This window comes from Protopterus annectens, chromosome 3.part1 (genome assembly GCF_019279795.1).
Source record: "Protopterus annectens isolate FY-2018-M chromosome 3.part1, PAN1.0, whole genome shotgun sequence".
NCBI lineage: Eukaryota > Metazoa > Chordata > Ceratodontiformes > Protopteridae > Protopterus > Protopterus annectens.
The window spans coordinates 658,454,061-658,598,239 of NC_056732.1; positions in this window are offsets into that span (position 1 = coordinate 658,454,061).

A 144,179-nucleotide genomic window follows, 5' to 3' on the forward strand; every position below is an offset into this window, starting at 1 on the left:
AGTATTTGGGTTAATTTTACTTAGGACTAATGGTGTATGATAATTATTGTTTATCATGAACTGAGTATATATCAACTTTTTGAAAGGGGTTAATTTTATTGTTATGCCAATCGCTTCCAGTTTTTGGCCAGGTGTTAATTCCTTGTTTTGGCTATCCCAGTATTTAGAGAATAGAATATTGTCTTGGTGTTTTATTTTTGTTATTAATTTATAGACATTAGAAAGTATTTTAGTTCTTAATAGAAGTTGTGTTATTAGTTGCTGATAGAGCTGAAATTCTGAAGGGGCAACTTCAATCTTGTCTGTAACCAGAGATATTAGGTATAGTATTTGTTTAATAATTATATAGTATTATATAGCATTTTTATTGACTGCCAATGAAGCTATAATGGCTTCAAATGGTAGGTCTTTAATTTTATAGAAGTCCCATACTGTACAGTTCTTGATAAGAGGGTAACTGTCCAGATTTAACATGTTGTTACTCAATCTGAAGTTGGGATTTAAGTGGATTGGTTGAGCCATCGTTAAGGAATTTTTCAAGCCAAGAGATGTTGTCAGCTTTTGAAACCCAATGATATTTTTTATTAATATAGGGTGAATTTTATATTCTTTGAGAGTTTTATAGTTAGGAAGATGGTTGATCTAGGACTGATATTGGATGCATTTAAGTGTGAATTGTATATTTTTATCCATAAGGGGTTCCACACTTTATTTGAAGGATGGTAGTTTGTTATATGAATAATACGGCTGGCATTTATTATATGGTAATATGTTAGAAAATCAGGAAGTGCCAGGCCTCCTTTTTCTTTGGGAAATGGTAGTTTAGTGTAGCTAATTCTGACATTTTTAGGCTACCAAATAAATTTCCCCAATGTAGTATTCATTTTCGAGAAGAACGTATTTGGAATGTTTTGATTAAGGGCAAAGAAATGGAAAATAATTTTGGGCAGGATATTCATTTTTATAATAGCTGTTTTTGAGAGGAAGGCAAGGTTTAGATTTTTCCATCTTGTAAGATCTTCCATGACTTTAGACCATGTTTTATACAGATTGTTATTAATTAGTTCCTGTTGGGGGTGGGTAAAGTTTATGCCCAAATATTTAAGTGAATAATTAACTTTGATCTTTCTTTCTGGTATGAAAAATTCTTTGTGACCAAGAGGGTTTAGAGGAAAAATTATTGATTTGTTAGAATTGATGGCATAGTTTGAAATTTGTGAAAACTTGTCAATAGAGCCTAAGATTTTTTCTGAATCAGTTGAGGGGAGTTCCAAGTAGATATTTAAGTTGTCTGCGAAGGCGGTATATTTCACTGGTATTTTATATATGTAGACTGAATGGTGGAATGTTTTTTGACTTAGTTTTAGCAAGAGTACTTCAGGATAGAGATTAAATAAGTAAGGTGATAGTGGACAACCCTGCCTTGTACCATTTATTATTTGAATTGGATTTGAATTTTTTTTTTGTTTATGTTTAGCGTAGTAGAGGCCTTATTATAAAGGGATGCTACCATTTTGATGAATTCAGCAGGGATGGAGAAGCATTTCATGATTTTAAAAAGAAACTTTAAATTTACCCTATCAAAAGCTTTTTGGGCATCAACAGAAAGTGCATATTTGGGAGACTTGTTGTATATTGTCATACTGGTTATGGCTTCAATGGACAGAGTGTTATCCCAAACATGCCTATTGCTCATGAAACCTAATTGGTCATGAGATATGATATGTGGTAATATATTTTTTAGACTACATGCCAGAATAGATGATAGAATATTTATGTCAATGTTAATTAAAGCAATTGGACGGTAGTCATTTGGATTGAAGTTAATGTCATTTGATTTTGTATAAAAATAGTCTTGGATTTATTAATATATAAGTCAGAAATGCCAAATTGGATTATATGGTTATAAACTTTGAGTAGGATGGGGGCTAGAAGTTGCTTGAAGGACTTATATAATTCTGACTCATAGCCGTCTGGGCCTGGAGCTTTACCTGGTTTCAGTTTGTTAATAGCCAAAAATATTTCGTTCATTGTTATAGGTGCCTTTAATAATGTCTTATGGGTATCACTTATTGTTGGAAATTGTAATTCATCTAGAAAAAGATCATTAGGGCTTTCTAAGTCAAGTGTTTGGGGTCCATAGACTTCCTCATACACTTCTTGAAATACGGGTATGATTTCTTTATCTGTGAAGAAGGATTTACCCTTATGGTTAATTTGTTTTATTTTGGTAGGTGTGTGGGGGTTGATATATATTATCCTTGCCAGAATCTTAGAGGGGGTTTGAGCCCATTCAGCATATTTATGACTAAGTCTAGACTCCATAAGAGAGTATTGATTTAGGTGTAATTCATGCAGTTGTTTTTGTAGGGTGATCATCTGTTTTTCAATATCTGCACAGAACTTAGTTTTCAGCTTTGACTCTAGTCTTCTTAGTTCTGTTTCTAGTGCTGAGGTATGGGATTTAAGTTGTTTTTTAATTAGAGAAGCTTTCTGGATAAGGGTACCTCTAAGAGTGGCTTTAGCTGCTGCCCATTGAATGTCTATGGAAATATCTGACTTTTCAAAAGAGCTTGTTGTCTGGACAGGAATTATTGGGTTTCTTGATGAAGGGTTTTGTTGTTCAAGAGGTTAGGGTTAAAGGACTAATTTGTAGGTATGCGGTTCTTGGGGTTAGGTTTGTAGATGTTTACGTTAAGGTTCATTTTGGCATGATCAGAAATAGTTCTAGGGTCACTGCTACATATTATTTCATAAGATGAAAAGAGTGCTGAGATTAAAAAAAAGTCTATCCTGAACCAGAATTTGTGATATGCTGAGAAGAATGTATAATTACTAATAGAGGGGTCTTTTCAGAAAATTTCAAAAGGATCAAATAAATTAAAATCGTCTGTTATATCACTTAGAGTGTTAGTAATACCCAAGGGTTGTTTGTTGGTTTTACAAGTTCTGTCCAGCTCTGGTCTGGTGGTCATGTTCCAGTCACCGCCGAGAATCATTAGATGGTTGTGGAATTTTTCAATAAGTGAGTATATATCATATAGAAATGAGGATTGATATAAGCCAGGCTCATAGACATTTAAAATAAGTATTTCTTTGTTATATGATGGCGTAGAACATGTTAGGTAGCACCATCTGCCTTTTGGATCCCAGCCAGTGGATATTATTGAACCTCTGAAAAAGATTTTAACAATTATTGCTACCCCGTTGGAGACCGTATAGTTCCCTGCAGCTATTATTTGTTTTATCCATTTCTTTTTAGTGTCATTCACCCATTGTTCCTTTGTCAAATGCATTTCTTAAATAAGAGTAATTTCAAAGGTAAATTTTTGGATTAGGTATAGTACTAAGTTCTTTTTTTTTTTATTTTGTAAACCTTTAATATTCCATGAATCTACTGATAACATTAGGAATTTGTTTATTGGGTTGGTAGTGTTTGGTCATTATTGCTAGAGTTAGATGAATTTAAGTATAGAGGGTTGATTGGATTATATAGAGCTAAGTAACTGAAGTGACAGCAGATTAGTTTATTTTTTTGGTTGAGATAAGTATAAAGCAATAGTAAGGTATAGTGACAGCCTCCCCTTTCAGACCCCCTCCCCCACATGCTTAACCACATTCTACCACTATGTGAAAGAGTTGAAAATATACTATTTACATAACTATTTTACAAAAAATTTCCAACATTCCAAAGTCCAACTTACTACACACACTAAAACTTCTTGCTCTAAATTAACATTAGTTAATTTACTAATTAGCCAACACATGTAATTGGCTCGGATAAAGGAGTTAACGCAAAACACATTGTACCTATGGTTGAAATTTTTTAAACAAAATTATAACAGTACAAATAGTCATATCCAGTAAACTAACGTAGTATTGTCCCTTTGGGACAAAACATTTTCTCCCTGGGGGCTAAGCTGTCTTAGTTATAATGATCGCCATGCCTCGTGGATGCCTTTCATGGGGTTTATATATTATTCCTTATTGGGAGTAGTATGAAGGTAAGAATTACTTTACCACTGTCAAATTAACTTAAGATTCCTACCCTTCTACAAAAGAACAGTCCCATCATTGATTTTTGGTATGCTTGTATAACTTTGCTCCACAGTAATGCAGCGCATGTTCCACATTTAAAGACTTGGGCAATGATTATGTGATCCCATTTAAACTTTTCATAACAAATATAAATAATGGGCTGGATTCACGAAGGCTTGCACGGAGTCTAAGAGTAGAGTAAGACTCCCTGCAGCCAACATGTCCAAGGAGTGATCCAGGAAGAGCCAGTACGGGCATGTAACAGAGCTCCTTAAACTAGTTCTACATGGACAGGGCTTGGATATGCAAATTACCTCAATTGCAGACGAAAGCTATGCAAATGAGGTAAATTTGTGATCCAGGAAACCCGAACCTGTCCGAGTAGGTGTAGTGTTATTTGTAGAAATGTACTCAGTTGCAAACTGAGTACGGTTCTGCAAATAGCAAAATGGAGCCATGACAGTTCCAAAAAAAGGATGCATTTACAGGAGGAAGCATGCCAATGGCCAAAAATACGGCCATTGGCAATGTTCACCGATGCAAAATAAAAATAAATAACTTTTTTTCATCCCGATCTCCAGGGTTTAAGCGTAGCTCAGCGTCGTGCAAACGCACTGCACCCTAAAAAACAGAAAATCAATAATTATGATCCACAAATATGAATTTTATAGCTGATATGAATTTACAATGCAAGTGAATGGAAGGCTGAAGACAACATGGCCACCGAGTAGAGGTTGCTAAGGGAGGAAGCTCAGTCTAAGAGATGTAACCAAGCATTAGTAGGCAATCCCATGCAAATGAGGGTTAGGATAGTGAATCGCAAGTTTACATAGCAAATAAGCACAGTCAGTGGAGTGTAGGAGTAGGATAAGGGGAGTAACAGAGTAGAAGATAGGTGACATCACGAGGGGGGCATGTATGAAAGAAGTGAAGCTCATTGGAGCTGAGTGGCATGTGTCAGGTGGCATTTACATATCATTGAAAGAGGTGTGTCAACAGGTAGGCTAGGTAAAGTAAAGAAATCGAAGGTGTATGCTGTGGATAACACCAAAGTTTCTTGTTGAGCATGCATGAGCGTGTGTGCATGCCAGAAAACCCGAGTAAGACAGTGTGCGCGCGTGTTAGCGTGTGTGTGTGCATGTAAGTCGGAGTAAGCATATGTAAGGCTGTGTAAACAGTTGTAAGCGCGTTTGCACTGGTGTGCACGCGTTTTAACAAGAATAAGCAAGTTTTAGTCTGTGTAAGTATGTGTGCGCCCGTGTGAGCTGGTGTGCACGTGTATGCGTTTGTGTGCACGGCACTCCCCCCTGAAGAAACAGAAAGAAAAAAGGAAGCACACCAAATAGTCGGAAGTTACCAGGGAGTACTAGCAGAGCTAGCAGGTGAAAACAATCAGAATCAGACAATTACACAGGCAGTACACTAGCCCAGCCCATCCCAGCACTTAAAACTCTGCAAACAACAGTCCATTATGTTTCTCTCAAGAGACACTGCAACACTGCAGTAAGCTAATAGAAGTGAAAACTGAGAAAGCTTCACTGAGACAAAGAAATGTTAGGGGCTGCCATTGCTGTTATAAGGCGACATATGCAACATGCTGAGGGTGGTGATAATGCAAATGCTGCTGGTCAACCCACAGTGTGGAGACGGAGAAGAGTGTACAGGCCCAGGGTAACCTACCAGGGCCTACATGAGCTGGAGATAGTAGAGCACTATACAGTGGACAGAGACCTCTTGCAGCAAATTGTTGTGCTGTGCAGGCCACACCTCATACACAGAACCAACAGAGGGGAACCCATCCCAGTGGAAACCAAGGTATGTGCTGGCCTAAGAATATTAGCAACAGGTACCTTCCAGAGACCAACTGGTGATATGATGGGGATATCACAGGCATCAGCATCCAGGGTACTGTACCAGTTCCTGGATGCCATGTCAGCACATGTTGGTGATCATGTATATTTCCCCAATTCCCGTGAAGAATTGGCCAGAAAAATGCATCTCTTCCAGCAAATAGCGGAATACCCTGAGGTAGTAGGTGCAATAGACTGCACGCACATACGCATCAAAGCACCAGCCATTGAGTGGGGTAGGGTCTACTTCAACTGCAAGGGCTTCCCCTCCATCAACTGCCAGGTTGTGTGTGATGCCCAGGGCATAATACTGAATGTTTGTGCTGGCTGCCCTGGAAGTTACCATGATTCCCATATGTGGCATCTGATGCAGCTGTACCAGACATTTGCCAATGGGGACATCCCACATGTTCACCTAGTGAGCAATGCTGGCTATGCACTGGAGCCTTGGCTGATGACACCCATCAGAAACACACACACACCTGAACAGGAATGCCATAATGAGGCACACACACAAACATGAAATGTAATCGAGCGTGTGTTTGGGCTGCTCAAGTCATGGTTCCGGTGCCTGGACACATCTGATGGAGCCTTGCAGTACTCACCAACTACATGTACCCAAATTGTCATGGTATGTGCTATGCTACATAATATGATCCTGTGAAAACAGCTGCAGCAGGACCAGCATAGGCCTGGCCCAAACAGCCCCTCACCATTGCCAAGGCCATCACAGGCAGAGCGTGACTCAGAGGAGGATCAACCTGAGCCTGCCTCAGTAGGCAGAAGGAGGCATGCCCAGTATGCTTTGGCCTTGACAAAGAGGCAATGTATAGCACATACACTGGCTCAGTAGGAACCCTGGAATTGATAACTCTCTCTGACTCGCACATATAGTAAAAGGGATGCCTAAGTTGACACCACCTGTTTCCAAACATGTATAGGGAGTATAGTATGTGCATCCAACATAGCCAGCCCTGCAGCACCACCTGAGGCATGATTGACATGTGTTAAGCAATATAAAGCAGTGCTAAACAGCATTTACCACCATGTAGTATATATAAAGAAAATCGCACACACCAACTAGCACAACTGTGGTCAATGTTGAGTAATATTGGGCAACGTCCAGCACTGTTGGCTAATACTGAGCAATGTTGGACAAGTTGGGTCTAAGTATATGAAGGTCTCTCCAAACACCATTATATTGGGTGACTTCAACTACCCAAACATTGACTGGGAGCAGTACTCAAGACCCAACACCCTAGGCCAAAATTTTCTAGAATTTATAAACTCAAATGCTATGGAACAACTAGTCACCACTCCCACAAGAGGGGATAACATACTGGACCTGGTCATCACCAACATGGGGACTCTATGCTCCATACCAGATGTATTCCCCTCAATGGTAAGATCAGACCATAAATCAATTCCACTGGATATCCACATCCTGATCCCACCCACAGGCCAGAAAACCACAGTGAAAAACTTCTCAAAAGCTAATGTCACACTTCTCAAAACCGAGGTGGAATCCTTCAAGGCCCCCAGGCCAGTGGAAAGTACGGCTCAAACTGCAGAATCCTTTATAAATGCATTCTATGGACACCTTCAGGAATGCATGGATCATGCTATCTCAAACAAAACCAAGACCAAATCATCCAAAGGCAGGTGTCCTGTCTGGTGGACCCCAGCCATAAATAAGCTGTACAACAGAAGGAGGATGCTACTACATGATAGAGCAAAATCCCTAAAAGGGAACTCATCTCTGATCAGTACTAGCAAAAAACTATGATCCCTCATAAAATCACCCAAGGCCAGCTTTGAGAGAAAAATTGCACAGAACACTAAAGATAATTACACAGCCCTCTTTAGTTATGTTAGTAACCTGGGTGGCAACTCCCAGATATGCTCAGAGTTGGTCCAAAATGACAATAAATACACTGAACCCACAGACATTGCCAACATCCTGGTAGACAGGTTCAGTGCAAAATTCTACCCCCCTTCCCCCCCTAAAGAGCAAATATCTATCCCAGCAGAGTGCTGCCTCCCTGACATCTCAGATACTCAGGTGAGAGCCGCCCTCTCCAAAGCAAAAAACACAGCATCAATGGGACCAGATGGTGTCCCGGGCTGCGTTCCACATGAACTCCAAGAAGAGCTAAACCTCCACATACAGCTGCTGTTCAGTCTCAGCCTTACTACAGGATATGTACCCAAAGAATGGCGTACAGCAACAGTGGTCCCACTCCACAAAGGTGGTGCCTCTATGGACCCTGGAAACTATCGCCCCATAAGCCTGACTAGCCTGGTCTGCAAAGCTATGGAGAGAATCATCATGGAACTCATAAACAAAGACATTGGGGACCTACAGACACTGGATCCTACCCAATTTGGCTTTGTTAAAGGCAGATCTTGCCTCTTAAACTTGGTCAGTTTCTTTGAAACAGTCATCAAGGCCATTGATGAGGGGAAGGTAGTCCACACAGCCTACCTGGACCTCGCAAAAGCCTTTGACACAATACCCCACTCAGGCATCATAGATAAGCTCTCCAGCTTAAATATAAATCCCTATGTCATAAGATGGGGTGCAAACTGGCTCAAGGACAGAACCCACATAGTCAGAATTGCTGGAGCCATTTCAGACTCTAAACCAGTTACAAGTGGCATCCCACAAGGCGCAGTTCTGGGGCCTCTTGTGTTCGGCATATATTTTTCGGAGGTACAGGCTAACACGGGAGGACTGTGGCTGACCAGGTTTGCAGATGACTGCAAACTGGGTGCAATAATTGACTCTCCAGCTGACACAAGCATCCTCCAAAAGGGTCTCATAGAGACGGATAACAGGTGCCAGAGCCATGGCCTAAAGCTAAACACTAAAAAGTGTATAGTCATACCCTTTGGCAAAAAGAAAATGCACACAAATTACCACATAGGCGGGAATCCATTAAGTATGGAAGAAGTAATTAGGGACCTGGGGACCCAAGTTGACAGTAATTTCCCCTTTGACAACCACATTGCCAAAGAGGTTAGAAAGACCTTCTATACAGCCCACCTTATCATGAAAGGATTCACATCTACATCGAGTGAGGTCATTGTGCCCCTTTATTCATCCCTCATCAAGCCCATAATTGAATACAATGCCCCATTTGGGATGTACCTTACCTGACACCTGCAGCAACTAGAAAGACCCCAAAAGTACCTCACAAATAGGATCATGGGACTCAAACAGTTGCCATATGCTGCTCGGTTAAAGAAACTACAGCTCTACTCAGTTGCATACTGCCTACTTAGAGGCGATCTATGCCTGACATATAAAGCCATGTCCAACCCAAAATTAATGAGCATGCTCCACCTCAGAAAATCCAAATACTGTATAGCTATGCACTCGAGGGACATGAACCTGAGCACAGAAATAAATTGGACATGCTGGAGGGACAGATTCCTAACCCAGAGGCTCCCTTCACTCTGGAATAGAATCACAGTCCAAGTTAGGCAGAGCCCCTCACTGACTCTCTTCAAGAGGAATCTTGACAAGTGGATGGGAGATCGTAGGTTTACCACGGGAATTACGTCGGTGTCACTACTAGACAGAGGCACAGTAAACTAACCTTAAAAAGGGCACAGTAAAATCAGTTCAGAGGGTGGCGAAAGCCAAACACACTCTGGCTAGGCTTGTAAATGCCTCAGAGCAGATAGCCTAGTATGAACCTATGAACGTATGAACCTAAGTAGGGCATAGCTGAACAAAAGACAACATGCTCATATTTGCTCTACTGGACCTTAAGCAGTCTGGTCTGCTCAGTATGAGAATATAAAACAGTGACGGACATCGAACCCAGGATACTGTGCACTATAGTCATAGTACTGAACCACTAAGCCACAACAGTATTGCAGTGGTCAGCCTCTATGAAGAAATGTTGATAAATCTATGCTAAGTATTCCATGGAAACCCTGCAGGCACAGCATAACCCCTGTCGAGTTAAGACACAAAGGTGAGTCCCGCAGTAAGAATAGAACTTGACTTTCAACACCCATAGTAGAAATGTTAATATTGGACATGTACACATAGATCAACAGATGTAGTGGACCTCAGACAGCAACATACTGAAAAGTCACACTGGGCATGCTCACACACTTGAATAAATGAGACACATGTCAGGCAACAGAACACTGACAGTCTGAACTGGGCATGCTCACACACTTAGACCATGTCGGAGTACAGCAGTGGGCCACACATATCAAGCAGTTGCATGTGTTAACCCAGGAACCTCTCACTATCCAGCAATCTGCCCTGTGCACACAGTTATAGGACAACAGACACATATATAATATAGTGGAACCCTGTCATTATCAAATATGTTCTGCAGATACCTAAGTTGTTCATAGAAAGTGGGAAAGCAAAGATGATAAAACCTGCAAACAGTATCAGCAATAAACATTGTGCATCCTGAGCATTAGCAGAGGTTCAGAGGTCGATACTAGCCTATCCATCCTACGGCATGTACAAGCCTAGCCAGAGTGTGTTCGGCCTTTGCATCCCTGTCAAAGTAGAACACTGTGCCTGTGAATAGTAGGTCACATAAGATAGCCCATTTACATTTAGTGTATTGTGCCTCTGTCTAGCAGGGACCCAGAAGATATCCCATGGGTAAACATACAATCACCCATCCACTTGTCAAGATGTCTCCTGTAGGTGGTCAGTGGGTGGCTCTACCCATGCATAACCAGGATTACAATCTGGAGTGAGTGGAGCCTCTGGGATAAGAATCTGTCCCTCCAGCATGTCCCATTAACATCTGTGGTGAGGTATATGTCCCTGGAGTGTGTAGCTCCAAGGGAGTCAGATATCCTGAGGTGGAGCATGTCCATTAAATCTGGTTTGGATATTTCCTTAAACTACAGGCACACAACACATCTGTGTAGGTGGTAAGTGACTGAGTAGAGCTGGAGTTACTGTATCTGAACTGTGCAGGGCATCCATGTGAGTCCCTACATCTGCTTATTGTGGAAGATTTGTGGCCATTACAGTTGCTGCAGGTGTCGGGTAAGGTACATCCCAAATGTGGCATTGTAACCAAGCATGGTCGTGATGAGTATAGGGGCACAATGACCTCACTTGATCAACATGTGAAACCATATGGGATAAGGTGGGCTATATAGAAGTTCTGTCTAACAACTTTGAGTGATTGTAGCTGTCTGGTAGTACAGATCACAGATGCCTTCCCTGTCTGGATTGTGCTCTATCATGTAGTAGCGTCCTCCTTTCATTATATAGCTTATTAATGGCCAGGGTCTAACAGATAGGTCCCCTGCCATTGGAGGAGTGAGTCCAGTTGTTATATGGGATAGCATGATCCATGCAGTTCACTAGGTGTCCATAGAATGTGTATGTAAAGGATTCAGCAGTCAGAGCCATACTTACCACTGTCCCAGGGTCTCTGAAGGATACCACCTTGGTTTGGAGACGCGTGACATTTGCTTTTGAGAAGTTCACCAACATTACCCAGGATGGGTGTGTGGATGGGATATGGATGTCCAGTGAGATAAATGTATGTTATGACCTTACCAATGAGGGGTATATCTCAGGTGTGGAACATAGAGTCCCCATGTTGGTGATGATCATGTCCAATATGTTGTCCCCTCTTGTGGGTGTCGTGACCAGTTGTGCCATATCATATGAGTGTACAAATAGTAGCAACTGTTGGGTGAGGGTGTTGGGGCCTGAGTACTATCCCCAGTCAATGTGTGGGTAATTGAAGTCACCCAATATAATGGTGTTTGGGGAGACCTTCATATTGTCCAGTGTTTCCAGGAAAGCTGAGTGTGGTTGCTGAGTTGGGGAGTGTGGTCTGCAGCAGGCAATAAACCAAAAGGAAGATTTGCACAATGTTAGGTGCATATGTATGGTCTGTGATGCTTTGTGCAGTGCTACCAACCCGGAGGTATGTGTATCTGTCATGTATATGGATACTCCCCCTATATGTGCTGGTCATTCTGAGTTTTGTGGTCAGAAAGCATGGTATGAAATATAACCTGGTGGTGCTGGTGTGCATTTGGGAGCCTGAACCAGGTGACTGTTAGTGCACAGATATCGCTGTTGTCCATACTGAGGTGATTCCTGAGTGGTCGCAATTTGAGGGTAACACATCTGGTGTTGAACAGCATTACCCTCAGTGTCATGTACTCTGTAATGTCTATGGAGGTGGGTTTGTCTTTTGAGCCCCACTTAAAAAAGGCAGTATGGTGGTGGCAACTGCCTTAGCCAGTATTCGAAAGTCCAAGGGTGACAGGTGCAGACTGTCCATAGGGAAGCTACGTGGCATGTCGAGCATGCCACCCAAGGCTGTCAGACACTGTATCCCCTGTGAATGACACCAATATGTTAGCCAACTGTTAAACATCATCAGTTTGTTGGTATACTGTGACATCAAACCTGGTGGGTGTAAGATGCTAGACAAGGTCAGGGTCATACTGGCCTGGGCTACATGATCAGAGAGTTCCTCTATGTATCATGTCATGTGGTCCAGGGAGGGACGTCTGAGTGTGTACACACCAGCATGGACAATGCTGGAGCCAGTCCTGCACTTGCTGTGGAGTGACCTGAGTGCATGTGTTATGTTGTGGATCCTGCCACCCGAGAGATCGCTCAAAGTGACTATTCCCTTGATTGGCCTGGTGAGTGAGACGTCAGTGTGTCTGACAATAAGTGTCATCTATTACAAGTGTATTAGGTGTGTTGTTTAGCCCGAAGGGCAGTGACTGTGTGGCACACTGACATTGTGAACTATGTGATATGTGGGTATTGTAGTGGGGTAGCAGTTGTTTGTGTGTCTGCTTTGGAGGTCTCTGCTGCTTAGGCAGAGTTTATGTAGATCCTCCGAGTATGTTTATGTGTGATAATGTTGTTTGATTGCTGTCGCTATAGGTTTATGTGAGACTGATATGTGGTGTGTGTGGTTACCTTCACCACCTGATAGACTACACTAGTCATGGGTCAAGAGAGCTCAGCCTCCTTTATGTCAATATTGTTGCATTTCTCACATATATCTGAGTTTGTTGGGAGGAGGAGTGGGTTGGTCTGTGTACATGAGGCAGATGTGACAATGTGTCAAAACCACAATATTCACTAGCTGGACTGGAGAGTACACACGAAATCGACCTCTGGACATGGCAGGATATTATGTTGACATACCCCGTAGCCTGATCACAAAGTATCAGTAGGGTGTTAACTTTGTAAAAGAGTATAACAGGGATTAGTCCTCAGGTTTGTTGGTGTTTTGTAAAGAGTAGCTGAATAAAGGATTCCAGACTGAATCATGACACCTCCTTCAGCTATGTCTTAAATAGCAATGTACACTCATATATGTCCTGAGTCAGGGCCAACTGTACCTGACTGACAATGCTGGCATCCTGTCAGACAGGCCCATATAGACATACACACCTCCCACTGATCATAGTCCCAGTCATCATACCAGGGGATATCACATGTAGAATGGCTGAACAGCTGCCCCCAAAGCCAAAAGCATAGCAGCAATTGGATTACATTGTTTCCCAATATGTGTCATGCATGAACTACAGAACAAACAGACCCTGCACCTGAACAGTCTGTTGAGCCTCACCCTCTCCACAGGATATGGAACCATTGAATGTGTTACAGCAACATATGGCACTCCCCACAAGTGTAGGTGCACAACACACCATGAGAAGTATAGTCCAGTAAGCCTATGAAGTCTGATCTGAAAGGCCATGGAGTCCATCATGGTTGAAGTCATACACAGAGCTATTGGAAGCTGACAAACACACAATCCTACCAACTGTGGTATGTTCATGTGCAGATCATGGTTCCCAAACATGCTAGACTGTTTGCAAGGTAGACACCCAGGGCATACATCACTGAACAGAGCTACACATGTCCCACATAGACTTTGAATAGCCCTTTATCAACACCCCTGACACATGTCGTATCCACAAAACCAAAAATCTGTGCATAAATATGTGTTGACATATGAAGGGATGTCAATGTGTCCACAGATAGATCACACAAGGTGAGGATTATGGGGTCCTGTTCAAGCTTTTGACACCTGCTGACCCACATGGCTCATTCCTGGGATTGCATAAAACAAAGTGTACACACATTGCCATGTCCAGTCTGATGATGTCAGCTTCCTACAAATATAGCAGGAGAGTAGAAACCACCCACTAAAGTATATAGTGCGCTGTGTTAATGCGTATGTCTCTAGTATCATAACATAGTTAGGTAGGGGTTTGTATCCTGCTGACTGTATGTGTGTGATTTCCTGTGAAAAGAGTGTGCTTTTTGGAGACTGAGAAAACAAATTAAAAGAGATACATTCTTCTTTGGAAAGTCTGATGATGTCAGCATCCTACAAATATAGCAGGAGAATAGAAACCACCCCGTAAAGCATATAGCACGCCGTGTTAATGTGTATGTCTCTAGTATTATAACATCGTTAGGTAGGGGTTGTATCCTGCTGACAGTGTGTGTGTGATTTCCTGTGAGAGGAGTGTGCTTTTTGGCGACTGGGAAAACAAATTAAAAGAGGTACAGTCTTCTTTGGAAAGTCTGATGATGTCAGCATCCTACAAATATAGCAGAAGAATAGAAACCACCCCATAAAGCATACAGTGTGCCTTGTTAATGTGTATGTCTTTAGTATCATAACATAGCTAGGTAGGGGTTTGAATCTTGCAAATGCTAACAGTGTATGTGTGAGAGGGGTGTGCATGTGTGTGATTTCCTGTGAGAGGAGTGCCCTTTTTGGAGACTGGGAAAACAAATTAAAAGAGGTACATTCTTCTTTGGAAAGTCTGATGATGTCAGCATCCTACAAATATAGCAGGAGAATAGAAACCACCCACTAAAGCATATAGCGCGCCATGTTAATGTGTATGTCTCTAGTATTATAACATAGTTAGGTAGGGGTTTGTATCCTGCTGACAGTGTGTGCGTGATTACCTGTGAGAGGAGTGTGCTTTTTGGAGACTGGGAAAACAAATTAAAAGAGGTATATTCTTCTTTGGAAAGTCTGATGATGTCAGCATCCTACAAATATAGCAGGAGAAGAGAAACCACCCAGTAAAGCATATAGCATGCCGTGTTAATGCGTATGTCTCTAGTATCATAACATAGTTATGTAGGGGTTTGGATCCTGCAAGCAGTGACAGTGTATGTGTGTGATTACCTTTGAGAGGAGTGCCCTTTTGGGAGACTGGGAAAATAAATTACAAGAGGTACATTCCTCTTAGGAAAGTCAGATGATGTCAGCATCCTACAAATATAGCAGGAGAAGAGAAACCACCCAGTAAAGCATATAGAGCGCAGTGTTAATGTGTATGTCTCTAGTATCATAACATAGGTAGGGGTATGAATCCTGCAATTGCTGAGTGTGTGTGACACAGCTGGTAAATGCAGCGTGGGTTTTGCTTTTACTATGGTATGACATATCATGATTAAAACAGTATGTGCATTACACACATCAGGTATCTGCGTGCCAAGTAAATATGTGTACATGTGACCTCAATCAGTACATAGGTGTGAAGCCTGCATACTGCATGAATACATTTGTTACCTTTGACAGATTGTGCCACTGCTTCTCAGATCGTAGGTCACATATGTATGTATGTGACAAGCCCGGCCACTGTAGTGATCTGTGTCCAAGGTCACCTGTGCCACACACACCCATGACAGTTACTATAGAGTACTGTGACTGAGGGTACATGCCTGGGGTATATGTGCAATTGCTGAGTGTGTGTGTGTGTGACACAGTTGGTCAATGCAGTGTGGGTGATGCTTTTACTATGGTATGACATATCATGATTACAACAGTATGTGCATTGCACACATCAGGTATCTGTGTGGCAAATAAATATGTGTACATGTGACCTCAATCAGTACATAGGTGTGAAGCCTGCATACTACATGAATACATTTGTTACCTTTGACAGACTGTGCCACTGCTTCTCAGATCGAGGTCACATATGTATGCAAGTGACAAGCTCGGCCACTGTAGTGATCTGTGTCCAAGGTCATCTGTGCCACACACACCCATGACAGTTACTATAGAGTACTGAAAGTGAGGGTACATGCCTGGGGTATATGTCAGACATGTTCATACACAACAAAGACTGGCAATAATGGACAGTCATCATAGGTGTACAACAGCCCTGTGGATATGCATTCAGGCCCCTAATGTCTTATGTGACACACTGAGGGACTCCACAATACCTATGGATATGTGGATACCAAGGAACAGATGACATAACACGTGGCTGTATGTACACATCGTTACCCAACATGTGGTACTGTCAGGATAGTATGTTTGCATGTACCTAAGAGGGCTATATGCCAAACAGGTGTGGTCCCAGGTATGGGTGGCGGTCAATACCAGTGGTCACTGTTATAGTATAGTACCGGAAAGACCCAACTGTTACTGAGTTTCCTACAACTGTGTGTCATTTGTCAGGACATCATCTAATAATTGGTTATATTCATGCTGTTGAGGTTGTGCATACTACCAGACTGCAAATCATTAACATGTATCAACAGTATCACCCAAAGCATACTGTCGACCCATGTCATACACAGATGTGTACCCATGTTAGTACATATCTGTGGTAGAATGCATACTGGCCATCGAAAGATACTATGAGATGTTAACAATGTGTACAACAGGGTATGTCACATGTTCCATATTTCCACTATGCACGTACATGCAGACAGTGCGCACCCACCATGTTCACACATGTACACCTGCTAATCTGTAATGCACACACCACACATGTACTGTTCACTCACTAACACATGCTGGCAACACTGTACACTTCAGCCAAGTGGCACATGGGTGGACAATACATACTTAGACCTAACACTGAAGTAAACAATGCTCATTGACAATCAGAGCTGTGATGCATAATGCCTGCTCAGATATACCTACAAAATAATCATTACACTTTCCTGTTGACAACTTGCTAATATTGCTACACTGCTATAATGTCACCCTGTGAATCAGAACCATGTTAGCCTATTCCTGCATCAATGTTACAGATGACAGGAAGTGACACAGGCATCATCATATGCACAGGGTGTGTTGTTGGTTTGCCAGAGCCCGACATTGACCCATCCAATCAATGTGTGTGTGTGTGTGTGTGTGTGTGTGTGTGTGTGTGTGTGTGTGTGTGTGTGTGAGAGAGAGAGAGGGACAACAGTACAGCATGGGCCAGTGTTGATGCAATGTGTGTGTGTGTATGTGTGAGCCCTACTTGTTTGGTTACTGTGTGTGTGTCTGCATGCACACAGTTCCACCATGTGGCTGCCATATACGGGAGGTTGTGGGATAGCCACAGACTGTACCTGCTAGGCTGTACAGATCACTGTCTCTGGTCACGGGCATGGTACCTGTGCCTAGCAGGGGTGCTGCGGGCAGTATCAGGTACCAACCCTGACTGGATACTATCATCAAAGGCAGAGGTATGATGACTGGACCCATGTCCCTGCTGGGACTGGCCAGATCCACATGCACATGGTCTACCAGGACGGTCAATAGACAGGCCATCCCCAGCATTGCTGGGGCTGGTATTGCCACTACAGGAGTGGTTGTGATCTGTGTGCCGTCCACGTTGACTGCCAGCTGTTGCTGTTCCTGAGATGCATCCACATCAACATCTCACCCATCCCGCATGGTCCTGGCTCATGGAAGGGACATTGTGGAGGGCATCTATTGTCTCCCCCCAACGTCTATCAATGACCTCGGTGAAATTCTGGATGACACCGGCAAGGTCACGGATGCTGTCATTGACAGCACTGTAATGGGCCCTCTGCACCCTTAGTCCCTGCCTGGTGTACCTTTCCATACATGCCTGTGCCTGCATTACAGCCTGGAACATACTGGAGGTTGCAATACCTCTGGGGCACGTCTGCCAGGGGCAAATCGACCAGTGGTGCTCCTCCGAGAACCACTGGACATCCGCCTATGTGGTATCATTCCAGGAATCTGGCTACGGCTGCTGTGAGGGGATGCAAGTACCATGGGTACCACACTCTCCTGGTCAACGCCAACTGTATGCTGTCCCTCGGCTAAGGCCATTGGTGATGAGGGAATTATCGGCAGTATGAGTGTGCACATAGATGGGGTTGAACGCTGTGTACTGTCGATTGGTGGACCAACAACAGACCCTGTCAAACCTTCCTGTGCCAAAATACATGTCTTATCATCTCCACTATTAGTGGCAGTGACTTCAGGTTCCCTGCTGCTGTCAGCCACCCCAAAGTCAGCACCTGTGAGAGAAAAACAGGAAACACACTTTACAATCTATATATGATGTTAGCACACATGCACACATGCACACATGCACACATGAACACATGCACACATGCACACATGAACACATGAACACATGCACAGATGCACACATGCACACAAATACACTCCTCACTACAGCACACACACACACACACACACACACACACACACACACACACACACACACCAGCAATCCAACACATACTCAATAATGGGTGAAGCTGGGTGACAGTATCACAAGGCAAACAGTCATCTCACATGTGTCAGCATGCAGAATATGTGTTACTCAAGACCATGCATGCAAGTGTAGAGGGCCCTATTTAATGACATTATACATGGCTTTGATGCATGTCTGTAGTTGTTCAGTGAATGGCAACACCCTGGAACACAATGTGTACCTGGACACAACATGGCTGTGCATGTATTATCAGCTCTGCAATGTCCTGTGCACCATCACTCACAAGTATACATACCATGGCTGCATGTGTTATCTGTGTGGCACATAGATTGCCATGTGTGATTACAGTGTCTGTGTCCATAGCAGATAATAGTGGGGACAGGTGTAGCATGTGCATGCTATGTACACACACTGGATGAGTGGTGCATGTAGACGTGAAGGAATCCCAATGCTCAACATGGCAGTTGTGCAGTGGTTATGGTTGCAACATTAAACACCACACATGCCCAATGTGTGTCATGTGACCTATACACCCAATAGCATCCTGGCACATATATGTGACACTTTGTACAGATGGCGACTGCTGTGCATATTGTGTATACTAACATATTTAAGCACACACACAACATGCTATGCATATTGTGTAAAAGTGCATATGTTTGCACACACACAACATTGAGGTGCAAAGCAATGACTGCTTTGTGTAGTACTGTGGTCACTGTAACTGGATGGGGTGTTGTACCATGTGCCATCATAATCATGCATCATGTGGTCACTAATGGCTACTAATGTGTGACAGACCTCCGCCTAGCATGCTGTACCTGAACTGCAGTGCCGTGGCTACGTTCACAATTACACAGCCACTTTGTACATGGGTGTGTGAGGTTCCCGGTAGGGAGCATTGCCTAACATGACTGTGTTATGTGTTGAAGAGTGTTGCACAGCCCCATGATAGGCCTCTACCCCTGAGGTACATCATGTGTGTGTGTGGATGACATGTGGGATACTGAAGTGTGACCTTACAGCGGGTGTGTGGTAATGCCATATGTAGCATGTTTTTGTGTACTGCATATGATAAACATGTTATGTTGTGTGCAGCTGTAGCAACTATGCCTATCCAATGTGCAGTATGGTGTTGCCACAACTGTGTCTGATGCTCTGTGTATTGCATGTCATTGAGGCAGCTACTGACATTACTGAGCTGTGCAATGTCTTACAGCAAACATGCACGGCATGCATTATGCGTAGATGTGTTACGTGTACATGGCCTACACTTCACCTATGACATGCACATTTCATTACCAACATTGCAGGTATACCACACTCACCAGCATGGATCGTCTGCCCTGCTCTCACACCAGAGGGACCTACGAGAATATGAGAGAATTTGTCAGTGGCCACCACTGTGGCATTGCTATAGTGGGTATGCTAAACTACAGTGGAACAACAGTCAACAGTCACAGGTGTGGAGATAATATTCCAAATATCAGTATTGCATAACACTAGGCAGCACAACTGCTAAACAAACAGTACACATCTCACGTAGACATAATCTAACAATACAGTTAACTGTAGTCTACAGATAGGGCATGTTACCTGCTCACTCCATGTGAACATGCTGGGTGGCTCCGGCCTCCATGACAACACATGTCACAGGTTGTTGCTGCTGTTGTCCAGGAGCCACCACGCTTAGAAGCAGCTCCTCCACTCTGGTGAGGGGGGGATGAATGGCCACCCCACCATCTGTGGCAAGCTGTTGTCTTTGGATATCAGACGCACGCCGCTGGACATGTCTAATTAAATCACTGCAGTGATGGCGTACCTGCTCATATGTCCAGTTATGCATGCCTATGTCATTTACCCGACAAACAAGATCCTGCCACAGTGCAGTTCACTCCTGCTGGTGCTGACTGCTTTAGGAAAACAGCATAGTGTACTGCTGCACCAGGCTTTGGATGATTTCCTCTTCCTCCACTGCAGTATATGATGGATTGCATTGGTGGGCCATCTGGCTGAAAAAGATATGAACAATATGTGTGAGCGAGTCCTGTGGCACACTTTAAACCTTTAACCAAAGATATCACTCTACTGATATATATACCATCCATTTCTCTGTCAGGGGTTACACACATTCACTACCACTTATTGGTTCTCAGGCCACAACTGACTAACAGTGCCTGGCATACTCCATATATCACAGCACTATACTACAGTACCCGGCACACTTTTTGTGACACAATACACAACCTCAACACAGGGGTATATATCATGCCAATGCACGAACAGAGATGTCATCCATTGCAATGAATGAAAAGTACAGTTACAGTAGTACCATTCAACCACACTAGCCATTGATGCCATAGCCCTGCCTAACATATGTGTACAGTTGTTACTATAGGTGGCATACTGCTGACACAGAGTATGTATGTTGCTGGATACACACGTATACCCTGTAACACACATATGATTGCAGTCATGGTACAGGCATAATTACACACACATTAGACAAACATACAATGCACCACTGTATGCCAACACAGATGAGCATTACCTGTGTACCATACAGTACTGTATGTCACTACTTACAGACCCTTATGCCTGAGATTTTTCCTCTGTGCAGACTACAGGAAACACACATGACAGTGTTTCCAAGCAATGTGAACACACACCATACTGTGCTGTTTAGGCCTACAGCTTCAGGTAGTACTACAGTTCCTATGGGAGTTGGATTCACCAGCAGTACCACTCACTAAGCATACATGTATTGCTTTAGCCTACAATACAGTGTAAGAAACTTCTCTGTGTGGAAGATTTTCAGTCCATATATTTCTAGTTAATCATTGTATATTAATCAGATCAGACAATAGTAGTAGAAGTAACAGTAGCGAACGTTAAACTTGTCAAGTCAAAAAGTAATAATAGAAAATATATAATTCTACAGCATTACTAAGTATTCGAAAGTAATCCAAGCAAGGCAGGCAGTCTGTTTCCAGTCAAAAATCCTTTATTAAGTACACAGACAAGCGATCCTAGTAAAACAAAAATAGAGTAATAATTTTCTCACAAGCTTTTTAAATATATATACTTTTTATCAGGCATGGGAGTGGTTTATTGTGCTGTAAAACAAAGTGCTATTTGTACACATGTTAAATTCACATCCCTTCCCCCATCAGTGTGACATTCGAGCTGGTTCTGCCCTACCTAGTAGCTGTCATAATAATATATAGCCCTAATGTACTTTAATGGTACTTCTTATTTAACCAAATTATTAAGTAGATTATTAAGTCTGTGATTTTATACAAGGCAATATACTACATGGCTGGAAATATATCAACCTTAGTTCATTTTGCGATCAAAAATTATATATAAATATATACAGATACATTTTGCATGTAAAAATCAGTTTCTATTTTCATAACCTATTGCTAACAAAGATCGCTTTTGTCCTTCTAGACTTCTTCAGGTCTGTGTACAAGAACCCTAAAAACCTATATAATTGTATAATTAGTTAGTATTGTTACTACCATCATTTTGACTGGAAACAGACTGCCTGCCTTGCTTGGGTTACTTTCGAATACTTAGTAATGCTGTAGAATTATATATTTTCTATTATTACTTTTTGACTTGACAAGTTTAACGTTCTCTACTGTTACTTCTACTACTATTGTCTGATCTGATTAATATACAGTGATTAACTAGAAATATATGGACTGAAAATCTTCCACACAGAGAAGTTTCTTACACTGTTTTTTTTTAGAAAAACTACACTTTAGTGGGTTGTTTTGAGACTTCGGGGATACCACGGAGATTACTTGCTTTAGCCTACAAAGAGACACCACGGTCGTCAGCAAGAAACTACGTCACATCGTATGCCATACTACTATGTCTGCCTAAAAGTACAATACACATCTTTCCCTGGTGTCACAGCTAGAATAGACAATACCATGTCAGATACTACTTCACACTAACCTATCACACCTTTACAGACCTTGCACACATTCAGCATTACACTTATTCAACCTCACATAGCAGGTATTGCATTGAGTGCATGTGTGAGTGCATAGTGTCATGAGTAGATTATATGCTATTGGCCCTAGGACCTACGGCAGCCTAGCCATATGCTACCCTGGCCTTTGACACACATGTACTTTGATTTCACTTGCCCCTGCCAACCAGAACCTCAGAGGGGGTTCCTGGGGTGTATTACCAATCTCCCAAACACTCCTCAGGGTTATTTATGACAACTACTGATGGGGAGCCTTGTTTGCTATTGCTAGGTGGTCTATTCCAATGTATGGCATATCTCTGAGATAGGAACCTCTCCCTCCAGCATGTGCTGTTTAGTGAGCTGATGAGGTTTAGGGCCCTAGGGCATGTATCCCGGAGGGATTGTGATATGTTGCCATGGTGGTTGTCACCCAGCTATGGGTGTGACATACCTCTGTATGTCCGGCAGAGGTCACCTCTGTGTGGCCGGTATGCAATACAGTCTGGATGTGGTTTTGTGAGTCAGTCTGCATAGGGCATCTGTTTGCGGCCAGTAGTACCCTCTGTGAGGTATGTCTGTGGCCTTTCCACCTGCTGTAGTTGTCATGTGAGGTACATACCACACAGGGCATTGTGATGAGTAGAGGGGAACACTGACCTATATTTCCCTAGATGACACACCTGTTGTCATGACACATACCACACAGACAGATTACAGGTCTAGTGTGGCACTGTCTTTATCAAAGAGGTGGCTACTGTCCACCTGTGTCCCATGTTCTCTTATCACACCTTTGGTGTTGGGTAGATCTCTACCTATGTGGTAGTTAATGGGTACAGTGTTTTGGAAAGGAGGAATGGCACTGCAGTATATACACTTGTCTACAGTCCATGCCTTGGTCACCACACACCTGTTGCAGTACATATGGCCCCATCTCTCTCTCTCTCTCTCTCTCCATATATATATATATATATATGTATATATATATATATATATATATATATATATATATATATATATATATATATACATATACATATCTATATACATATATGTACACATCCATTGCTGTACACATAGATGCACATATAGGCACATGTACAGTCCACTTTTCATGGTGGGGATATCAGTTATGCAACAGTTGTGGCATGTACAGTTATGTGATTATATTGCACAGTGTTGTGCAGAATACATGTGGGTGTCCTAGGCCCATGTAGCTTTATCAGGCCTCACTGGCTGTAACACAGCAGATCTGAGTAATCAGTCCCACAGTGTTTAACTAGCACATGACATATATCAGCACTGCATGCTGTTTTCTATGCCACACACTACGAACTACATAGATATATGCACATAACAGCCTTCAACAACAGATATCTGTCCACCCTTCACTAACAGTTGCAGTATGTCCCTTGCCCTATGCACATATGCAGATACAGACAGAAACGTACTGCTGCCACACATGGATGATTTGCAGTATGTAGAGTACTCTTCAAGAACATCTACTACATGCCAACACATACATATGAGTTACACATACCTTACCTTTGTATTTCCCTGCTCCGTCTGTTACATTTTTGTAGTTTTTTTTTTTTTTTGGGGGGGGATTGGCTGGTTGTTTTGGGTTTTCTCCCTCTGTTTCTGTTTCTGTCTCGGTTTCTCTCTCTGTTGTCTTTGTCTTTGTCTCTGTCTGTGTGTCTCTCTCTCTCTCACTCTCTATCTCCCTGTACCTGCAATGATATTATTGCATGTGTGGACAGCAGGTACAGCCTGCTTTTCTAGGTATCTGCACTTGTGCATGTGACAGCCTCTGCACCAATTGCTGCCCACCATTCAGTAATTGCATGCAGCCTGCTGTGTGCTGATTGCATTACTCACTATGATTGAAGCCCACTGCTATAAAATGCTAGGTTAGGTAGGCATAGCCCTTTCAGCTTTCTAAGGTGGGGCCCATGCTTGTTTTCTCTGGACATTGTTGTGTCAGTCAGAAGGTTGGTATATGTCTCTTATCTGAAGCTAGGGTTGTAGCCAGTGATATGCATGTTGTACTCAAACCTGAATGTTGCTGCTTCCAGTACACACTTCTCAGTGTAGACATGTACTCACCCCTCCAAATGCTAACACAGGATACATGGGAGTATGTACTTTCTTTCTGAATTAGACATTTAACTGCCATACAAATGTGGTTAGTGCACTGTATTCCTGTGGCACATGCAGTGTTTGTGAACTGCTATACTGTAATTGTTACGTTACTCACCTCTGAACAGTTTGTGGTTTGTTTGTGTTGCAATTAGCACAGGCTGCTCAACACAACTGGACATATTTCAGTACTGAGTATGCCTACCTACACCCTGGTTTTTGCCTGAATACACAGGTGTGTTGTACCTTTGGGTAGGGGTGCAGAACTGCAAAGAGCATTTTTTTATTATCATGTGAGGTTTATCTTGCTGAACATATAGGATTGCTGTGTACCTGTTAGTCTATCAAGGCAAGTAGTCTGTCTGCATAGCTCCCACCTGTGGACATATCCAGATGGTAGCTAGAGGTTAGCCTATTATACTTTGTCTGTGCCCCACACCAGTCTTTTCAGCATTGGCATATTGGCATTGTCACAGTTGGTTGTTAGCAGTACATGGCTACATCCTGTGATATTTCTGTGTTGTACTCCTACATAAGGGCATACTTGTGGAACTCCTTCCAAAGCTATTTGCAGAGTGTGTAACAGCAGTAATGCTGATATGCCTGTGTGTTTCAGCCTCTGCCAGGCCTCAGATACTCTCAGGTATGTATTTGAATGGCCTCAGTAAAAGATACATATACGTTAGATACACCTGCAATATATCACAGACATATTGCAGTTGAGACTTTCTTGGGAATCAGAGCATATGTATACCTACACCTTTTCTGACATGCAAGCAGTGTCTACTCTCACCTATTCAGATTATTCATTATGTGTGATTCCACACGTGTCTGCCTAAAGTTAGTACTTTCCAGAGTGATTCAGTAGGGCACAGCTAACATTTGTTTATAAATCAGGGACATCCCTGTAAAGCAGTCACAGTTGGGGTGTCTGCCCTCTGCCCTAGTCAACATTGCCAGTATTTATCCTGGTCTGATACTGTGTGGTGTTTGTAAGGTGCTACTGTAACATTATTCCCAGCTTGGATGGCTGATTCTCTTTTCACAGTCATGTCATGCAATTCCACAACAACTGCTGGTAAAGACCAACAGTACAGGATTTGTGTTATACCATTCCTAATTTCCATTTACATTCCCTTATTGTAATGCATAATATATTTATGTCAGCACCAACTTATTTGTATATCTGCTGTGGCTTAGTGGTAATTCATGCAGTCTATTGTGTCAATGGTCTGGGGTTTGAGACTGGCAGAGGTTTTTTCTTTTGCTGCTGAGCAGAACAAGGGCTCTTCCATAGAGTGAATAAGGCACTTTTAAGCAGTTGAAAGCGGGCTTGTGCGGGTTTGTGTGACACTTAGCGATGGTTAGCTAAGCGCACACTCGCTTAAACCCGCTTACTACCACTTAAAAGTGCTTACTCCTGCTAACCCCCGTGCTAATTCCTTTTAAAGAAAAGAAAATGGGGGAGATAGGAAAGTGGTGAAACAAAGGGCACAAAGAGGAACAGACAGTAGGTAAACAAGCTTGGGATGTGCAGGACGGGTGTAGGGAAGGTCCATAGCTGCCCATTTCTTTACCAGCAACAGCTGTGCATATGCCATAAATTTGGAGTGAAATTTGAAACCTTCCACCCCTGGGAGAGGGGTGAGGACAACAAAGTATGTTGTATTGCCAATTATAATTATCAGTTTACATGTCCAGTGGACATGTGTGCAAAATGGGCAGCTATGTATGGGGCGTAATTTTTTTTGTGGGTACAGATTGCCTTTTTTTTTTTTTTTCAGGTGAGAGTGGAAAGTAAAGTAGGTTCGAGGAGGTAGGTTAGGGAGATAAACAGACAAGACAGACAAGACACATACAGGGGTGGTGTATGACACATGGGGTGGGTGAACACAATTGACAGGGATGGATGTTTGGAAATCGCAAGCCAATGAGCCCACAGATGGTAACAGTGGAACTGAGATCCCCACCCATGGGCAGTCACCACTGCACCTTCACAGCCCTGAGGGTGGCTGTGCTGGGGGCTGCGTAGGACAGGCAGGCTCACCCGTGAGACGGGCCATTCTCGCCTCAAGCTGGCATAGGGGATCAGTGACTGAACGCTGGATCTCCCTAAAAAGCCCGGACCCTTTGAAGGCTGACAGGTGGTCCTTCTCCGCCCATGCTTGCACAGGGGGGACGAGCCCCATCCCCTGCAGCACTTCCACCCAAAGGCTGCACAGGACCAATGGAGGAGGGGAGCCCGGGCTGGGCACTGGACCTGCTGGTGCCAGGTGCACTCACCAGCTGAGGAGGGACAGGTGGGTCCGCTGGGACCGGCCTTCCCATATGTTCTGTGATTAGGTGTGTTTAATTACAACATAAACAACAGCATTCCAGATTGGTTGTAACAGCATGCAGTAATATTCCCATTAACCCAACACACCATGGTTCCCACAGATGAACAGCAAGCATAACACATGCATATAATGAATGACAGTGGATATTCCAACAGCATGCAGGGATGTTTGGTAGCAACAGGCCACCATGATTGTGGGGTTTGAACAGGGCATATGCGTCTAAGTGAATGCAAATATTTATAGAACAATAGGACATATGCCCCAACAAATATTTAAGATTGCACATACCCATTGAGGTGTGGAATTGCATGGTTTATGCACATACAGTAGGGTGTAGAAAAACCTTGATTAACATCTTATAATTACTTTTACTCTACACTACATTCCTAGTGACTGCAGGTATATATCCCCTACATGTATAATTACACTTGCCGCCATGCATTAGGTTGTGTAATTGGTTTGGCTAGTTCAATATATGCCTGACCTATTTCTGACATACTAACTGTCCAAGATGCAGATGTTACTGTGACATATTCTTTGATTACATTTATATTTCTTTATCTACATATCTGGATGTTTTCACATGACATTTTCACTTCTATTTGTACAGAACCCTGCATTTCTTGACAAACACATTTCTGGGGAACATATTAACATGCTACTCGTGTGCCAGATTTACTTATGCATGTCAGCCAGCCAGTAACTGACTGTTGAGGACTGTATATATGCTTCACAGCTACTAGCACTTCCATCACCCACTTTATATGGGACTGCACTAAGTGACACAGGCACACTCTGGGTTTTAGACCTTTATTAATGACATTACACACTTTTCCACAGGCTCACTCCTTTATTTGTTATAACGGTGCATACAGAAGACATATTCAAGACATATTATACCTTTATTAATAGGTTAGAACACTCTTTTTCAGGATCACTCACTTATTTTATATGACAGTACCTGCAGAGATATTATTTCAGACATATGCTACCTTTTTTAATGGGTTACTACACTCTTTTTCCTGGCTCTCTGACATTTTTATCTGACAGTATATGCAGAGGAGTTATTCAGGCCATTTATGGCTGTATTATTGGACTACAACACTTTATTTCATGCTCTCTCCCCTATTTTTTATAACAATACATGCAGAATAATCACTAACCTGCCTGATGGCGCAGCCTTAGCAGCCTATCTGCATAGGCTTGCTGATTCACAGCATGGTCACCTGCAGTTGTAAAGTAAATTAAGGGATATTGAGACATACCTATCCATTATACAGAATCAATTATCAATTCCTACATACTGCATTCCATGGCTACCTACTTAGTTGTCGGGCATCCTGCATCCCACAGGCCTCCTGTATCCATTGGTTAAGGCAGTCCTGCTTCTGTCTCGTCAGGTCTGCATGGTGGTGACTGACCTGCTCACCAGTCCGAGGAACACCTGTGACACTGGTGAGGTCATGAGCTAACCGGTTCCAAGCCTCTGCCTTGTACTCCATCCCTTGGAACTGGCCCTGCAGGAGTCTTGACTCATGACGGTGGACAAGGCGCCAAACCATGTATTTTGACTCCTCAATGCCCCAACGTTGCACTCGGAAGCATGTACCCTCTCCTGCACCAGCCATTCTAACTGCAGATGTGAGCTACAATCAGTTATGGCGAGTATTCCCACCTATGGTGCTTAAATATGCTGCATTTCCCGCACTTTTTTGTGATTGGCAATTTCTGAAAATTCTCGGCTGACTGCAGACCTGCTTAGTAATGGTTAATCTACCATTACTAAGTATATGCATGTTTCTCCTAAGTTGTCATGGCTTAGTGATTCTGTGCTTTGATTAGGATGCACAAAGTCCTGGGTTCGAACCTTGTCATTCATTTTATTTTCATACTGTCCATACAGGCTAGGGGGTGTGGCTGCGTTTAAGCAACTTTGCTCTACGTTGCTCCACACTGCCCTACGGTGCACTGGTTGGTACAGCACGCATGTCCGCGCAAACAGATTGCACTGGTTAAAGCGCTGTTTCGCTATGGGCACCTCTATTGCACTGGGTAAAGCACTATTAAACTATGGGCACCTCTATTGCATTTGGTAAAGTGCTATTACACTATGGGCAACTCTATTGCGCTGGGTAAAGCACTATTAAACTATGGGCAACTCTATTGCGCTAGGTAAAGCACTGCTTAACTGCAAGCAATTATGTATCAGGATCCTTTAAAAATTTAATATTTTGTTCACTGACACATTGGCCATTTCACTGCTTTTTACTGATATTTTAATCATATGTGTCAAGTATTATTCCATGTATTGATTTAAAACATAAATAAGAAAGGGAGTGGTGGGGCTCGAGCCATGAATGCCTCTTCTTTGTGCGAACGCTCTACCATTATGCTATTGCTACTTGGTGTGATTTGCATAAACATTCTTTCTTAGGCTCTTCCATGTCGGAATTGCTAACTACAGCTAAGCAATGGGCACACCCGCACACACATGCACAAATACAGGCAGCTATTTCGGGAATTTAAAAAAAATAAAATTATTTTTTTACTTTTCATAACTGTGATGGGGGTTTACAATGTCAGGGAGTGTGTTGTCTGGTGCTAGGACATTTGAGCAGACTCGCTCTTGTGTGCTTTCATTTTCCTTTTACGAACCATGAAGAGGCGTGGCCGTTTAGGCTGCTCAGCAGTCGGACACACCCCCTGCTTTCCTACCTGGTCTGTGTAAGACTTACGGTTGAGTCAGCGTGCCCTCATGAATATTCATGGCATGCTGACGTCATACCGTTCAACTGCAGCCTCCAAGTAAGACTTATTAAGTCTTACATGGAGGATTCGTGAAGCCAGGGCAATGTGTTTGACATCCAGGAGCTCCGTGTCTTTTTCTGACATCTGCACCCTACCAAATCTGATGTCAACTGTAGAACACATATCTATACCAATCTCAACAAAAAGTGTCACAGGTAAAATGTGCATAACAGCTAAGGAATAGCTAGGTTTGTATTACAGATTTACGACACAATATAAGATAAACAACAGTATACACCTAGCACATTCCCAAATAATTGCTTTGCCAAGATTGATTGCCTCAACACTGATCTCTCAGCAATCAAACCCCAGAGTGTTGTTTCACCTGTGTTACCTCCGTTTCCCTGAACAGAGATGAACACATAAATATACACATAGGCACACATATATGTATCTACGTATATATACACATACATGCATTGTTACAGTTCCACAACAATAAAATGCATGCTTTAGGTGTAGACCACCAACATTCAGACTTCAGATCAAGCTGATTTGTCCACTGTGGTGTAAATGTGCCATCTGATGTACCTGGAAGCATAAGCAGATAAGATTGCAACAAAAAAGAAACCCGGACACAAAACCAGTCAACCTTGCAGTCACAAAAATGAGCCAAAAACCTTGAACAGCATCCTTGGTTCTGAACTGCATGTGTGGTGCTACATACCTCACCACAGATGGTCTGAGACAGCTTCATAGATGCGATAGTCATTTTCCTACATTTTCAGACAGCTTGACTTTTATTTTCCTTCCTTTTAGCGACACAATCTCCACTATTCCTGCTCAGAGGATTTAGACAGGGGGGCAGAGACGCACTTTAGTGACGATGCGCACTCTGAGCATTTTGAACTGGTACCACAGTTAATCCAGAGAGTTCCTGTAGGTGAGATTAGAAAGTTGCACTAGCAGGTCAGTGGTCGCTAGATTGACATGATGAACAGTTTTTGGCCTACCATTCGAACGTTGAGACGGAGATGTGGCTGTAAGCATTAAAAGGGAAGAGCAAAAATCAAGGGAAGATTTCCCTCAGATCTATGAGTTGGGGAGGTGATTCTGTGTCCGCTTTTCATCCATTCGAGGGCAGGTCAGCATTTAGAGGCTTGAAGGCATGTAAGATCAATAATTTTTGTTAAAATCTATTTGTTTATTTAGTTTGATGTTTGGACAAAAGAGTAAATAAGCTTTCTTGTTTTGTACTTAGCTGGAGATTGCTGGAACCTCACCAAATGCTTTGTGAAACGTAGATTTTGCTTCTTGAGGGTTTTTGTCAGAGTATGTAACATTTTTGTGCTGAAAGGAGAGAGTAGCTGGATATTTCATCTGGAATTTTATGTTTTTATTTATCAGAAACTTGCAGAAAGGCGAGAGGGTTTGTCTTGTTTGTTTTATAGGAAGTGGCAAGTCCTGAGCGATTGTAATTTTTTATCCTCTCCAAGTAATGAACTTCTTTTTCTTTGCAGCTTGCAAAATTGATTGGGCATGTGAGGCATTTAATAATCTTATATAGATTTGTCTAGGTGTATCCGGGACTTGAGATTTTCTCAAAGCCCTATGTATTCTCTCAGTTGTGAATGTTTGTGAAAGATCTTTGTTGTCCATAAAGAGTTCAAATATTTCCTCTGCAATGCTGAGAAGTTGTGGTTGTTCAAACTTCTCAGGTATGCCTCTGATCAGTACATTGTTACGTCTTGCCCTAGCTTCCAGGTCTATTATTTTTTGCTGCATGTCTTTTATAGAAGTTTCATTGTTAGAAATGTTTTTTTTGAAGTTCCTGTATTTTAATTTTGTTGCTCATTGTTTTTGCTTCATTCTGGTCCAGCCTCGAAATAATTTGTTCCAGATTGTTACCAAATAAGAGTTCAGCTTGCACAAGAGTCTTGCTAGAGATATCTGTATATTGTTTAGATGAAGAATGAACATGCAACTCTTTAAATTGCCTGCAAAAGCTGACATTTGGTGCAATAATGTTGAAAAAAAGGAGACACACATTTTACCAACATAGCAGTGTTGTGTGCAACATCTATTTAGATAAACCCAGTGGTGCTGGATGGGGCATGTGGATCGTTTGCTTTTCACATTTCACATTATAGAAATGCAGAGTTAATTTATTAAAGCACAGTATAAGAGGAAGCAAAGTAGAAGCTGGTTTAATGGTTAAGGTCTTTACCTTACAGACATAAGGTGCAGGGTTTGATTCTCACATGGCATAATTGGCTAGACTTAAAATGTCCTACAAGGGCAGTTAGCTTTGTACTAACGTATAACAACATTTCCAAGAGAACATGTGATATAAATCAAGCTGAAATATTTGAAGGACATTATATTTAATAATGCAAAATGAATTTAATGAAAAAGTAAAACAAAATACATGTTTATAAAAAAACTTCATAGGAATGCTAATGTGGGTGTATACAATCTGTGGCAGCAATATTTAAATGTATATAGTTTAGAGCCAGTTATTGCATTGGCTGTAGTCAGCTTTATATCTAGAAGAGGTATCCTACTCCGTTCATAGTGCTATTAATGAGACAGTGCAATATAGGTGTCAGCTCATTTCATAGTGATTGTATTTCACAGTTAGCTATAGAGTTAAGCCCAGAAGCTTTTTCTGTCTCCAACATATTCTAATACTCTCAACACTGAATAAGGAACTGAATCGAACCTGAAATGTGAAATGCTTGTATGAACATTTCTAAGTCTCTCTGGTCAGTTTGACAATATTGTAATTGTAATAGTGAAACCTGAATGAGTTATGCATGCTACAAGGAAGTATATACATTACCAAGAAATTAAATGTAGTGTCTACATAAATTATAGCCTCACAAAATCCTATCAAAGCTTTGAAGTGAATGTTGTGTGGCATTTGGCATTTTCTTAAACTTTTGAGAGCAAACAATCCACAGGGGAAAGGAGGCTCCTGGCTTTTTGTGATGTCTAAATTGGAGGAAGGAACATATACAGAACATAAGTCTTATAAAATGAGAAAAAAAAAAAGAAGAAGACACAGAAAAGAAGGACTGATGATTAGGTATGCATGCCTTAATGCTGGTTATACTAATAGAGACTGCATGCACATTATGTAATAGTTAAATATGTTCCCAAAACTGAACCAACGAAGCTCCTGAATGAAGGAGGGACTGGAGGTTCTGTAAAGATATTGAGAAGAGTCTAAATCCTAATAATATGGATCCAGGTAAACTCCTGAAAGTCAGCTCAGTGATGATAAAATGACATATGGAATTCCTACCACTGAGGAAAGAATAAAATAAATAACTGAAGTGGCAGGAAACACTACAGGATGGCCTCTATGAAATCATTTGGAGAACATTTTATGATAACACCTTCACAACATAATTCAGAGGAATACTCGCCACAGTGACTTCATTCTCAATGATTCCTACAACCATTCCCATTATTGTCAGAGAAACCGCTGAATGCCAGCAGTAGTGTACCTGGGAATTGGGCTTCTATGTCAACAAGTAATCTAAAGCACTCCTCTTTGATGCAGCATCAGTCTTGAAATATAGAGCCAATAATTCCAAACTTTTCAGAAATATGCCGACACATACCTGGAAAAAAAATTCATTCAGATGAAAAAAAAATGCAGAGAAAACTGACTTGTCTGGAGAAATGAGCAAGAAGAATAAAGATCTGTGCAAATAACAGAAGTTAAATCTGTTAGACAACTTGTAGTTATGTCACCTTTTAACATTCAATAGTGAGTGCCCAAGTACTGATCATAGAAGGAAATAGGTTTCTTGACTGGGTAAAAGATTTTTACAGGCAAGAAAGCTAAATATAAATAGGGAGACCTATTACATGTACCACTTCCAAATTTATATGATCCTAAACACAGATACTAAAATCCTGGTCATGTACAGCAACCACTGGGAACTGATATGCAATCATCATGTCATCTTGTCTCCAGTAGTGCAGCTGCACATAATGGGCACACTTTACCTGTCACTCTAAAGTGCCCAGCTCAGCAATGCTGTTGGTGAAAAAGCCATAGCTAATGTGTCAGTCTCCTGATATATGCAAAGAAAACCTGTACCCACAATCCACAACCAAATGTTAAAACCTTATCTCTGCACAGATTTAAGGATATGACATTTGATTATTGGTGAAATATCACCTCATGCTTGCACTTATGTATATGTGAAAAGTAATTATGTGTTTACTTTAAGTGTGATTTTATTTTCAATAGAATTATTCTGAAGAACACATGCTCATGTAATGGGAGGAGCATGGCGAATGAAAAAGGGCCACTCATTCTGTATGATGAGCAGTGGATAAGTGCTGCTGTATATGCGCTACATGCAATGTGATATCCATTTACAAGCTCACTAAATCAGACTTATATCCAATTCCTTATAAATTAGCTGTGGTTTTATAACTGGGCTGATTGTGACAGGCCTTCTACCTTACAGTATAAAAGGGTATTAATATATTTTATTGCTGTGCAACTATGCCTAGCATTACTTCTATTAACTATCATCATTAAACATATAGTGATAAAATTATACAAGATATTTATCAGAGTTGTTATATTGCATTATATTATCAGAAATAACTCAACAAAATTGTACAGCAAAGATTGCAGGATATACATCAATTTTCCCTTTACAAAGCTCACTAAAAAGTAACAAATCATCAGAATAAAACAATAGCCTAGACACTTTAAATCCTATTGCATAAGTTCATGCTCAGTGAACCTTATATAACATTTAGGCATCTGTATTATTTATTTGTAGGGACAGACTTTAATCATTTTGTAGCAAAACCACAAGATCTTTTAAATATTATAACAAGCAAATGGTGCCAAAGTTTCCTTTTCTTTTTTTGGGCTGGTTTTATACCACACTTTCAAAGCCATTTGAAGCTGTCAGCCAAAGCTACTAAAATATTCAGTGACATCAATGAATATTTTGTTTGTGATAAAAGATTTGAACCTAGGCAGCTCAAAGCAGGATAACATTCAACATTTCTGTAAGTTTTGATATTTTACAAGGCAATGAGTATTATGTATTAGCATGCTTTGACAATGGTATCAGTTAATTCATACCTTAGAGGAATCACCTTGTCAGTGCATGCTTTCTAAAACCAGGAATGTGATAAGCAAGAGTAACAACACAAATGCTAGTTTGCCCTGCAGATAGATTTTTTTTCTCTTTACTGCAATTGGAGGGAAATTTTTACTCATGATTTCCCATGTCAATTACAAAGAATGAAAGTGGGCCTTATAACCTCTATGTATTATTTCTCCATATCTGTGCCTTCCTTCCAACACAGGTTTTCACTTTTGAGGAAGAATTGAAATAGCTGTCATAATTTGAAACAAGCTTTCCACTAGTAAAGTAAATTTAGTTGGGTTCCTAATTTTAATGCATCCTGCTATTAGAAATAAATGTGTTTTTCTTATACCTCCAGTATAGGTTTAGGTGCTGTTCCCTGTAAATAGGCATCCTATTTTATATATATATATATATATATATATATATATATATATATATATATATATATATATATATATATATATATATATATATATATCTTAGACTGCATGAACAAGAGAGGCAAATCTTATGTTTTTTTTTTTTTTCAAAAAAGAAATGCTGTGCGCAAAATAGGAGTAGAGTAATTTAAATATTACCCATGGTGGAGATGTGACCCCTTTTAGCTATAAATAGAGCACAGTTACTCAAGATTGATGAATTCTGGGAAATAAAAACTGGGGAAGCATTATATTTGCTCCTAGGTCTTTTGGTCTCTCATTTTACTCCTCCTTATTGTCTTAAACAGTAAAACGTAGGAGCTTATATGCTCTCTCATTCACTACCACCTCCTCTCTGTGGAACAAGTTGGGAGGAGTGTTAACAAGAGCCATGAATTATGCTTTACTGCAGTGTCATGGATAAATAAAAGTGCGCTAATGCTGAGACTTTTTCTTTTCTTTTCTAGATATGGTGGGTATTCATATTAGATAATCTGCAACCTAAGGTGGAAACTTACAGGGTATAAGTTTTGTGACCGCAATGAACTGAATACTTTTTGTATATGTGATTTCCTACTACTTGGAATTTAAGTTGGTAAAGTAGGGGAATTACTTTAACAAATAATATATTTATATCATTAGTATACAAATGCAATGCAATGTTTAAGCAACCACTCTCTTAGCCAGTGAGGAGATGCACCGAAGTATAAAGGAATGGAAATGTTAAAAATATAAAAATGTACTTTTTGTGACCTGAGAAAAAGGTCATGCAAGGTGGTGATAGTTCTAACTGTTAATCATGTCCATAACCATTAATAAAAATCCTCAGGTGCCATCACAGCCTATGAATGAAAAAAGGTGCCTAGTGGGTCGAGTGTAAAGTGATAACTGAAAAACATGTAGTAGACACTGAATTTTCTAAGAGGATAGTAAATATCTACATTGGTGTGTGTGTGTGTGTGTGTGTGTGTGTGTGTGTGTGTGTGTGTGTGTGTGTGTGTGTATGTGTGTGTGTGTGTGTGTATATATATATATATATATATATATATATATATATATATATATATATATATATATTAAAGTTGAAGAAAGGCTTAAAAATAGACATGTTGGGCCAATCAGGAAGAGATCACTCAAACAGTCTCCTCACAAAACTATGGTTTAGGATGTTAATTGATTTTAATGAACAAAAACTAAACTATATCAAGAAGACATAATTAGATGAAAGGGTACTTGAAAGGTATCAATTTGGTCAGTATATAAGTATTACAAGGAGGTGTGACGGAACTGTATCAAACCTGCAATGTATTCCACGTGAATGAACTTTTATTGCCTACACTTCAACAACTTGACAATGTACAGATATTCCTAATGCATTTAACAATATTGCAATGCCAATGTAGAACGAACTGTGTAGACCACAAGGCACCGTATTTATTACCAGGAAAATGAATTGCAGGAAATGGAATAAGCCATGCTGCTGGAAATGTCTATCAAGACTTATTTTAGATTTTTTTTCTTATGCGGATAATAAGTGGCCTCAGGGTGATGAAGTTGCTTGACAACATAAATTGATAAACACCAAAACACTAAGCAAGCGAAGTACAGTATAATAATCCAATAACTGTGTTCAAATAACAAAAAAAAGGAAACGCTGTATAAGCAGAAGAGTTTCTTAAATACAAGGGTAAGCGCTTCACAGTTATAAACTGCTTCATCAGACCATAACATGTTAAAAACACAGACATTATAAATGCAGAAATCAATGTAAAACATTCAATGACCATAGATACAAAAGTCATATGTCATCTGATTGATAGTGAGAGCACCTTTATACACCTGGGGACCAACAAAAAGTTTTTACCAACTGGCACAGTGCATGATATGCAAGAAATTCTATATTGGTGATAACAACTGTTGTTTGTTTGAAAGAAGAGCATGTCAGAGATATTAGGACACTGAATGAAAAGAACAACTTAGCAAAACATGTTTTAGAGAAGATGACACACATCCGTTTAAATTTAAAGTAATTGTAATGGTAGTTGATAATGGCAGGTTAAGAGATCTGATAAACAACATAGAAAGTAGAGAACTTTTTTTGGATATTAGTTCTACAAGCAGATAAGTATTTTGGTTTAAATGATAAAGTACTAATAACCAAAAGGGATCACCAAAGCACAACGACACCAGTAAATGCAAGAAAATGCGATGTAAGGCGAAACAATGAAGCCATGGAGGGAGATTCAAACCAACAAATTTATTCTGCTATAACATTAACATTGACACAATTCGTTGTCACAATACGTTTTTGTTTAAAGTTACTTTGTCAGATGTGGGCGTGCAATACCTTTTATTTCCTGAAAAGATGAAGATTTTCACCTCAGAGAGTCCCAAGTTGTTTGATGATCTGGATGCTGCACTGATCTTAGTTAAAAATCATAAGATCCTCACTGGTCCTGTAGCCTCTCTGGTCTATCTCTTCTTGATGATTCATCCGTTTCCAACTGCTGCTGCTGTGACCTCTGACCCCTTCTTTCACTGCCACAGGTTTCTGCAGACTGAACTGCTGCTGTAAAAAATCACTCATTTCATTTTCATTTTCACTACCCTTTTGAGTTGGCAAAATGGTAATTCTGTCACCGTCTGAGCGAGTAACAGAATCAATGTGCCATTCATCAAATGAGGTAGGAGGGTCTACACACACCATGCTTCAGCTGGGAAAGTGTGGGAATGCTGCATCTGAATTAGTTTCACTACTGATGGACAGCTTCCAGTGAGACGTAAAGTTGCAGCTAACAATAACATTAATTCTGTTAGTGTTCAGAGTGAAGACGCTTCCAAGTAAAAACTGACTCTTCTCTCTCTCCCATCCTGCCCACACATACTCTGAAGCCCCCAGTTCTCTATACTGGCCACTATAATCTTCTCCATTTTCAAAAATAATCTCCAACTTGATCTCCAGCAATGTCCACTCTTACTATACGCTGGTGACATGGTGAGTTGCCTCTCAAGTTCCAATTACAAAGACAAGACAAACAAAAGCAACTACAATTAGAGCTTTCACATCCAAACATCTGGGTTGCAACTAAGTAACTCTTACTGAATTGTAAAAAATAGAAACAAAAAGAAAAAGAAAAAAGAACAAAAACTAAGCTATGATCTTCAACACTAACAAAACACTAACAACATGTCCCAACATACTACAAATCACTGATCAGTTCAATAACACCATAGAAACTTTACATCCTTTAGATATGTAGGGATTTGGTTTGACTGTTTCTTCAGCTTTCAGTACCACATTGCAAAACTCATGCCCAAGATCAAATACCTCCTATTTCTGGGCACAACATTATCCCAATTTCTCTTTCCATCTAGCAAAGTTGCAATTAGTAAAGGAGTCCTACTCACCCAAGTGGGATATGGTTTATCACTTTTTGCCACAGCCCCTCACAATCATACAGATATACTTTAATCAATCTGTAACAAAATCTGCTGCTTTATCACCAGCTCTCTATGTCTGGAATGTTACTACATTAACCAATCCAAAGCCAAATGGCTACATGTAGAAGGCAGATCAAGACCCCACTTAGGGTAACTGAGGCTCAGATTGTTTAAACAAGATGCTCTGTAACGACTTTCCATCAAACTGATCACAACCATTGCAACCTCAGAAAGCTTGCTAATGCAAGCTCATACTCCAAACATGCATCTCTAAACTTCACTGCACTGACCACATTTGCTCAATCCTAGCCCCCAAGTAATGGCAGTGCCCACCTGAACATATAACTGAAATGAAGGAATATTCTAACCTCTGATGTAAACTCACTTTCTAGAAGAAAAATGAAATGTAACTGTAACAAGACTGGTCATGTGGCATAACTAATCAGCATTCCTATTGCATTAAGTCATTATGCTTTAAATTGTTACCACTATAACCCTCACTAACATACAATACAGCAAGCTCCATGCAAATACATATTTCATTCTTCAATCCCTATTAACTTCTTCCATATTTACTGCTCCCCTTAAATTATTATCTCCAATACTTTTCTGATATTGCTCTACTTGTTATCTTTCTATCGGTGAACTATCCCACTTGCTTCACATCTGACTTTCCACGGCTTTTGATAAAATAAATTGCTATCATAGTGAATTGATCTATAACATACTAGACATTGCTATACCCTGGTTATCATGCAATTGTATAATATTTTCCATTTGTGATGTAGTAAATGTATTGCATTATAACACTCATTACAACCTGGGTTGGGCCTGTTATTGGTCATGCTTGATCAGTGATCTACTCTAGTAAACAAAAGTAAATAAAATAACTTAAATTCTTTTAGGGTGCATGTCCAGCAACACCTGTCATGGATTTGACTATAAGATGTCCACCAAGGAATGTGTTGCTCTTATGAGAAGCTTTAGCTCAATTAAGTTAAAAGGGGAGCATTTCATATTAAAAATGCAGTAAAATCTTCACTTGACTAAGAAAAAGTTTATTACAGTTATCCCTTGATTGTAGCTTATTTCTATTTTTTTTCCTAGTGGATAACTTTTCTATGTAAAATTCTAAGCCAAAGAGTGTGCACACATCGCAATCAATGTCTCACCTGGTTCATAGTGACTAAAATCTTTTATTTGTTGGTTTATGTGTTTGTTTCTTAATTCGTTTTTGTCATGTTGTTTATTTTTGCTTTGTTAGCTAGGGTGCAACACTAATTCAAATGTAACACTTATAGTTTTTGCAGATGATACAAATCTAAAAATCTAAAACATAGTACTTTTACAAAAGCTGAAAAGTTGGCAATAAGCAGAAATAAATAATTAAGTACTTTGCGAAATATTGTACAGTTGGAACTAAGTGGATATTTTTGGTTCACTTTTGGGTTATAAATTTTACTTAAGAAACAGTGTATATTACATTATTGAGGAAATGAAACAACACACAAAACTAGTTATGCAGAACTATTGACAAACTTGTCCATCTTAAAACAGCAGGTATGCAAAAGATTTAAAGCAGTATTCTAAAACTGAAAGCAATACTACACAGTAATCAGTCAAAGAGACGTTATACTATTTGCACTACATACAATGGTGGGGGGGCATTGGCTGAAATGGGAAGTTGGATAATGAATAATTGTGGGGAGGGGGAGCACCACTGGTAGTGATATGTAAGAAAATGAGTTAATTACAGTAGAAGTGAAGAAGGTTGTGTTTTAGAGAAGTGAAATTCCATTGTTAGGTAAACTCTCACCTGCTTAAAATTTCTGTGTGAAGGGTAAGAGTTCATGCTCTGTAACTTAAGTAATACTACTATACAGGAAACATTTGAACTGAGCTAGTTTTAATCAGTATTTCAGTTTGATTAACAATTCTGTTTATTGTTGTAGGAAAAGATTAGCATATTTAAGGAATCAGGACTGAGAAAGAGTGGTCAGCTGAATGCAGTTTATTTTGTGGAGGTTGGAAGATTTGGGAAAAAGGGAATTTAGGGATCTACAATTTTAAAGTTTAGAAGCAAATAAATGGATAGTTAAAACTGATTAGTTGCTATGCAATGGAGGATATTATTAGCATTGATTTATATTGCAGTAGGACTATATGACTTTGGCAAGAGTGGTGCACTAGGATTCCCTTAGTCGAGAGAGGGCAATAATTCTTTAGGTAGCATTGAAGTGATATGTAGGGAGTTAAGGCTAATTATAAATGCTAAGGTACTCCTTCCAATTTACAGTATAGACAAGTATAGACTCCCTGTAGGTTCATATGAACTTATGAACAGACAGGGAGTCTATACTTATCTACACTGTAAATTGGAAGGAGTGCCACTTTACCTATTGCTATTGTTTCTAAGGGGGAAAAGAACTGCTGATTTTTTTTCTTGGCCCATAAAAGTTGTTTGCTTCTCTTTGCTTTAGCAAGTTGGATATGGCATCAGGAGCTGAGAGTATCTGAATTTGTCTTCTATTTTTATAAGATAAGACTTGTTATGCTGAATAATGTTGAATAGATCAATTGCCTGGCATTTTAGCTATTTTTTTATTAGTTACAAAGAGGACAATTTTTTTTCATTTATTTTTTTATTACCCCTGTTATCACACCTGACAGATGTCTAAGTATTCCTATGTTTGTGAACTCCACATGACTGAAACAACAGACATTCCAGAGTAACTGAAATAGAAACCGGATGCTGTGATTGAACAAATCCAACATTGCCTTGGTCAAACTGAATCCTTATCTTTATCCTTAAGTCCCAGAGGTGTAGGATAATGTATCTCACCATTTCAGCCTCATTGGACTGCTATCTCTTTGGTAGTGAAAGCTTAGCTGCTAACAGTAAAGCCCATATAAAAAACTCACCATAACTTGTTTGTTATAGATAGGGTTTGACATATACATTTCACCTTAATGAAGTTATCTTTTTCCTGATTTTATAATCAGTGTATTTTTCATATTACAGTAATCTTATATTTAAATGTGTCTTTTGCTGAATGAATTTCAAGTCTGCATAAACTAAAGTGGGTGACACAGTGGTGCAGCAGTTAACGTTGCCTCACAGCAAGAGGTTCTCTGGTTCGATTCTCGGCTGGGGTGCCTTCTGTGTGGCATTTGCATGTTCTCCCTGTGTTCATGTGGGTATCCTTCCACATTCGAAAAACATGCGTTTAAAGCATTTCTCCCCAGGCATCCACAGAAAGTAGGCTTGAAGCATTTCTCCCCGGGCATCTACTGAAAATAGGCTCTGTCCTAGTCAGACTTTCCCAGTCAACAAATGTTAAATAAAAATAAATAAAGCACTGCTGGTGACTCCCTGCTGGGTGAGGAAAGTAAACCTGTATTTTTTTGTTTGTGAGAGCTGCTTCTGTTTTACATTGTCCATTTTGTTTTCTGTTTTAAGAACTCTGCTTGTCTTGGTGTTTTTGTTCTATGTGAGAGATAGACTCTTAAATTATCAAGGCTGCACATTTCACATTTTTTTATTGGTTAATTGTCTCTTAAATGATACTTAAATTCACAGTGAATTTCTGGGCCTTTGTTTTTTGCTGAAAAGATATCAAGCCTGCATAAACTAAAACATTGATGGTGATTGTCTGCTTGGTTTCCCCCACACCCTCTCTTTTGTTGATCTGCTTTTTAAACCAAGTGATTTTAAGATGGCCGGCAATACTGTAAATTGAGCTTGATAAGCTCCTCCTTTTCTACACTGCTGTTGATACATTTAATTATTTATTTGCCTTTCCTTTTGTACTTCTCTTACATACTGTGACTGTACTTCAGCAGTTTAAAAAAATGTATTGTCTACTGCTGCTTTAAGTAGTTAATTGCACTGCATTATATTGTATCTGTTAGTTGTAGGACTGTTGTAGGTAGTTTGTGTAGTCTTGAAACACTTGGGCTCCAAACCAGCTATTCTACATTAAGAAGGTGTTTTTCTGTACTTTTGTGACAGAAGTGTTCTGATCTAATCTGTCTGAGTTGAAGATTAATGTTGAAAGGCTAACTGTGTAGTTTCCTGATTGGTAGTTAGCTTAAAACTTGTTTTTCTTTGCTCATATTTAATCCTCATGCTTGTGCAGTACTGCTCTTAGCACAACAGAGGTTAGCACTGTCCTCTATAGGTTCATAGGTTCATAGGTTGGTACTAGGCTATCAGCCCTAGAGCCTATACAAGCCTAGCCATAACAATTCCCTGGCTATTTCTTCCCACACTATAGAAGCAAAAGGCTAGAAGCTAAGTATTTCCCTAAACAGCCATCAGTGAAACCCTTCGAAGCTTTTCGGCTGCTTTAGGAGCAACTCAGTTGCGCACTGAGCAGCGTTACCTTATTGATCGACCTTAGCCTGCACAAAGTATATGTCCCTCTTATTGTCTTGGCGATACCAGCACAGTCCACCCTAATTAACCCATGCCCTTTCCCTAATAAAACATACAGCACACACCTACTATCATGGAGAAGTAGTTTCCATTCATCTCTCTTGCCAGCCTGATAGACATGGGCATCCTGAGGCAATGAAGCAATTGCCTCATGTATACTGACAACTACTTACTCCTGAAACAAACAAATACTTTATGTGGAGAGATGTACCATAACAGGTACAAGCATGCAAAATCTGAAGGTAATGCTACTCAATGCTAGAAGTCTAAACCTCAAAATGCACTCTCTCGAGGCACTCCTAAAAATGGAGAACATCGATATCTGTGGAGTAACTGAGACCTGGTTCAAGGCTCCAGAGAGCACCCCTGCAATACCAGGCTACAACTCTTACCACACTTTTCAGCCACCAAACCAGGATCGAAAAACTAAAGGTGGAAGAGTGTTCATATTCACCAAGGATATTCACACTACCAGGTTAGTTGCCCAACACAATGTGTTTGAAATTCCCTAGGTGCAACTAACACTAGGTAAGACTGCAATCCAAATTGTAGCTTGCTACAGATCTCCCACCATGCCCCAAGATTCTCACTACACCTTTCTAAACATACTGGAAAATATTAATATACAAACAAACACCCTAATACTGGGTGATTTCAACTACCCTGCCATTAACTGGGAAAACTACTCATGTACCAACACCTTTGCCCAACGGTTCTTGGAATTCATAAATTCCAGTGCCCTGGATCAACTAATCCATAGTCTCACTAGGGGCTCTAATATCCTAGACCTGGTCATTACCAACATGGGAAATCGATGCTCCACACCTATGGTCACCTCCTCGCTGGTCAGGTCAGACCATAAGTTAATCACCCTTAACATCCATATCCCACCCCCACCCCCCAGTAAGGAAACCTCCATAAAAAACTTCTCTAAAGCCAACTTCATGCTACGCAAGTCAGAAGTGACAAACTTCATGACACCCATGCAGACGGGAACTGAAAGTTTGACTGCTGAGTCCCACACTAAGGCACTGTACGAGCACATCCACACATGCATGAATCGAGCCATCCCAAATAGAACCAAGATGCTCTCCTCCAAAAAAAGGAAGCCAATCTGGTGGTCTCCTGCCATAAACAAACTTTACAACAAAAGGAAGAAACTGTTGCAGAAAAGAGGAAAATCCCAGGATGCAAAAAACTCCCTTACCAGCCTCAGTAAGAAGCTCAGATCCCACATAAAATCCTCCAAAGCTAGTTACGAAAATAAAATTGCCAAAGATTCCAAAGACAACCACAAGGCATTCTATAACTATGTCAAGAATCTAAGTGGCAATGCTCAGATCTGCTCTGAGCTATGACAGAATGGCATTAAATATACTGAGCCCAAGGATATAACCAATATCCTGGCAGATCGATTCAGTGCCAAATTCACCCCCCTCTCACCCCCTAAATGGCCCATCTCAATACCGGAAGATTGCCAAATTCTGGTAATAACGGCCACACAGGTAACAAATGCACTCTCCAAAGCTAAGACTAAAGCATCCATGGGGGCCAGATGACATCCTGTGCTGTGTACTACATGAACTACAAAATGAACTGGCACCTCACCTAAGTGTCATGTTTAATCATACCCTTACCTCAGGCTTCATGCCCACTGAGTGATGCACAGCTACAGTTATCCCACTCCACAAGGGGGATCCACCTTGGTCACGGGAACTACCGCCCCATCAGTCTGATGAGCCTGATCTGCAAGGCCATGGGACGTATTATCATGGAACTTATAAACAAAGACATTGGCAACCTTAAAACACTGGACCCCACCCAGTTTGGGTTCGTGAAGGGCCGATCTTGTCTCCTGAACCTGATTGACTTCTTCGAATCAGTCTCCAGAACCGTGGACAAGGGTAAGGCAGTCCACATAGCCTATCTGGACCTCACCAAGGCCTTTGGCACCATCCCTCACTCTGGAATCATAGATAAACTTACTAAGCTTGGCATTAATCCCTACGTCACTCGATGGGTTACCAACTGGCTTACTGACAAAACCCACACTGTAAAAGTAGCTGACTCCAAATCCAGCTCCAGACCAGTGACAAGTGGAATACCTCAGGGTTCAGTCCTGGGACCTCTCTTCTTTGGCATCTACTTCTCTGAAGTACAGGCCACCACTAAGGCACTCTGGCTAACAAAGTTCGCAGATGACTGCAAACTGGGAGCCATTACTGAATCCCCAAATGATGTTGATACTCTACAAAAGGGCCTTACAGAAACAGATGCTTGGTGCCAGAGCCATGGGCTCAAGCTCAATGCCAAGAAATGTATTGCCATCCCCTTTGGGAAAAATCATGTACCCATGAATTACCACACAGGTGGCAGTACACTAAACACCGAAAGTATGATAAGAGACTTAGGAACACAGGTAGACAGTGGTCTCACCTTCAATAACCAGATCGCCACAACAGTCAGGAAATCCTTCTATGTGGCACACCTCATCACTAAGGGCTTTTCATCCAGAAAAAAGGAGGTCATTGTCCCACTGTACTCATCCCTCATTAGACCCATTATAGAATACAATGCCCCATTTGGTCTGTACCACTCAAAACATCTGCAACAACTGGAAAGGTCACAGGAATACCTCACTAAAAGAATCACAGGTCTAAAGCAGATGCACAATGCTGACCGCCTAAAAAAACTCGAGCTATACTCCGTCACATATCGCATATCCATGGCGATCTCTGCTTGACATACAAGGCCATGTCAAACCCAGAGCTGTTGGACATACTGCACTTAAAGAAATCCCAATCCCTCAGAGCCACATGCTCCAGGGATCTAAACCTTGTCATCACAATAAACAAAAACATGCTGGAGGGATAGGTTTCTGACCCAGAGACTCCCCAGACTCTGGAATAGACTGCCCATACATGTCAAGCAGAGCACCCATTTGGCCCTCTTCAAAACAAACCTTGATGACTGGATGGGAGAAAGGAAATTCACCCCAGGGATCATGTCAGTCGCCCTGCTAGACAGGGGTCCAAGGAAGTAAATATTGTGGGAAGAAATAGCCAGGGAATTGTTATGGCTAGGCTTATATAGACCCTAGGGCCAATAGCCTAGTACCAACCTATGAACCTATGACCCTATGTAGTTACACTATGAAAATGGAGACAAGACTCTCACATAAGGACAAACTAAATGTCAAACAGGTTGTCAGCACAGACACACTTCCCACACTAAATAAGAATGCCACACATAAACTCACATATGTGGAGGTATACACTAGTAAATTACAAAAATTCAGAGGCCTCCCAAAAGGAAGCCACTTACACACATAACAATGTAAAAAAACAACCACAACACATAACACACACACACACACACACACACACACACACACACACACACACACACACACACACACACACACACACACACACACACACACACCAGTGTCTCAAAACATAAGCCCATAAGGTGTAACATCACAAAACCTAAATGCCACACACACCAGTGTCTCAAAATATAAGCCCATAAGGTGTAACATCACAAAACCTAATCTATTTGTCATAGGCGATGCCATTGTGAGAAACATGGATGTTCCCCTCACCAGGCTGGATAATGATCAGGTTACAGTTACCTGCCTGTCAGGTGCTGGGATCTGTCAAGTCACTTAAGCACTCAAGTCACTCAGCTACAAGTAATGGTATGACTCCATCATAGTCCATGTTGGGGGTGAATGACTTGAGATGTACCTCACTGGACTATATGAAGAGAGACATGACTAATCTTTCAGATTATGTGTCACAGGTCAGTATAAGCCAAGCCTTAAGCAGCATTCTCCCTTCTGTAAGGATTATGCCACAACACAAACAAAAAATGATTGACTAACAATTGGCTTAGCTTCTGGTGTCAATCCAAGGGGATCCAATATCTGTCAGACTGGGAAGACGTGCTCATCAGGTCTTGCTACTTTGCTAGAGATGGTCTACACTGCATCTTTAGGCTTTCAGATACTGGCAAAGGCATTAGCCACCCCTATTATGCCTTTTTAGGCAGTGTCAAAAAATAACCAACCTCCCAGCATAACAAAATCCTCCCTAGATAAACTCATGGTACTACTTCTTAATGCTAGGAATATAAACAAGAAACTGCACTCCCTGGAAACACTTCTCACTTTGGAAAAATGCTGACATCTGGGCACTCACTGAGACATGGTTCAAAGGCATGGAAAACACCCTGGCCATGCAGGGCTACAATGCCTTCCATACATTCAGACCACAAACTGAGTGTCAAAGAACCAAAGAAAGAGGTGTATCCATCTCCATTAAGGATAAGTACACCTCAAGACTGGTCAAACAGTATGACTCTCTTGAGCTACTCCATGTCCAATTGACTATAGGCAAAGCCCCCTACTACATCATAGCTAGCTATAGGTACCCCAACATGAAACAGGAAAAGCATACCACATAACTGTACTTACTGGAGTCACTTGCCATACAGCCCAATACCTTACTCATGGGTGATTTTAATTATCATACTATAAACAGGGAAACAGACATTACCACAAACATGCTAGCTCAGAGATCCTTGAAATTTATCAGTGCCAAAGGTCTGGAACAGCTAGTTACCACACCCACAGGAGGCTCAAATATCCTGGACATAGTACTAACTAACATGAGAGAGCATTGCACCTCCCCCACTGTCTGATTTCCACCTAGTAAGATCGGACCATGAATCAATCTCATTTGATGCAACTATAAGACCAGATGCCCCATCCATCTCAAAAATGCTTAAGAATTTTTCAAAGACAAACTATTTCCTACTATGTGATGGTATAAGTTTCAAAGCCCCCTCAAATGCAGATAACATGGACTCCTATGTAGAGGTGTACAGCAATGCCCTGTATAACCACTTAAGTAGTTGTATAGATTTGGCCATACCTGACCAGATTATAACAAGATCTTGCTGAACAAACAAGCCATCCTGGTGGACCTCTAGTATACACAGACTATACAATAAGAAAAGAAACTAATTCCCAAAATCAAATGGGAATTGGCTCAGTAGAGGAAGAAGTCCTCTCTATCTTAAACAAACAAATTAGAGATCGTCAACTCCTTAAAAGCTAATTTCAACAATAGCCTACCTAGCTAAGGATAATCACAAGGCATTCTTTAACTACATCTGAAATCTAAAAGGGAATATCCAACTATGCACTGAACTGGTTGTGGATGGTACCATCCATACTCAACCAGAGGTAATAGCCAGCCTGCTAGCTGACAGTTTTGGTGCAAACCTTATCCCCCAAAGTATACCTGCCTCCATTTCTCAGTCTATTATCTCAAGACAGCAGGTCATCTCACCACTCTCCAAGGCCAAAAACACAGCATTAATGGGACCACACAACATCCCAGGTTGCCTTTTAAACAACTTAAAACATGACCTAGCAGACCCACGTGGATCCTTGTTTAATCACAGCTTGTGAAATGGCTATGTTTCTGTGGAATGGAGGATAGCAACAGTAATCCCTCTGCACAAAGGTGGACCATTATCTGACCCTGGCAATTATAGGCCCATAAGCTTGACTAGCCTCATCTGCAAGGCAATGGAAAAAATCATTATGGACCTTATTATCAAGGACATAGGTAATCTACAAACTCTGGACCCAACACAGTTCTGGTTCATTGAAGGTAGATCATTCCTGTTGAACATGGTTGACTTCTTCAAGAAAGTCATGAAGGCCCTGGACAAGAGAAAGACAGTGCATACCACCTATGCTTGACTGAGCCATGGCATTTAACACCATCTCTCACTCAGCTATTAAAGAGAACCATCCCTTTTGGGAGTTAACCCCTACATTACCAGATGGGTAGTCAACTGGCTCACCAACAGGACACATACTGTCAAAGTGGGTGACTTCACCTCTAGCAAAAGACTAGTCACCAGTGATGTACCACAAGGTTCTGTGCTGGACCCCTTACTGTTTGGAATTTATTTCTCAGAAGTCCAGGCAAAGTAGGACAGCCTGTGGCTGACCAAGTCCACTGATGACTGCAAATTGGGATGATCATTGAATATGATATATTGCAGACAGGGTTAATGTTGACAAATGATTGGTGCCAAAACCACAGGTTAAAGCTAAATGCAAAAAAAAATGCATTATTATTATTCCCTTTGGGAAAGCTGACATCCCTGCTAATTACATTACAGATAGCACCTCACTAAGTGTAGACCCAGTGGTACATGATCTGGGTACTCAGTTTGATAACAACCTGAACTTTGACCACTACATATCTACATTAGTAAGGAAATCCTTCTATGTGCCACATCTTAAAAGTAAAGACATCACATCTAGACCTAAGGATGTTGCAATTCCATTATATTCGACCCTCATAAGACTAATAATTTGAGTACAATGTTCCATTTTGCATGTAGTTCACCAGACATCTGCAACAATTGGAGAGACCACACAGGTTTTTCACCAAGAAATTGCAGGGTACACAAAATAAGTCTTACACAGAAAGACTGAATGCCCTGTCACTGTATTCTGTCTCCTACATGTTGTTAAGAGGTTACCTGTGCCTAGCTTAAAGGGCAGTCTCTGATCCGGATCAGATGGAAATGCTACACATTTGTAAATTAAACTGTGTGAGGGTCACTCACAGCAGTAATCTTAGCCTAACCTCTAACGTGAATAAGTCATGCTGGAGATATAGATACATGTCCCAGAGACTGCCACTTCTCTGTATCAAGTTTCCAATTCATGTGAAACAGAGCCCCTCCCTAACCCTCTTCAAATGCAACCTAGATCAATGGATGGCTGACTGCAAATTCACTCCTGAGGTGGTGCCCATGTCCCTCCTGGACAGAGGAAGTTGTTACTAACTACCATAGACTGTTACTTCTGTGAACTTCACTTACCTAACCACCAACTGTGGCAACTCGGGATAAATATGGTAAGGCTTGTAATTGCTCTAGGGCCATTAACTTAGTAACCTTCTATGAATCTATGAACCTATAAATGTAATCAACAAGGTACTATGAGTGTAACTCTCCTGACTAAGCAGTGGTCATAATGAGATAGTTATAATAGGTTATTTTGTATAAAGTTGGAGACACAGGAAAGAAGACCAAAAATAAAATGTTTCCTGTAGTGTTTAATTATTTCAGTAGTGGGCACTATTTTTTTAAAAGGGTGTCATTAACAAATTCAGATCAATGCTGACAAAGACCATATGTAGTTTTGTAACAGACACAGTACATTTCAGCACTGAAAGATGTAAACTGGGCATTGAGTTTACTGAAGTCTTTTGGATGATATCAAACACAATGCACTATATAATTAACTCTAGAAGTACTGCTCTGCACAGGTCACGGGCATGGCTGATTACAGGCAGCAGAAAACAAAACTAATACAGTTGTAGTTAGGAAAAATGATGGCAGGGACAGTCTGGACTATGGCATAACTCTCAACTTCATAGTGCAAGAAATCTGGACAAAGTGTAATATAAATGGGGGATGAAAGCCCCAGAATGGGGACAGACTTTAAATATTGCTCTAATAAACTTTGAAAGTTGATAGAATAATAGGTTTTGTATTAGCATGCATTTTATGAAGGATATAAAGTCAGAAACTCAAATGTGTGTCATTATTTAGTGATTTCAATCCTCAGTGATTTGACAGAAAACCACTAATGTTATGAAAAGACCAAAAATATGAGGCAAAAATAAGGACATTCTGTGAAAATCTGGACAGTTGACAGGTATGGACTATGGTCTAATGATGGCATCACATGCTGCCAAAAGAAGCTGTGGACAATCCACCATGTGTCTTTAGACTTGCATATCTACTGCAGCACTAGAAAACCAAAACTTTCTGGGAACACTACAGTGAGCTTTAGCTGAAAAAATGCTGACTTTTGACTTCCTCATTTTCTGCTACTACCCTGCTTTCCTCTATGCTGCCAGATGCAAATATGACATTTAACTGGATTTACTGCACAGCATGTACAGTACTGGTGTAGTGGCTATCAATGTCCTGACTATGATCAACCAAAAAAAGAGTGAAACCTGATTCAACTGTGATAAACATGGAGAATAGCACTCCAGCCAGAGGCATATTCAAAGTTGGTCACAAGGTTTTTTGACTCGAATTTCACTAGACTGTATCAATGGTATGTAAGCTGATTACAATCTTTTCAACAAAAATTAATAAAATCATATATATATATATATATATATATATATATATATATATATATATATATATATATGTATATCAATAACTGTGCATGTTTGCATATATATGTGCCATAGATTGCATCCACATTGAGATCAAAGCTCCATCAGAGGAACAGGCAAGGGTATACATCAACAGAAAGGGGTTCCACTCCATTAATTGCCAGGTCATGTGTATTGCTAAAGGAATCATCTTGAATGTGTGTGCTGGCAACACTGGCAGTTACCACGTCTCCCATATCTGGCACAACTCACAGCTCTTCCACAGGTTTTCCAGGGTTGACATATCACAAAGCTATTTACTTGGAGATACAGGGGATGCATTTGAACCATGCCTGATGACACCTATCAGATATGCACACACACCCATGGAGGAACATTATAATGAGGCACATGTTCAAACAAGAAATATCACAGAGCATGTGTTTGGGTTGCTGTAGCCATGGTTTCAGTGTCTAAATATATCAGGGGATGCTCTGTAGTACAATCCCAGTACTTGTGCCAAAATTATCACAGTCTGCGCTATCCTACACAATATCATCCTGCAAAAACAGCTGCAATAGGAACACCAAGGGTTAGGAGCAAAACTACCATCACCACTGGGAAGGTCAATACATTAACACATTGGTGAGCAGTCAGAGGAGGAACCATCAGCTGCTGTGGGTATAGGTAGCCATAGATGTGCACAATATCTTCTTGCCCTGGCCAAGTGGCAATGGATAGCACACATGCTGACAACCTAAGGGGTACTAATTTCATCCTGTGAATGTGCATACAGCAAAACTGATGCCAGGCAATTTTCACAACCCTTACTTACCCATATAATGGCTGTGTACTGCTAGCATCTGACAGAGGCAGCCCTGAATTACAACGTTTGTAACTGCAGGAATATCAAGGTAAGGTTTGAACCTGTAAAAAAATAGCAGACACCTGCATACTGTTACCTGAAATTGCACCTAAGTAGAATGAGTGTGAGTTGTTTAGCAATGACATCAATATGTGACATGACTGACTTATGTAATATATATTTATGCAGTTTATCAGCTAATATGACTCATGCATCTCAAATACCCAGTATAGAAAAATCTGTCCAAACAATATGCATCCCAACATTCTCATAAGTAGAGCAATAAGCATTACTGCCATATCAATTATTTCAAGGTAGGAATTGCAGCACTTAAATGCTGCAATAAATCAGAAAAAAATTTCAAATAACATCACCAGTACGTATCCTAAGCATTCAGTTAGCTATCCACCCTGTGCATCAGACAATATACATATGTAACCCTGAATCAGAATGATAGAAACAAGGTGATGGCACAGTTATCACCATTTGCACAGGGTGAGATTTGGGCACGGGGGCAGGAGGCCAAGGCTGAGACCAAGGTAGTGAGTGTGTGTGAATGAGAAACACAGACAGGCAGAAATGTATATAATATCAAATGGTCAATGAGACAGAATGACCTGCAACCCTCATTAATGCCTCATGCATATGTGGGTGTCTGTATGGGCACTCTATGTGAAAAGTGTGTGTGTGTGTGTGTGTGTGTGTGTGTGTGTGTGTGTGTGTGTGTGTGTGTGTGTGTGTGTGTGTGTGTGTGTGTGTGTGTGTGAGTGTGTGCGTGTGTGCATGTGTGTGTGTGTGTGTGTGTGTGTGTGTGTGTGTGTGTGTGTGTGTGTGTGTGTGTGTGTGTGTGTGTCTGTATGAGCAGAGCCAAGCTCTGAGCTAGCACTACGTCCTGGTATGTTGGGCAGGTGTGAGCCATGCATGGTAGTGGTATCAGTTTATCGTCATCACCTGCTGGTTCAAGAAATTGTGCTGTCAGCAGTTGCACTGGCATGTCCATGATCAGATGTGGTGGTGCTACCTGAATGTGAGCAATATCTGCTGGATGAGCTTTCCTCATGACTATGCCCATGTCCATGACCTTGTGGCCTAGCATGCCTGGATGTGGACATCTCAACCACTGATGGAGCAATGGAAGTAGTGCCACTATGGGAGCAGGATTAAGCATGGCCACTTCGGCTAACACCCAATGATGTTGCAGCCCTATGGCTATGTAGATATTGTTCCCCTTCTAGAAGACATTCCATCACAAACACTCCATGTTCCATTGTGTCATTCATCTGATCCAAAGAATTAGCCACACAGTAGAGTCAGTCACTCATATCAGCTTGTTCCACATCTAGAACACTAAGAATGTCCTTGGAGGACCTAGTGGAATGTGCCTGTGCCTCCTTGATGGCCCTAAATATAAGACAAGTGTCACATAATGACATATCAGCATCAAGTGGAAGGCAGACAACAGGCCTGCTCTGATCAGCCCTACCAACCCTCCTGCATAACACCTTGCCAATACTTTGGCTATGGCCAGATTCGACTGGCACTGAAACTGCAGTAACCACACTACCCTGATAAACTGTGTCACACTCAACCTGTCCACTATCTGAAGGCTCAATGGAATGGCTATGCATAGCCATACTGACTGTGTCTGAAGGAATTCCAGAGGATGTGTGAGTCACTACCTCAGTGTCAGATTCAACCTCTGCACCCCCTGTCTGTGCCTCTGACTGGCCACAATCATTATCAGAGCCTACCAATACTCCAACATCAGGTGGTAGGAGTCCTGCACTTCCACTGTCAGGATCCCCTGTTATAATAAGCAACAAACACAGGAATAAAATTACTACTGCACTAAATATTGACCCAAAATAGATGAACAAAAAGTAACACTGCTCACACAGACACTCATTGCACCCTTCTCACACACACACATATATATATATATATATATATATATATATATATATATATATATATATAAATATATATAATGCAGGAAGAATGGGCTTGGAAGAAATTAAGCAATGAAAGGACAGCAATTAATCATTACCATGGGAATAATGCAGGGATAGTGAATACACAATCACCTACATGCCCTGTAAGAAATAGCTCTAATTGAAACTTGTCAGAGCCATCTGCCCACATCTATGTCTACTGAACAACTCTGCTGTATAACTATGACGTTTTGGTAGGTACAGATACAAAAAACATGTATCACAAGCAGTAACGCCAAATTATATATTTTAGTCTACAAGCCAATATAAATGTTGCCATATGTAAACTTAACTGGAATCTGCTCCTGGGACACACTTGGCCTCCTAGCCACATCAGCACTGACATAAAATGCACGGTCTGCAGGATCCCCTGAGCTGTTGGGATCTCTGATAGTGGACTGGAACTCCTCATTTGGTGTCATTGGAGGCCTGGTAGCAGGACCATCCCCCATAGCCAGCTGTTCTCGGGCAACTGCAGCCATCATCCTCCATGCTGATGGAAGTCATATAGGTTCATAGGTTAGTACTAGGCTAACTGACCTTATGGGCCATTTTAAGCCTAGCCACTTACCCCATGTGAGAATCAAACCCTACACCTTGGGTTTCGAAGGTAAGCACCTTAACCACTACGCCAACCTCCCACCCCATATCACTGAGCTGATGCCATACTTGAACATATTCTGGCCACCACCAACTGCATTTACATCTGTGACTACCTGGGTCCAGATCTTCTTTCTGGCACCCATATCCACCCAGCCTCTCTCAAGCTGGAAGGCTCCATGCTGCCTGAGAGCTTGTATTATGACCTCACTCTTAGTATCACTAAAAGGGTTTTTTTGTGGATTTGTAGACTTGGGTGCCACAATCCTATGTGACATAACCAGCAAAGAATAAAGCATATTATCATCAATAAGTAATGTATTTGTTCACAAAAATAATTAGTCTGTGTACCCTTTCTTAACATAAAACACTTGAAACTCACTTTTCATTTAATACTACACAATGTTAGGTGGCTCCCCCCTCCCTCCCACACAAATGAAGGCTTGTACAAACAATGGAATACTACATATGTAATGTATATGTTTTCAACAAAACTAGCAGGCTTTCTGCATGTTTTCAACAGAAAAGCACTTGAAACATGCTTCTGATTTAGGATAACAGAATGTTAAGTACCCCCTCCCCCACCCACACACATATGCACACACAAATGAAGGGGTGTACAAACCAATGAATACAACATAAGTAATGTATATACTTTACAAAAAAATATCAGGCTATCTACACATTTCAGTAGAAAAGCACTTGAAACACACTTTTCATTTAGGACAACAGAATGGCAGATTGCACCCCCACACACTCAAGAAAATGTAAGCATGTATAGAAACACTCATTCTGTCAACATTCATATGGTGAAGACTTAAAAGTTTTGTCATTGATTAGTGGATGACAGTTATCGTTGCTAAATGGTAAGGACGTCAATGTATGAATCCCAATCAATTTTCGCTTTGCCTACTACTCCTGTGGAGATCACTCTGAGCCATCTGAGAAGCAAAACACCAGTGTCAGTGACATGCACATTACTTTTCTCTTTAATACCATATAAACTGCAAAAGCAAATGTTAAGAACATAGTTGTGCTGAAAGTATAACCTGTCTGTCTCACAAATGTAAATACCTGCCAAAACTGCCTATGCCAACAGTGAAGTATAAGAAGTATATACAGATAAAACTTACATTTTGCAGTTTACAAAATCTAAGTAACAGTTTACAAAATCTATATCCCTGAATAATAGTATTCCTTAGCAAAATAAGGACTTCTTTGCAGAGAGAGCACCTTCAAAGAAATACCAATCTTCTGTTTTGTCTGAATACACAAGTCTCCTAACCTTCAAGTTCCCTAGCTATATGGCTACCTTTTTATAGTGTAGATACAGTCCTCTGAGCACTGTGAAGATGCAAATATGGTGTGACCTCATTAGAACTGCTGAATATTAAACTTCTGACTTTGTGTAACAGATGTAAAAATAGTGTAGCCTGTACATCATTGTTATGTGCTAATGGCTTGCAAATGTTAATGATTAGTCTGAGTGAAGGAAAACGCAACAGCAATTCAGACACCCTTCCCTGCAGTGGGTATGTCCATGAGGATACACTTATAAAGTGTGAAACTAACTTTAGTGAGCTTTTAAATAAAGCAAAACACCACACATATAATTTTTGGTCATAATAGCAAAAATGTCCTGCCTTTGATGAAAACTGTCGTTCATTGTTATGTATTTTTATCACACCTTGAAAGCAAAATGATAAAAAATGCACTACAGTATGCATATCTGACAATAAAGCAGAGATAAGGGAAGAATAGCCAGAATACAAAGAGAAGACAAAGCTGTATTTCTGCAAACATATTGATGAATGCTTGCGTGATCTGTGATTACTCATTGTGCTAAATATGTTTGCCACACATGTACAAGCAACTGAGAATGTTCAACTGTATGAACTATTAATACTGGATATGAAATGTAAAGTGCTTGTATGCACATGATTTGACTGGTGTTGAAAAGTTGTGTCTGTGGAAAAAAGGGATAACCCACTGCAACTGTGTTTTGCAAGTGCAGTAGTATGATGGTTCAAATCCAGAGCTGTCTAATTATTTAACCTTATTTCACTTTTGTACCTTTTCCCTTTTTTTGGCACGCTCATCTTAACACAAACATAGTTTACCTATAAATTCAAAAATTTTACTTCAGTTGCTTGACAAAGCACAGACACGCTTAGTGGTGTTGCATAGCCGTCAGCAACATAGATGGTAGTGATTGTAGATTCCACCTGTTACCTGACTCTTCCTGGGATACTAACTACATTGAGCTAAAAAACAGGGAAAATAGTAAAAGTGGGGTTGGAGTCCCACAGTAGTTATCTTTACTGAGGAATGGTCACGATGAGTATTTACACAAGTAATATATGTTCGCTACTGCCTTTTACATTTGTGTGTAGCAAACCTGTGCGCAAACAGGGTTCACTACTTAAGGAAAAAAATTAAAAATTGCATTGAGTCATCTGTCTTCACTTAAACAGGCTCAGTGGTGAGGCATGGTTATTGGCACTCTGGACAGTACTAAGTGTGGAAAATATATCTGCTGTTGAGCTTTCCCCTATGGCACCCAAGGTTCTAATCCAGCACAACTGTTTTTTTAGTAAGGATGTCCCACTGTAATCTTTCACAAAACTGTAATTATAAAGGTAATACTACATACCAAATTCTATGTATAGTAGGCTGATTGAGCATACACATATTTCTGTAGTTATCATATATATTATGTGCGCAACTCGTTTATCATGACAATAATGATTATGTATAAAAATGCAGTTGCATATCTGTGATGGACACAGTAGTTTACTGACAATCATTTAAACTCCTCCCATAACCTAGGTATTAATGCAAAATAGAATGTTATGTGAAGTATTTACCACAAATCACAAATCTATTACTGAAGTAATTCATGAATATCCACTTCCATTATATTCCATTATATTGCTAGACATTAATCCTGCATCACAGATGAGAATGCATAAGCCAAGACCTTGTAATGTCACACATGTGCAGTCTCACTTGAAGTATAGCACCAGTCACTGTTTAACTATATATCTGTGATGACCGTAACTGGCAAGTACTTCGTCTGTGGCAATGAGGGATAATCCCCTATGTAGAAATATATCCATTATCTTTCTACATAAGTTTGAATCCTACATTGTACAAGTCACTTTTAACAGTGTGTAAGTACCCACAAAATATGTGTGAAATGATCACAATTATCCCTCCAAAATCATGTCTTAAATGCCAGTTCATTTGCCATTTCACTGTTAAGCACTGGACAAAGTGTGATCAGGTATAGCAGCACATATGCCATACATTAATAGTAAATATCAAATTATCATTGTTGTTTTATAAACTCCCTTACTCTGTGTTTGGCAATGTTTCTTTCTGCTTACCATTGCACAAATGCGGTTGGCATGGTTATACATGTTTGCACACTGGTCATCAAATGTGATATCATAGATTGGTGGGAAAAACACTTGTACTATTGCTGAAGGACCTTTGCAGACATGGCAGGAGATGGGAAAAATAGTGACAATTTCAGATCATAAAAGTGGGGTGTGTAGGAGTCAAAAATCTTTGTTGCACTACTCATGAAGAGCTACAGCTGTATGCTGCTGAAGGGTGACTGTGCTGGGTCTCAGTATAAGTCTGAGGCTTGGAACAACCTAGCCAAGGCTGTCTTCAGAGCAACTGCCATGCCACACACTGTGGAGCAGTGCAGGCACCATTACTTTGACCGGGAATGGCACAAGCAGGCACAACTCAATGAGTAGTTGGATGAGTTTAGAACTGCTGACATTCCGCAGTTGTGTAAGTATACAGATAAAGCAATTAAAAATGATTCAGAATGGTATAGATAGGCAAGACTGATATGCATAATGCTCTCAACTCTCTTTCTCTCTCCTTCTTTACTTTATAGCTCAAGAAAATGAAAGTACTTCTGACATAGCAAATCAAAACCAAGAAAATCTAAAGGTATTACTGCTCAATGCTAAACAAAAAACTCCATTCCCTAGAAGCTCTCTTTACCATAGATAATGCTGATGTCTGTGCAATCACTGAGACATGGATTAAAGCTGCAGAGAGAACATCAACAGTGCATTTAGGCCAGTTACAGCACAGGCAGGGACTAAAGATGGAGGTGTCTCTTTTTACATCAAAACTAAATATACTTCAAGGCTGGGCAAACAGAACACTGCACTGGATCTGATCCATGTTCAAATCACCATAGATAAAATCCAGTACCACTTCCTTGCAAGCTATAGGTCCCCCTCTATGACCCAGGAAACCCATACCATGTATTTAAACTTATTAGGAACACTAACAATAACATATTTATGGGTGTCTTTAATTACCCCACTTTTAACTGGGAATCTTATAGGACACAAAACATACATGCACAGAGGTTCCTGGATTTTGTGAACACAAACTCCCTGGACCAGATAGTCAATACACCAACCAGTGGGTCAACCATACTGGATCTGGTCCTCACTAATATGGGTGTCTGCTGCACATCCCCTACTGCAATGCCTTCCCTGGTAAGGACAGACCACAAAATGGTCTCCTTTGAAGTAAAAATAAAACCTGGACCCCCAGCTAAACCTGGAATATTGAGGAACTATTCTAAGGCTAACCTTCTGCTGGTAAGTGAGAACCTGGCAAAATTTCAAGCCCCCATAAATCCTGAGAACACTTCTGCCTCTGCAGAACTGTTCACAGAAATGCTGCGCAAGCATGTTACTCACTGCACAGAGGCAGCTGCATCCACCAGGAAGAAGTGCAGAACTCATTCAAAAAACAAGCCACCCTGGTGGAATCACAAAATCAATTGACTGTATAACAGTAGGAAGAAAATCATGGCAAAATTAGGAGGTGCAGCACCAAGCAGGACAAAAGTAATCTCATCAAACTAAATAAACAATTCAGAGGATAAATAAAGTCTACCAAAGCCACATTTGAGATAGGTTTGACCTCCCAGGCCAAGGGCAACCACAAAAAATTATTTAGCTATGTCCACAACCTCAAAGACAATACACAATTGTGTGGAGAGCTCATTGTAAATGGAGCCACCTATATTGAGCCAGAAGATATAGCAAACCTTCTGGCTGATAAATTCAGCTCCAACTTTACCCCTCTCTCCCTCTCAACCTTCCCTTAGGGAATGTCATCAAATATAACTCCCTCTACTATCACTAGGGAACAGGTCCTTAATGCTCTCTCTCTAAGACCAAGAACACTGCATCACTGAGCCAAGACAATATCTCAGGATGACTTCTTAATAGCATGAAACATGACTTATCAGTGCCTCTAGAATTACTATTTAAATGTAGCCACCAAACAGGCTTTGTGCCTCATGAATGGAGAAAGGCAACAATCATCCCTCTGCACAAATGTGGGCCATCTACAGACCCTGGAAACTAAAGACTCATAAGTGTCACTAGTCGTATATGTAAAGCCATGGAAAGAGTTATCATGAAGATGATCAATAGAGATATAGTAAACCTCCAGACACTGGACCCAAACTAGTTTGATTTGGTCAAGGGCAGATCATGCCTACTCAATCTGGTGGACTTCTTTGAGAAGGTCACCAAAGCAATGGATGAGGGCAAACACATTCACACTGCCTAACTTAACCAGGCCAAGGTATTTGACACAATATCCCACTCTGGTATTGTTGACAAACTCAAGAGGTTAGGTATAAATCCATATGTTACCCAGTGGATAGCCATCTGGCTCACAGATAGGACCCAGGAATTTAGAATTGGGGAGTCCACCTCTGCAAAGATACCAGTCACAAGGGGAGTCCCTCAGGGATCATTCCTTGGACTGCTCCTTTTTGACATTTACTACTCAGAAGTCAAGGCTAATGTCAGTGGTCTCTGGCTGACTAAATTTGCAAGTGATTGTAAATTAGGAGCTGTCATTGATTCCCACACTTACACAAATGTTCTCCTGGAGGGGCTGACCCAGAAAAACAATTGGTGACAGAGCCATGGACTAAATCTAAATGCCAAGAAATACATAATAGTATCATTCAGGAAGACATCTGCCCCTGATGACTATCATATTGACAACACACCCCTTAGAGTTGACCCAGTAGTCAGGGACTTATATTAATCTAGCTTGTCTACAGTGATGAGGAAATCATTCTATGTTGCGCAACTTATAAACAAAGTTATGGCATCTAAGTCAAAGGAAGCCATTGTTCCACTGTATTTGGCATTTGTCAGACCTATCATTGAGTACAATGACCCCTTTGGTATGTACCAAACCAGGCATATCCAACAATTAGAATGTCCACAGAGGTTCCTCACTAAAAGAATACAGGGCATAAGTAATATGTCCTATGCAGACCACCTCAAGGCCCTATCTCTGTATTCTATCTCCTATAGGCTTTTGAGGGAAGATCTATTCCTGGCATACAGGGCATTGTCAGACCCCATTCTGATGGACCTCCTGCATATCCACAAAATAAACAGCAGCAGAATTACCCATTCTAAAGACTTAAACCTTGCCTGTCATATAGGACCTGCTGGAGAGATAAGTATGTATCCCAGAGAATACCCTGTCTATGGAACAGGCTCCCTATCCATGTGAAGTAGAGTTTCTCCCTAACCCAATTCAAGTGCAACTTGGACAATTGGATGGGAAACCAGAAATTCATCCCTGGTTTGGCACCTATGTCTCTAATGGACAGGGGTAACCTGTAAATGGTTCATCTCCCAGGCCCATGCTTAAACTTATCAATGGTATCAGAACTTGTCAGAGATTTGGGATGCATGGCTAGGCTTAAAAAGGCCCTTGTGGTCACTAGCCTAGTAAACACCTACAAACCTATGAAGAAATCTCAGAAAACAGGTACGCACATGCTGAGAGATTGGAGAGAATCAGAGAGGCAAGGGGTATGTGTGCAGTACAAATTAGCTTAGCTGTATTAAATATATTGAGATTCTATAGATCAGTAGCAAATTAAGCATTGAATCTTAATCATAACAGCAAGCATGGGTGTTTTTTTCTATAGCTGTTAGTAATTGTATTAGGCAAGTGCAATACTGTATGCATGCTAGGTGGGTTCATTACCCACAAATAATCTATACATTCACATTCAACAAGCATCATTTTATATTTTTAATTACAATATTGACTTGTAAGCCATGTTGTTAAGTTAATCTTTAGTATCTTTAAAAGCATACATGGAGTATCTGCATATTCCAAGGATTACTTGTAATCATTTTCAATCATCTCTGGGACTGGAAAAGCTCTATAGATCATATAATAATAAAAGTATATTTATTGTGATAAATCATGAATGTACCATATAATGGTTCTAATAATTTATTTTCTTTTTAGTTTCATCCACTCCTTATCTTTTTATTTTTTTTTATCTAGAAACACACCACTCTGATGTCATACTTTTCTGCCAACAAACCAAATGCCTTTCAGCACAAGGAGGTAGGCCAACCACAGAGCCTCACTCTCCACTAGCTGCTGCACCAACACCCAGCACATCTGGGACACAACCTGGCAGCACTACCTCTGCAGGCCCTGCACTACCTGGCCCATCCACATCAGATTGCATTGCTCAGGCTGCTAGTGCATTGGTGCCTTCTGGGAGTATTCGCTGGGAGGGTGATTACATCACCTGCCAGGAGCTGCCAGAGATGGTGCATGATGTCATAGAAACTAGCCTTGATGCCCATATCAGTCGCATGGAGAGAGAAGAGAGACTCTCACATCAAGCAGTGTCACAGGGATCTGAAGAAGAGGACAGTGATGACAGTTCTGAAGGTGAGGACTAGATTCTCACTGTTCCCAAGCTTGATAGGCATTTGTCTCCATTGTCCCCTACCTATCTCCAGTTATGCTGCCCAACAATCATTTGTGTTCATCACCAACCCTGTGTCAGTCTTGTTTGTCCTGTTTGCACCTGCTTCCTCACCTATCATACCTACCTGACCCTCCCATTCCTATGTCCCTTCTCCAACATTCCTTTCTTCTTGAAATCCAAAAAAAAAAAAAAATGGGCACCTGTTCCACAAAAACAAAATTTGTCCCATACACAGCTCTCCACTTTGCAAATGTGTCTTCTCAACACACTTCTTTGGTTCAATTGATTATAAAGCATTATTGAACTTTTGTCATCCTGCTGTGTTCATTCATCAAATTTTCTATACATGTTCGTATTATGGTACTGAAGAAGTGAATATCTATGGTTCTTTCCTAATCTCCTCCTGCAAATTCCATTACTGCTTCCCCTTTGTTCTTCCCTCTGCTTGCCACCCTCCATTTCACCACTTTCCTGTCTACCCCATTTTCACACCTTGAATCTGGACAGAAACTAGAATTACACACCACGCTTGTTTTTTTTCCTTTCAAAGCTCATTCACTCAGAGCATCCCTGTGCCTGGCTTGGACACCTGTGACTACAAGGCTTGGATTGCTTCTAAAACCATCTGGACCTACAAAGCTGATATAAGTATTTTTGCAGTTGCTCTTACTGTCTCCATACTATTTAATGCTACTGTGCTGCATTTATTAATTTTGTTGAATTTATTACTGCTTTTCAGCCTGCACTTGTTAAAGAAACACCATTTGTTTATTACTATACTGCTCTTAGGCTGTTTTAACAGCATATTTCATAACCTCCTCTGGTACTGAAAAAGCAGTTCTGAGTTTCCCGAAGTTCTCCTGAGTCTGCCAAAATGTTCTGTTATGTTGAGCCAGTTGGCAACCCATCTCATGACGTAGGGGTTTATGTTCAGGCTGGTGAGTTTGTCTATAATACCTGAGTGGGGAATATTGTCAAAAGCCTTTGTGAGGTCTAGGTAAGCTGTGTGGACCACCTTTCCCTCGTCTATAGCCTTGGTAACTGTCTCAAAGAAGTCCACCAGGTTTAGGAGGCATGAACTGCCCTTAACAAAGCTGAACTGAGTAGGGTCCAGTGTTTGGAGGTTTCCAGTGTCTCTGTTAATGAGATTCATGATGTTGCACTCCATAGCTTTGCAGACCAAGCTAGTCAGGCTTATAAGGCGATAGTTCCCGGGGTCCATTGTGGCTCCACCTTTGTGGAGCAGAATAACCGTTGCTGTGCACCACTCTCTGGGCACGCAGCCTGTGGAGAGGCTGAGTTTAAACAGTGTGTTTAGGTGAGGGGTTAGTTCATCTTTGTGCTTGTGTAGGATGCATCCTGGGACACCGTCCGGTCCCATTGATGCTGTGTTTTTGGTTTGGAGAGGGTTGTTTTAACCTGAGTGTCTGTGATTTCAGGGGCGCTACATTCTTCTGGTATAGTTATTGGCCCTTTTGGGGGTGAGAGGGGGGTGAAGTTTGCACTCAACCTGTCTGCAAGGATGTTGGCTACATTGGTCAGTTCAGTGTATTTTGTGCCATTCTGTACTAACTCTGAGCAGATCTGAGAATTACCACTTAGATTCTTGACATAGCTAAAAAATGCCTTGTGGTTATCTTTGGAGTCCATGGCAATTTTTCTTTCAAAGCTAGCCTTGGATGATTTTATAAAGGAATGTAGTTTCTTGCTGATACTGATCAGGGATGTCTTCCCTTCTTGGGATTTTACTCTTTTCTGTGCTAGTTTTCTCCTTCTATTGTATAGCTTGTTTATGGCAGGGGTCCACCCGACTGGTTTCCTTTTCTTGGAGGAGTGAGTCTTGGTTTTGTTTGTGATAGCACGATCCATGCATTCTTGTAGGTGCCCGTAGGGTGCATTAGTAAAGGATTTTGCAGCTTGGACAGCATTATCCTTTAGCATGGGGGCTTTGAAACTTCCCACCTCAGTCTTAAGTAACATGAAGTTTGCTTCTGAAAAGTTTTTCACAGTGGTTTCTTTGATTGGGGGTGGTGGTAGAATGTGGATATCCAGAGTGATTAGTTTATGGTCAGATCTAACCAGCGAGGGGTGGACCTCCAGTGTGGAACACTGGTCACCCATATTGGTGAAGACCAGGTCCAATATCTTGTCACCTCTGGTGGGGGTGTTGACCAGTTGATCCAGGGCATTTGAGTTTATAAATTCTAGGAAATGTTGAGCAAGGGAGTCTGTACTTGAGTAGTTCTCCCAGTTAATGTTTGGGTAGTTGAAATCACCCAATAACAGGGTGTTTGGTAGGACATTTAGGTTTCCTAGTGCTTCCAGGAATGCGGAGTGGGGGTCCTGGAACATGGTGGGTGATCTGTAGCAAGCTATAATTTGAATAGCAGTTTTGCCTGTTGTTAGCTACACATGAATGATCTCTGAAGCATCGTGCTGTGCCACTAACTTGGAGGTGTGGGTATCCTTGATGAATATGGATACTCCCCCACCTTTTGTATTTTGGTCCAGGTTTTGTGGCCGAAATGTATGGTATGAGTTGTAGCCTGTTAGTGCCGGGGTGCACTCTAGAGCCTTAAACCAGGTTTCTGTTACTGCACATATATCGATTTTCTCCATACTGAGGAGTGCCTTGAGTGCATGCATTTTGAGGCTTAGACTTCTGGAAATGAGTACCATTACCCGCAGTTTTTTGTTACTCATGCTATTTACAGCAGTGGGTTTGTTTTTGAGCCTTGCCTAAAAAAGGCACTATGGGGGTGGCAAGAGCCTTGGCCAGTACTCAAAAGTCAAAAGGTGACAGGTGCAAGTTGTCTCTAGCGAAGCAGCGTGGCTTGTCGAGCATGCCATCCCAGGCTGACAGACACTGGATCCCCTTTGAATGACACCAGAAGCTTATCCAATTGTTGAAATTGATGTTTTTTCTCTATACCGTGGTATCATTCTTGGTGAGGGTAGGATGCCACTCAGGGTCAGGGTCATACCGGCCTGGGCTATGTGATCAGAGAGCTCCTCCATGTCTCTTTTCATGTAGTCCAGGGAGGTACAGCTCAGGTCATTCACACCAACATGGACAATGACAGAGTCATATTTGTACTTGTTCTGGAGTGACCTAAGTGTTATGTGGCAGATCCTGGCATCTGACAGGCAGCTAACAGTAACCTTCTTCTTGTTCAGCCTAGTGAGTGGGATGTCAGTGTGACTGACTATAGAGTCACCTATTACTAGTGTGTTGGGTATGTTATTTTGCCTTAAGGGCTGTGATTGTGAGGCACACTGGTTTTGTGAAGTATGTGTTTCATGGTTTGTGTTGGGGGATGGAGGTTGCTTGGATGTCTGCTTTGGAGGTCTCTGTTGCTTTTGCAGATTTTTATTTAGAGCCTCCGAGTATGTTTTTGTGTATTTATGTGTGTTTTTTGCCAATGCTGGTTTCATAGGTCTATGTGAGACTGGTGGTGTGATGCAAGTAATTCCCTTCTCCTCTTGACTGCCTGGTCCAGTCTTGGGTTGAGACCTTAGCCTCCAGTTTGGCTGTATGATTGCATCTCTCGCATGTATTAGTGTTTGGTGGAAGGAGGAGAGGGTTGTCTGTGTACATGAGGCAATTGCAGTATTGCCTCAAAATGCCCAGCTTCACAATTTGGACTGGAGAGTACACCTAAAACTGCCCTTTGGACATACCTGGATAGGTACAGTGAACTGTTTTCTTATCAAGATCAGTGGATTTTCCTTCTAGATCACTAGGACGTAGCCTGGTCTGTCTATGTTGAGGAAATACTTGAGACTTCTGCATGTACTTTTATTGGCTGGAGAGCTTATTACTCAGCTTATCTTGTTTTAGTGCCATTATAAATTCTGCACACTTGAGTGACTCTTGGCACATTTATATAAAGCAAAGTACTTGTATTGAATAGTCACACTTTTGTGAGCTGTTTTAGGTACACTGCTGTGTCCATATCTTTAAGTTTGTATGTGGTAACAATTCACTTCAGACACTCTCTTACTGTGCTTTTATACTAGCAGGTCTTGAATTATTCACCTAGTGCCTGTAGGTGTTTACCTGGTCTTTCTGAAGCTTAAGTCAATGCACAACTATACCAAAACAGTCAGTATTATCCCTTACAACCAGCAAAAAATAAGTAATAAAAAGTGATAGGGAAAACACCAAGCGCAGTATTCCCAAGCACTTCAAAAGCTGCAGCAGTTCACTCAATATATATTAAAAAATAAACAGTCTTTTATTCACATCAAGAACTCCATAAGATTTAACGCTTTCATCTACTGCACCATAGACTTTTGTTTTTTAATATACATTGAGTGAACTGCTGCAGCTTTGGAAGTGCTTGGGAAGCTTGTCCCTGGTGTTTTCCCTATCACTTTTCAATGCATAATTATTCCAAAGGGCTCTAAGTATTATTTCTTTGTACTTCTCATATACTGTGACTGTACAGTTTAAAAATAAACTGTACTGCTTGCTGCTGCTCTGCACTGTATTTTACTACAGCATTTGTTGCACTTTGAGTGTATTTCACACCAACTGCTGCTTTCACATAATTTCAGAAAAGATTTGTTTCTGGTGTTTTATTCTGTTGATGCTATTAATTCAAGAAAAACTGTGCTGCTTGTTATACTGTTGCTTATTTAATTAAAAAACAATCCTGCTTTTTTTCTGTTGTTCCCCTGCACTTCAGTTGGTCATAGCATAAACTAGATTCAAAATGGCTGAATTCAGTTCTGTTTGTAGATTGAGCACTGTAAATCAGGACATCTGTTTTGAAGAAGCCCCCCTGTACCCACATGGCAGGAGCGTCAGTGGGTCTAGCTAATCAAAGGTTACTGGTTCAGGGCTCAGTTTCAGCTATTTCATTGGTGCAGGGCTGAGTTTGAGCTTTTTCATTGGATTATTTGTATTAGCTGCTTTACTCTTGCTTGCATCTTTTCTCCTTATCCGCTGAGATACCAGGTTAAAACCTCACATTATGGACTATCAGTTTCCTTCTGTTTCTCTTGCCAGCTTGGTGGACATGTTTTTTTTTTTGAAGCAGTGTATCAACTGCCTCATGTACACTGACGACCTCTTACTCCTAACTAATTCAAGTACAATTTGTGAGAGATGCTCCTACATCAAGAATTTGGAATCACTGCTCTCTCACACCCAGAACAGGAACACCAAAAAGGTTGTCAGCTCACACACCACAACTCCTATTCATAATATGCACCCAACACATAAACCTTCATATGCAGATGTACTCTCCAGTAGCCTACCTAAACACCAGACACCTCCAAAACACAAACATGCTACAGCTAGCACAATACCCAAAGCACCCATGCAGATAAAAACATTAGCATCTGTGTCTCACCAAATAAGCCCTTAAGGAAATGCTCTATTCCAAATGTTTTAGTCATATGTGACTGTAATACATACAGACAACCCACTCTCCAGGTTGAACAAAGAGAAGGTTAAGGGTTACAGTCAGCTGTCTGTCTGGTGCAAAGATTCATCAGATCACACATGCACTTAGGTCTGTCTACAATAAGTACCACTATGACTCCATCATAGTTCATGTTGATGTGAACAACTTCAGATGTACTTCTCTGGACTATATGAAGAGAAACATGATTGAGCTCTCTGAATATGTACCTTAGGGCAGGTATTTCCCTAGCTTTGAGCATCATTTTACCCTTTCCTAAAATGCTACGACAATATAAACAGAAAATGATTGACTTCAATAATTTGTTTAGTTTCTGATGTCATTCTAAGGGGATCCAGTTCCTGTCAGCCTAAGATGACATGGTAAATAGACCACTCTGCTTTGCTAGAGATGGTCCTCACCTGGCACTTCTAGGCTTCTGGTTGCTGACTAAGGCATTTGCATCCTGATAATGGCTTTTTTAGGCAAGGTCACTGTGATGCCCGTGCCCTGGCCTAGCAATCAAGGAGCCTCAATCCTCACAACTAACACCAGTGAGGGCATCTCATATATGAAGAAAAGATAACAAATACACACAGTAAAGTGCTATTTCCCTTAAGAACACACAGAGATCACAGTCAGTACAGGGCTGGTCACTCCCTTGCTCTCCAGGTCCCCAGTAAGACTCCCCACTGGCACAGCTACAGGGTCCAGATCTCAGCCTAGCTGGGCAAGCTAAAATCTCCGGCACCCCGTCTGTCCAACCAGTGCTTCATGTCCCTGGCCAAGTAGCTGACACAATCACACTTTGAGATAAGAGTTTATACAACCACACAGATACTCCTGGGAAAGGCTGGCGCAGGTTCTCCACCTGTGCTCCTGTCACCCAGACTATACGGTAGTACTGCCTGCCACCACCCAGCTAATATTTATCAGCTACTCAAAGACCCTTAAAAGGGCATAGAATTATTACTGTGCAATATTATTATCCAACTGGTAAATCTGTCCTTGTTAAATGTCCTCTCCAGTGAACATGTCAGCTATATTTATATCACAACCATACACCTCTATTGACATGTGACCTTGTGTGACCATCACATATATACTATCATGTGCGTTTATATCATAATATACTTGCACAGGAGGTATAAACAGCAGCACTTACTGTTCTAGCTACATATGTGCTTAATGTTATGCTACTGACTTGTGCTGAAAGTGTATTTACATTGACATATCTTATTTTGGGGACATAATTACCATAATGTATTTTCTTCATTCATTCATATCCTTCATGTCTGTGTCCTTTTCATCTGCACACTTTCCCTGCAGAGAGCACGTTTCCTTGTATTTACCCTGCAAGTTTAACCACACCCCCTTCATTAGTTCATTCTTCTAATAATTTTTAGTGCACATTGTACTGAGTACACTTTTCTTTACTGTGTTGTTACTGATGGTATTGCAGTATTTTCACCCCTGCTAGTCATTGTGGCTGTGCATACAATCTCAAAAGCAAGTGTGCTCGTAAGCAAGCTTGAATGTATCTTCTTTCTGTGCTTGTGCTACTCTGCATGGCTTCCTGGATGGCAACACTGTTGATGGCCACAAAACCAACCATGGGATTCATTAAACTCCATGTCAGAATAGCATTATTCTGACATGGAGTGGACCATGTCCATGTAAGCGCAGCCTAGAGCGCCTTGCATATTCATGAGGGTGCACTATTGTTATGGCTATGTGGACACGAACACCACTGAGTGCAAGGGGTGTGTCTAAGCAGGGCACGCATATCTAACACACTCCCTGCACTCAGAAAGTGCTGTACGGCACTTTTGAAAAGCATTTCAGTGTCTTCCGACACTGAAATAGATAGGCGGGCAACAAGCAATGCAAGGGGTGTGTGACAGGTTCTGTCATACACCCATTGCAGTCTAAAAGTGCCGTACAGCCATAGCTTTCAACTGTACAGGTTTCTGCAAAATGCCCAAATGTCTGCCTCACATACTTCTCAACCTCGTAGAGCAAGAATGCTCTACAAAGCCATAAAAAATGGGGGGACAAAGGCACAAAAATAGGGACACTTTTTAAATATTGCACTAGCAAACCTGGAAAGCTGATAGAATAAAAGGTTTGCAGTGGCACGGACATCCTGAAGGGTATGAAGACTGAAAGACAAATGTCTGCCATTTGAAAGTGCCATATGGCCATAGCCGTCAACTGTACACATTTCTGCAGAATCCCCAGATGCCTACCTCACATACTTCTCAATCTCCTAGGGCAAAAAAGCTGCACAAATCCATTAATAATGAGGGACAAAGGCACAAAAATAGGGACACTTTTTAAATATTGCACTGACAAACCTGGAAAATTGATAGAACAAAAGATTTACAGTAGCAGGGACTTCCTGAAGGATATAGACTGGAACACAAATGTCTGCCGTTTGAAAGTGCTATACGGCCATAGCCGTCAACTGCACATGTTTAAGCAGAATGCCCAGATACCTGCCCCACATACTTCCCAACCTCATAGAGCAAGAAATCTGTACAAAGCCATAAATAATTGGAGGTCAAAGGCTCAAAAATAGGGATACTTTTTAAATATTGCTCTGACAAACCCAGAAAGCTGATAGAATAAAAGGTTTGTAGTAGCACAGACTTCCTGAAGGGTATGAAGACTGAAACACAAATGTCTGCCATTTGAAAGTGCCGTATGGCCATAGCCATCAACTGTACAGGTTTCTGTAGAATGCCCAGATGCCTGCCTCACATACTTCTCCACCTCCTAGAGCAAGAAAGCTGTACAAAGCCATAAATAATGGGGGGGTGGGGTGGTGGGGTCCAAAGGCACAAAAATAGGGGCACTTTTTAAATATTGCACTGACAACCCAGAAAGTTGATAGAATAAAAGGTTTGCAGTAGTATGGATTTCCTGAAGGGTATGAAGTCTGAAACCCCAATGTCTGTCAACATGTTCTGACTTAAACCCCGAGTGACTTGCAAATGATTTGCTAGAAAACCACAGTCACACTTCCTAACTTGTAAGACCAATAATTAAAATATGTCCCTATTTGTCCCTATACAATTTCCCTTACTGTGACTGACAAGGAGTACAGATACATGTAAATAAAGTGGGTTTATGAATTTATATATTTTTCCATTCTAAGGTATGTTTAAGCATAGCTGAGTGGGGGTGTGTGTTATGGCCCTCTGCTCAGCATTGCTGAAACATCCTAGAGAAGATAAATAAAATATAGAGCTGAAATCCTTGTGCTGAGATAGTGTAGTGGTTAGAGTCCTGGCATTGCATACAGGTGTTCACGATTCGATTACCAAGATAGGCACTTTAGTTTTACATGGGAAAGTGTTAAAATTATTATATTAATTTTAAATTACGTAGTAATTAATATTTGTTAACCAGGGTAGTGTAGCTGGTCTAAAATGTAATTGTGAGTGCATATAACATGTGAAATCACCGATGTATACAAGTGTCCCATACAGTATAGTCAAACGCCATGGTAATGTAATGAAAGCACATAGAGGGATGTCATGTAAAGTAAATCATATACACTTACTAATATGTTGGTAATAATTAATAAAGTCATTATTCTGATATTTTTGAAAATGTAAATTGAGCAATGGTGAGCAGTGCTCAACTATGCTCAGTCAGTGTAAGCATTGCATAAATGTTAATGCTAAGCAGCAGTCAGCTCAGCTAAATGGATTTGCTCAGTGTTAAGCAATCAAAGGATTAAGCAGTGCTAAGTTAAGCTAAGAGGGCTTAACCATCTGTTAGCATTGCTTAGCTCCATGCAAAACATCACAAACCCACTTACAACTGCTTAAAATTGCCTTAATCACTCTGTCTCTATCAGCCCTTGTTCTGCCAAGCAACAAAATAATCAGCCCTGCCAAATCTAGAACACAGTATGCTGTGCACTACAATCACAACAATGTACCACTATACCCTCTGAGCTGGGGGAATTTGCCATGCTTTTACAAACATATCATGCATTCTGGTCATTCATCATTTCCAAGTCTAGAACCCAGGACGCTGTGCAGTACAATCACAGCAACATACTTCTACACCATCTAAGCTGTAGGTATTTGCAATGTTTTTACAAACATATCATGCACTACAGTCATTTCACATAAGTGAAAAATATACAGTACTCATATACATACATGTACATACATATATATAAATATATATATATATATATATATATATATATATATATATATACATACATATATACAAATATATATATATATATATATATATATATATATATATATATATATATATATATATATATATATATAGGTCCCCTATGAAATGCTGAATGCACAGAATCCCGACACCCAAATACCAAGACAAAAAGCCAGAAACCCCACATTACCGAAACACTGAAAGTGTGAAATTCAAAATCAGAGGTTCATAGATTCATAGGTTCATACTAGGCTATCTGCCCTAGGGCATTTATAAGCCTAGCCAGAGTGTGTTTGGCTTTCGCCACCCATTTTAAATTAATTTTGCTATGCCCTTTTTCAAGGTTAGTATACTGTGCCTCTGTCTAACAATGACACAGAAGTGATACCCGGGGTAAACATACGATCTCCCATCCACTCATCAAGATTCCTCTTGAAGAGAGTCAATGAGGGACTCTGCCTAACCTGGACTGGGATTTTATTCCAGAGTAAAGGGAGCCTCTGGGTTATGAATCTGTCCCTCCAGCATGTCCTATTTATTTCAGTGCTGAGGTTCAAGTCTCTCGAGCGTGTAGCTCGATGGGATTTGGATTTTCTGAGGTGCAGCATGTCCATTAATTCCAGGTTGGACATGGATTTATACATCAGGCATAGATCACCTCTGAGCAGGCAGTATGCCACTGAGTAGAGCTGGAGTTTCTTTAACCGGGCAGCATATGGCATCTGTTTGAGCCCTTTGATCCTCTTGGTGAGGTACTTTTGGGGTCTTTCCAGTTGCTGCAGGTGTCTGGTAAGGTACATCCCAAAAGGGGCATTGTACTCAATTATGGGCCTGATGAGGGATGAGTAAAGAGGCACAATGACCTCCCCTGATCTAGATGTGAATCCCTTCATGATTAGGTGGGCTATATAAAATGTTTTTCTAACCACTTTGGCCACGTGGTTTTCAAATGAGAGATTGCTTTCAACTTGGGTCCCCAGGTCCCTAATTACTTCTTCTGTACTTAATGGATTACCACCTATGTGGTAATTTGTGGGCACTTTGTTTTTGCCAAAGGGGATGACTATACACTTTTGGCGTTTAGCTTGAGGCCATGGCTCTGGCACCAGTTGTCTGTTTCTATGAGGCCCTTTTGTAGGATGCTTGTGTCAGCTGGAGAGTCGATTATGGCACCCAGTTTGCAGTCATCTGCAAACTTGGTCAGCCACAGTCCTTCCGTGTTGGCCTGTACCTCAGAGAAATATATACCGAACAAGAGAGGTCCCAGGACTGAGCCTTGTGGGATGTCACTTGTAACTGGTTTGGAGTCTGACATGGCTCCAGCAATTCTAACCATGTGGGTTCTGTCCTTGAGCCAGTTTACAACCCATCTAGTGACATAGGGGTTTATATTTAAGCTGGTGAGCTTATCTATAATGCCCGAGTGGGGTATTGTATCGAAGGCTTTTGCAAGGTCCAGGTAGGCTGTGTGGACCACCTTCCCCTTGTCAATGGCCTTGGTGACTGTTTCAAAGAAATTGACCAGGTTTAAGAGGCAGGATCTGCCCTTAACAAAGCTGAACTGGGTAGGATCCAGTGTCTGTAGGTCCCCAATATCTTTATTTATGAGGTACATGATGATCCTTTCCATAGCTTTGCAGACCAAGCTAGTCAGGCTTATGGGGCGATAGTTTCCAGGATCCATTGAGGCACCACCTTTGTGGAGAGGGACCACTGTTGCTGTACGCCACTCTTTGGGTACATATCCTGTAGTAAGGCTGAGATTGAACAGTAGCTTTATGTTTGGGTTTAGCTCTTCTTGGAGTTCATGTAGGACGCAGCCCGGGACACCGTCTGGTCCCATTGATGCTGTTTTTTTTGTTTTGGAGAGGGCGGCTCTTACCTGAGCATCTGAGATGTCAGGGGGGCAGCACTCTGCTGGGATAGATATTTGCCCTTTTGGTGGGGAGGGGGGAAGAAGTTTGCGATGAACCTGTCAGCTAGGATGTTGGCAATGTCTGTGGGTTCGGTGTATTTTTTGTCATTTTGGACTAATTCTGAGTATATCTGGGAATTCCCACCCAAGTTCCTAACATAACTAAAGAAAGCCTTGTGATTATCCTTAGTGTCCTGTGCAATTTTTCTCTTGAAGCTGGCCTTAGACGATTTTATGAGTGCCCGTAGTTTTTTGCTAATACTGATCAGAGATGCCTTCCCTTTTTTGGATTTTGCTCTATCATGTAGTAGCTTCCTCCTTCTATTGTATAGTTTGTTTATGGCTGGGGTCCACCAGACAGGACGTCTGCCTTTGGAGGACTGGGTCTTGGTTTTATTTGGGATTGCATGATCCATGCATTCCTGAAGGTGTTCATAGAATGCGTTTATAAAGGATTCTGAGGTCTGGGCCGTATTTTCCACAGGCCCAGGGGCTTTGAAGGATTCCACCTCGGTTTTGAGGAGTGTGAAATTTGCTTTAGAGAAGTTTTTCACTGTGGTTTTCTGGGCAGGGGCTGGGGTCGGGATGTGAATATCCAGTGAGATTAGTTTATGGTCTGATCTTACCATTGAGGGATACACTTCTGGTCTGGAGCATAGAGTCCCCATGTTGGTGATCGCGAAACTAATACATAGATACAGCACACACACAAACATATACACACTCTCCCCATAACCAAACAAACCATCCTGCACTAAAGATAAGTGGGGGGGCTTCGCCCCCTTGCACCCCCTCATGTGGGGGGATGTGCTCCCGACACCCCCCTACTTTATTATTCTAACTCCGAGATTGCACAAACATATACAACAGGCAAACTCACACCCACACATTATGGTCCCTCACACACACACACACACACGCACACACACACACACACACACACACACACACACACACACACACACACACACACACACACACACACACACACACACACACACACACACACACTGAAGCCCCTCACAAACCCACTTACACACACATACTTACTTGAAAAAACAGAAATCGTGAAAAAAGAAATCCACAGACCACCAGGCAGTAAAAATGATAAAAATAATTTAATATAGCACAAAAAATGTTAGCGCTTTCAGGTATTCAAACCCTTCCTCTGACATACAATAACTGACAACATACAATTAGTTTTAAACTCAAATATTCCTATCAAAAGAGGCCATCAATAAAACAGTTAATACTTTATAATGTAACGTCTACGCCTATTCAAAATAGGTTTTAACGGCACCACACCATTAAGTCCTGGATGTCTGTGTGCCCCTAGTTCTATGATCCATCTGGTTTCACAATACTCAGTGTAACCAGAAACCTCGTTGTTCCTGCTATCCTTAGCTATTTTCTGTAATGCTTGAAATAAAATTGATGCCCTGAAAATTTCTCTACATGTACTGAAATAGCATTTAGTTTATCCTGAAGTCTGATAGCTGACAGATGTCTCAAAATTCTGTCCTTTAACCTGCAATTAGTTTTCCCTACATAAAATGAGGGACAGCAGGTACAGGTGGCTATATGCACATGTATGTTGTCAGTTATTGTATGTCTGGGGAAGGGTTTGAGTACCTGAAAGCGCTAACATTTCTTGTGTTATATTCAATTATTTTCATCATTTTTACTGCCTGGTGGTCTGTGGCTTTCTTTTTTTATGATTTCTGTGTTTTCTGGTTGGACTACAGACCTTTATCACCTGTCACCTTTTGGACTCATTTTCTACACATACTTACCTGAACCGCAACACCAGAAGCACTAACTCAAAATCCCTGGTCTTTCAGTAATGTGGGGTTTCAGGCTTTTCGTCTCAGTATTTTGGGCGTCGGGATTCTGTGCATTCGGGATTTCATAGGGGACATATATATATATATATATATATATATATATATATATATATATATATATATATATATATATATATATATATATATATATATAGATAGATAAATGGATAACCAACCTCTTACTGCAAGACATCTGTAAAAAGCCAGACAAAGTGGGTGGATAAAGGGAAAACAATAGTGACGTCTTTGAAATATGGCTGTTATATGCTTAGAGGTCTGCTAGAGTAGCATGGCTTGATTTAACATATAATTCCTGATAGATTCCGTGTCTGAAACACAAATGAATGTCATTATTTACTGATGTCAATGCTCACATCATCCCAGTGATTTCTCAGAAACCCACAACTGTTATGGGGAGCAGACCAAACATGAGTCATGCATCTGGACAGTGTCTAGACATCTGGAGAGTGGAGAGGTATGACTGCAGTCATGTAACAGAAGAGAAAAAACAGTGAGAGCTGCCAACCATTCCACCCAGCACCCTCTAAACCACAGTAAGACCAAGACGACATAAGTCCTAAATCAGCTCTGGGAATTACCCATGTATTTCCAAATACAGCATGCACTACAGGGATGGAACTGTAGGGAAAAGCAGATATTGGTGCAAAAATGTCCACCCACAACCATTTGCACCACAGTCACAGCAACATACCAGTACCCCAAATGAACTCTATAGTAGAATGACTGTCTGACCAAACATAACCTTTTTGCCAGTCACACACTACACTGACATACTTGCCCAACTCACAGTCTACTGGGAATCCTGAAGTATTAAAGGACATTTCCCAGTCTGGCCCTACAAACATATACACCTGATAGACCACCAGCAGCTGTAGCAGCATGCACAGTCAGATAGAAAAGGAGCTATGACATTCATATCTGCTACTCTCCCTACTCAGCCCAACAAACATCTAAACACAACACTGCTAGACAATCTTGGCAGTCTGTTAACAATGGCCAGATATACATAACTCTCAACTGTACAGATTTTCAAAGAATGTCCAGGATGTGGGACCATATTTATACCCACTACCGTATACCACTTCCGGGAGTCTGCTATGTCACTGGGGTGATACCAGGAGTGCAGTCACTAAATAATAATATACCATCCCTCTGAACCTCTTACTGCAAGACATCTGGATAAAGCATGAAGTACTTGTGGGGACAGGGGGCCAGAAAGAGGGACATATCTCACATAATGGTGTGACAAACTGAAACGGTTGCTGGTGTTACATGGTTTGTTCTAACATAGCATTCCTGAAGGATATGATATCTGAAATACTAATGGATATCAACATTTACTGACTACAATCCTCACATTATCCTACTGATTTCACAAAAACAGAAGTTGTCTGAGTAACAGACCAAACATAACAGGCAAAAGTCTGGGCAATCTGTGGACATCTGGACAATTGAGAGGTATGTCAGAGACATATCACTATCAGACATCAAGTGATGCAGAAAATGCATATCCAGGCAAACCCTGTTAATCTAGAAATTCTCTGTGTGTATAACAGCAATACTTACTTTCAATCTGTACCCAATTCTGGAGCTTTGTCCCCCATGCTGTTGGGCCATCTCCACATGTCTTGTCCTGAGAGGTATTTCTTCTTACTGTCTCTGAAGCTGTAGCCCCCACACCTACATATTGTTCTCTACACAGGCAAGGAAAAAGGGGAAGGCAAATATGAAGGAATTAATTATAGCACTGTGTTGCTATGGCATTGGCTAATGGAAAGACAATACAGCTGCTCTGGATGCATGTAGCAAGTGGGAGACACCAGTTGGTGCACAGGCCATCACCTGCTCATGAGCCTTACCTACAAAAGGCAAGCTGCTGCATATGTAACACAGACCTGAACCCATCTACACAAATACATACTGCGACTATACAAACCTAACCATTTGCAGTATTCTGAGGAAACTCTTCTGCACTATAACAGGTATGTCAATCACATAAGCTTGTAATGGTATGCAGAAGGGGGAATGCAATAATGTCAAATAGGATATTAAACACTAGGTTGCAACAAGACCTGCTGGAGTCAACCCTGCTGTCCGGCACCTATGGCCATTCCTGCTTGCCCTGTCTGCATTGACATGGATTACATCTTTGGCCCCTGAGTCACCTCAGCAAAGGTCAGCTCATGTATGACTACTACTGGAGTGTCTGTTGTGCAATACTGAGTCTGACACTGCTAGGCCAGCTACCTGGGATGTTGTACATATTCATATGTCACCTGTGAATGCTACTATGATACATATGCTTGTCCTACAAATGTAAGAGACTTATATAGGGTATGTGCACAGTACACAGCAGGCGCAGAAGTGTGTGTTGAACTGTATGTTATATACTGAGCCCATACATGACAACTGTCCAGAGTTTTGCAGACTGACCAAATGTCTGCCTCATATTTGTAGCCAATGCCTCATACAGTTGTGTATTGTCTGACACATCACTGGCAACCCATTAAAGACTGAAGTAATAACATAATAGCATACATTTGATTGTCAGAAGTCATATCCTGTGGAGTAGACCTGTGAATACAACTACGTCTTTGCTGACAACAAAACGTGTTTCAGCTAGATTCATAAAGTGACACTATTTTATGTCCTTTGCCCAAACAGTGATGTGTGCCCTTGTGCTCTGACAGGAGATAGCTGTCTTAGCATGAAACCCATGTCAATGCAGGCATACCTTGTCCTGTATGATGCTGACATTTGTGCAGTCACTGACACCTGCTTTGTAGCTGTGGAGAGTACACTAACATTGCCAGGTCGCTCATCCCATCATACATTTAGATCCAAAATGTAGGGCTGCAAAGTGATAGGAGGTAGATTGTTGAACATAACATACACATACACACCTCCAGGCTGGCCAAACAGCTTGATGAGTGGAAGACATCCCAAGTGCAGTTAACAGTTGACAAAACACCTACTCAAATCATAGCTAGCTACAGGCCTACAACCATAACTATGGACACCCACCACATCTATTGGGACTTGCTGGAGTCTGTCAGGATTCATTCATCTACCCTGCTCCTGGGTGACTTCCACTACCCAACCATAGTGTGCATGGCCTATGCCACCTGAACATGAATGCACAGAGATTCCTTGGTTTTGTCAATGCCAATACAGTGGATCAGCCGGTCAATAATCCTACGACAGGTGGAAATAACCTGTACCTTGTCCTAACCAACATGAATAGCCACTGTAGCACTCCTACAGTGTCATCCTCCTTGGTAAGATATGAACACATAGCCATCACTTTTCAGGTCACCATCTCCCCTGCCCCCCATTGTCAGACTCAAACAAAATTAACTTTACACAAATGGATATAAATCTTCTCAGAGCAGGTGAAAGATGCTTTTACAGCCAATGTCCCATCAGTTGGAAATAGCAGTAGTGTCCAGGTCCACACCACAATAATATGTGGGCACCTACATAGCTGTATGGACTCAGCAATACCTGACAGGACAACATCATCTCCCTCAAGGTAGGGCAAACGTCAGTGGTTGACAGTAGCAATACACAAATACCATAATAGGTGTAAATAATTGCTGGACAAGGCCAAGAATGAACAAATGCTTTATTGGAAGCAATGTCACCTTGGTCTGCGCAAGAAAATACGGTCACATGTGAGTTACCCTAAGGCTATCTTTGAGTGCAAACTGGACACATCTGCCAAGGCCAATCACTAGGCCTTGCAGACATCTATCTGCAATCCCAGAGGCAACAAACAAATCTGCTCTGTAATGGTGGTCAATAACACCACATACACATACAGTATAAATATAGGCAACCAGCTGCAGACAGGTAAAGTGTAAACATCACCCCCCTGTCCTCCCATTGGTACACATGTGCATGTATAGCACTTGGCCCCTCCTCTCATCATCAAGAAGCAGGTCTGTAATCCCCACTCAAAGGCAACACACACAAGTCTCCATAGGCCTGATACCATCCCTAGCTGCATCCTACATTAACACAGCCATGAGCTCTCAGATCCAGTCTGCACTGTAGTCAACCACAGCCTGAGAACCAGTGTCAACCCATCTGCACAGAGGACAGCCACTGTCATCCCTATGCACAAAGGTGGATCAATCCACCAACCCAGCCAATGATATATGCATCAGCCTAACTAGCCTGCTCTGCAAGGGCATGGAAGGCAATATCAAGGACATTACAACAGGGACATCGGCAACATCAAAATGTCTGAGCCCACACAGCATGGGATTGTCAAAGCGAAATCAGGCCTGTTAAACCTGGTTGACCTCTCTGAAGAGGTCAACAAACACAAGGATTAGGGGAAGATGGTGAACAATGCCTACCTTCACTAGCCCAGTTCTCTCACAATAATCCCCAGGTGGCCAGGCTACATATGCCTACACAGCTAGGCACCAACCTGTATCTTACCAGATGAGTAGCTAACTGGCCCAATGATAGTACCCACTCGGTCAAAGTAGTGGAATCCACCTCTAGTAGTAGAATCTTCCAAAGTGGTGTACCACAAGGATTGGTCTGAGGGCCTCTACTGTTTGAGATATATGTATCTGAGGTACAGGACAAAAGCAGTGGTCTGTGGTGACCAGGTGTACAAATGCTTGCAAGATGGCCACTGTATTACATTCCCCTACTGATGTGAGCATCCCCAAGAGGCCTTCACTCAATTAATGACTGGTGCAAGAAGCATTTGCACAAACTGAATGCCAGGAGAGGCATCATTCTCCATGGTGTGGCAGATGTCATCCACACTAATTATGACAGTAATAATGTACTGAGCATGCAATCAGGTGTGAGATGACTTGTGCACCAAGGCTGTTAGAAACCTGACAGTTTCCCTGCATGTGGGCACAATTGTATGGAAGGCTGTCTACATGGCCCAGCTCACAAATACGGGTATGTCATCCAGGAATAAGGAGGCCACAACATCCCTGTACTCCACCCTTATCAGATGCAGTACCAAGTACAATGGCTCCTTTGGCATGCACCTTACCAAGCAAATGCAGCAGTTGCAGAGAACACAGAGGTTCCTGACCAGACAATTTCAGGGTCTGCAACACCTATCCTATACAGGTAGGCTGAAAGCCCTGTCCCTGTACTCAGTCTCATACAGACTGATCATAGATGACCTGTGTCTGGCATACAAGGCCATGTCCAAACCAGCCTTCATGGCATTTCTGCATATCTGTAAGACAAATTGCACTCATGCATCATGCATGCAAGGCCCTCACCTGGTCTATGACATGCATAGTACTTGTTGGCAGGATAGTGTAGTGCCCCACATAATACACTCTCTGTAAAATACACTCCCTCCCCATGTCTAGAAGAGTAGGTTTATATCCCTCTTGAAGAAGATGCTAGATAACTGCATGGGAAAGGGATGAGACACCCCTGGGATCCTGCATGTGCCCTAGCTGGACAGGGGAAACAGGTGCTGGCATGGAAGGGGCATGGGAAAAATTTTGGGCCAGGCTTATGAGAGCATCAGGGCCAATAGCCTGGTATCATCTTATGAGGCCATGCACCTAGTACTTTACATGTTTCCTGTATTTATTCCAGACTGTTCTGCAATGTTGTCTGAAATGAATCCCTGTGAGTCTGAACTGTGTATGTACTGCACTGATAGTGTATTGTCTTGTCCCCTCATCAGTTATCATCATATATTGTTACACCTTGTCATTGTGTGTGGTCTGTATAGCAGTAAGTCAGCTCTTACAGTACATGTATATGCACTTGGTGACACTGTATAGCTCACTCCAATAGCCTTGACCTTGGCCACAATTACCATTCTGCTACTAGGCCCATCACACAGTAGGATTTGTCACCCTTTGTTGTGGGCCTGACAGTAGCAGTGCAAGAGATGAATTGCAGCAGGCAGAACTACTGTAAGGTCTGCCCTGAAGGCCCAAAGATGTCACAGCTGTGCCAGACTGTACCAGGAGTGTGTGTGCACATAGCACGTAGGTGTGTGTGTGTATATATCAGCAAACATAATACTGCAGGGTATTTATTTACATATGTTGTGTTCTCCTCGCAGGTGAGCACAGGGGTTGGTGTCCTTCCTCCTCACAACCTTATGTCAGTGTCTTAGCGAACTCCCATTACAATGGTGGTCATAGTGAGGCACAGGTGGGGTTGTCAATGCCTGGATCCATGCCATTGTTTGGTATCCCACTTTTACCCACCATGTCCCCACACACAGTCAGTATGCCCACACATACGCAGTCCCCAGCAGCCATAGACAATGGACAGGTTAAGGGTGGTGGCATGGAACAGGGTAGTGTGTTGAGTATGGTGAGTGTGAGTGTAGACACCAGCCATAGGCAGAGAGCAGGAAAGGTCACATACAGGCAGAAGGACAAGGGTACTCAACAGAGGACTGCTGCCCATCAAGCCCCTGTCACAAGTGCCGAAGCAGGTGTCATCACAAGCATGTTATGGTCTATCATGGAGGCACAGGTGTGTACTAACTACAACACCAGACAGATGCTCAGGGTCATGAATGCAGCACTCCCTGCCATGCGTGACAACCTCCACAGCTGTTGTGATGCCATACGTCATCTTGCCAATGTTGTGGATAAACAGTGGAGTGAGACATTGTCACTGCTCAACCATGCAATGTTTGTGCTTGAGCATAGGTTCATAGGTTCATAGTTAGAGCCATTTTAAGCCTAGCCAATTATCCTTTGTGAGACTCATACCCTGCACCTTGTGTTTGTAAGGCAAACACCTTAACCATTAGGCCACTCTCCCAACCCCCAGCATGTGGTGGGAGTAGGGCACAGACCAGGTGGACGTAGGTCAGTGACATGATTAGCTGTGAGCCCACATGGCCATGCACATTCACAGTCCCATAGTGGCAGTACCAACAGCACTACTGAAGGGAGGTTGCTGTCCACACCACATTGGAGCAGGCCATAGGCATGTTGTCCTGGCCAGTCCCATCAGGGACGGGGATCCAGAAGACAGCTGTCACCATTAGGGAGTAGTACTGTATCTGTCCTTGGGCCTGGCAGTGCCAATGATACTCTTGGCAGATCCAGCTACTGCATCCCTGCCAGGAGACGGTGAACCATACATCCTACAATGTACATTCCACAGCTGTCCAACATATCCCTGTGTCAGACATCCATATTGCTTGCTGGTGTGCAGACAGACACTCACACATCCCTATCCCAGGCCAGTCACCACCAAACATGCACAGCTCCTCTGCATGGCCCAGTTGACGATCACCTCTCCAGACACACACACACACACACACACACACACACACACACACACACACACACACACACACACACACACACACACACACACACACACACACACACACACACACACACACACCATGTTAGCCATTTGGCCCAGCTTATGCCTCTGGCAATCACACACCACACCCTGTGCATGTGATAATATGTGTGCCACAACCTTGTTATCCATACCATCAATGTGCGAACATGCTCATATGGGTCTGATGCACAGGGTGACTACGGTATAGTGTAGCAATGTCATGCTGTGTAGGTGTTGTCTGCTGGCAGTAGTTATGGGTAGATATTGTGGTGTGTGGACCTTGTTAACCATGATGCACTCTTGCTGTTAGTACTGCTGACTGACTGTAGTGTCACATACAGCATGCTGGTTGTGTTCCAGGTGTCTGTGTGTCTGCAGGCTCTGGGCATGCTGACAGTAGCAATGTTGAGTAAAGCAGAGTGGAAATACAGTGACCTTGTCATAGCCAAGGTACAGCTGTACATGTACATGTTTACCAGGTGTGTTTACATGCAACAGTGTGTGGGGGGACAATTGTGGCAGACAGTGTGACCTTGCATACATACCCTTGACACAACCACCTAGCCTGCATTCATGTCATCTGAGTGTTCTGTAGGATTGCAGGCTCACATATATAGAGGAGGTTACTTGAGTACTGGCACTAGGTCCCTCACCAGCTTAGCCATTACATTCACTGCAACAGAATCAGCTATCAGCACCTGTTGGCCCTGCCATTTCTGTCACATACACTCAACCGTCACGCAGTTGATGAGGGTTTGCTGGTACTGTGTATGACAGGATTGGGGTATGCATTCCTGACACAGGTCAGCCTGTGTTAGTCTAACCTGACAATCATCAGCATGTGTGTCTGTTATATCATATGCATGTTTGGCCTCTAGTGCTGGTAGTGCATGCAGACTCATAGTCCTGTACATGGGGTAGCTGATGAAGGGCTGAGCACAGCCCCTACCTACACAGTCCTATGAAGGATAGCACTAGATACATAACACAGATAGCACAGCGGTATTGTAGTGTGACAGTGCCTGCCACTACTATTGAAGTGGGTGACAATTGCAGGGACTGTTAGGATTGGCAATGGTGGGTTCAGAGGCCCTTAACATGTAAGAGCCATCTCACATAAACACACACACATGCACACTGCTGCATGGGGGCAGGCATTGAGACACACATGCACATGGAGGTGACACTTATCAAAGTAGATGACCTACCCATCTATTAATATACATTACACAGTGATACGACCATTGCACCACAGCGGCTTGGTGTTAGAAACTGTGTAATTGTGCTTGCACGGTGGATGACATTTATATGTACTGACACTAGGCTGGCAATGGGGGAGTTCTCAGGGTGGAAGAGGCACACAAAATGTTATAGTCATCACATGCACACAATGAAGACAGCCACAGGGACAGTGCATACAGAAAACATACACAGTTGCCAATAGATATATTAGTATCGTTACATATCCACTTGTATGGACTATAGTGCTGTGTATACATGCCATGCACCACATACATTATATGCCTGGGATATAACACACAACCTCATACAACAGGTAATCTTGCAAATACCTTCATGGATGGAGGGAAAACCCATAAGACATAGCAATTGGCCTTGTCTATTGCTCTCACATACCTGCACAAGTGATAGTGTGACAGACTTTGTCTCAGCATGATGTGTCAGTCAGGTACGATGTCTGATGCTGGCATGTGTGTCAGTATGTCACTGTGTATGACAGTATATGTCAACTGTGACATATCTGGCAATGATATCACAGGAACGCTTATTGTCAGGGGACACAAACCACTTATAGGTTGAACACATGTGTATATCCCATGTACATTTGTACAGATGACTGGTATGGGCTGTATATTGTTACATGGTGCATTTGAGGCAGATGCCATTTACAGGGTCTTTAAAGTAATCTCATGGGTAGGGGTCAACAGGCCTTAAAATGGTATAGCCTACACACACAACAGCCACAGGGGATAAGCTTCACACACTACTACAGTTGTCAGTACTGATATTAGAACCCCTACCTATTTAACTATTTCCACTATAGTATTAGGCAATTATTGCATATGCGACAGAGCTTAGAGGGCTGACAAGTATATACAGGTACATCTGGGGTGAATGGCATCAGCAGGCCTTGTAAAGTAGGGCAATGGGACATGTACTGGGTGGTACATGCCTCACACTGGTATAACCCATACCCCCAAAGGATATGAGTCTCACCCAAACACAATGATGTGAGTCTCACATGCACACACACACACACACACACACACACACACACACACACACACACACACACACACACACACACACAGTATCACAGTAGCCAATACTGAGATTAGAACTCCTACCTATCCAGTTATGTATACTACAGTGTTACACAGTTATCACATGCACCATGGAGCTTATAAAATTTTACACAGTCACAAGCTATATCTTAGGTGATTACATCAAGAGCCCTTGTAAAGTATGGCAATGGGAAATGTACTGGGTGAGAAGGGCATCAAAATTCATTACCCTGCAAACATACTTGCAAACACTTTAACACACAGAGATTTGCCACAACTGAGTGTAGAACACCTGCCTATCTAGTTATCTGTATTATACTGTTACTTAGTTATTACACATGCCATGGAGCTTATAGAGGTGAGTGCTGTCCAAAGGTACTTCTATGGGCAATGACATCAGCAGGACTACTAAAGTAGGGCACTGGGAAGTATTGTGGGTGGGAAAGTCCACAATTTTTTTTCTACTACAAACATAGACACTTACAAACTCTTGTGTATACACTTATATACACATACATGCACACACACACACACACACACACACACACACACACACACACACACACACACACACACACACACACACACATACACACACACACACACACACGCACACACATACAAATTTGCTGGACCTGAGCATAGAACCCCTGCCTATCTAGTTATTTGTACTATAGTGTTACAGACTTATCACACGTGCTACAGAAATTATAAGGCTGACAAGTGTCCAAAGGTATTTCTAAGGTGAATGACATCAGCAGGACTGCTAAACTAGGGCACTGAGTGGGAAAGTCTTCAAAATACATCATTGTACAAACTTACAAACTTTTGCACATACACCTACACACACACACACACACACACACACACACACACACACACACACACACACACACACACAAACACACACACACTTACTTGCTAGACTTGAGAGTAGAACCCCTGCCTACCTAGTTATTTGTACTATAGTGTTATGCAGTTATCGCATGTGCTACAGAGCTAAGTGACCAAAGGTGCTTCTAAGGTGAATGACATCAGCAAGACTGCTAAAGTTGGACACTTGGATGTGCACTGGGTGAGAAAGTCTTCAAAATACTTCAGCCTACAAACACACACTCTCACACACACACACACACACACACACACACACACACACACACACACACACACACACACACACACACACACACACACACACACACACACACACACACACACAGTAGCCAGTATTGAGATTAGAACTCCTACCTATCCAGTTATGTATACCACAGTGTTACACAGTTATTACACGCACCATGGAGCTTATAAAATTTTACACAGTCACAAGGTATGTCTTAGGTGATTACATCAAGAGCCCTTGTAAAGTATGGCAATGGGAAATGTACTGGGTGAGAAGGGCATCAAAATACATTACCCTGCAAACATACTTGCAAACACTTTAACAGACAGAGATTTGCCACAACTGAGTGTAGAACACCTGCCTATCTAGTTATCTGTATTATACTGTTACTTAGTTATTACACATGCCATGGAGCTTATAGGGCTGAGTGCTGTCCAAAGGTACTTCTATGGGCAATGACTTCAGCAGGACTACTAAAGTAGGGCACTGGGAAGTGTTGTGGGTGGGAAAGTCCACAAAATTCTTTCTACTACAAACATAGACACTTACAAACTCTTTTGTATACACATATACACACATACATGCATGCACACACACACACACACACACACACACACACACACACACACACACACACACACACACACACACACACACACACACACACACACACACACACACACACACACACACACACACACACACATTTGCTGGACCTGAGCGTAGAACCCCTGCCTATCTAGTTATTTGTATTATAGTGTTACAGACTTATCACACGTGCTACAGAACTTATAGGGCTGACAAGTGTCCAAAGGTATTTCTAAGGTGAATGACATCAGCAGGACTGCTAAACTAGGGCACTGGGTGGGAAAGTCTTCAAAATACCACATTCTACAAACTTACAAACTTTTGCACATACACCTACACACAAACACACACACACACACACACACACACACACACACACACACACACACACACACACACACACACACACACACACACAAAACCACACACTTACTTGCTAGACTTGAGAGTAGAACCCCTGCCTACCTAGTTATTTGTACTATAGTGTTATGCAGTTATCGCATGTGCTACAGAGCTAAGTGACCAAAGGTGCTTCTAAGGTGAATGACATCAGCAAGACTGCTAAAATTGGACACTTGGATATGCACTGGGTGAGAAAGTCTTCAAAATACTTCAGCCTACAAACATACACTCACACACACACACACACACACACACACACACACACACACACACACACACACACACACACACACACACACACACACACACACACACACACACACACACACACACACACACACACACACACACACACACACACTTGCCAGAACTGGGAATAGAACCCTTGCCTATCAAGTTATCTGTATTATACTGTTACATAGTTATCGCACGCGTCAAGGAGCTTATAGGGCTGGGGCTATGCAAAGGTACTTCTAAGGGGAATTACATCAGTAGGACTACTAAATTAGGGCACTGGGAAGTGCTGTGAGTGGGAATGGCCTAATACTGTTTCACCTACAAACAAACACTCACTCACTCACTCACTCACTCACTCACTCACTCACTCACTCTCATTTACATTTGTCAGGACTGAGATTAGAGCCCCTACTTCTCTAGTTATTTGTACTGCAGTGTTATGCAGTTATCGCATGCGCTACAGAGCTAGAGAAGCTAGAGATTAGGAGAGAGTCCAACTGGGCATTTCTAGACTTGGAGAAAGCATATGACAACATCCTAAGAAAGCTGATCTCGGCAGTACTGTGGTGGTTTGAAGTCCCAGAAACATTAGTAGAATTAGTGCAGGCTATATACAAGGACCCAATATCTCAAGTACAAACAGTGTTCAGCCTCACAGAGGGGTTCTCAGTGGGAGTGGGGGGTGTATATCAGGGTTCAGCTCTGAGCCCACTGCTGTTCATACAGGTGATGGACTACTTTAGCAAACAGGTTGGAGGGGAGAGATCAACAAATCCGCTGTATGCAGATGATGTGGTAGTGCAGGCAGACTCGTAGCTAGAACTTCAGCAAAGGATAGGAGAATGGAATGCAAATCTGAAGGCACATAAGATGAAAATAAGCGCAGATAAGACAGTGGTAATGGCAGCAAATGGGAGAAATCAGAAGAAACTGAGAATAGAGATAAAAGGGAAGATAGTGGAACAGGTAAACAGCTTCAAGTATCTGAGAGGGATAGTTGAGGAGAAGGGTACTCTGAATGAAGAGGTCAAAGCTAGAATCAGAGGGGCTGCAGCCAACTGGCATAGAGTGTCAGGTGTAGTCTATGACAGAAGAATGTCAAAGAAGCTAAAAAGTAAGATGTACAAGACAGTGGTGCGACCAGTACTACTGTATGGTATAGAAACCTGGGCAGTAAAGACAGAACAGTTGAAGAATCTAGAGGTAATGGAAATGAAGTGCCTGAGAAAGGTCATAGGATGCACACTGTGGGAAAGGCAAAGCAATGAGGACATTAGAGCAGAAGCCAAAGTAGCTCCAATTGCAGAAAAGATCAAAGAGAACAGATTACGATGGTTTGGGCACATGTAGAAAAGCAGAAGACAATTTGGTAAGGAAGATTTGGAACAGACAGGAAGAAGGTAAGAGGAAGTGAGGACATGCAGCAAAGAGGTTGATGGATTGTGTGAAAGAAGATCTGTGACAGTTAGGCATAAGTCTTGAAGAAGGCAGGAGTGTGGCACCAAATCAAGTTGGCAACAGTTAACACAATACCCAGACCACATGTAGAAAAATAGAAAAAATGGGGGATGATGATGATGATAATGACAGAGTTTATAGAGCTGATAGGTGTCCAATGTTACTTCTAAAGTGCAGGACAGCAGCAGATCTTGTGAAGTAAGACAATGGGAGGTGTACTGAGTGGGAACAGCCTCTTAATACTTAGACTACCACACACACACACACACACAAACACACACACACACACACACACACACACACACACACACACACACACAGGCAGGTGATGTGATATTATAACTCCCACCTCAGTACTATTACACAATGGAGCTCACCTTCATGCTGGCACATGTGACTGGTTATGACTGGTATGCCACTGTCCACAGCAGGGCATCACTCTATGCCATTCAGGGTAGCCGTGTGTGTGACTCACTCTGTGTGTGTCTCCCTGTGTCTCTCTCACTCTCTCTCTCTCTCTAAATCACTGTCTGTCTCTCACTTTCCCACATCTATGTGTGTGTATGCTTGACATATTATCTGTTGCCCATATATATGTCTGTGTATCACACGCAACATATGCAGATATATCACATATGGGCCACCTACAGCTAGTTGAGGGTAATCCTGTCTGATGGGTGTGTGTAGTGACAGTTAAGGTGTAAATAGCTGTGTGTATGCAAAGACATATATACCCAGTACAGTCGTATAGTCTGATGTGGCCTCCAACATGGCCTGTGATTCTCTAAGTGTAGGAGCATACCCAGTATGACCTTCTATAGTGAGAGTGGAACTCCATTCCAGAGCTTTGTGTGCTACAGCCATACCTCTAAGAAGTAAACAGGACTTTCTTAAGGGTACTGGGTTTGTTTAGCAGACATTTTCAGACATATCTGTAGTCTGACACTGCAATGTATTGTTTCATTACCTACTGACATACATACTCAGATCATCGCAGTGCTTTACCCGAGGAATACAAGATGTATGATGCACAGACAAATATTATGAGCCTGGTTATATACATTCTTGCCCTAGAAGGCCAGTTGGGAGGTGTGGCTACAGCTGGTTGACTGATGACACTGTGTAAACAGTCCAGCAACTTGGTGATATACTGGCTTGGGATCTCCTGCTTGTGTGGTATTTTTCTTACCTGAAAGGTCATATCCTGGTGTGGCCATACCTCTCAACTGTACATTTTGTGGCAGATTGTCAAGGTGTTTGCCTAAAAGTTTCATCCAGTCTACATACACTTGTGTTTTTATGGCAAGTTAGTTGCATCTAATTCAAGACTGATGTTACAAAATAATGACAGAGATTACTGTTTCAGACTACATAACTTTCAGATAATTCCCACCAATGCAAAACGCCTCATTCTTCCAACTGTCTCAGTATGTAAAGGCAATATTTACAACATGTGCCTATCATTGCCCCTTTGTCATACTGCTATTTATGACCTTGTCCAGATGTCTTGCTGTCAGAGTTTGGGAGGTATGGGTATGGGTACAGAGTGTATTCTACTGTGCAGACATGTCCATTATATGTGTAGTATATTCCACATAGTACTGTAACTTCCAGGTACGTCAGTGGTAGAGCAGTACAGAGTAATGTGGTGAACCACTGACAATCAGTTGTGTATAGGTTGGTGGTTTGCTATGATGTTAGTAGGGCATTGGCCCTGAAGCCCTTATAACCCATGCAGATGAGAATGTAGCCCATGTTAAGACATGTCAGCACACAGAGCATCTGTCCAGCAGGGACACAGGTGGGATCACAGGACTGTCTTCTGTGTTTCCCATGCACTTATACAGGGAGCATATCACTAGGGGTATTGAGGCACTTGGCCTGCTGTTGACAGGGAGTGAATTCCTCAGATTGGGGAGTGTGTGGTACACATATCTATCACACCAACAGGCCATACTGATATCACAGCCCAGGTTGATGCTGCACCTACAGGTTGATGGAGTGGGCCTTGAGGTTCAGATGTGCTACAGTCCCATCAAGGCAGGGTCTGGATTGATTTGTATGCTAGACAAGGGTCACCTCAGCAGAGTCTGCATGGAGTAGGGTAGAGGAACAGTGCTGTTAGCCTATCTGTGTAAGGTAGGTGTTTGGGGATTGGGGTAAGGCCTCATTGTTTGCAAGACCCTTGTGTGTGAAGTCTACATGGTCTGTGGTGTGTAGGGTTGTGGGGCTCTCATGTGATTTTTGTCTCTGAGGTGTCCATTGTTTGGGTTTTGTTTTGTTGCAAACCTCCACTTACATGGGTGTGTGTTGAGTATTTGCAGGTGATGATTACTGACCCCTTACACTGCATGGCACCTATGTTACTGCAAAATCTGTTCTGGTTTGCACATTCTCCATTTGTCTGGCCAATGGTTCCCTTTCCCCTTATATGTGTCTCTTTGTCCTGTAGTCCACTCACAGGCTTTGGCCACAGTGTCTGTTGTTATGTATTTGTAATTCTGATGTGGGCAGAGTACATGCCGTTACATCGAACATAGGGTTGTGGACTTCACACCTCTGTGTGTACCTAGTAAGGAGGTTGTCCATCATTGCACCACTCCATTTACTGTTGTCCTTACACGATTTGTGTTGCTATATGTTAGTATGAGGCTACATGTGGGCCTAACTGTCATACCATCACAGACTGACATCTGCACAGGCCAAAATATGACAGTCAGACAAATGCCCGCACATGGGGATAGGGTGTTAATCGTGTTCTGCCAAACATAGACAGCTGGGAGACTGGATTGGTAATTGCTTGTTTGCTCTTATGGGTTTGATGTCTGCTTCCCCACTGTCTGCCATTGCTGTTTTGACATGACCCTTTCTTGTTTGACAAATAGTTGGCAGGCAAATACAATGTTAGGACAAGCAGAAAAGATATACAAGGCATACTTGTGCTCCTTCTGTGACAACCTGTGTCATTCCAGAGGTATGGCTGTTGGCCACAGACATGTCAGTGCTTACACAGAAAGGTGACAGCCTCTTATACACTGGCACTACACTGACCTTCAGGTACCTCAACATTTGAGAACCAGACATCTGGACAAAGCCATAATAGATTGCGGGATGTAGGCCTAAATGTAGGGACCATTTTTAAGTATTGGCCTTACAAACCTAGAAAGGTTTTGCATTAGCATGCATGTTTCTATGGGTATGCAGTGTGACACTACAAACTGTCATTATTTTCTGACCTTAGCCTTGCGTTATTTGCCAATGAATTGCCAGGCAACCACTATTTCATACATACATACAAACATACATACAAATGTTTCAAGCACAGGCATTAAAGCCCTTCTAGCTTGCCAATATGCCAAAACACTTGTTCCCATAATAAATGTCCAGCTGTCCTTAAAAATATCTAAACTAGTACTTGCTTTAATGTAATTTGGTAGTCTGTTCTGAGCATCAGCTACTCTGTCAGAGAACCAGTTAGTACACTTCTCATTCCTATAGAATCTTCTACATAGGTTATCTGATGATTCTCTAGTACTTTTTGATAACCCAAAACATTCCCAGAGGTAGTTGTCCCTAAATGTCTTATGTACCTGAATAAGATCTCCTCTTAAATATCTGTAAGAGACATTGTACAAGCTCAGATATTTTAGTCTTTCATAATAACTTAGATTTTATAGGTTCATAGGTTCATAGGTTGGTACTAGGCTATCGGCCCTAGGGTCTATGGAAGCATATCCATAACAATTCCCTGGATATTTCTTCCCACAATATTTACTTCTCTGGACCCCTGTCTAGCAGGGTGACTGACATGATCCCCCGGGTGAATTTCCTATCTCCCATCCAATCATCAAAGTTCCTTTTGAAGAGGGCCAATGAGGTGCTCTGCATGACATGTATGGGCAGTCTATTCCAGAGTATGGGGAGTCTCTGGGTCAGGAACCTATCCCTCCAGCATGTTTTGTTCATTGTGATGACAAGGTTTAGATCCCTGGAGCATGTGGCTCTGAGGGATTGGGATTTCTTTAAGTGGAGCATGTCCAACAGCTCAGGGTTTGACATAGCCTTGTATGTTAAGCAGAGATCACCTCTGAGTAGACGATATGCGACAGAGTATAACTGGAGTTTTTTTAGACGGTCAGCACGGACACCACTGAATAATGCTAATTACCTCATTTGCTGGTGAAAACCATGCAAATTAGGTAAATTAGTGATTCAGTAAGCAGGTAGGCACCCGTGCCAGAATAGTGTCCGCTGCAGAAATGTAATATGAACCTATGAATAGTGCAGCCAGGTTCATGCATGCCCTCAGCCTGGTTTTATTAAATCGCACAGGCTCTGAACTCCGTGTTCAGGCCATGCCACTAATTGAACATGGCATTTTAGTTTACTGAATCCTGGGGCAAGTTTGTATTTGTGTAACATGTGATGAGCAGCATGAATATACTATTAGTGCTGTTGTTCATCGTGCTAACATATTAACTTCATGTCGGCTTTGCACAAAGCCTACACTGAGTTTATTGAATCCCCGGGAATGTATTGAATAGTGGAGAAGTGAAAATCACAATACTGAATGCAAAATCCAGAAATGTCAAAATGTTGAAACTTTACAGTGTTGAACTTAAGATACCTACTAATAGCATACATGTACGACATCCGCAGACTGTGTCATTGCACAGACAGTCAGCAAACAATATCATTTCCTGTAAGTGAAACTAGAAAATGAGTGTTAACATGAATCTTGTGTGGGTGGGGGGAGACAAGTCCAGCTCTCTACTCAAATAAGAGAGTAAGCAATTTGAATTTGTTTTTTAAATATTTCAGTATTTTGGCATTTCAACATTGTACCTTTATTATTATGGCATTCAGTATATTGCATTTCAGGAAGCTGACCTATGTTTGTGTGTGTGTGTGTGTGTGTGTGTGTGTGTGTGTGTGTGTGTGTGTGTGTGTGTGTGTGTGTGTGTTTCTGTGTGCTTGTATACATGTGAGAGTACATATATGAGCGAATCGTAACCACGAAACTTAAAACAGCGACAGTTGTAAATGTTCGAAAATCAGCAAATTGAAAAGCCGATTCGCTGATTTTCGAACATTAAAGTTGAAAAAAAAATTAGACAAAGTGTTATGCAGGGGAGCAAGCCCCCCTTCACCCCCCACATCCCCTACTTTATTATTCTAACTCTGAGATCACACTACAGTGGGGAAATAAACCATTTCCCGATCCCCACTATAGTGCAATCTGCCCCAGAATGTAAAATGTGCAATGAACAAATCTCACTGTGCATTCGCTCATTGTACATTCGAACCTTTTTCCATTCGGCGTTTGCAAACTTTGCAAACTGCCTTTCAGAAAATTGCTGTCCGCCCTTGTGCAATACGCACTTGTAAAGGTAAACTGAGTAGATGCCACCCACTCACTTTATTTTCCTTTACTAGGTTCTCCTTCCAGAGCAAATGTTATCAGAAGGTAATTATCTTTAGTTTTACTAATTTTCTTACCTACAAGTGCTTGTTTCTTACAGTCTGTCTTTGAGTTTTCTGTTTGATACTGAAAAAATTGATTCAGAAATCTGCATTTTCCTGTCTATCTCAGCTTTTGCACTTCATTTGTTCTAAGGATCATCACTTCAGTGTCCCCCCTCTTCTATCTTTTCATCTCTGTTTCTTTGCTAACAATTCTTTTAAGTCTCTGTGCAGCCTTCTGTCTTGTAGTGATGCTTGCTTCAAGGTTTTCTATCACTTCACCTTCAGTTTCTATACTGACATCTTTTACACTTTTGGGTTTCTGTTGCTCAATGAATGGGACATGGTTCTGGTAACATGATCCTTTTCACTGCATAACTACAAGCAAATTCTAGACCCTTTTGTAAGTTCTATGCAAATTTCTTTTCAAATGTTTTTTTCAAATGGTTTTGATTGCTATACATTTATATGACTGTCACTGTCTTGCTGTACCACCAGTTCTTATACTTATTTGGGTACATCAAGCTGTTGTTGTACCCCTGATTTAGTACATGCAACAGACCACCAGGTCATGTCTATGGATTGCTTCTCCTTCTCCCATATACTCATAATGTTTTAATAACAGGAAAATATTTTTCCTAATATGACACCATGAGTCAAATCGTGGGTTACAGCCACAGAAGGTTTTTCTAGAATTGTTGGAATTCTTGAATGTATGAGAGGATATTCCTTTCTGTCACTATGAATGCATACTGCATTCAATTATTACCTGTTACTAACCTTATGCTTACATAACAGGGAAACCCTGAAAGGAGTAATCACACTCCCAGTATATACCAAGGCTTAAATTTTCTGCATTCTACAAATGCAGTAAACGTTACCAGCTTAGTTGTCATAGAATCTCATAATACTTAGTTATTATGACTGTAGCCTTGCCAAACTCCACAGGAACAACTTCAATTGTGGCATAAATTTGAGGTTTTGCATTCCTATTGAAAGCATTCATTTTAGTATTACTGGACCAGAATATAACAATGTGCCACCCCCCCTCATCTAACAGTTGAAACAAGTTAATCCTTTACTTGGTGCTTATCATTTCACAAAATATGTCACATTTCTTTCTGCAGCTTTAGACTTAGACACAGACAGTTCAAGCATTGTGAGATTATCTAATAAGAATTCTACTAAAGTTATTAGTTTGTTGATGTTATTGAGAAGACTTTGCAATATATAATTGTTAGGCAGAGCTCTTTTCAATCAGTTTACTGCTAGAATATCTAACATCTTCACATTGCTGTTGAAGGTTCTACTTTTAACTTTAATTTTAAGGCATGCATCAAAAGTATTAAAGGTAGACTGTGGTGGTGGTGCTGCGGTAGTGTTGTTGCCTCACAGTTAGACGTTGCCCGTTCGATTCTCAGTTAGAGCGTCTTCTGTGTGGCGACATGCGTGAACGGGCATTCCTTCATTGAAGGTTGTGTGTTAGGCCTGGCAAGCCAGCACATAAAACTCTACTGCCAATCATTAGCAGACCGGAGTTCCGCTGTGGCGACCCCTAACTGGGAAAAAGCCGAAAGACACAAAAATCAAAAGTATTAAAAGTCTAACAGAATTAAAAGTCCAGTTATAAAGTTTTATAAATTGTACACTGGATGATATTCAAGTCATATCCAAAAGTTCTGTCTTAAGTTTGTTATACTTTCTGTAATCAGTTCTCTCCATTTCCCTATATGTTTTAATGACTCTTCTTGTCAGCTGATATGGAGTCTCTCACTTTCCTTCAGACTATCATTTAAAAGCCTAAGGTCTATTATGGAACTCCCTGCCACCCACAATTACCTCCATACCATCATGCACCCACTTCAATACTTTACTAAAAACGCACCTAAAAACATGCTGGCTATGCCCTTGCAACTCCCACTCTAATATCACCCACCCCATCCAACCACTACCTTTCTTTCCACCCCACTAACTACCTTGATTATAGCAAGCTCAGATGCTCATAAACTTAGTACTTATTATACAGCAGGAGCTTCTTATTGTAACATTTGTTAATGTCTGTTATGTACTTCGCAGATAAAGATTCTAGTTGTCTACTGATGTACTATGTTCTTCATCTGTAAATATGTTTGTAATTAATTGCTATGTTAAATTGTTAATCGCTATGTAATCCAATGTAGCTACTGTCTGTTTATTTTAACTGTGGAGCTTTTCTCCCCGGGCCTCCGCTGAAAATGTACCTACATCCAGTCGGACACTCCCGCTCAACAAATGTAAATAAATAAACAAACAAACAAATAAATAAATAAATAAATAGATAAATAAAAGCCACCTGTTAGGATTCCAAATTGTCTTCTTTGTTCACTTTCTTAATGGCAGTCATATTTCTTGGAGTAGCATTTACATTGTCTAGTCCAACCATTTGCTGTCTCAGTTGTATTAACTTCTGGTTGGTTTCTACTTTGGTATGGTGTAGTTGGAATAAAGTAAACCAGAAAAAAGTAGGGAACAACCACATACACAGCAGGTAAAATGTCTTTGGTTAACTCATCAGGGAAGTAGTAGCACAAATAATTTATGTACTTGGCCGCAGAAGCATTTGGATTAACAATATATGGGAAGTTGCTGGCCAAATGCCCACATTCTCATCAACTGTAAGTCCAAGGAAACACTAGATGTAATAATTTAAAAAAAAACAGATATTTAGTCAGTACATATACAGAGGAAATAAAAAAAAGCAGTAGTTTCATTGAGTTTCAGTTCAAATAAATGAAACAGTATCTTAAGGTATTCAGCATCATATAAACATAGACTTGTACAGCACTTCAGGATATAGGCTGCCTCTAGCAAATCCTTGCCTGTAGGTCTAACTGCAATCCTGATTACAGATTCTGTACTGCAGGTATTTCCACCTTGTACACAGAATAAAAAGAACCCAATTAAGCCAACAAAATCAATGCCTCTAAGATCATCAGGTAAGCTCCTGCATACCTCTTTTTGTGCCACTGAATAAGTAACTTTTATATGGGAGTAATTGGCAATCGGTGTCTTATTATCTTACTAATACATGCGACTTTCTCACTGAAATCCCCTGGGAATATCCAATGCACAAGTCACTTTTAAAGGCACACTACACAATTTACATGGCCAATATGCTGCAATCCCTCCCTCTCTCTCTCTCTATATATATATATATATATATATATATATATATATATATATATATAAATAAACTCTCTCTCTATATATATATATATATATATATATATACATATATATATATATATATATATATATATATATATATATATATACACACACACACACACACACACACACATATATATATATATATACACACACACACACACACACACACACACACACACACACACACACACACACATGTCTATCTATCTATCTATCTATCTATCTATCTATCTATCTATCTATCTATCTATATATCTGTCTATCTATCTGTCTATCTATCTATCTATCTGTCTATCTATCTATCTATCTATCTATCTATCTATCTATCTATCTATCTATATCTATATCAATACAGAGATATAGATATATAAACCATTCATGCTCTTTAGAATTATATGTCCATGTGTGGGAAATTAAATAAGGAAAATAAGATATCTATTTTAGGCTTAGCAAATAAAAGTTAAAAGATTTCTTAAGGAGTATATAGTACATTTTACTAGCTATTATAAATTATGTATTCATATAACCATGCATGCGTTCTTAATACTTCGGAAAAGAGGAGAAAATAAAGATGTAACTGATAGAAAAGAAACATTGCAGATAACCCGATATCAGACTGCAGGTCTAAAGCAGATACATGACTTTTTTTTTACTTTAACAATGAGCCATGATATAAACTAACTGAATTACGTTAATTCAAGTCAGTTTTTGCATCACAGCTTTGTGTAATCACCTGAATGAATCAAATGGATTGATGGTCAGGTTGGACTACCTTTCTTTCTGCATCTGGAATCCAACAAGAATGGAAAAATGTCTGTTGAACTCATTGAGCATTTAAACATGAACTAGTAATTAAGTGATGTAGTGTACATGAAGTGTTTTAGTAGCTATACAACACCTGTTCCTCTCCATTTCAACAGGACTTGCTTCAGGTATCACAAAAATCTGATCAATACAGTTTGCAGATGTGATTATGGATATTAGTTGTAGTTATTTTCTAGTGAAGTACATAACCAATTTGTATTTGATCTTGCATTTATGTAGAATGTTATCCTTAACAGCCCAAAAAGTATTAATCGTAGTGCAATTGTTTTAATTATAACATACAACTGATTCTGTGCAATATCACTGATATAGACACCATAGTACACTATTATATATTATATACTTGTAACCCCATCCAAATTTTTCCATTTCAGCTTTGAATTTGCATTCCATTTTACTTCTCACTTCTAGCTAAAAACAAAGTGGAAAGCATTCCTGAGGTTTTCTATTTTCCACATGACTGAAAGCTGGGCATGAAGTAATTTGCCCCTTGGCCTCTGTATTTCCTGTATGGGAAACAAGCACCTTTAGAATGCCCTTAAGGCAAAAACTGTCACTGTTGTCCCACATTGAAGAGCTCCAGATTACTACACTCAGAACTTTATATGTGACCAGTAACAGGTGACAGACTATACCAGCATGCTGGTAACTAAAGAATCAGTTGCGTGATTTATTTTCTTAGCAGGCAAAACCATTCAGCTCTGTCAGAGATTAATAGTTTTTACATAAAAGCAAACAAAATATTGCAGTGGTTATCCAACATTTCTTTACAGTACTTTCAACAACATATTTAAAATAAAATAAAAGGCTTCTTTTGAGGTGCAAGGGGGATACACTTTGGCTTGGCGGCAGTCGTAATTTTATTATTCATTTGTTCTTGGTTATTTTATGATTATAACATATTTAAAATGTTGGCAGAATAGGTGGTCATTAAATATGAATATACACTTATTTCAGAAGCAGCCATGGATATTTAGATTTCTTGTGTTGTGGCATTAGCTAGAGTTTCAGCAGTAGGCACATGCACTATGTAAGTAATGTGATCCCTCATGGCTAAACCAGTACACAGAATGTTTAGCTCTTTACATCAGCAAATCTCTCTTGTAGCTAAAACAAATAAAGAATCATATCTGGGTAATCATTTCTTCTTTTCATTTATTGTAATAGCACAATTTAGAAAGCACTATGTTAGAAAATACTCTTTAAAATAAGCATCTGATTAAAAGAAAAAAAAAACTGTGAACCTTTACTTCTGCTAGTGCTACATCATGCTTTGATGTGTGATGTTATGTGCTGTGATATATTTCTGTTGATACAAACAGTGTTTGGCAGCAGATTAATACAGCAGCAGCAAAGTTATGAAGATGAATCAATCAATAACTAAATAAAAAGGAGACATCAAGTGCTAGTCAATGCTGGACCTAAAGTAGCAGTGCCTTAGTTATGAGCATGACATTTGTGCTTTGAAGGTAAACATATTTTTCCAACAGCTAATCCAAAATCATAATCTGGATTTTTCACCAATGACACTAGACTTTGCATGAAATATTGCTATTTGCGTTTAGTAATTTTTCATGAAAATTAATACTAAGACCCAAATGCTGAAAATGTTTTAAGAATATTCTGAATGCCCTCCATGTTATAAATTGAAACCTAAAGCTTTACTCTGTATATGAAAGTTAGTTATCTCTCACCAGTCAAGCTGCTTAGCTTTAGTCAATGACCTAGATCAGGACCAGACATGTATTAAGAATGACCTCCACTCTAAACAGCTTACATTTGCAAACACATGCCCTATTTTCAGCACCACTAGAAGACTATTCAATTACTGTTAAAGTAACAAATGTAGCACCTTTGCAATTCTGAGGTCATGCCTTATCATTTCAACCAAGTAATGGTATACAGAAAGACAAAATATTAGCAAAATATGTGCCACAATATATGAAAGCATAGTGTATTATGCTGTAAGAAAGGCCAAAACTACACTTTCTTGCTGTCCCAAACTGATTTCCACAACTCTTATATCTAGGAATCAAAAACTGGTGTATTGCAAACACTGTCACTCAAATGTGACCATCCTATATAACACCAGTCATACATCTGTCTAAATAGCTATTATTGACACTAAATATGACACCAGTGTCAAATGACCTGTCTTACCTTTGTAACTATGCTTAATATTAGGGCATGCTACCACTGATTATGATCACACCAGTCTGGTACTGTTATAAGTTCATAGGTTCATACTTAAGTGGTAGGTTAGCATAATTTCCATTTTTGTACTCAAAATAACTTATCCCATTTGGTTACAGATTGGCCTCTTACGCATCCTATGGTCAATAATTATATATTACCCCTAATGAGAATAATTGGCATCGTACCATAGGTAATTTCAGGGAACATATGCATGGGATAAAGCCTTTAGGAGCTGCCTCTATCCATTAGTAGTACAGGGAGCAGTCTGGAAGTACATTTTCTGTTTCCCATCCCTAGATGCAAGTTGTGCTTGATTAGGGACAGGGATAAACTTTGTTTTATGTGAATGGGGTGTTTGCTCCATAGCAGGAGTATCATCTGGGAGATATACCTGTCCCTCCAAACCATTTTGTTGGTGTAGCAGAAGAGAATTATATCCCCTAGACTAAGTATTTATGATGCCATTTGACTTGCTGATGTAAAGTAAATCCATCAGTATTGGGTTGGAGGATGCCTTCCATGCCAGATAAAGGTCACCTCTTAGCAGTCTGTACAATACAGAGTATAGTGACAGGGCTTTGAGTCAGTCTGTGTTGTTTAGGCCTTGTGTCTGTACAGTAAGGTACCTCCATGGGTGCTCCAATTCCTGCATGTGTCTGGACAGATACATGCTGTGACATCCCCACTCTGGGTGAGTAATCAAGGAGCCTGAATCCTCACCAGTCACACTGAAGAGGGACATTCACTTGGAATAAAAATGGCTACACTCAGTATTTCCAGATGCAGACTTCTCTGCATCAAGCATAATTTCCCTCAAGAGTGCACAGGGAACACGTTCAGTCTGGGGGATGATTCCTCTCTTTCTTTCTCCAGACCCCAATAAGACTCTCCATTGGCATAACTTTAGAGATGAGTCATTTGCTGAGGTTCCAAGCCAAGTCCTACAGCACCCTCTCAGTGAAACCAGTGCCTTGTGTCCTTGTTCCAAGCAGCTGACACACACTCTTTGAGATTTAATTTACACACACACACAAACATACACACACACACACACACACACACACACACACACACACACACACACACACACACACACACACACACACCTGAGAAAGGCTGGCAGAGATTCATCTGCTATGCCCCTTTCTGCCCAGACTATAAGATAATTATTACTGCCACCAGAACCCCTGCCAGCTACTTTAAGGCTCTTACAAGACTACCCAATTATACTATGTACTAATACAAATGGTAATGTTGGCCAAACAAGGCTTTCAGGAGTTGTCAGAGTTATCACCAAATAAATATGTGCAAATGCTCTCAAAGCTTAAGTATTTTATAAAAGGATGAGCCACAATGAAAAGTTTAAATATATTTAACAATAAATAATAAAAGAACATAAAATACTAAATATCTATTTACAGTAAACACCAGTTTTAGTCACAGGGAATATTAAAAATTGATGGAAAAGTTTCACACAGTTATAGAAAAGCAGTGTTTAGCTAGTCTCCCTATCTATTCCTGATTCATTAAAAGAAATACTGTTCCTACTTACTAAATAGAACAAGACAAGATGGTGGAGTGGTCCTTATTGTCAGATCCAAGACAGAATACAGAATGCTCCTGAGACTTCATTCTCCTCTAATATTAAAACATTATTTTTGTACTCTAATGACATCACATACATCTGGTCATCTGTCTTTTCCCCACGCTATCCACTATCACTAGAACTACCAGGGTTTAGCACCTATGTGCTACGATACACACAGATAGAGCATTGTTTAGCTGTGGTGCAGCTGCTGGAAGTCATAAAACCATAAAACCATTCCAGTCGTCCTAAAGCAGCTACAACCTATTCTCTGTTAGAGACATTGCATCTCTGGCTCCCTTCAAAACTGTGGGATAATATCTTTATGGCTAAACCCATAAAGTAATTTAATTTCAAGAATATTTTTTAAAGTCAGGTAGATTAATCTCTTCTCTCCCAATATATTTTGTTACAATGGATACATTTAAACTGTTACAGTAATGCATGTACATTTCTTTTCCTTCCAGTGGGACACACTGTTGATACGTTTTAACACAAGCAAACCTCACAAATATATTTTCAGCACAAACATTTGTACAAATCAGTTTAATATACAAATGACATATACTTATTTACAAAATTCCAGTTGCTGTGCTGGCATATGTTACAAATTCACTGCCCCACTTCTTCTGGCATGGCTGGCCATAACTCCTATCATCATATGTGCCAATGGGGGCATTATATTCAATGATTAGCCTAATGAGGGCTGAGTAAACTGGGGGAAATTAAATCCCTAAACACAGTCCTTTTGTTTATAAGCTAAGCACTATATGTATTTTATGCTGACATTAGTTTGTATTCATGACTATGGGGGTGCGTGAGAAAGTGTGTGTGAGTGTGGAGCCTTGTTAATATTTGTTTATTTGTTTAATTGTTTAATTTGTTTAATGTCATGTGAGTTTATCAGGTATAAAAGGAAGTGGAAAGATCACTTCCTTATTCTAAAAAAGTCTTACTGTATCCACTGACGAAAGCACTCAATAAATTTGGGAAGTCTTGTCAACCAGGTGCCTTCTTTGTGTTTTCCAATATAGAAGGACTTTATTACAATGATGGACACATGGTGGTCAAAAGTTATTTAACTGTCCACATGAGTTCCCAAATCACAAACAACTGAGATCCAGTTGTATCCTGTGATATAGCTGGATTATTTGGCGTACTAGTCAGTCCACTGACTGACACTTCCTTCAATGGAAAGTTGAGGATATGAGTAAAAAGTTCTTCCAAAGCTCTAACTGTAACAATGCACTTAAACTAAGCACATTAATTTATTAATTTCAGTGGATGTTGAAATGATTCATTGCTCTTTGTTCACAATGAATTGACATCTCTGCCTCTCAATGTTTATCTCCAGAGTAAAAGACAAACCCAAAATTAATTATAAGAAAAAGGCTCCAAATGAAGGCCACTTGTAAATTCTGACACTATTAACTTAGATTCTCTTGAAATGCTTTCCACTTTTAACAAAGATGGAGCTAAAGCTTGAAAACACATAGTGGACAGTTGTAAAGTATAGAATGACAGGCCGACAGTTTGAACTCTAATAGAAATACTGTATTGTAATGCTCTAAGTGTCATCTTATTAGTTGTTCTCTATAGTGCCCTCTGGCTTTATTCCTAGTCAAAATGTCCATGTTCACTTTATTACCAGTCATAATACTCACCTGTGCATCAGTTAAGTGTTTTAATCTTTGGTAGTGGATTTTTACCAGCCCTGATGCACAACCTTCAATAAAGGCACACCCATTCATGCATGTCTCGGATATATATATATATATGTGTTTGTGTGTGTGTGTGTGTGTGTGTGTGTGTGTGTGTGTGTGTGTGTGTGTGTGTGTGTGTGTGCATGTATATATATGTGTGTGTGTGTGTGTGTGTGTGTGTGTGTGTGTGTGTGTGTGTGTGTGTGTGTGTGTGTGTGTGTGTGTGTGTGTGTGTGTGTGTGTGTGTGCGTGCATTTATAGCTGCTTCCAGTTTTTTTGGTTTCTGAGTCCTTCCCTCATGACAGTACATTTGCACTACCTAAATGCAAATAGTGGCTTTAACTGCACAGAATCTTAGTTTCCCAAAATAATATGTCTTTATGCTGTTGCAAAAATTTTTGCCAATTGTTCAAGTCTTCCTTCAACATGTCAATCACTTACAGTTATAGCTGCTGTTACATTACTGTTCAGCTATCCCATCACAGAGCCCTTTAGTGAATATCCTTCCAGATTGAATTGATCTGCAGGTGAAGACTAAAAGCTTTTATTTATTTATTAATTTATTTACATACAGTTTGTCAATCAGATAGGTGGACTGATCTATGGATCCTCTCCAGCCATAACCCAAGCCACAGTGGCAAAACAATACATAATAGATGATACCAAAAGCAAATTACGTCACAATGAATTTTATATAACACAATCACCAAATATTACATCAGAAGGAAAATGATTGGCATAAAAATATTTATATAACAACTAATACAACTAAAGTCATAAGACAAGTTTGGTATGTTTTAAGCATTGGCTGAGAAGAAACATAAAAGAGTTAGTGCACTGTACAAGAAAATACATGTATAATGCACTATATAGATGAGTATACATCTATAATGCACCCTAAAAAGGGGGAAATTGGTTGATAAAGTGACATGGGTAACAGTTTTTACACAGGAAGAAAAGCTAACATTTTCAGAAAGTTTTGCATAGAATACCCAGTGAAGCTACCCCTCCCCAAAAAAGTAAAGCATAGAATCCATAACCAAGTTACCCATTCTAAAGTAACTAAATTTGTAAAAATCAAAGCAGTTTTACACCTATATGTTGATTCACCAAAAGTTATGACTATTGCTAATGCATGAAAATTTAGAAGTATTCTATGATATACATCACCATATCCCTTCTGCCACCCATTGTGAAATCAGCAGAAAAATAAATTATTGTAATGCTTGGCATTATATATGCAAGATGGCCTATGCTCTGAATCATTAGCCTATGTCTCTAAAGCAATTACATTTGCTGTGCTCAAACAGATGTGTTCTGAGGGATTTTCTAAATGAAGGTAAATTACATTGTTTTCCAATGTTGTCTGGGCTGACATTCCACAACATGGAAGTTATTTTGGAGATAGCCCTTTTACATGTGCTATGTGTGAATGGTGGCCTTTGTAGCCGGATACTGTCACTGTCTCTGAGAGTGTAAGGTGGGTTTCTCAACTGGACTTTGTTTAGGAATAGGGGACAACACCAGTTCTGTAAATATTTGAAGATAAATTTGTTCAGTACCAATTCTAGTTTTTGTTACAAGAAGCCATTATTTCACATAGTGAGGGATACAGTGACATTGTCTGCAGCTAACTAGGTTTATAAAGCAAAGAATTATCTCAATAGCATGAATGAAAGTGGTATTTGGAGGTGAGAGAAGTACAATCATAGGGAGACTTTATTGCAGTTTGGGGAGAAGCACAGGTCCATAGGTAAGTACTAGGCTAGCTGCTTTCATGGGCCATTTTAAGCCTAGCCAATTTCTGTTGGTAAGAATCAAACCTTTTATTTTTGCCTGTGAGGTAAACCCCTTAACCATTATGCCAGTCCCCAACATAGTAATCACTATTGTCCATCTGGCTTATTTATTTGTATTTGTTTTACCAGGATAGTTTGACTGAGCAGTGCCCTTTTTCAGCAGAAACCTGTGGATAAAAACTCCATTATACAAACATCATGGACATCATTTGCTTTGTTTCATTATTTACAGTCAGTTTCATTATTGAGCAATGATTCCATTATTCGGATAACCTTGACCTGAGTTACATCATCCACAAAAGGTTTAAATTAAAATAACAGTTACACGGGTAGTATATGACTACATTTTTTTTAAGATAAAGAGTTAGAGCAGCCAAACTAAAGGAAGAAGGGAAGGCAACACAAGGAAGATTAAGGAGATGAGATGATAGAAGAGGGTATAGTTATGACAATGGTACATTATGTTTTGTGCAGAGGGGAGTTATGGTATGAATTCATATAGCTATATCAGTACCAGTTTAATCAGGGATCATGCAGGTGAAGAGCCATGTATCTATCAGGTGTTGCTTCAGTTGGCATTTAAAGTGTTTTAGGGTGCAGACTGCTCTTAAGTGGAGTGTGATGGTATCAAAGGTGCCAGAATCATAGGGCAAGGGGGAGGGAGCACCCCCCACTTTTACAGCTGCAAGACCTGTAGCGACATGGAGGGTGCATGCATGCATTAAATTTAAACATAAAAGTGTGCGGTTCCTGCCTGATCACATCATTGCCGCCAGACTCAACAACCATGGTAAGGGTGTTTTTTCTAGTTATCCAAAGGGAAATGTGGAAAACTTCAAAGTACTAGTGTGCCTAATGTATATATGAAATATTCTTTCTGTTTTAGCTGAGTAGCAGTATTTTTTGGGCATCTTTCCTTGACTGTTAACTGCTTTTGGCAAGTTTTCTTGCTTTAAGAGGTTTGCGGTATGCTCGTGCTTTTAGGGATTTTGTGCAGGTTTTTTTTTTGTGTTATGCTGCCAAGCTATAGCCAACGTTACATTTTGATTCCTGTTGTCGTTCTTCTATCATGTGCTCTAGTCAGCATGTAGTAAGCACTTCTGTTTACCTTTTCTCCAACTGGAAACACAGAGCAGTACATGCTGCAAGTCGTAATGGTGGAATCCTGCTTTCTGTCATGGCAAATCAAATATATAATGGCTTCCATTACTGCTGATAGGTGCGCTGCCAAGATTTATTGCAATACTCATATTACTGGCCTTTGAAAAGGTAGAGAAACTTGCTAGCTATTGATTGCTGAATATTTAGTATTTATTCTGTAAGATTGCATTTGCAGCTGGAAACGTCTCACAACTGCACAGTTTTTCACAGAATGCCCAGGTTTTCGTCTCATAATATTGGTCCATTTTTCATAAGATTGTGTTTTTCTGGCAAATTAGTGTAAAATCATTGAAGACTGAAGTTAGAAAATGTGACACTGGAGTTTCTCTTTTCATACCCTGTCAACTTTCTAGGTTTGTAACATTATTGATGAAAAACTGTCCCTATTTTTAGGCCTTTGTCCCACCTTTATTTATGACTTTTTCCTGATTTCTTGTTCTAAGAGGTTGAGAGTTATGGCTAAAGATGAAGCTGAAGCAAGAGATCCATGGGGCTCTGTGCCATTTCATTGGTCGTGGATCCCCCTCCACTTAGACAGACAAAGACTTCTCTCCAGGCATTTTGGTAGTAGGTCCGGGCCGATGTGTTAAGCACCTCCAGTAGTCTCTGGGTCTTGAATGGTTCTGTGGGAGTAACTGTCATCCTGTGGTAGGGACTTGTATGGAAGCATGACCAATTTTTGTGTGATAATTACTGTGAAACACTATTTGATAGCGCATCAGCATATAAGAGTGTGCTATTAGTTTGAGCTGTTGTGATGTATCATGTCCCTGGTTTTGCACTGCGGAGGTTTCAGAGGGGGGGTGATGGAGATTTTTATTTTTCCAGACGTAGCTTCTTATTATTGTTGCCTAAAGGAAATATTATGTGAAAGCATACTAATGAGCAAGACAAGCAGTCAGATGATGGTAATTCAGAAATCAAACTGATCCAAATTGAAAAAATAAATACAACTTATTATTGCCATAAGCACTGCATACCTGTTATAGTGGGTATGAGTTTAGTCTTGTAGGTGAATGAATGTGTGTGTGTGTGTGTGTGTGTGTGTGTGTGTGTGTGTGTGTGTGTGTGTGTGTGTGTGTGTGTGTGTGTGTGTGTGTGTGTGTGTGTGCGTGTGTAGTTTATATAATGAAACAATGAAACTGTGTGTGTGTGTGTGTGTGTGTGTGTGTGTGTGTGTGTGTGTGTGTGTGTGTGTGTGTGTGTGTGTGCAGTTTATATAATGAAACTGTGTTACTTATACCTGGTTATTAGGATTAACTAAGCTCAAACCCTATACTTTAGGTGCAACAGCCTGCATTCTCTACCCACACCACTTGTGATTCAGGGAGTTGAGTCCATAGCTCTCAACTGCCTAGATTTGCATAGAATATTTGGCTCATACTTTGGTCTGTCCCTGTTAAAATTTGTGGTTTTGTGGCAAATCAGTTATAATGAAATCCACTAAATAATGATAGCCCTTTAAGTTTCAGTCTTCTTATCTTTTTTTGGAAACACATGGCAACACAAAACACTATTTCAGCAACGTTTTAAGATTATACAAGCAATATTTAAAATGTATCCCTGGTTTTGGGCCTTTGCCCACCCAAATATATTTTGGCTTTTTCCAGATTTCTTCTGCTGTAAAATTGAGAGATTTAGTTGTGTCAAGTGGATGGTGCAGTGGTAGTCTTGTTGTATCACAGTAAGAGGTTCTCCAGTTTGATTCTTAAGGTGGGGTGCCTTTTGTATGGAGTCTGTATGTCCTCCCTGTGTTCATGTGGGTTTCCTCCCATGTTTCAAAGACATGCATCTGGTGCATTTTTTTCTGGGCATCTGCTGTAAATCGGCTTTTTTCCACGTCAGATTTTCTTGGTAAACAAAATGGTAAATAAAAAATTTTACAAGGAGCTGAGAGCTTTAGGGGAAGACAAGTTTAGTGCTGCTTATTCCAAGTTTGTTTGCATTGTCAGTAGCTTAACAGGTAGTAGCCTTACTTTTAGTGTAGAAGGCTATGGGTTCTACTCCCACAGTATGCAGATGGATAGCTGATACTGTACTGTGCTGTACTTTAAAGGGAGTGGATGCTGCAGTCCTGTGAATGTCCTCCATTGGAGGCGTTACCTAGTAATTATGAACCTCTTATCAGTTTGCCATCCATTCCCTATTGCAGTATTACTAGCTTATCATTTATTAATGTAACACAGGCAATTTGTTCTTCAAGGGCAACAGCCACTTTATTTGTAGATGAAACAATGAAATATAAAGTTGTTTCCTAGCAACAACCTCTTCATTAGTTAGAGATCCCGTTAATGCGGAATTATTTAGATGACTTACTTCTGCAGAGATTTTGTATATTTATTGATACTGATGGATTGTAATGACAGAAGTTTGAGTGGGCTCTTATGGTTGAAATGTTCTGAAATGGGTAGTTTTGTTATTATTGACTCACATTTTCTTTCATTGCTTACTAGAAGACTGTTCAAAACTAGAAATTTAAAACACATTCTAACAACGGGTGCTGTATTATACAAGGGATACAATTTAACACACTCAGGAAGGTGAATCAAAGAATGCATGCACGTATGCATGGCCCTAAAAATGTGTTTGAAAAGAGCCTAGAGGAAACTGTGAAAGGCTCAAAATAATGGGCAAATGTTAAGCTTTACTCTTGTTACCAAAACGATGGATGAAGGTAAAACAGTTCACACCACATTACCTTGACATGACCAAGCCTTTTGACACAATCCCCTACTCAGGTGGAGTACAAAATATGAATAATGCAGGAGCAAACACTTGCATCACTTGCTGGATTGCCAACTTGCTCACAGGATGCAGGAGATAAAAATAGGGGAATAGACCAGTCATCAATGGAGTCCTCCAGGGTTCGGTGCTGAGAATTTTTCTGTTTGGCATATACATCTCAAAAGTAAAAGGAAATACCAAAGGGCTTTGGCCAGCTAAGTTTGAGATGACTGCAAGCTAGGAGCAGTTATTGAATCCCCAAATAACTTAACCATCATGCAGGTTTGTCCCAAATAATAAATGGTGTAAAAATCATGACAATGCCCTCTGAGAACTGACCCAATTGTTTGTCATTTGGGAACTTGTGTGTACAGTGACCTAACTTTTGACCAACATGTGCCCAGAGATATAAGAAAGCATTTCTATATTGCACAACTTATAAACAAATTGATTGTGACTAGATCTAGAGATGTTGTTGGCCCCCTTTATAAAGCTCTCATTAGGTCAATCATTTTGTATAATGCCCACTTTGCCATGTATTTGTCCAGCCCCATGCAACAGTTGGAATACCTTCAGAGATACCTTACTAAAAGGATACAATTCCTAAACAATAGGTTTTGTATGGCCCACCTCAAAGATTTATTACTATACTCAGTATCCTACAGAGTGCTTAGAGGTGACATGTCTGGCATACAAGGCATCCTCTGACCTAATATAGATGGACCTACTGAACATCAGCAAGTCAAATGGGATTAAAAATACTCAGTCCAGTTATCTAAATTGAATGTTGTGGAGAGATAGATATATATCACAAAGGCTACCACTGTTCCAGAACAGACTATCCATAAAAATAAAACAAAGCTCATCCGTCCATATTCAAATGAAACTTGGATCTAAGGATGGGTAATAGAAAATGTACTTCAGGATTGCCACTCATGCCACTAATGGAAGAGGTAGTTCCTAAATGATGTGTCCCTTACTTGGGTCCCCTCAAATTATCTATATTATGATCACAGTTATTCTCACTAGGGCTAATATGCAATTATCAGCCATGGGATAGGTAAGACCAATCAGAAAATGTTAATTCAAGTACCAAAAAGGAATTTGCAAAGCTTAAAATGTCCTCCAAGTGAACCTATGTTGTGGTAGTAAATAGTTATAAAAATTGCCCCTTTTAGATCACTAAGTGCCCCTCTCACTCCCCCCCCCCCCCAGTCTTCAACAGCTTCCGGCACCTCTGGATGGTATTCCAACTATTAGCAGTAAAGTACATATATAGGGAGTATCCTGCATTGTTGTCGGGTTTATTTATGGAGAGTGATACTTCCGTTGTGATGGAAAAGAAATGCTGGTCTCTAAGATGACCCCTACATATCTCTGCTGTCAAATGCTGGGAAGAGGTGATCTGGTGGTGAGTAATTGTGGATTTGTAACATTCTTTAGTTTTTGCTTTGTGCCAAACACTATCATTGTAGTTTTCTTGGTATTTACAATCAGTTTGTTATTGCTTAGCCAGTTCCATAAATAAATATACAATAAAGAAACTCTGAAAATGATTTTGTAAATCAAACCTCATCTTCTCAAGAATACTATCAAAAACATTAGAAAAAGAGAACATTATCAGGTCCACTGAAGGAGCCCATGAACGTAGATTGGCCTATGAAGCTAAAGATAATTATAAATCATTCTTTATCTATATTAGAAAACAAAAAAATGCCATATATTGTTCTGAAGATATTCATAATAAGAACTCCTAGTCTGACCCAGTAGATATTGCCAATATCCTTGCAAGCAAATGTAGTGCCAGCTTCATCCCTGAGACTTCTATTCAAAACTGTGGAATATCTTAATCCCTTCCCCCCTCAATTATTTATCAAGATCATTTTATGAAAGTTCTAACCAAGACAAAACATGCTTCCTCCACAGGACCTGACAAAATATTAGGTTGCTTAATTAATAGTGTTAAACATGCCTTTTCAGACACACACCTTAAACTTTTTAACCTATGTTTAGCTACTGGTTTTGAGTGACTCAATGCAGTAGTAATGCCTCTGCTAAGAGTAGACATATCAACTTTGGATAATTATAGACCTATCATATAGACCAATAACTAGGGGGCCAAGCAACAAAGTGTGGTACACACAAATAGGGAGAGCTCGTATCAATGTAATTCAAAATTTATCAAAACGTTAAAAAATAAGCACTTTCATCTTGTTCTCAGGACTTCATCAGAATAAAGTTAAATGCACATCATCCAGTATAAATAGTGCTACAATTACTGAGCTAGTAAATTCAATTTACAAACATCAATTCATTCTTAAAGAAGCAGTACATGCCTTACAATCTGTTAAAGATATGTTCAAGCATCTTTATCCCATGGGGAAAACAACTCTTTATGACAGTACAATGTCTTCAAAACAGTAAATACTTGTTAAAATGTTTGAACGTTTTTAAGATGTTCTTTTATGGATTTTTATATGAAAAAATTATAAATATGAATATTAATGTTAAGAATTAATATTGAATAAAATATATATATAGCAATAACAATAATTTAAAAGGTCATAAGAGGTTTTACATTTTTTCTAAAAAAATGCCTCAAAAGGCATTCTATGCAATTAATTTGATTTTAGCTTTTCGAACTTTATTCTGATGAAGTCCTAAGAGCAACAGGACAAAAGCACTTAATCTTTTAACGTTTTTAATATAGTTTGAATTGCATTGATATGAGTGCTCTCTATCTGTGTGTAGCACACATTGTTGCTTGGTCACCCGGTTATTGGTTTATTGGTCATTTCGTTGGTGGCTTTACTGGGTTAGATGTTTATTTAGTGATTTTCTAGACCTATCATATAGGTTCATAGGTAAATACTAGAGTATCAGTTTACAGACTATTAGAGGCTTAGACAATAATGAGAGATCAGAATCAAAGTCTGTACTTTGTATTTCTAGTGTAAGAACATTAAACACCATCCCAACTGCTCCTACCATAGATATACAATAGGTCATAAATTCATAGGTAAGTACTAGACCAACTGTCCTTCTGGGCCTTTGTAAGCCTAGCCAATTTTTCTTTCAAAAGCGAGAATCAAATCTTTTACCTTGTGACCCTGAGGCATATACCTTAACCATTCTACCACCTCCAAACAGCCTTATTAGCCTCATCTGCAGAGCCATAGAATGTATTATATTGGACTTCATGAACTGCAATATCAAGAATTTTATTAAACTTGACTCCCAACAGTTTAGATCCTATTTAATCAAGTATACTTCTTCAAAAGAGGTATGGTGTCTGTAAATGGTGGCCATGTATTGCACATGCTGTATCTTGATCTGTTCAAGGTGTTCATTGCTACTCTTCATACAGACATCATAAAAAATAAATGTTTTAAAAATTGTCTCACATGTTGTAAGATAGTTAATTGGCTGAATGACACAACCCACACGGTGCGAGTTGCAAGTGACTCATCAGAAAGTATAAAAATGAACAGTAGTGTCCCTTAGGGCTCAGTGATGGGACATCTCCTTTTTGATATTCACTTCTTAGATCTCTAAACAGAGAGCCAAGAGCTCTGACCAGCAAAGTTTGCAGATGACTGCCAACTGAGTTTTTCTAAGTCATCCAATGATACCCAAGAATTAACTCTCCTTAGTAAATTCTAGATGTAGTAAAATGGACTCAAACTAAATGCTAAAAAAGGTAATATAATCCTTCTTCTAATCATGATAGTGTATAGATACTACTCCATTACAAAACAAAATGTAGTGAGGGACCACAGTAGCTCGGTTGATAGCTCCTACTCTTTTGACCATCATGTGACAATGTCTGTCAGGAAATATTTTAGTTAGCCCAGTTAATTGATAATGAAATATAATCAAGCTCTAAAGAGGTAATTCCTTCCTTATACTGAGCATCAGTCAGCCCAGTTATTGACTACAATGCTCCATTTAGGATGTATCTCGCCAAATATATCAAACAATTACTAAAGACTCTAAAGGTTCCTAACCAAAAAGATCATAGGCCTAGGTTCCCTGAGCTCCAATGAGAGTGAAAAAACTCTATATATTTATTCAGTCTTGGACTTTTAAGCCAAAGTCTGTTTCACTTACCAGACTACTAGATACCCAATTATCTCAAACGTCTTGTATGGCTGCATGCCCAATATCTCCATTAATACTAGAACAAGGAACCTAAATTTTACCAACAGATAAATAACACATAGCTTAGGGACAAATGTATTACCCAGCACCTCCAAAACCCCTGGAATAAATGTCCCCTGAATGTAAAGCAGTGCAATTCATTAGCTTCCTTTAAGCATAACCTAGATGACTGGACTGGTAACAACAAATGTTCTGTGGAATTGACTGGTAGGGTCCTACTGCAGAAAGGAGATACAGCCTGAGAGAGGGTGCTGGCAAACAGTGAATGGTCATAAGGCTCAGTGGTCATTGAATATGCATGACTCTATGAATCTAGAGTGCATTAAAGTCTTCCTGGGGATCTTGTTCAGAGATGCCATGTGCTTAATCGAACCTGTTCAACACAATGTTATTAGCATATAGGATATCATTTATCTATTCCAGATCCTAGGCAAGGTTATATATAAAAAGTGCAAATAACATAGAGCTGAGGATTGACCCTTGCAGCACCTCCCATTTTGTGTTTCCAGTTTGAATAGCTTTGTTTGATCCCACAACTCTGAATGTTTTATTGCCATGACAATTCTTGAACCACTGCACAACTTCAGAATAGAAGTCAGTATCTGAGAGCTAGCATAAATAGGTCATATGGTCAACAGTTTCATATTTCAAAGATTAATAATTTTTGTACCATTACAACAGTGAATTTGTCTCTTCTTTTTGTCAGTTGTTTGTGCCAAATTCATGTATTAGCAAAATGAATCACCATCCATTATCTTCAATAGTTAGCCCTTCAAAAATCTAAAGTTTTGACATTCCCTGCAGTTTAATCTCAAATAAGGTGAATCTTTACTTCCTCGACTCCACTGTTTTTTAAGTTTTAATTGAACTATTGTGAGCCTCTTCAGGAACTGACATGGCATGCATCACTTTATACTTACCATACCCTTTCATGTGTACCAGACTAGGAGGCAAAGAATAAAACCCTAACACCTTAGTGATTCTTACAAAAATAAAAAAAAACATAACCCAAAGAAACTGCCGGAGTGATTTAAAAATGATACTGTTTATTCAAAAAATTAAAAATATTAAAGCAATAAAAACGTTCTATTTACAGAGTAACCGCATAAGTGCTTTTGTCCAATAATATGAACATCCTCAGATTACCCCTTCATCACTGGTGTTACATTTAAATGCCCTTTCAGAGCCTTCCAATTGGCTAATGCAGACACATCCCCAGTTTTTAGTGATTCTGAAAATGGAGTCCTCACCAAGTGAGCTCCTTTCTTTGCGACTGGGAAGCCGTAAGTATCTTCATTTCCCTGAACAATTTTATATCTGTTGACATTCACTCAGGGTTGTCTTTAGAGGCAAACATTGCAAACTCTTCTGTAATTATGCCACTTCATTCGCCCTTCACCCTTGGTCTACCTTTTTGTTTTCTAAAGCATCTAAAAGCTTTGTCATCTTCTGAACAGGATTGTAAAAATATCTGAATCCACATCCTGCCCAAGTACAAGCCTTGGTGCTAAAGCTCAACAATTATTGCCTACTTCCTTCTGTCCAGCTACCTTGTTCTTGAGGACCCTCTTGCATACCTTTAGTGTATCCACAGTGATGGCTAACAATATGTCCACATGACATAACTAATTTCTCATATCTTAATTGCTTAAGATTTTTATCTCATTTAATTTTTATTAGATACAACCAGCCTCCACCTGGCTGAACAAAGTGCCATGTATATTATCCTCTGCTAATTAATGAGGGTTAAACTACTCTGAGGTCATTAACAACTAATATGGCCAGGAAATGCCAAACTACATTGCTCCAGATATTCTATTTATTGATTAAAGTTTTTGCTGCTTAGCTCTTTCTCTGTGTACTAGGGTTGCTAGCCCTTGGTCTCAATATACTGTGTCCAAGCTACTTTATCTACCAGGTCAAGGATGCCTACACAGTCATCTCAATATATAGTGTTTTCCAATACCTGAAAGATGAGTCTAGTTAATGTTTTTTTTTCCCTTTCCTAAAATGCACTATTCAATTTCTTATATACGACCTGCTACCATTAATTCTCTGCTCAGTTTAAACTCAGTATGTTTAGTCTTTTTTTCACTATGATTTCTATTCTTACCATTGATAATTTGATTTGTGCTAATAATATGATGGAAATATAAAGTCACCAGACAATCTCAGTCTCATTACTTTTGTGCTTTTGTTCACGTGTTCCCGTTCTGCCACTGATTCCTGGTCAGACCCTTGTGCCTGTACTAGCTACAGTGCATCTTCTCCTTGGCTTGTAAAATGTGACTGTGTGCTCTTTCCTGTATGACCTTTAGCATTGTTTCTATGCTTCCCTATAACCTAACCATATTCCCCCTGAGAGACCACATGACTCAAACAGAATGTCTAATTTAGAAGCAATATAGATTCTCGTGCGGCCCCATTTCCATGTTACTGGCTGTAGCCTGGAAAAGAATACACATTATTAATCATATGCCATGCTTTATATGCTATTACAGGTTTCAGGTATTTTTTAATAACCACTTTAACATTCATGCAGTCACTTCCTGATGTTGCCTTTTTTCATCATTAGCATTGTGATTGATGCTAATTATCTCAACTACAACTCATGCTGTCATGAAGCGTGAGCATAAATGGGTTATCTCTGCAGATAACATGTCTATTTCTGCCATATAGTAACAGTTTCTTATCATATAGCAGAGATCCTAGGTTTACTGCAGTGCTGTGTAGTGTGTGTGTGTATGCATGTATACATGAAAGCATGTGTTTGGGGGGGGTGGGAGGTGTTTGTGTGCGCATCTGAGTTTTAACTGTGTGGATGGTGTTGTGCAGATATTGTTTGTTAAAGTTAATGGTCTAAAGCATGCCAAATGTGTATACCAATGGTGCTTTGAATGAATGGTTAAGTGAGTTAACTGAAAGTATACAGAAGCATTTAAGTAAGTATGATGCCTATGAGAAGTAGTTTATACACAGCTGCTGTGTGTGTGTGTGTGTGTGTGTGTGTGTGTGTGTGTGTGTGTGTGTGTGTGTGTGTGTGTGTGTGTGTGTGTGTGTGTGGCTGTTGCTATGTTCTTTGGAAGTCTATGTGATTATAAGTTGTGGTATATGCTTGTTTGACTAAAGGGTGTCTAAATATTGATGCAATTATTGGAAGAGTAAGTGAGCATTAGTCACAGTGTGTGCTTTTTGGATCACATTTTGGGAGATAACAAGTAGGACACTGGTCAGGAAAACAGTGTTATGAGAGTGTGTGTGTTTTTGAGAAAATGTGATTCTGAGAGTGTGTATTTGAGTAGGAGAATGTTGTTATGATAGTATGTATGTGTCGTTAAGAAAACGTGGTACTGAGAATATAATTTGGAGAATGCCATGATCAGAAGAGGGCTGCTATGAAAGTGTCTGTTGTAGATTATGTAAAAATTGTGAGGTGTGGCTGTTGCGTAAATTAAGTGTGTGTGCCATTCTGAGTCCCATGCTACAGTTACTCCAAGGTAAATTCAGTCTTAGATTTTACTGTAAAGGTTTTGGGAGGTTAGGATCTTGACAGATCCATGGGTGGTGTGAGGGTTTGTCCCCCAAGTTTGAAAAGTGTATAATGTCTGTGCATTTAACATGTGCAAACCTCTCAGTTGTCAATATTTTTGCTTCATATTTTTGGTCTGTTCCTCATGAAATCTGTGGTTTTCTGTCAAATATATGAGGACTGGAATAATTAAATAATAACAGTTATTTGAATTTTAGGCTTCATATACTTCAGAAAATACAATTTTTATTTTAGCAACTTTCTAGGTTTATAAGAACAATATTTAAAAACATGTCTCTATTTTTAGGCATTTGCCCCCACATGTTTTGACTTTGTCCAAATTATTTGCACTAATAGGTCAAGAGATATGATGGTGTGGATGTGTTAGCATGGCTGGGTTTTAAATGCTGCATTAGCTGTTCTATGTGCATAGATGTGTACTATTATGTGTTTCTTTGCGTAGAATCGAATGTGTCATGCATTTTATTAACAAGTTTGTCCTTGATAAGTGTGCTATTGAGATTTTAGACCTGATCTCTATGAAAATGTTCTGACAAGTACAGTTAGGATTCCACTTCCTATATGTAGCATTAAAATATTATGCCCTACATGTTAGTTAAATGGAATATATCATATGGAAATGATAAAGAATGACAGTGGAAACCTTCCGACAATGAATCCAAAACAATTTGGATTCATTAAGGGCTGATGCCTAAGCAACCTGATAGACTTCTTCAAGAGGTTCACTAAAGCAATGGAAGAGGGCAAAATCAGACATACTGCTTACCTAGAATTAGTGAAAGCATTTTTCACAAGACCCCACTAGGGCATTGTTGTCATGTTCACAAAATTAGGTATAAAACCCTGTGCCACCCAGTGGTTGACCAGCCAGCTTAAAGATAGGACCAAAGATGTTAGGATAGGGGAGTCTACCTCCACAAAATTCCAGCCACTACAGGGCTCCCTCAAGTGTCAGTGGTGAGGTCCAGTTATCTAAACTTTTTTTTAAAGCACAGTGTTATTAGTACTCCAGATTTTCCTGTTTTGATATTCACATACATGTTGTTACTCCTAGTCACCAAAGAATGACTTTTTTGATTAATCCCAGTACTACCCTCATAAATACCAACATGCATACTTTTAAAAATAGCAATTAAGTGCCCACTACCAGTTTGTAGTTAATAATAAAAAGCATTAATCACTCCGGCCTGCTCTTATAACTTAAGTGCTTTATACCTTTGGTTTGTCTGGTAAAATATCACTTTCCCTTTCCAGTCTACAATGTCATGAGTGATTGCAGTCACAGATAGATGCTCCATACACTAAAATTAGTCTTCACACTGATTTATATATTGGAAACAAAACATTTTCATCCCAACTAGAAATGGTGTAGAGAATGTTTTTGATCTCATAGTAACACCACCTAATCACATCCTTTATGTATGAACCAAAGCAGATTTTTTTGTTAATGTTATTTCCATATCCCTAATGCTCTCGACTTCCTCCTGAAAATGCATATGTGTAAACTGGGTTGGATGAACCTAACTGAATTATCCTAGTTTTCTTCACATTAAACTCCATATCACATATTTCAGACCAAGACTTAAATCTGTCCAGATAACATTATATACAACTAGTCATCAACAGTAGTAACTATTAAGCCCATTTTAGAATCATCCTTATGTTTAATAACTTATATCTTACTGAATATAGGAAAACTGAGAATAAACATAGAAAACAGCATGATGAAAAGCAACTCACCAATTATCTATCTACCTATTTATTTATTTGTCTTTGTTGACAAGGAAAAGACCGACTGGGTGAAATCCATTTTCAGCAGAAGCCCTGGGAGAAAAGCTCCACATTTAGGTTTCACATGATGTACATTTATAGTTGCATGGAAAAACATCTATACATGAGCTTATTTACATGATTTATAAATTGTTTTAAATATTTCTTATATGAATATATGAACATAGCATTTTAACACAAAAAATGAGAGAACTGAGCAGAAACTGGCTAATTATGGAATAGAGAAGTAACATAAAACAACAGATAATACACTTGTATCATGATGGCTACAGGGAAAAGATTAAATTGGGTGTTTAAGGGTTTAGTAATAATTTACAGACAGGCAAATAGAATGTAACTTAAAACTGATAGAAAAGATATGAAAAGAGAAGTTATAGAAATGAGCAGGGTGCTAAATGGACAGATGAGGAATTGTAGCAAGTGGTTGGGTATGATAAAAGAAGGACATGTAAGAGTTTAGGAAATAAGTGTAGTTTGAGGAGGCGTGGGAAGGTACAAAAACATTGGGAAGGAAAGTGGCTATAAGAGTTACAGAAAAGTAATCTGAGTAAAGCTAGTCAGGTGAGCAGGAAGAACAGAGACTTATTTGGCATAGTTGCTTTCTAAACAAAGTTATGAAACTAAGTTTTCTGTTTGTTTTAACTGTGTGGGGATTTAATTCCAGAGTTTTGACGTATAATGAGAGTAGAGAGAGTCTTCAGCAGTGTTGAATGTCTTACTTGTACATAGTAAAAGTTTATTGCTAGAGCGAAGATATCTAGTAAGTGAATAGTACAGTAGAGTATTTTGTAATACTGGCATTTGTCTGGAGAGTACAATAGGTTATGGGCAATGATTAGTTGTATGTCAACTGGTTAAAGCCAGATTAATTGTTTTAATGCAAGACAGTGATATGTTTTATAAGGTTGGCCAGTTGCAAATTTTACTATTTTGTAGTTGCAGGCAAGTAGTTTAGTTTTGTACATAGTGCTGATATTTCTAATAATAGGTGAAGCATATAATGGAGAAGGAAGGAGGTATGTTGCCATTAAGGCAATCCTTGCTTAATCTGTCAGGTAGTGTTTAGCTTTATAGAGAGAACTGAGTTTTTGGTGAGTTTTTTATGGAATGGAGTATATGGTAATCATATTTGAGATTTTCATCTATTATGACTGAGTCATTTAGTTTGGCTTGTGGTTTCTATTTTAGTCTTATTACTTGAGTAATATGAAATGCATGTTTCTAGTTAAGGGCTGTTTCTGGAGTAAATGACAAGTTTTTTTGTTTGTTTTTTGTTTTATTTTGGCTTGGCATTAAGCAGCAAGTTAGAATTGTTTAAACCCATTTCAATGTCAGATCTAGGTTTTGTAGTCTAGCCATAACTGTTCATGACATAGTGTAAAGAATTGCATCACAATGGAACAAAGTCCTCTATTCTTACAGGGAGTATGTCCTTTTATCAATGTCCTTTTTAACAGAAGAGATTTTGATGTGTCCAGTATGTATGTATGTATATATATATATATATATATATATATATATATATATATATATATATATATTTATTTATTTTATTTATTTATTTTACATTTGCTAACTAGGTTAGTCTGGCTGAGCTTTTGGCTCATTTTCAGCAGAGACACAGGGAAAAAAGCTCATCAGGACTAGAAAACAATTTATTAAATTTTAGTAACATAGTATTGACAATCAGCTATAGGATCTTCCAAGCAGAGACCTGGAGAGAAAAAAAGCTCCTCAGGCAATTCAATTTTACAGAGTATTAACAACTGGAAGACAAGTATGTGAGTTGTTACAAACAATGTTTTAAACAATTAGCAGAAGAAAATGTGACTAGCTACAGTATTATTTAAGCTGCTTAGAGCAAAATGAGTTAATAGGCAGATGCTTATTTAAAGTGATTAGGATCTAGTTGTGTAGGAGTTTGGAAACAAGAAAGGAAAGTAAGAATGGCTAGTAGGAGATGTAGGGGAGGTAGAGTATAGGAGACAGACTAGACAGGTAGGTTGTTTTGAGACTAAGAATTAAGAGTGGTTGGAGATAGAGGAAGGGAAGAGGTAGAAGTGGCAGGGGAATAGTGTTAGAGATACATTAAGAGTGAGGTGCTGAAATTGGTGAAAGGATGGTGGTTTCAGGGTGGTTGGCTACAGTGGCAAGACCACTTTGTTTTTAAGTATTTCCTTGTGGCTAATTTGAAACTTTTGCTATGCTGGAGGGATTTTATTTCCAAGGGGAGTTGGTTCCAGGATGTAGCTGGGTTATAGTTATAGAGAAGGCAAGTTTTGGTTTTGGGTTTATAGATGTTGAATAATTCTTGATTTGAGCTGCGTAGTGTCATAGCAGGGGAATATTTGGATATGATAGTGGAGAGGCTGAGGCAGAAGGAGGGTAGATAGAGGATAGAGTGGATGATTTGTAATTGGTATAGTTGGAGCAGCTGAGGGAATTCTAGCCAGTCTAGTTGCAGTAGTGCTAAGCAGTGGTGTGACTTGTAGGCTTGGTTAGCTGCAAATCTGGCGATCTTATTATAGGTAGTTTCAAGCTTGGAAATAAGTGTAGAATTTAGGTTTGTGAATATGTGACAGCTGTACAGGAGTGTTGGGGGTAATAAAGCCTGGGAGAGAGTTATTTGGGCAGTGTTACTTAAGTATTTCTTGCTACAGAAAAGGTGTCCAAGTTTCTGATGAGTTCTTTTTAGCAAGTTAGTAATATGGAGATCACACCTAAGTTGATCATCTATTGTGACACCTAGCAATATAGTACTAGAATCAGCTGAGATGATAGTGTTGTTGCAGGATAAGATGGTAAATGTCATTTTGAGTGTGGTGATGTTTTAGGGAGGAAAAGTAGGAGCTTAGTTTTTTTGAGATTAGGTATTAGTTTGTTATCACCAAGCCAAGTCTCAATGGTGTGGAAGGATGCCTCGGTAGCTGAGTGGAGGTCAGTTGGGTTGTCAGCAATGGTTATAACAGTTGAGTCATCAGCATATTGCACAAGAGATGATGGGGACAAGAGGAGTAGAGCAAGTTGGTGAAAATATTAAAGAGTAGTTGTCCAAGTATGGACTCTTGGGGGACTCCCATTGGCACAGTGAGAGGGGAGGATAGTGCAGAAAGCTGTTTAACTGATTGCTGACAGGTAGAGAGATATCTGGAGAACCAGGAGATAGTAGGGGGAGAGAAATGTAAGTTAGTGAGTTTATCTAGAAGGAGTGGGTGAGAGACAGTGTCAAAGGCTTTAGAAAGGTCAAGGAATAAGCATGAGACAAGTTTATTGTTAGCACGAGCTAGGGAGACTATAATGATGAATGCTATGAGTGCAGTAGTTGTACTATGCTTGGGACAGAAACCATGCTGTGTGGGTGTGAGAAGGCTTTCCTGATGAAGGTAATGCATTACCTGCTTGTGAAGACATTTCTTTAGGATTTTTGAGAGTGGAGAGAGTATGGCAATTGGTCTGAAGTTGAATATGTCTGAGGAGTTGCTCCCTTTGTGAATGGGTAGAGTAAAGAAATTATTCCATACAGTGGGGACATAGGATTCAGAAATGGATTGGTTGATTAAGATGGATACGGGATAGGCAAGAGGTTCAGAGGTAATCTGCAGGAAGTAAGAGGGTAGCTTGTCAACAGATGGGGAGCAAGGATTAAGTTTAGATTGTAATGACTTTACATAGTTAGTTGATACTGCTTTTAGAGAGAAGGAGTTAGGAGGGTTTGGAAGAGGTATAGAATTTGTGGGCGTGCTAGTGTTGTTTCTGGGGGGGTGTTTATTATGGAGGTTATTGCGTTTATAAAATTATTGTTAAATTTGTTGGCTATGTCTTCAGGTGTTGCATTGGGAAAGGGTTAGGAGTGGAAGGGTTTCCTGGATGAAGAGTCTGTTTAATAGAGCTCCAGAATTTCTTTGGGTCTGATTTAAGAGTAGAGGGAGGATTGGCATAGAAGTGTATTTTGTCATAATGGATGATTTTTTTTATTTTATTTCTGAGTTCTTTATATTTCTGAAGAAGAGAAGGAGTCCTAGTTTTAGTCCACATTTTCCAAATCCTATCCCAGGCTTTCATGAGGGTTCTGGTAGATTTAGTGAGCTAGGGAGCAGTATTAGATTTGATTCTAATCCTGCAAAGAGGAGCAAGGGAGTTAAGAATGTTTAGGAATGTAGTGTTGAAGGCGTGGACAGCTTCATCTAAAGGAAGAGTGGTGAGGTAAGACCAGTTAGTTTTGGAGAGTTGGTGAATAAAGGAGTTAGAATAGAAATGAGAAAGTGAGCGGGTGGTAATAAATTTGTTAGGTTTGGTAAGGTGGGGAGTATGTCTGGTAATTGTTATAGGGCAGTGGTCACTGAGGGCATTTGGAAGGGTTTGGGTGTTAAGATAGTTTTGAGGGTGGGAGACTAATATCCAGTCAAGAAGAGAGTTAGGTAGGTGAGATTTATTAATGTAGGTTGGGGTTGTGATTAGCTGCTCAAACCCATTAGGTTTATACAAGAAGTAGTGTTGGGAGCTTGTATTGTAAGCCAACCAATATTTACATCTCTCTGTATAATTATTTCATTGTGGATGGTATGTGAGAGGTGAGATAGAATGTTCTCAAGTATGTTAATATTATCACCAGGGGGAATATAGATTGCTGCGAGAGTTATGGTGTTGAAACTGTTAAGTTTGTAGTTGGTCAGTAGGAGTTCAGCTGGTGAGAAGGAGGGTAAGTCTAGTGTGGGACTGATATGGGAGAGACAATTGGAGTAGAGTATGGAGACTCCTCCTCCTTTTCTTTTAGGTCGATCTAATCTAAAGATATTATAGCGAGGAGGGATGATTTCACTGTCCAGATGGTATGGTTTTAACTATGTTTCAGTTAGGGTAACTATGTCAGGAGTATAGTTAGCTATCAAAGCATGGAGTTCATGAACTTTATTTACAAGGCTCCAGACGTTGATAGAGCAGAATTGTACTTGTTTTTGTGGGTTAGAGGGGTTGGCAGGTTTAGATACAGATTAGATACAGGTATATATATATATATATATATATATATATATATATATATATATATATATATATATATATATATATATATATATATATATATATATATATATATATATATATATAATATATATATATATATATATATATATATATATATATATATATATATATCTATACAGAGAGAGCGTTATATTCATATACCCATTTATCTATGTATATGGAAACATAAAGTGATAAATTTGTGTGTGTGTGTGTGTGTGTGTGTGTGTGTGTGTGTGTGTGTGTGTATATATATATATATATATATATATATATATATATATATATATATATATATATATATACATACATACATACTGGGGAATATCATTTTCAACGGGTCCCAACAGAAGAGCTCCAAAGTTTTACAAAAACATTTTAAGAACAATAATTTTACAATCTTCAAAAATAATACAAAAATATCTGCAGTTGAAATAATTATACCAAATTAGGCATAATGTGAAAATATTGGTTAAGAATAGAAAATGACTTAATATTTAGAAAAATTTTAGCCACTATGCAATTTTCTATATGCAGATCGAATTTAAGATTATCATCCACTATTCTTGGTAATAATTTGCTATATGAAGTGACTCCAATGGTTGTATTATTATCAGAGAGGATTTTTATTTTTTTTTTTCATGAGAGAGGGATTTGGTAAAAAAAAAAAAAAGTAGATTTTTTTTTGTTCTGCTTTGTTTTGTTTTTGTTTGCGGAGGGAGCATGAGTTGTGAGTGAGAAAGCCATGTTTCAGTGGCTGATAAAGCTTCCTGTGTAATTTTTTGGAGATGTGCCAGGTTGTCTGATATGCATGAGTCATCTTTGTATTGTGTTAAGGAGGCCTGTTGTTTCAATATGTGATGAGTGTTGGTGAGAATGTTAATGAAGAGAGGACCAAGAATAGAGCTTTGTGGAGCACCACTGGTGACTGGGAGGTATGGAAAGAGGGAGGGGCACCAATCTACTGACTGAAACCTATTGGACTTGTAGCTTTAGGACCACAGAAGGATTGGCTAAGAGAACATTTGAAGTAGAAGTTTGCTGTGACAAACTTTGATGAAGGCTTTAGACAGGTCTAGAAATAGGCAGGTGAGTAGGTTGCCATTATCTCTAGCTTCATTGACAGTATCTACAAAGGTTAGAAGTGCAGTGTTAGTATTATGGAAAGCACAGAAGCTGTGCTGTGTGTGAGATAGCAGTTCCTCTTAAAGGAGATATTTTAGCAATTGGTTTTGAATACATTTTACAATTATTTTGGCGAGGGGGATAAGACTGCTATAGATCTAAAATTAGTGGTCTGTTGAAATTCCTCCTTTGTATAGAGGGATAATGTATAATTTATAATAATGTATGATTATTAACAGAGCGAGGGAACATGGGATTTGTAGACTGACCTATTTATAAGGAATGAGACAGGATAAGCAATGTTATTGGCTGCTATTTTAAGGTACTCACTTGAGAGGTTTGAGTTTGTTTAAGAGTAATTTTATATAGGATGTGGGAACAAGTTTTGATGGAAAAATTGGATGTGGTAACGTGGTTGCTGGGCATGGTTGGGATTATATGTTTGGGAATCCTTGGTTAGGGATGCTATACTATCTATGAATTACAGGTTGAATTTTATTTCAGTTTCAAGTGGTAAATTATTGGGATGGGGTCAGGGTTAATTTTTTGGCTAAGATGTAATATTTCTTTAATGGTTGACTAGAATTTTTTTATGTTTGTGTTTACTAATATTACGGAAGTTATTATAGTAGAGTTTTTTGTCTTCATATATTTTTTTACTATAATTGCGGAGTATACTAATGATTTCAAGATTTTGTGATATTTTGTATTTTTTCATTCTTTCTATACTTTTTTATCTACATGCATTAGCATCTACTCTTTTTTTAGCCAAGTTGCATTATTTTTTTTAGTCTTTTCCTTGCAGGGGGTTCAATGATATTTAGGATATTTAGGAAAGTTGTTTTGAATTAATTTACAGCATCATCTAAGGGGAAGATTTTTAAGATGTTCCAGTTAATACATGATAGAGTAGTAATAAATATTTCTGGGTTAAACTTGGAGAGGTTGCATGTTCTTTTCTAAACATGCTGTGAGTGTATTTGTGAGATGTCCGTTTGTATAGCTTGGGAGATGGTCATTGTGAGACTCTGACATTGTACCTGTGGTAGTGAATTTTCTAGAGTCCAATACTATCCAGGCTAATCAGAAATTTGATGTCTTGCTATAATGTATAGCACTATTAATGAGTTCTGTGAAAACATGTAAGTTCATGCTAGATGTAGGAGAGGTACAGTTTATGCCCAACCAATTGAAATTGACATCACCTAATATATATTTATTTATATTTGTTTATTTTCGGGAAAGTAATAAGAAGCTCTTCTGAACTAAATAGTTATATTGGCTTGTTGTAATGGTGATGGGGTAGTTGTTGGGAAATATTAAATTAGTACCATCACCCCTCCTGTTTATGCCATTGTTAAAGGTGATATCATACCTGGAGCTGAGGGTGTAATTTCAGAGTTGTTTATGCTGACCTTAAGTCAAGTTTCAGTTATAGTGAGAATATCAGGCTTATGTTGGATGATCCAGGCATGTAGTTCACTAGTTTTATTTCTTATGATTCTACTGTTTATGGCAGCAGAACTTAGATTACTGGGTTTCTGGTCCACAAAACACAAAACATCAAGTGCAAAGTGGTCAGAAAAATGTGTTTGGAACTAAAGTAATCAGATACATTAAACACAAATGCACTGAAGAACAAAAACTTTTTAAACAACTTTTTTGCAGGGAAGCAACCCCACATGCCCTGCAAATGATATATTCTAATGCAATTTCACCCACTAGAAGTAATGGCTGGACTCAAACCTCTGGCCATGATCACTGACACAGCTAACTGCCATAACTTACACAGCTAAGTAATACCTTACCATAGGGATTTCTGGGGAGACAGCACATGGCTATTTAGCATAGGTCACTCCCCTGGAACTCCGCATTTGCATTTATGAAGGCTACAGTGACAACCCATGGCAGTGCTGCACCTCTTCATGGTATAGCACTGTGGTGTAACTCTCTCTGGTGATACGCACACATTATAGATACAGTTTTGATGATGTGCACAGGCTCTAAATCAAATGCTTTATTTAGCAAATTAGACGAGAACTGATGTTGTCCCACCCTGGCATATTGTCAAAAATCGTTTCATCTCCTAGCTGTTTCGACCTCACTTCTCTGATGCATTATGGCATACGTGCTTAAGAACAGTAAATAATTGTTTAAGCGTAAGGACCATGATTTCACAACAGTGGGATTTGTAAGTTAGCGATATATATATATATATATATATATATATATATATATATATATATATATATATATATATAAAGTTATTTTAGCATTTTTATGACATACTGCATGAATCTTAATGCATGTCCAAAAGTCAAGTTAATTGGAAAGTAACATATTAGGAATTATGCACAAGGAGGTGATTTTTTCAGGTGTCCCTTGTTCATTGCGTATATCTGCTTGTCAGTGGGTCGTCTAGTATAGTTCTTTAAACAAACAAGACAAGCCAAAAAATTGTGTTTATATAATATTTGACAATGAGTAACCTTCCATTTCCACGACAAAAAAAAAAAAAAAAGACAGCTCCCTGTGTGGCAGTAACTGCTTCAGCTCAACAGGAAAATGTGCATTATTTGTCTTCTTTTATGTCAAAATCATTGAAAAGAACAGAATCTGGGGCAAATACAGAAGGAAAAATAAGTTATGACAGAGATAGCTTACAGGAAATTTGACACCTAAGCTCAGAGTGCAGAAGAATTGATAAGCTGCTGTCTGAGGGCCTGTGAGGTCTACAACACTCCACAAACTACAGGAACTAGGAATTATACTCAAACATGGTCCAAACTGCCTTGTTCAAGCAAAGCTGTCTGCTACCACATGCAGGAAGTGGAAAAGGAGGAAAAGATGTGAAAGAACAAGGAAGCGTGGATCTCGTGCTGGACTCTCTGCCATAATATATACAGGCCTGTACTCCCATCCTTGCTACTAGCCAATGTTCGCTCCATGGATAGCAAAATGGACTACATAAGACTGGAGTTAACCACTCATAGCAAGGTGAGAAATAGCTGTGTACTTATGTTTACTGAGACATGGTTAAACAATAATATAAATGATAGTGCAGTCTATGTAGACAGGCTTATATTATTTAGAGCAGACAGAAACCAGGCACTCTGCGGAAAATCAAGGGGAGGGGCTCTGAAAATATCAAGTTTATATCATTGAAATGCAGTCCTTTCTATCTGCCAAGGAGTTCAATGGTGTGAGCATCACAGTGGTTTATATTCCCCCAGTACCAATATCAACAAGGCACTGAATGCACTTTACCAGTCAATCAGTGAGCTACAATATCAGAATCCAGAGTTTGTTCACATAATAGGAGGTGATTTTAATCAAACAAATCTGAAAACAGGTTTAGCTCATTACTTCCAACATGTGGTCTTTGCAACAAGGGGAGAAAACATTCTGGATAAGGTCTACACCAATGTCAAGCTACCATATAAAACAGTACCTGATTCACATCTGGGTAACTCAGATTATCTTTCAATTATGCTACTACCAGCATACAGGCCATTGTTAATCAGAGGAAAGTCACTCGGGAAACAAATAATGGTATGGCCAGAGGGAGCCGTCTCAGCACTCCAGGACTGATTTGAAAGCACGAACTGGAATATATTCAAGGAGGCAGCTGCTATGGACAAGAAAGTTAACCTGGATGAGTACACAGAGTCCATGATGCCCTATATATCAAAGTGTGTGAATGATGTGACAGTCAACAACAGCATCATCACACTAGCGAATCAGAAACCCTGGCTCACAAGTGGCATGTATGAGCTCTTGAAGGCACACAATACTGCCTTTAAGTCTAAAGACAAAGATGCCCTTAGGGTAGCCAGAGTGAAACTAAGTAGAAGAACAAGAGAGGCTAAGTGGGTCTATGGATAGAAAATTCAGGGTCACTTCTCAAACTTGAGAAACTCCAGGCATCTGTGGCAAGGTATACAATCTATATCAGACTACAGGCTCCTGCCTTCTCATTGTGATGATAACATGGAGTTTCTCACTGAGCTCAACACCTACTTCAGCAGGTTTGAGAAGGGAAACAATACAACAGCAACAAAAATGTCCAAAAACCAAGAAGATGAAGTGCTCCACCTTGACACAGCGGATGTTCAAAGGGTGCTGCGATGGATAAACCCAAGAAAGGCAGTTGGTCCTGACAATATTCTGGGGTAGGTGCTCAGGGGCTGCACTGACCAGTTAACTACTGTTCTCAAGGACATATTCAATGTCTCTATATATTAGGCCACAGCACCCAGGTGCTTTAAGAATACAACCATTATACCACTGTACAAGATGTCTCCAACCTCAAGCCTGAATGACTACCTCCCAGTAGCTCTCACCTCCACTGTAAAAAAGTATTTTGAGAGACTGGTCAAAACTACTTAACATCAAGTCTTCCTGCACCACTGGACCCCCTCCAATTTGCTTATAGATCCAATCACTCTATGGCAAATGCCATTTCACTGGCACTTCACGTATTCTTGGCACACCTGGAGAACAAAAACTGACTTCAACACAGTCATCCCCCAACATCTGATTAAGAAACTGGTCCTGGTGTTAGCACTCCTTTATGCAACTGGATTCTGGGCTTTCTTATTGACAGACCACAAAAAGTATGTGTAGGCAACAACACCTCAATGAGCATCACACTGATCCCTGGAGTACCTCAAGGATGTTTTCTGAGTCCCCTGCTGTTCACCATGCTGACACATGACTGCAACACAAACCTCATTATTAAGGTTGAGGATGACACTACAGTGGTGGATCTCTTCAGCAATTGTGACTAAAAAGCCTACAGAAAGGAGGTGAACCAACTGATTGTCTAGTGTAACAACAACAACCTGGCTCTCAATGTGAATAAAGCAAAGGACATAATAGTAGACTTCAGGAAAAGATGCAAGGCTCATTCTCCACTCACAATCAAAGGAGAAACAGTGGAAAGTATGAAAAGTACCAAGTTCCTGGGGGTGCATATCGCTGAACACTTGTCCTGGTCAATAAACACTAATCACATTGTCAAGAAGACTCAACAGTGTCTACACTTTCTATTGAGGTTGAGGAGAGCAAAACTACCACCTTCAGTTCTCACAACGTTGTACAGGGGTACCATCGGAAGCATTCTGACTAGTAGTCTCTCTGTGTTTCAGATCACAAATATCTCCAGGGGGTGGTGAAAGTGGCGGACAGAATTATCAAGTCCATGCTCCCATTTATCCAGGACTTGCACTCTGCTCCGTGTGTCAGCAGAGCCATAAAAATAGTCAAACACTGCACTCACCCTGCCCATGGTCTCTTCTCATGGCTTTTTTCCACAAGCCGTCAGACTTCTGAACTCCAATAATAACATACACCATGCTAGTCGTGTAGGTCTGGAGTTACAATGCTAAAGTAATTCACAGACATATGCAATAACTCTATGAAAGTACAATCTTATACCTTATGTGTGATATTAACTATGCCAAGTTATTATTCTGTGCAATATGCCAAATTAGCATTCCATGCAATTATTATCTGTGCAATATTTTGTGCATATCATTGTACTTATTACTGCACTGCACAAATGTTTTACTGTTGTTATTGTTGGATTAGCATTAGTATATGTGTTATTGTTGGATTAATATCAGCATACGTTGTATGCACATTGAATTTGAAGTAACGCAATTTTGTTCAGTTGCACTGTTGTGCTGTCTAAATGACAGTAATGTTCACTTTGACTTTGAGTTTTATCAAAGGTAAAGTCACAACACTGTAAGAATGACCATATCACATCTAATGACTACAGATTGCAGAGATATTAAATGGAAAAATATTGCCTAATGAATAAGATGAATGTAGTACTGAAACTTTGATATTAATATATAATGTAACAGTTTCTTTAAACATTTCTGTCTGTTATTTTGTAGGACTTTGTCAAAAATATAGAGAGAATCATTACTGAGATCAGAATGTTCATGACTTTGTGAGTCATTGGTCTTAAAACAGTTTTAAAACAGTTTCATCTATAAGCAGTTTGTATGATATGACTAGATATTACAGTCACTTATAAAACTTACTTATAAATTCCTCTGTTGGTCAAAGCCAAAATATAGTTCCAAAAAAACAGTAGAGCTTTAGAGTGAAGAACCAAGATATTGAACGAGTCAAACAAAAGGCAGTTGCTATAACCTTCAGTACAGGCTTTTAGTCTTAATACTACATCAAAACAGATGCTGGACTTCGTAGAGAATGATATGGTAGTAACACCCCCCCGCCAATAAAATATATCCTCATAAAAACTCAACTAAATGTTTTTGATAATGTGTATTATCTGCCTGCAGCAGAATAAAACTGTATCATTGTCATAAATGTCTTCTGAAAAGGCGGGTACTTTGAAGGCAGGACGAGCTATTAATAGTGATAAATAGCAAGCATAAATGTAAACACAAGTAACACTGGAAAACAGGCAACATTTGAAGTTAGAAGGATAAGTAGATGGATGCCCATGTTTACTGTCTTCATTATTTAGCTGCATGCTACATAAGGAGTCATGGACAACATATATAACTTCTGTATAATAAATGTAGAAATGCCGATAAAAAAGTCAATGACGATAATAATCCAAAATATATCTGTTTAAATTTATTCTGTGGTGTGTGTGTGTGTGTGTGTGTGTGTGTGTGTGTGTGTGTGTGTGTGTGTGTGTGTGTGTGTGTGTGTGTGAGGTTATGTGTCTGAAAGTTGTAATGAGGTCAAGGATAATATCATGGAAGATACAAAATATTCATAATCCACTACATATTCAAAAAAAGAGCAGGTCTCATATAAATTATATATTAAGATACAACTTCCAGCAGATACTGTAGTGGACTTGGGAGACATAGAAAGAAGTACTTCATGAATCAAGTGATGGAAAAATCTTCATTTGTGCATCAGATTTGCTCAACATCTTTAACTAAAACAAAATTCCAAATGATATTTGGTTATATTACATAGACAGAAAAATGAGAGGAACAATACATTATTCATGTTTATTCATAACTAAATCTGAGGTATTGACCAACAGCTGCTTGAGGTGTATCAGTCCTAAGACTGCTTGCACTATGTTGCCGCAGTTCTGTACAATTCATGTACTAAATGTTCTTAAGCTTCTTACTGCCATAATTTTAAAATATCTCTTTATGTTTGGTAAAGACATAGCTGTATCTCATGCATTTACAACTATTCATTTTTCTGTTGTGACATTCAGAGAAGAACTGAGTTTGATACTTAGGAGATAATGTTTGTGGGGCAGCACAAAACTGAACAGCAGTGTGCCACTGAGCATGAAATTCATGGCTCAGGAATGAAATATGCATCATACTGCTGTACACAGTTTATTGTTTGTCTTGAGATTGGACAGGGTTGAGCAATGCACAGAGGGAGGTTTGCATTACACACAAGGCACTAAGAATAGCACCTGTTAGGCCTTCTAGTGCTTTAATTGTAGAAGAATTAGAACACCACTTCAAGGAGGTATCAATGCAATTTAATGGTGAGAGTGCACAAGGTGCTAAGGGTTTTACATCTATCAGGATGATGCATTGTGGAAGGGCACTATGTGCTACTTTATTGAATAGTGCACACACAAAGTTAGTGTTGGCTTTACATTTATCCTGTGGAGGCATAGCAGGGCAAAACTATGCACCCAGCACCAGAATGCTGTGCAAGTTCCCAGACCACTTTAAGGTTTAGGAACAGAGTTGGTACCATCTCTCATACAGCAATGGCCTTACACAGTGTGCATCATCTGTGTGTGTCTGTGTGTGTGCACGCACGTGTGGGTATGTTTCTGTGAGTGGAATGTAGACTGTTCTTCTATAACACCACAGCAGACTTTCTCCTGTGAATGTGCATCTGTAAGTAAGATGCAGTGCAGTTTCTGTGTGCAGCATTGTTACAGATTACAGCTGTATTTGATTTGCTGTAGTTCTTGTGTTGTTCAGTTTGTTCACCTTATTTGCATATGTACTGTCCTCAGGCTTCTGGGTGATATAGGTTCATAGGTAGGTACTGGGCTATCTGCCACATGGCATATATTAGCCCAGCCACATTGTGCGGTATTCAATGCCTCTTTGGTTAGTTCCCTCGACCCTTGATCTAGCAGCTAGTACCCTTGGCCCCTATCTAGTAGAGCTGTTGATATGATCTCTGGTGCAAACTTTCTGTTACCCATCCACTCGTCAAGATTCCTCTTGAAGAGTGATAGTGATGGGCTCTGTCTTATGTAGATCAGGACCTTGTTCCATAGCAAGGGAAGTCTTTGCGAAGGAAACCTATCCCTCCAGCATGTTCTATTCATTGTTGTGCTGAGGTTTGTATCCCTAGAGCGTGTAGCTTGAGTAGATTTTGTTTTGTTAAGATGGAGCATGTTCAACATTCTGGGTTGGACATGGCTCAGTACGTTAGACAGAGATCGCCTCTGAGAGAGCGGTATGCAACAGAGAACAGTCTTGGTTTTTTCAATTGTGCTGCATAGGGCAACTGTTTGAGGCCAGTAATCCTCTTGGTTAGGTACCTTTGTGGTCTCTCCAGCTGTTGGAGATGTCTAGCCAGGTACATTCCAATTGGTGCATTGTACTCAATAATGGGTCTGATGAGGGAAGAGTAGAGGGGCACCATTACATCCTTAGATCTTGGTGCAAACCCTTTTGTGATCAGATGGGTCACATAGAAGGATTTTCTAACCACCTTGGCAACGTGGTTATCAAAAGAAAGCTGACTATCTACTTAGGTCCCTAGATCCCTTATTACTTCTTCAGATTTCAGGGGGGTACCTTTTATGTGGTAGTTCGCAGGTACTTTGTTTTTTCCAAAGGGGATTACTACGCATTTTTTAGCATTTAACTTGAGACCATGGCTTTGACACCATGCATCAGTCTCATTAAGTCCCTTCTGGAGGAATCCATGTCAGCCGGAGACTCTATTATAGCACCCAGTTTGCAGTCATCTGCAAACTTGGTCAGCCACAGCCCTTCATTGCTTGCCTGTACTTCTGAGAAGTATATGCCAAACAGGAGGGGCCCCAGGACAGAGCCCTGAGGCACACCACTTATTACTGGTCTGGATTCGGACATAGATCCCGCTACTCTTACTTTGTGGGATCTGTCTGACAGCCAGTTTACGATCCATCTTGTGATGTAAGGGTTTATGCCCAGGTTGGTGAGTTTATCAATAATACCCGAATGGGGAATGGTGTCTAATGCTTTAGCATGGTCAAGGTAAGCCATGTGTACCTCCTTTCCTTTATCTAAAGCCTGAGTAACTGTCTCAAAGAAGTCCACCAGGTTAAGGAGACATGATCTGCCCTTGACGAAGCTGAACTGTGTGCATTCAAGTGTTTGGAAGGTTCCAAATCTCTCCATTTATGAGTTCCATAATGATTCACTTCATTGCCTTACAGATCAGACTGGTCAGGCTTATTGGTCGGTAGTTCCCAGGGTCGGTTGTGGGCCCACCCTTGTGCAGCAGAATCACCGTTGCTGTGCACCATTCTATGGGCACATATCCTGTTGAGAGGCTGAGACTGAACAGGGTACTCAGATGCAGGGTTAATTCATTTTGAAGCTCGCGTATGACACAGCATATGATATAGCACAGTAATATGCTAGTTCTGTTGCATTAATGTGCACTTCTCCTATATAATTAAAAGCATTCATGTGCAGTTACCCCTGAATAAGGAATTGGATGTTTATTTATTTTTTTACTTATTTATTTAACATTTGTCAACCAGGTACATGGATTGGTCCAAGGACCTTTTTCAGCTATGACACTGGGCAATGAGGCAAATACAAAGCACAACATTATTTTGAACATGTACCCACAAAACACTGCTGTTCTGAAGTACAGAAAAAACATAACACAAAACATATAATTCAATTTAAAAAAGTAAAATAGTTTCTTGAGTTTAACATAGTTCATTTGTACTATAGATGGCATCACTCAGTGTAGTACAGATTTTCAGGGCACAGAAGAGAAGGCTGCATTACAAACTAGTAATCAAGATACAGTGCTGATGTAATATGCGGCCTACTAATCCCCCCACCCCCAACATTTACATTTATTAGTGAATCAGGCTGGTGAAGTAGATATTGTATATAGCAGAGGTATCAGGGCCGCTGGGTTAAAGAACTTCCTGTACAGTATGTTGTTGTCTTTCGGCTTTTCCCAGTTAAGGGTCACCACAGCAGAACTTCGGTCCGCTAATGATTGGCACTAGATTTTTGACGAACACCGAGGTGCCAGCTCGACGTTCAACCTTCAAAAAGGCATGCCCATTTACGCATGTCTTTCAAACACCCACCCAACCGCGGGGAGGACATGCAGACTTCACACAGAAGGCACTCCCCACACTCCAGCCGAGAATCGAATGGGAAAACCTCTTGCTGTAAGGTAACAATGCTACCGCTGCACCACCGCGGATGTCAAAAGCAAATTAGGTAGATGGGAATTATGGAAGATTGTGTATTTGTCTGGTTGCTTCAGGTAAAGTGTTTCAACAGGCAAGAGCAAGTTTAAGGATCTTTTACAGGTAGTAAGAGTAAAGGGAGGCCTAGCCAGAAGAATGGAATTAGAACTGTGTAAGAGTGAGAAGGGTTTTTGATGTACAATTTCTTAAGAAGAGGAGGAATTAAACCCACAGCTAGGACAGCTGTTTAATCATAGTCTTACCTCTGGATACATACCCAGGGAGTGGTGCACTGCAACTGTGGTCCCACTTCACAAACATTAGCTTGACAAGCCTTATCTGCAAAGCCATGGAGAGGATCATAATGGACCTCATAAATAAAGACATAGGGAATTTGCAGACTTTGGATCCATCCCAGTTTGGCTTTGTCAAAGGCAGATCATGCCTTCTAAACTTGGTTGACTTTTTTGAAACAGTCACCAAAGCCATTGATGAGGGAAAGGCAGTCCATACAGCCTACCTCGATCTGGCAAATGCAATACCCCACTGGTATCATTGAAAAACTCATCAGCTTAAATGTTAACCCATACATCACAAGATGGGTTGCAAACTGGCTGAGTGACAGAACCCACAGGGTCAGAGTTGCTGGCGCCATGTCAGACTCAAAGCCTGTCACAAGTGGTGTACCACAGGGCTCAGTCCTGGGCCCACTCTTGTTTGGCATCTACTTTTCAAGTACAAGCAAACACAGGAGGGTTATATGACAAAGTTTGCAGATGACTGCAAACTACATCTGACACAGATATCCTTCAGACGGATAACTGGTGCCAGAGCCAAAAGTTAAATGCCAAAATAGCTACCAAATAGGTGGCAATCCACTGAGCACAGAAGAAGTTATCAGGGACCTGGGGACCCAGGTTGATAGTAGTCTGTCATTCAACACCCATGTAGCTAAAGTAGTTAGGAAGACCTTCTACATTGCCCACCTTATCATGAAGGGATTCTCATCTAGATCAAGGAGGTCATAGTCTCCCTATACTCATCACTCATCAGACCAATGATTGAGGGAATGTATCTGACCGAACTCCAGCTCTATTCAGAGATTTGATGAATATGCTTCACCTCAAAAATCTAGATCCATCAGAGCCACAAGGGCGGAGACTTAAACCCTATGCTGTGGAATAAAATAATCTTGACCAATGGATGGGATATACCCCAGGGATTACCTCAGTGTCACTGCTCGACAGAGGCACAGCAAACAGATAGCCTAGTATGAACCTATGAACCTATGAGGGCACTATTTTTGGATGAGAAGTTTTAAAGCCCTGTCACTAACATGAAGCCATTTGTCTCTGCTGTGAGTGAGACAATGTTTATTTTTACTGGAAAGGTTAATGAATCTGAGTATTTGGTTTTCAGTATATTGTAGCTGTGTTGTTTTGGAATGAGCAAAGGGCAATGATTGGGAGTCCATATTTCAGAATAGGAAGTACTACATTTAGGGTTATTCTGTGTTGGGCTTTGATGGTTGTAGGCGAAAGATGTTAGACAGAGTTTGTTGAACTAAGATTTGGAAATTTGAGTTTCAACGTGTTTACAAAAGGAAATGTACTAATCAAAAAAGAGACCTAGATACTTTTGATCTGTTACATCAGGCATGACAGATCATGAGGGATCAGAAATGCAAGACTATAATGATTTACTCTCAGCTTTACAGTGATAGACAGGAATCTTCTAAGAATAGGATTAATAATGACTTTTTGCAAAAAATTAATTTTCCAAAAATTAACGATAACTCTCAAAAAGATTTAATTAAGCCAATTTCCTCTGGGGAAATAATAGAAATAATTAAAAAGTTGAAATCTCATAAAGCACCAGGTCCAGATGGATTGACCGCAGAATTTTATAAAACTTTTTGTGACTCCTTTCGCAAGATACTTCCACATATATTTAATTATATAATTAATAATGGAATTAGTGATCCTCACTTTAATGCATCCAGAACAATTCTTATTCCCAAAGAAAACACTGACTTACATAACCCGGACAATTATAGACCTATCTCTCTTTTAAATATTGACATGAAAATTTTGACATCTATCTTAGCTAATAGATTGAAGAAAGTAGTAGACTTAATAATATCCAATGAACAGGCCGGATTTATGAATGCTAGACAAACTACTGACAATACCTTATCATTACATACATTAATTTCATATGCTTGTCAAAAAATATTAATGTTTTTGCTCTCATTATTGATGCACAAAAAGCATTTGATAGAGTTAATTTGAAATTTCTGTTCGATCTTTTACTATACTTTAATATACCTCAAGAATTTATTTTAACATTACAAATATTATATAATAACCCATATACAACTTTATACATTAATAAAAATTTTTCTAAAAGAATACAAATTAAGAATGGAACTCGTCAGGGCTGTCCTTTATCCCCTATATTATTTAATCTATATTTAGAACCACTGTTTTTACATATTAAGCAAAATATATACCATAACGCCCCAATAGTTTATGGCACTAAGATATCTATGGCTGCCTTTGCTGATGACCTCAATATTTATTGTATGAATCCAATTTCAGATACCAAAAAAATACTAAAAGCAGTGGAAGATTTTGCTGATCTATCCAGCTACAAGATAAATCTTAAAAAAAACAACTTATTTTCTTTGAAAACACCAAAACCTTTTTCTCTTTTTACCATTGGTAGGACAAATTAAATCGGAGAATAAGATAAAGTACTTGGGTGTTATCTTTTCTACGGATAACAGAGATTTCTATGTGAATAATGTCAAGTTGCTTTGGGATCAGATATTGTCCGATTTAAGAAGATGGAATAATTTGAAATTACCAACAATGGCAAAAGTTTCAATAATTAAAATGAATGTGTTACCCAGAATTTTGTACATTTTTAGAGCTACTCAAGTTTTGATCCCCAGGAAATTTTTCAAACAAATTCACATGGAATCGGCTAAATTTATATGGGAACCTAAGAAGACTAGAATATCATATGATAAATTGATGACTCAGAAAAATAAAGGAGGCCTAGATCTACCTAATTTTGAATTGTATTACTTAATAATAAATTCTAATAGAATTTTAAGAATAGCTTACTATGAGATATCTAGTAATAAATGGTCACCCAAATGGGTAGTTATGAATCAAAAACACTTTGTAAGTTTGAATATTAACCCGAAAGCTTTACCTTTTTTAAGTAAAGATTCTTTTAAATTATTTTCTTTAATGGAGCATATTACAGTATATATAAGTCTAATACAAAATCTTTTCCAATCATTAAATCTCTTACAGCATATGATGACTTTTCAACACTTTCATAAGAACCCAAATTTGAAAATTAATAACCAAGTAATAGATCTTAAAAAATATCCACTTATAATTAATCTAACTTTACTTGAAATACATCCATATCTTAACCATTCAGTTCATGATATGTTGCAGGGGATGAATCTTCCTAAATCTTATTTAATAATATTGAGACAATTGAAGGATCTCTCTGTAAATTACTTCAAAGACTTTAAAATTGATGAGGAAATGTTAACTACTTGTTCAAACTTATAATTAACTCTTAGGCAAGATATCAAATTTATTACCTCTACAAGTGAACAGATAAAAGAGCTGAAATATCAAAACCAAATACTTTTGTCAAAATATTGGAAGGATAAAATACCATTGATAGAAGATAACAAAATACTAAAGGCAATTAACTTAACAATAAAATCAGTTTCTCTTCAAAAATTAATATTTACACAATTGATGATATTTAATAATGCCTACTATACACGCCTTAGCTTGCATAAATTCAATTCGAAAAACTCGCCCAAATGTCCATACTGTAAAGATCAAATGGCGGACCTCTTGCACATGTTCTGGAGCTGCAAATGTATTTACAAACTTTGGAATTCCTTAAAAATTCAACTACAAAAGATGGGATATCAACATTCTACATTTTCTTGGGAATTTATGATACTACATATTCCTCCTAATAATTTGAATAGAACTCAAATGATTACACTTATGAATATTTTTTTATTAATGAAACTTTATATAGCTACAAATTGGTTGACTCCATTTCAAACTTCGTGGGAAAACTTTAAAGGTTTAGCCATGAAACATATTCTAGCACATAAACTTTTAATTAAGGATAATAAAATGAATATTAATAACCCGAAGGTGTGGGAACAAATTTTCAACATTATATTAGCTTAATGTACCAAACTCAGCTCAATCCCAGGACAGGCATACTTGATGTGAAAGTTGGTAAGAACAATTCATTCTAATGATAGTAGATTCTTTTTTGTTTAATGGATGGAAGCATTCATGTAAATAATGTACATAGTTTGTAGTATAGGTATTACTAGTTTAATTTGGGCATTATTTGTATTTTCTTTTCTTTGTTGTTTTCTTTGTTGTATGGAAAACTGGTAAAATAATAAAGATTTATTATGAAAAAAAAAAGAAATGCAAGGCTATGAAGAGTGCTTCCATTTTTGGCACGTACCAAATAATATTAGAGTACTTTTGTGAAAGCTGACTGTCAGGTTAGTAGAATATAACCAGTTCCAGATAGTTATGAAGTCTCTTTGAATTCTTTTTGTAGGCTGATAGCATTTTTATTTCTTTTGAAGAGCACAATATCATCAGTATAAAGGATACTGTTGCTGTGAAGAAGACCCCATGGTTTACTGGCATTTGTCCACTTACTAGTTCCATGTAGTACAGATCATCTGCCTGAATCTTATACATTGTTTCCACCTTTATATCACCAGAAAAACAAGCCCAGTACTACACTGCACTGAGTCTTTACAGGCACAATAAAGAAAGATTTGATCTAGCAATAAACCTGACATTGTTACGTGAGTATTATCTGCTCAGTCTTCACCATGCAAAGTAAATGCATTTCTGTCTAGTTAATTGTATATACAGGTAGTTACTAGCCATGAAGTCCAGGAGACCACTGAGGACCCTAGCCCAATTTCCCAACTGCCTCATAGCACTGCCCAGTTACGTTTCTTGCTTATTGTCATAAAGTAGGGACAGTAGGCTAATGGAATTAAAACCTAGACTACAGGGAACAGCTAATTAACAGCTCATTAAAATTCTCTGCACTAACTGGCAGATATATTCAGCAAGACTTAATTTATTTATTTTATTTATTTATTTATTTGCATTTGTTTAACCAGGATAGTCCATTGGGCTCAAGAACCCGTTTTCAATGGAGTCCTGGGGAGAAAAGCTCCACATACATATTTAACAGAGAATGAGGATATACATAGACATTCCATGGGGTTCAACATGAGAAAAGTACCAAATACAGAGGATATACATATACATTTGATGGGGTAAGACATAGTACAATTTATGTAATTAAACATGCAGAGACAGCTGAAACAAGGCAATAAGAGTAACACCAAATTTATAAAAAGAATTTTTTTTTTTCTTTTTTTGCATGCAGATTTCTGACGCACTGAACTATGATGATGTATTCCAGTATCAGTTGATTATTTTCTTATTATATGATGTTAAAGAAAACAGTTCTCTAGTACAGAAAGCTTGGTTAATTACAGTCATGCTGCAAATGAAGCCATATAAATATCTTTAGGTTTCAGTCCTTCTGTTTGTGGCTTGTAGCAAAATGCTTTTGAGTTTATAGGTATCATATTACTTGAGAATTCAAACATATAAACAAGGATTTCTTAGGAAAACAATGAATCATTACTTAGAATCCATTTTGTCTCATTTGTGGGCTAAAAGTTATGTTTCTAAAGCTATTGCCCAGTGAGTAAAATACACAAATGCTACCTCTAACTTTGCAACACTGGAAGCAATCAGAATTACCAATTACAACACACAGTAGAGTTGTCTGCTGGAACAAGAACACTACAAGATGAAAGGCCGCAAATTACACTGAGCAACTCTTAGAAAATATATATTTAATCTCCTAATGTGCACTTGTTATGCAACAAACTGTTTCAAGAAGGTTTAATAAAATGACTATTCATCTGATTTTACTTATCTGCAACAGTAGCTGTGATTGATGCGGTTTTCTTAGTCATGGATTGAAGTCCTAAATGAGTCAGTGTGGCATACAGCTACCCACATATCCTAAACCATCTCAAGGTCTAAACAACCTTAGACAATTACAAACAGCTGGAAGCAGTCATATGTCATTCAAAACAGAGTATTAGGCTGGAAATGCTGAGTAAACTTTTTTATTTTCTCTTTTTTTCTGCTGTGGTATTTCTGAGAACAAATCTTTTTAAACATCAACTAAAACATATATTTATGCATTTATTTTAAATAAAAACCTAGAACTGGACTGAGGAGGTAATGTGTAGCTAAGTGAATATAAAACAAAAGCTTGTTGTCCAAAAGACTGAAATAAAATGACCAATTGCAAAAGCAGGTTTTTGCTTACCATAAAAGCTGCTGCAGTAGTGTTGTCACCTCACAGTAAGACGCTGTCCGGTTCGATTCTCAGCTAGAGAGTCTTCTGCGTGGAGACATGCGTGAATGGGCGTACCTTCGTTGAAGGTTGTGCGACAGGGCTGGTAACTCGGCATGTAAAAATCAACTACCAATCATTAGCAGACCGGAGTTCCGCTGTGGCGACCCCTAACCTACTAATATAAAGATATATCTCTGTGAGTTGTCACCATGTTATACCTCTCCCTTTTACATCTTAGTACCAGAAAATAAAGTCCATTGTTACAACGGCTTTTGTTTCATGTTACCATTGAAAGGGTTATGACACCTATTTGGCTGCCTGCCTTTCTTTGGTAGTCAGCATGATATTGTAGCATGTATTGTCCTGAGACGCATCAAGCAGCACCATTAACCAGCAATATTCTAAAAAAACACTTGGATACATGGAGCATATCATGTGGGGTTTTATTGTGCGTGTGTGTGTGTGTGTGTGTGTGTGTGTGTGTGTGTGTGTGTGTGTGTGTGTGTGTGTGTGTGTGTGTGGGTGTAGGTGTGTGTGTGTGTGTGTGTGTGTGTGTGTGTGTGTGTGTGTGTGTGTGTGTGTGTGTGTGAAGGGAAACAGTAGGACACATACTGCTTTTGCAAAAAGTGCAGATGAAAAAGATTATTCTCCCCTGTACCTTGTCTGCCCCAGAAATGGTGAAGTTCTACAGAGTCTAACAGTGTAATTGACTACCATTATATATCATCCACCCTGTCAAAACCATACACAGTGAGTGCCAGCCAAAGTATGCATGATCCATGAACATACCCCACAGGTGCATAACCCTTGTCCTCAGTATGAGCATGACAATAACACCTTCTAGTATGATTCACAAAAGGCTTCTTCATGTGTGTGTGTGTGTGTGTGTGTGTGTGTGTGTGTGTGTGTGTGTGTGTGTGTGTGTGTGTGTGTGTATATGTGTGCGTTTTAAAGCCCATCTTCCTTGCATCCCAACTCAGGCATACAGCATTATAATATGGATGCATTATCATGAAGTCCATAAATGCAACATACACTTTTTGATCAACATCTCTGAAGACAACCACTGAAAATAATAAGGAAAATATATTTGCCTCAAATATCCATAGAAAAATACCAGGCTGGCAGAGTTAGGCAATGGCATTTATTGCCTTCAACCACCAAACATACAACTTTAGCAAAGCTACTACTTATAATAAGAAGTCATCAAATAATGAGACTGAACACCCACCAGTAACAGAAGTCACCTGTAGGAAGCTTGTGCACTAATTGTCCATTGAAAGCACAGTCCTGGTAATACCGATTCAAATGATCCCCCTCACATTCCAATAAGAACTTGTGATGCTGAATGACTGCCATTCATCATACAAACATCTACAATACAACAATCCCACATAAAGTAATATCCTCTTCATGGTCCTAGCCTCTCTTCAAGTATGACACATGATACAAAGGTCAAGTATATGGCACACATAACAGTAAAGGGAAGTCAACACTGTGACATCAATTCTCCCTCCCATAAAGACTGGATTTATATGCCACTTTTCCTATAACACATCTCAAAGCTCCTGCTGTGTGACATTTAGATTCTTAAATAACAGTGGCA